The sequence below is a fragment of the Hemicordylus capensis genome, chromosome 2 (assembly GCF_027244095.1).
Source record: "Hemicordylus capensis ecotype Gifberg chromosome 2, rHemCap1.1.pri, whole genome shotgun sequence".
Taxonomy (NCBI): Eukaryota; Metazoa; Chordata; class Lepidosauria; order Squamata; family Cordylidae; genus Hemicordylus; species Hemicordylus capensis.
Window position 1 is genome coordinate 142,842,147 of NC_069658.1, and position 124,604 is coordinate 142,966,750.

The following is a 124,604-nucleotide window of genomic DNA, read 5'->3' on the forward strand; positions in this document are numbered from 1 at the left end:
TATGAGGAAGTAATCAATTTAGCACACTTCACCTTATGAAGACAAACCTCATACAAATAAATTCACCATAATTCACCCCTCTGCCCAATCACTCTTAAATTGGGGATGGGTGGTAGCCTCCACCCATTAGGCACTATCTACCAGCCCACCCCACTCCTTTGGGGCAGATCCACTTTCTGCCCCCAATCTGCCCCAAAGACACCCAAACTTCAAAAATTCTCAAAAAATCAGCCCTCTACCCAATCCCCCTGAAATGGGGGTGGTAGCCTCCACCCATTAGGCACTACCACCCCACCCCACTATTTTGGGGCAGATCCACTTTCTGCCCCCAAACTGCCCCAAAGTCACTAAAACTTCAAAAATTCTCAAAAAATCACCCCTTTGTCCAAACCCCCTGAAATTGGGGTGGTAGCCTCCACCCATTAGGCACTACCACCACACCCCACTATTCTGCCCCAGGCCCCACTTTCTGCCCCAATATGCCCCAATATGCCCCAAAGATATGAAATTTTCAGAAATTTACCAAAAATCAGCCCTTTGCCCAATCCCCCTGAAATTGGGGTGGTAGCCTGCACCCATTAGGCACTACCACCACACCCCACTCCTTTTGCCCAGATCCCATGCTATGCCCCCGAACTGCCCCAAAGTCACTAAAACTTTAAAAATTCACCAAAAATCAGCCCTTTGCCCAATCCCCCTGAAATTGGGGTGGTAGACTCTACCCATTGGGCACTACCACCCCACCCCAAAATTTTGCCCCTGGGCCCCTTTTTACCCCCCCGAATCGATTCGGATTCGGATTCGGATTAAATCCGAATCTGAACCAAATCAAGGGTGATTCGGGTGACCCAGATTCGGGCACAAAACAGAACAGGGGTGATTCGGTTCGGGTCCGAGCCAAATCACCCGAAATCCCAAATTGCACACCCCTACTAAGCACACACACAGAGAAGAAGCAGGAGGCGGAGTGTGGATTCTATGATAGCATATTAGAGTGGATTGATGGTGTCTCATTGAAAATCTCATTTGCTATCATAGAATCCACACTCAATACCTCAGAAACAAGAGAACCCTGTACCCATGGGGGTGCCCCTACCAGAGATCCCTGTACCCCATGGGTTAGAAACCCATGGGGGTGGTTGGCACCCTATGTGCACTACACCACCACTTGCTCTGGGCCACCCCAGCACCCCCATGTGCACTTATAGGGCTGCTGAAAGCTCCATTCTAACTTATTATGAGGAAAAACCTTAAAGACGCGTAAACTTCAAAAATCACTTAAAAATCACCTCTTTGCCCAATTCCTTTCAAATAATTCTGATAGCTTCCTTGCCCACCCTAGGAACTACCACCCACCACACTGCACTCTACGACACCCCTTTCCCCCCGACGTGAAGCTATACATTTGCTGCAATCCTAATTATTCTCTATGAGGAATTCAAAAACACTTAACAATTCACCAATAATCAGAGGAGTGTCCAATTGCCTTGAGATTTTTTGGGTGGTAGGCACCCATGCCTGTCTACCACCCACCCTGCTTTTGTGCTCCTAGGTCCTCCACAACAGGGGATATGGACTGGTTCGGGTCCCATTATATTCAATGAGAAAAATAATTAAAAATATTTCAAATATTCATAAAAAATCATAGGGGTGTCTGATTGCTTCAGGGTTTGCATGGTTGTTGGCACCCATGAGTGCTCCACAATAAGAAATAATGGCCTGGTTCGGGTCCCATTATATCCTATGAGAGAAAAATAAAAATATTTTTCAAAAATTCATAAAAAATCGTACGAGTGTCCGATTGCTTTGGAGTTTGGGTGACAGGTACCCCTGGGTGCCAGCTACCATCTGACCAATTTTCAGCTTTTCAAACCGATCCGAACCGGTCCGAACCGGTTCGAAATGAACCACCCCCAGTTCGGTTCGGATTCGAACCGAACCAGGGGTGGTTCGGTTCGATCCGAACCTCCGAACCGGAACCGGTTCGGACCCGAACCGGTTCGGATCCGAACCGGTTCGCACATCCCTACCTCCAAGTAAACCCCACTTCTCTGTTCACCAGAAAAATCTCCTGTTCAGAACCCTTCTCTCTCCAAGGCTCCCGTTCCCTTTCTCCCCTCTTCACTGTCTGACCAACTGTCATCCAACTCAACAACTGGTTTCTCTCTCTCCCTCGAACTGCCTGCCCCCTCCTGCATTCCAAGCAGGGTTTCCTTGTCCCTCCTGCAGGAGCCTAACTACTGCAACTACTGTCACTCGCCTCCTGCACAGACTTGCCACATTGCTATAAACACTATATAAACACTACCTTTAAGGGACACACAAAAGAACACAAACAGCCACAGACATTTCCCCTTCCTTGTCACCCAAGAGCAAATGCTAGCCGAGGAGGATGCCTGTCGCAGCATGCGCGAGTCACCGGAAACCGAAGTGTGCTTTTCCTTCAGAACCGTTGCTTTTACTCCTATGCAAGTCTTGATTGATTTGATTGATTGATTGATTAAGTGCTGTTAAGTCAGTGTCGACTCTTAGCGACCACATAGATAGATTCTCTCCAGGATGATCTGTCTTCAACTTGGCCTTTAAGGTCTCTCAGTGGTGCATTCATTGTTGTCGTAATTGAGTCCATCCACTTTGCTGCTGGTCGTCCTCTTCTTCTCTTTCTTTCTACTTTCCCCAGCATTATGGACTTCTCAGGGGAGCTGGATCGTCACATAATGTGTCCCAAGTATGATAGTTTGAGCCTGGTCATTTGTGCCTCGAATGAAAATTCTGAATTGATCTGTTCTGTGATCCATTTCTTTGTTTTCCTGGCTGTCCATGGTATCCTCAAAAGTCTCTCCAGCACCAAAGTCCAACAGCGTCAATGCTTTTTCTATCTTGCTTCTTCGAGTCTTACCTGATCCAAATCCACACATTCCATTTGTGAAGATCTTCTGTAATCCGGTGGCAGCCTCGGTAAGAATTCCCATGATGGTGTATCATTAAAGGGGCACAATGTGGATAATTCACTTCAAAGGATCATTGGGTATTTGGGCTGACTTGCTTGCCACGGGTGGCATTTCTGGGCCACTTGGGGAGCATTTTCTGATTGGTCACCGAGGTTGGTGTGGGCCCTTGGGCAAAACATGAAGCTGGGCCCCTGCCTCTTCTCATCCCCCTCCCCCTGTGTCTCTGTTGCAGATAAACACTAAAGGACATGGTGAGGCAATGTTATCAGCATGCTCTTTCTCATGCTGCTATGCAATCAACATGACACACTCCCGATGCATGCAGACACTTTCACACATATACTGGCACACATTCCCGATTCAGAAACATTTTAAAACATATATGCGACAATCACCTTGTATATCTGTACATCAATCATGCTTCTATCTTTCTCAATGAGTCAGGGAGATGAGAAAGTGAAGAACAATCTGTCGTCGCCCAGGCAGTGCTCCCCCCCCCGCCCCGCCCCGCCCCACTTCTTCAGGGCCCAAAGACATTTGTTGCCTTTGTTTCGTGAGAGCTACGCCTCTGGAAACAGCCCTACTCTAGTCGTTATAGCTAATCATTTAATAAGCAGCTCTCCACCATTCTGTCACTTGGTCCCACACTGAGTTGTCATCCTGAGATGATGTGAAAAGACAGAGAGATGTGTTTAGATGATGCCATGAGCACGGACAGCAGAATGAGTCAGAAGTGGAAGAATTACTTTTAAGCAGAAACATCCCATTTGTATTGGTGCATTATTTTTGTCAAACCACACTGAGTCTTAGTGAGCAAAGCGGCCGGGTGGGTGGGTGGGGATGCTCCACACATATAAAAAGGCCAGCCCCAATTCAAAAATACTTCATTTTACTTTGGGTGCACCACCAGATGGCAGTGTTGGTCAGTTTCCCTAACTTCACTGGCAAAGCACACTACACTGCCAATAGCTGCAAGCAAGCACGTTTCTGCACCAAAAGAAGCCTCACTTTCTCAGGCCACAAGTAGATGAGATGTGAGAGATCCACTGTCATGGTAATCTCATGGTTCATTTTAAAGTTAAATGGCGTTGTAGGGAGGCCGAAATCAGGTCAGGGACATGGTGCTGAGGGGAGGGGCAATCCTTTCCCCCACATCATTCCCCCAAAATCTATATCCCCATCCCCCAAAAGCTATTTGCCCTATAAGAGAAACTCATACAGGATCCAGGAAGGTATCTGTTTTTCTTCCATGGGGTAAGCAATTTGGAGGTGAGAGGTTTAAATTGGGAAAACAACATGGAGAGAAAGGGTGAAAAAGTCTTTCCTGCCAGGGAACCATGGCCCTGATCCACCCTCGTGCTGCTTTGAATGTACACCTACACATGCGCGCGCACACACACACTTGATCACCTGTCTTACATCTTGTTTGATCCTGAGGTGGTAAAGGTGAACCTTCTCAGGAGTGGCTGAATTCCCTCTGGAATTCCCTGCCCTCTGATCTTCAGCTCACTCATTCTTGTTCAATTTTAATGGGAACTTGAAGAGTTTTTTCTTTCAGCAGGCCTTCATTCACTTCACACACACACCTTTTAAGGTGGTGATTCTCTTTTATTTAGCAGGGGGAGAGTAACTGGCCCTATCCACCCCCAGCACAGTACCTCCAGTGACTGTTGCTGGTGTCTATCTTGTGTTTCTTTTTAAATTGTGAGCCCTTTGGGGACAGGGAGCCATCTTATTTATTTCTCTGTGTAAACCGCCTTGAGCCATTTTTGGAAGGACGGTATAGAAATTGAATGAATGAATGAATAATAAAACCATGGGGCTCTGTGGTTGCCAGGAGTCGACACCGACTCGAAGGCACACTTTACCTTTAATGAGATGGAGATTTGGTGTATATTTAAAGACTGCTTAGTGTTATATGGTTGTTTGGGTTTGGAATGTTGTCTGGCCATCCTACAAGTCCAGCAGAGAAAAACTCTGCAGCCAAGCGACTGGGAAACCCCTAGCGGGGTGGCAGTTTAAAAATGTTCAATTAGAAAGAGGTTATAGTTCAGTTGTTGAAGTAAGCAGTTAGAAGTGAAAGTTCCCTCTCTAAACATGTCTGATATACAACCTAGTTAAAAGTCTGGGGGGAAAGGGAGCAGCAAGTATCATCCAACAAGTATCATGACTGAATGGGGATTTGAACTCAGGCCTCCCCAGTCCTAGTCCAGCACTCTAACCACTACACTACACTGGCTCTCCAGTGTGGCTCTCTTTTGCCAGCTCTTCTCCCAGACCTTTGGCCCAGGGAGCTCTGGGAATACTTCCTCTAGGATTAGGGTGCTGCTGTTGAATGCCAGGTTAGTAAATGGTAAGACATCTCTCATCCACGATCTGATTGTGGATGAGCATGTTGACCTGGTATGTGTGATGGAGACCTGGTTGGATGAGCTGGGTGGGGTTGGTCTATCTCAAAGTTTCCTGATTCTGCAGCAACCCCACCTAGAGGGTCTGTCAGGGGACAATTCAGTCATCTGTTGTGAGACCTTTCCCCTTTCCAGGTGCCCAGTTAGGCAATCTCAGAATTTCGCATGTTTGTCCTTAAGGATGGGCCTCCAAGATAGGCTGGGGGTTCTGCTGGTGTACCGACCACTCGGCTGCATTTCAGTTCAGTCTCCCTCCATGAGCTGGCGGGGGTGCTCCTGGAGGTGGCTGTGGGTTCCCACAAGCTTATGGTCTTGGGGGACTTAAATGTAGGGATGTGCATGGAACCACGGAGGCGCGGTCCGGCACTGGGGGGTATGGAGCTTTAAGGGCAAGGGGCGGGGTGGAGCCACTATTGGGCCAATGGGTTCAAAGAACCCGGGCCGCTGACCAATCAAGGGCCGCGAGAGTGGCCCTGACACGCCCCCCCGCGTCTGACTTCAGACGTGGGGGTTGTAGTTTAGCTCCCGAGCGGGAGCCACGCAGCCCCTTTGGGAGCTAAACTAAGGCTGGCTCTGCATTCACAGCACCAGCCAGGAGCGGCTCTTCCCTGCAAAGGCAGGGAAGAGTCGCTCCTGGCTGTGCGCTGCGAACGCAGTGCCAGCCTAACTAGCTCCTGAAAGGGCCGCGCGGCCCCTTCAGGAGCTAAAAGACTGGCGCTGCCTTCGCAACACAGCCCAGGAGCGGCTCTTCCCTGCAGGGAAGAGCCGCTCCTGGGCTGCGCTGCGAAGGCAGCGCCAGCCTTAGTTTAACTGCCGACGGGGCCGCGCGCCCCCTTCGGCAGTTAAATTTCAACTCCCGAACGGGGCCTGAAGGCTCCGTTTGGGAGTCAGACCACGCCCCCCACATCTGACATCAGATGCAGGGGCGGGGGTAGCGAGGGCACCTGCCACGGCTGCACACAGGCCACCAGCGGTCTTTCTACGCCCCTGATGTGGGGGGGGTAGTACTTACTCCTCCCGCTGCTTTTTTTCCTCTGGCACTCAACTTTTTGCAAAGTTTTGGGGGCAGCAGCCTTCCTCTCTGCTGCCTCTGCCCCCATGGTTGCCCAGCAAAAAAGGAAGTTGAACATGCGTCCGTTGCAGTGTGTGCGCGCCCGTTGCCGCCACCGCACATGCGCATGTGACTGTGGGCACACGCATGGTGGTGACGGGTGCATGTCCACCACAATGGGTGCATGCGTACACTCCACTTCCTTTTTTGCCGGGCAACGACGGGGGCAGGGCAGCAGGGAGGAACGCTGCCGCCCCAAAAACTTTGCAAAAAGTTGAGCGCTGGAGGGGAAAAAGCCGCAGGAGGGATAAGTACTACCCCCCCACCCTTAAAGCGCCATACCCCACCCCCGCTGGACCGGTTCAGAGGCCTCTACCATGGCCCCAGACCGGTCTGGTGCACATCCCTACTTCAATGTAATAACAACAACAACAACAACAACAACAACAACAACAACAACATCCATACTAAAGCCCCCCTTGTAGGAGCGGCTGAGGATTTCATGGCCTCCATGGGCCTATCTCAGCTGGTATGAGGCGCTACCCACGTGGCAGGACATACTCTGGATCTGGTTTTTGCTGACCAGGGAATAAATTGTCTGGAGGTGGAGGAGTCTGAAATAACCCTCTTGTCATGGACAGACCATCATCTGGTGGGGTTTAGTTTAACATCTACCCTCTGCAGGAGTGGTGGACCAATTAGAATGGTCCACCCCCAGAGGCGTATGGATCTGCTTGGTTTCCATACAGCCCTCAGGGAGTTTCCAATATCCAGAGATGGTGACTCTGTTGAGGCCCTGGTGAATTTCTGGAACATGGAGACAACCTGGGCTGTTGACACAGTTGCTCCTAAACACCCTCTCTGGCTTTGTGGAGCCCGTTCTGCTCCATGGTTTTCCTTCGAGCTAAGGGCACTGAAACAATGCAGATGGATAGAATGATGCTGGGGGGAGAGTCATGACGAATCTGACTGAACACGGGCTAGAGCCCATTTTAGGGACTACTCCATGACCGGGGCGGTGGCAAAGAAACACTTTTTCTCCTCCTCCATTGAATCTCCTCAGTGCAGACCAACGATACTGTTCCGTGTATCAAAGGAATTGCTCCACACATCCCCCCAGGAGGTTTTTCACACATGAAACAGCAGATTCACAAGGTGTTTACTTCAGGGATTAAATTGACAGTTTACATTGCTGTGGGCCCCTCCTGCACTCCCTGCGGTCTTTCTCCTATGTGCATTCCGACTGTTTGTTTCAATTTTTTTCTTCCAGCCAATGACATCCCAGGAGGTGGCGCAAGGTGCCTCCCTTCAGTATTACTCTTTTTTAGTTTGACAGCCAGCCGGATGTCCACAAAAGTGACAAGTCAAAGCAACCGAACCTAAGCCCAACCTGCAGTCTCCATTGTTGAGCTTCCAAACATCTGCATATCCAAACATCTGCATGTGCAAGCTATGTTGCTGTGGTGGCCAAACTTTGAAGACACACATTTTGCTTGTGCTTGCATTTAACTCAGGAATTCCTCCATCCTCCCTTTCTGGACTTCACAGAACTGCATCAATCTGCCATAATCCTCCCCCTGCCCCCAGCGCTTGCAATTGCAAATCACTCAAAAAAACCACACCAGACTGAGCTGTCAAACTCTCCATTGCTGACACCTGGGTGGATTTATGGAAATCCACCCAGCAGACATTTAAACACAACACCACCACAAAAGTGAGAGTAAGCCAAATTGTCGGCAATAGTCTCTCCGCACATCACAGGAAAATGTCGGGTTTACTTCAAAAGCCGCTGGAAATACAGGATTTTAAGAAGCCGGACATACTTCAGGCTAAGCCAGAATGCCCAGCCTCGCTTTGGGGGGGAAACAGAGTCATCTCTGTACTGGCCCATGATACGTCGGGGTAAATACAACTAATATGTGGAGTGGCACACTCCAATCCAGAGTGGATTAAATCAAAAGCCATGTGTGTAAAGCCTCCCAGTAATGTGAGATAAACCATCTACAGCCCGTTGTGATCAGTTTGCATGTCACTTTGCAGATAAAATTGCTTGCATCTGTGCTGTTCTGGATTCCAGGGCTTTGGCAGTTCTGGCAGATGAGCCTCAGTTACCAACTGGTCCTGTTGTGTTGGATTCCTTTTGGTTAATATTGCCTGAGGATGTGGACAAGAATCTGGGCAGCGTGTGGGCAACATCTTGCGCTCTTGACCCATGCCCTTCAAGGCTAACAAAATCTGCCAGGGAGGGTACAGGTAGATGGTTGGAGATGATAATCAATGCCTCAATAAGGGAGGGCAAGCTACCACCATGCCTCAAGGAAACCATTCTTTTAAAAAGCGCTCCCTTGATTCCTCCAGCTGCTGATAGATCAGTTTCTGTTCAGTTCAGTTTATTGCGATATTTGATCAAATACACAATCCAGATCAAATAAATCTACCCTGAGGGTAGATATCAATATAAACACATACATGCATATACATATTAAAAAATCACTTGATAGATCGAGATAAAAATAGGATAACACAAAGAAAAAAGAGGGCACAAACAAACAAACCCAAATAAATAAATAAATAAATAAAACGATAGAGCATGTGGTGGCATCACCGCTGCAGAGGGTTTTAGATGATGCAGATTATCTAGACCTTTTCAATCTGGCTTCCATCCTGGATATGGGACTGAAACTGCCTTGGTTGCTCTAATAGATGACCTATGCCAGGAGCTTGACAGGGGGAGTGTGTCCCTGTTGGTTCTGCTGGTCCTCTCAGCGGCATTCAATACCATTGACCATGGTATCCTTCTGGACCGCCTCTCAAGTATAGGGATTGGAGTGGCTTCGGTCTTTTCTTGGGGGAAGGTCCAGAAGGTGGTGCTGGGAGACTATTGCTCGACTCTGTGGCCATTGGCCTGTGGGGTCCCACAGGGTTAAGTTATGTCCCCTATGCTGTTTAACATCAACCTGAAAGTACTGAGAGAGGTCATCCGGGGACTTGGACTGAGTTGCCAGCAATATGCAGATGACACTCAGCTCTATCTCTCCTTGACACCTGATCCTAGGGAGGCAGTGGATGTCCTGAATCGAGGGCTGGAGGCAGTAATGGGTTGGATGTGGGCTAACAAACTGAGTTTGTATCCTGGCAAGACCAAGGTACTTGGTCAGTAAGAGAACCAATCAGGATGAGGAGATTCTACCGGTTCTGGATGGGGTTGCACTCCCCTTGAAAGAACAAGTATGCAGCTTAAAGGTACTGCTGGACCTGGCTCTGCTTTTGGAAGCTCAAGTGGAGGCAGTGGCCAGGGCGGCCTTTGCACAGCTTCTGCTAGTGAGCCAGCTGCATCTCTTCTTGAGAAGGCAGATCTGGACATGGTTACTCATGCCTTAGTCTCATTACAGCTGGATTACTGTAACACGCTCTACGTGGGGCTGCCCTTGAAGAATATTCGGAAACAGCAGCTCGTGCAGAATGTGGTGGTTAGAATGTTATCTGGAACTGCCCACTGGGACCATATTATCCCCATTTTGAAAAAGCTACATAAGTTGCCAATCTGCTTCCGGGTCCAATTCAAGGTGCTGGTTTTGACTGTTAAAGCTCTAAATGGTTTGGGCCCTGGGTACCTGAGAGACCACTGCTCACAAGGGTCTCTGCCCGCTCTATAAGGTCAGGGGGCCCCATGTGCCAACAATGAGGGAGGCTTGCCTGTCATACACGCGGGACTGGGCCTTCTCAGTCATTGCCCCAGACTTGGGAATGCTCTCCTGGCGGGCATCCACTTCCCAGTCTCCATCACAGATTTTGGAAAGCAAGTAAAGCCTTGGCTTTTTACCCAGGCTTTGAAACGAGTGTTTTGTTTGTTGCTTTGTATCTTACGGGTATATTGCATATGTTCTCTGAACTCATAATTAGATTTGTATTTTTATATTCCATTTTAATTCTTACTGTGCAGTTTTTATCATTTTATATTGTTGTAAACCACCTTGAAGCTATTTTAATGCAAAGCAGTATAAAAACAATAAATATAAATAAGTTAGAGCATTTGCCCTTGATGTGGAAGAATGACTGAAGTATTTATACATCCTTAGTTAAATGGAAGAGATACATGATATAAGATTGTGAGATTGCACGCAGTGGAGATCCATCCCCCACCCCCGTTACCAGAACTCTGGTTCCCCTATCGTAGGTTGGCAGTTGGTTGGGGCCAAAAAGAACCAACCTCCTCACTACCACAAGATACTAACAGCACCAGTCTAGGTCAGGTGCTATAACTTTGAAACACTGATCAGACCAGGCTTGGGCAGACTTAAGATTCCCAGGAGCTACATTTTTGTGGTTTGTTGTGCCAGAGCCTTGGGACTTGGGAGCTACCAGCACAAAAGAGTGGCAAGGGAATCAGAGCTGGTCTCAAAATGGCAGCATGTACAGAATTTTACATCCACTGAATAAGGGATTTTAATATCAAAACTCCTGAATCCCTGGAGAATGTTTATTGCAGGATAGAATGAACCAAGAGAGGCTACTTTGTGTGAAAAGAAACTAGTGATATAACCGCAAAATCCGGTCCTTTTGCTGGGTGGTATTGACACCAATTGACACACACTCAGGAGGAAAAGTGTAAAAACTTTACTTCTGCAGATAGTAGGCAACTTGGGGTCGAGGCCCAAATCAAGTGCCAAGTTACAGAATTGTAGGCAATTATTTATACATTCAAAGTTCTTTGTTCTACATATCTATAACACAGCAATATATTGAAAGAAGACACTTTAACAATTTTCTCCATTTGCATCAAACAACAAGCAGTTGACACTACATTGACATACAACAGTCTCCAGATCTCTGTAATTCACAGTTTGTTCTGCCTCTTTTTGTTTAGTTCCTTGGCCTTATCTTGCCTATGTGTCAACAGGTTTGTTTTTGGTGAAGTCTGGAGCCTCTCAGGGCCTCCCTTAGTTATTGCTCTTTGTTATATTCAAGGTGAGGCGATGCTTCCTAGTAGGAGTGAAGCTAGCAATTAGAGGCAGTACATCTACACTCTAAAAGACCAGGGACATCTCTGGTGTGAAAGGAAACAAAGAAGGGAGGGCTGGTCAGCCCATCTGCATTTCTAAAAACAGCTATGAGTTCAGTACTTTGTTGCAAAATGGCTGTGCCTTGGTTCAGGCTCTTAGGCCTATATTTGTGCCCTAGATGAGGCTGTGGGCATGGGGGGATGGATTCCAGGGTTATACCACTAGGGAGAAGTTAGTAGGAAGGAAAACAAAAGCAACCCTCAGCAATGAGAGAGATAAATATTAAAAACTAGCTGACCTGGCGCAAAGCATCTGCGCCCCTAGTTCTCCGTCTCTTCCCCCATCTTAATTTCATTCTCCCGCCCTCCGCCCGATTTTATTCTCTCCCCCCACCAGCCACAAGTTGTTCTCCTGTGGCAGCTGGCACTCCTCCCTGCCCGGCGGCCGACCGGCCTGACCACCAATCCTCCTCCCTGCCCACTGGCCCAGCCTGGTTGCCACTCCTCCTCCCACCTGGCTGGCCTGGCCACTGCTTCTCCTCCCCGGCCAGAGGCCTTTGGCAGCTAGCCTGGCCTCTGCTTCTTCTCCCTGCCTGCTTGGCCATTCTCCTGGCCAGCAGTTTCTTTCTGCCCATCCTTGTCGCTAATCGGCAGCTGCTCGCAAACTCTCACAAGAGCTGCCACCCATGGGATTAGTGACAGGTACACCATATGTGTGTGTGTGTGTGTGTGTGTGTGTGTGAAGGGAGAGAGAACTAGAGAGCTACTTCAGATTAACTTCAGAGCTCCCAAGTAGGGGCATATCTAGTGTAGGGCAGGCAGGGCACGTGCCCCGAGCGCCACTTGAAGGGGGGCGCCATTTTGTAAAATTAAAAAAAAATTAAAAGGCTGCCAAAAACAAAATGGCTACCGTGCATACTCAAATGGCCTCTGTGAGGCCCTAGGCCATGCCAGGCCTTGCAGAGGCCATTTGAGCATGCACGGTGGCCATTTTGTTTTCAGCGGCCATTTTTTAAAAAAAAAGATTTTTAAAAATGGCCACTGCATGCTCAAACGGTCCCTGTGAGGCCCTAGAGGCCAGTGGGGGGAGGAGGAACCTTTGCAGACACCCACCCCACGGCCTTTAGGAAGCCCCCTGAAGGGGCTACAGGTAAAGATTTTTTTTAAAAAAAAATTAATATAAGACACTGTACACATTCAGATTGGCACTATGTACAGAGAATCAGGGCTTGTGAATACTGAGCTGAAGCTTATGAGCTAGGATTGTATTCATTTGCTCTTACTTTGCTTCTTGTGGTAAGTGAGTTAAATGTGATGTCTTAATAATATGGCTAGTAATGGTGAGTTTGTCTTTGAATCAGTGTGAAATCCTAAATATTAAGGCCCACTGGGAGTTTCTTGCTCTCTTTCTCTCATTTCAACTGTCTTCCTGAAATACTAGAATATATTCCAAGCAGTGACACAGTTTACTCTGCATATCCTTTAATTATTTTCAGAATATCTGGGAAAAGTCAAATTCTCCATTTATTTTTAAAACTTATGTAATAGTGATGCTACAATGCCTAGCAGAGAATTAGACAGGCACTTCTGTTTTGTTTTCCAAGTACACCTCCACATAGTATTTGGGTATTTCATGAACCCCAGCATACTGAAATTTGTAGTTTTCCACATTTTTTTGTCTGGCTACGTCCACTGCTAAATAGTTTTTGAAATATTAAAAGATTAACGTGCTTGACTTGTATTTTTCAGCTGATATTATGGTGAAGTTATCTGAAAGATGGGTGTCAAATGTTTGGACGGGGGCGCAATTTCAATGTTTGCCCTACACGCTATTATCCCTAGATACGCTTCTGCTCCCAAGCTCATGTCCACGCCTGGATTAGAGAGATTTATGGAAGATGGATATATCACCAGCAACTATTAGGCATGAGAGCTAAACAGAACCTCCATCTCCAAGGTCAGATGTGTGGGATGAACAACAGAGGAAGGTGAGCATCTCTTGTCCTGTTTTTGAGCTTCGCAGAGCCATTGAGGTGGCCAATGATGGAAACAGGATGTTTGTCTAGACTAGACTGACTGTTAGTCTGATCTAGCAGAAAGGACTTTACATGCTGATACTGATCCCTCTTTATCCCCCACCCCTTTATGTTCAGAAGGTCTCCTTTGATGCAGAGAACCACAAAAATCCTTGGACGTACATCCCCCTTCAACTATTAAAAAGAGAAATGGAGATGTACAGATGGAAGCAGCAGCCAGTGACAAGAGACGTGAGGTCAAATATTCCATTAACAGCTGCCAGAAAAGATGCCAACATCACTTAGTGTTATAGAAATTCACAGTGAAATTGACAGGATTCAACTAATGGGTATTAAGATTAAAAATTAGAATGGGTATTAGAAGCACGGTAAGGTACTGTCAAATGAACTGGAAAAGAGGTGGAATGGAAGTGCTGGACTTGAACGGCATTAGCCTGATGGAGAAGGGACACCTTGCATAGTCTTGGATTTTACACAGATGCACACCCACTGTCATGATAGCATGCTTTACTGTGAGAGCTGGAATATGGGAAAGGTGATGAAAGCCAATCACAGACCATATAAGCTTTATCAGAAAGAAACTACAAAAGAACCACATTCTGTTGAACCCCATTCTCACAAGACTGGAGATCCTTTGGAACAGGAATCTGAAAAACCTTAGTTTGAACATATGTTCAGTATTACCAACATGGAGGAGAAAGAGGGGGAGTGGAGCAGCTTAGGGGAAGGTGTGGGTAGATATTCCAGTTGGCTAAAAGAGGGGCTGGAAATGTAGGAGGGTCTTCAGGGCAATCCTTTATGGCTAAGTGCGTGGAACCCTCCTAAGATTGACTGAGCCTCCACTTCCGGTTGAAAGGAAAAGGCGGCCTAGTGTGACCTGGTTGAAACCACACTAGGCTTGGTGACAAGAGTCAACCACCTTCCACAGGTACTTATGAGGGAGGCTGGAGAACAGAGCAGACAATGGTTACAAGGAATGGAGGCAGGTAGATAGGAGAGGACATTCTGCTTGGCGGCAAGGAAAATAGGATCAAAGAAGCTCAGGAGAAGAGAAGAAGTCTTCTCAGAGTCAGGAGCCCTCTTTCAAGTCTGTCAGTTATTTTGTCTTCCAGTCATCACTGTCTCTTCCCCTGGACTGGAATGAAGGTAGGAATTCAAAGAGATCCCTCACTTGGGACACTCTGCAAGGACTCCACCACACTGGAATGATGACCTCTGAAGAAACTGGAAGTGCAAACCTCTGCTGCTGATGCCAGGTCTTTGACATTTGCAAAGATCAGCCTCAGCTGCACATCTTCCCTTTCTATTGGGTGCTGGATGACCTTGAGGTCCTAACATCCCAGTTGACTTGCTTATGTGTATGGTTCCAGTTTTGCCAAGACCTCCCATGTTTGTGAATTTCAAGCGTTGACAACTATCACATCATTGGCAAGTATCATAGGGGTGGGGCATTAGCTCAGGAATACAGCATCTGCTTGTTTTGCATGCAGAAGGTCCCTGATTCAATCCCTGGCAGGGCCAGGCACAGCCGGGCAAGAGTCCTGCCTGAAACCTTGGAGAGCCACTTCCAGTCCGTACAGACAATACTGAGCTAGACCGACCAATGACAAAACTGAGCTAGACCAACTCCATATAAGGCAGCTTTCTGTGCTCCTCTCACTCCACTCCTTTCATACACAGAAACCACAACCAGAGACCGTTCTCCAACTGCAGGCATTTACTAATTGTTAAGCTCATCCTCTGGCTTGTCTCTCTCATCCAATGTTTTCTATTACAGTTTTTAGAGGAGATACTTAAAATGCTCTCCTGTGCTCTCTATGCCTTGTGGGAATGCTAATAAGATAGAATGTGGAAGAAAAACGACGAGTCTGTTCATATGAGCAGCCCTACTCGAGAGGGGCTGCTCGTGTGGAGTGCCAGGATCAGGGCCGATCCCTCTTGCTGCCTTGCCGGGTAGCCTGAGGTTTCCTCACCAGGCTGTTACCTAGGTAGAAGGGTACAAGCATACCCTTCTACCTCAGCTCCCAATCTTGTGGCTGGGTGCCTAGAGCATCTGGCTTCCAAGAAAATCCTTCATGCAGTGCATTGAGAGGGATATCCAGAGGCTGGGGGATATCCAGAGGCTGGGTTGCGTTCCCCCAGAGCAGCGTGGCTCATATGGGTGTGCAAGCCTCATGGTCCAATGAAGAGCCAAGATAATGAAGAGCCAAGATAATGGTCCAATGAAGAGCCAAGAGCCGGGGCGGGGAGGGGTGGTAATATAGATCCTGCCTCCCCCCGCCCTGCTCACAGGTTGTGGAAATGACAGGGTATGCTTTTCTTTTCACCAATGTAGGTTAAAAATCCCTATTACAGATGGATTTGAGATAAAGCTTACATAAGCCTCACAACTAGCAGCGCTTTTGTCAAATCTTCTGTCATTTAGCTCGGATTCTTGCTCATCTAATCAAACTCTCAACTCCTCAACCCTCTACTCCAGCTTTTACCTCTGGTCCTTCCAGACAGGTTATTACCATTCTTGTTTTTCCTTTCTGCTCATTTCCTCTTAAATCAGTCACTCTCCCTCCCAACATGTTTCACCTCGTTTCCTCCCAGCTCTGCTATCAAGGCCTGAATTCTCTCTCTGCCCGCCCTTCTTTGTATCTGCTAAAGTTCCTCTCATGTTAATAGAGTGGCCATCCAGTTATAGGAACCTTAATCAATTCTGATATGACTGAATCAATCCACATAGACTAGCATACAGACATAGTTCTGAAAATACCTTTTGTTCTTAGACTGAGTGCACATGGCAGTAAGAACCAGAAGAGGCATCTACGCCTGTGAGGTGATAAGTACCATCCATGTGTTTTGTAAACACTTATATTAATACTTAAATCCTGCCAATTGGTCAAGGACACCTTTTCAATCTAAACAGTTAAATTAACTGATCTAATTAGCTAAAGTTTGCAGCCCTGGTTCACAACCCTAACTTCATGTCTACAATACAGACACTCCTATTAAGTGGCACGGTGGGGAAAATACTTGACTAACAAGTGGAAGATTGCTGGTTCGAATCCCCGCTGGTGTTTCCCAGACTATGGGAAACATCGGGCAGCAGCTATATAGGAAGATGCTGAAAGGCATCATATGATACTGTGTGTGAGAAGGCAATGGTAACCCCCTCCTGTATTCTACCAAAAGAAAACCATAGGACTCTGTGGGCGCCAGGAGTCGAAATCGACTTGACGGCACACTTTACATTTATTAATGGGTTAAAAGGAGGAGAACTGGTTTTGTGGTAGCAAGCATCAATTGTCCTCTTTGCAAAGCAGTCTGCCCTGGTTTGCATTTGAATGCGAGACATATTAACACTGTAAGACATTCTCCTTAAGGGATGGGGCTGCTCTGGGAAGAGCATCTGCGTGCTTGCGTGCAGAAGGTTCCAAGTTCCCTCCCTGGCATCTCCAAGATAGGACTGAGAGAGACTCCTGCTTGAAACCTTGGAGAAGCTGCTGCCAGTCTGTGTAGACAATACTGAGCTAGATGGACCACTGGTCCGACTCTGTAGAAGGCAGCTTCCTATGTTCCCTTACTGCACAGAAATGCCCGTGGGATGGACCTGCCCCTACTGTCATGCACAGCAGCGATGCATTAAACTTGGTTTTCTCAACTGCACACCAGGGGCATTGGTATGAAGATGCCCCACACAATGGAGTACAAGATCTTCACTGGTGGCTTGTTCCAAGGGCAGCAAGAGTTCTCACATGGAGGTGCTCCCAGGTGCATGCACATAGTTCTCCTGTTGATGCCTCAGTAGATATTTTATTTATTTATCTATCATATTTCTATACTGCCTGATATGTACATCTCTAGGCAGTTTACAAAATTTAATATATTTAAAAGTTACCAATTAAAATACATAAAAAGACAATAGAATAGACATTAAATCAAGTTTTGAAATTAATAAAATTTTAAAAATATTCTGCCCTTGTTCCACATTATCTTCTCTTTTCAAAATGAGGCCCCCAAACTAACTTTGGGTCAATCTGTCATATACCTCAAATTCTGTTCACGCACACAGGTTCAGTGACATAAGCAACTAAAGTGCTTTAAAAAATAAAATAAGATCTCAGAACTTACCAAACTGGCGGCCACAGGATGTGGTGACGGCCACTAACTTAGATGGCTTTTAAGAGGAGCCACATTCATGGGCAATCATGTCCAACTGCTAGCTATCACAATAGTTGAATATAACTTCCAAGCATTGCCATAGCTGCAACCTCTTAGTATCAGATCTGGGGACAAACCAAGAGATACCTGTTGCCTTCATGTCATGGCTTGTGAGCTGCAGGGACACTTTGGTTGCCACTGTTTGAAGCTGAGCACTGGACTAGATAGACCCTTAGTCTGAGCAGCAGAGTGGTCACCTCAAACACAAAGCTTTTGGGTTACATCCGTTCACACATTCAGCTGTGAGTCCAGCACCAAGTAATCACAAAATACACAGAGAACTGATACTCCTCAGCTTCCTGTTGTGCCTTTTTGTGCAAGCATACAATTTGCAGAATTTCTTCAGAGTCAGAGCAGAGTGTTCACCTGCCACACACACACACACACACACACACACACACACGCATTAACCAGACTGCATGCATGCACGCACCACACCATCTGTTCTTTATAATAAAAAGAATGATGAAAGCTATGTTTGATTTCTTTTAATCACAGAATCAATTTCAGAGCAAAATACTGATTCAGGACATTATGTGCCAAACATTCTAATAGATTATCCGTAATTGTTTACAAGGTGCAACCTTGGACAATGCTCATCTTATATACATACATGTTTATACATTTTCATTTGACTATTACCAAAATTACTCAACACACAGCAATTCCCCCAATGACAACAAAAATAAGATTTAGGTTTCCCTTTGTTCATCCAGTCACCAAAAACCCCACAAAAAGCAGAACACACACTAGTTGACAAAGACATGAAATGGACAATTATATCATGGAGTGAGTAAAATCCTCATTCGCTGGATGCTCAGTTCCAGAAGATGATAATAAACAGTACATTCACCAAAAGATAGATTTCCAAGTGTCCACAATGCCTCTAAATCCTGGTGGTTTTTTATCAAAAAGTTTAATATATGCATCCTTCATAAAAACAGTTGCATCAATAGTTTTGGAGTAGTTGGTTTTTTAGATGTGCAAACGCCATGTCAAAACAGCCGAAATGAAGGCATAAGTATGCTGCAATCAGCCTTCCCCAAATGACAATGACAGCCCCCTTTTTATTGCCTTAATACAGCCTATTTTTGCAAGTATAAACAGATCCATTGCTAAATATTTTGGATAATGAAAAAATCCAAAATGGTGGAATGGCCATGACATTCCTGATATTCGGAAGAATTTACTGCAAGTCCTAAACAGAAAAATATAAAACTAACATTCAGATTGCTAGTAGAAGAAAGGAGGAAAGTGTTACTATTTCTCAGGGGTTCCAGTGCTTGAAGCACTCATTGTTTGATGACAACATCCAGTCTATTTCTGAGGACTACATGTTCCAAAGCCCCAGATCTCTTTTTCCAGGTACAGAAAGGAATGGGGCATAACACATCATCCTCTGGGATTGGCAGACAGGAGACACTTCTGGATTGTTCAGGCATAAAATAAAATCCCAGCCTTGCTTACTGCACTCAGAGCCCTAGCTCCAAGCCAGCAGTCGGCTGAAGTGACCAGACCCTTGGTAGGAAAATATTCCTTATCAAAGTATCTCTTAGGATTATATCACTGTATACCTCCTCCTCAAGTACCATGTTCGACAGGGGCGAAGCAAGGTTGGACTGGGCCCCAGGACAGAAAGTGAAGAGGGGCTCCTGTTCTCCTGCACCTTCTTCCTCAGAAAAGTGTGGGGAGATCAATGAGTCGGCTGCCATCCAGCCACATGCCCCATTCTATCAGGGTCCTAAGGACATTTTTCCTCCCACCACCCCCATTCAATGATAGGAACATTGGAAAGCTGGCCTACACCGAGTCAGACCATTAGTTCATCCAGCTCAGTATTACTTGCACTGACTAGCAGCGGCTCTCCTAGCCCTACCTGGAAATGCCAGGGATCGAACCTGGGACCTTCTGCATGCAAGCAGATGCTCTTCCATGAGCTATGCTCCACCACCACCACCCACACACAAGGGGAATACCCTACAGCAGACAGTGCTCATTCCCATCAACCAAGGCAAACCCTAATTAGCCATGAGGACAATTCATGCTTGCTACCGCAAGACTGGCTCTCCAACCCCCATATATGGGATTACTTAAGTAATTTAGCTACTCGCCTCTCCATGCCCAATACTGGACAACATCTTCTTTGACTTGCCTCATAATCTCATAACAGCAAATAGTAGAAGGAAACTAATAAAACCTGATATAAAGCTAGCCAGTCAGACAGTTAACATTCAATTCTTCAAGACTCCGAAACACTGTTTATGGTTTTTATGGTCCAAGTAATACTTTTGACACTATGGGGCAGAAAAGAAAAAAATGCAAATGTTGAACGGATCCTCCAGCAACTTCACTGAAAATACAGGGCAGTGTTAATCATGATCAAGTTCCACTGACATTAATGGGACTCAAATTAGTGATGACTAAATTGTCTCATTGATTTCAATGGTGCTTAGTCATGACTAAGTTTGGAACTTCCAAGTCTGGAAGGTGGCCACCATTTCTCAGTCCCTCTTGTAATTTATTGCCCTGCATGGAGTTCCTATGATACTGTACAAGCTCAGAGCTAACAACAATGGGAAACACTTTGCTAGCAATGCAGCTTCAGATGTGCAAGATAATAGCAATGGTATTTAAGCCACTGGTCTTTAGCTGTGGCCACAGGGCATGCAGCATATATATCCCATCCAAGTCATAAGAGCAAAGTCTGTAGCTGAATCAAATCCCTAACTCATGGACAGTCATGGTTGAAACAACAGCGGAGCATTTCCAGTGTAAAAAGTATAATGTGGGAAGCATTCAGATCCCATAGCTGAATCCAGAAATGTTCAGATCCCATAACTTAGTCCAGGCACTAAGACAAACTTCCAGAAGCAGTGCATTGAAACTAAAACTATCGAGGCCACTGCACAATTTAACCTGTTTCACATTAAAGCTGAACAGAATTTCCAGTTGAGAGATCTGGGAGCCTTCCTTACTGCCACGTCCTACCCTTGTTATCGGGGACTGTTTTATATAAACATTCTTTAAACCAATTATGATTAAATATCTTCACTATAATCTAAATTTCAGTATAGGTGCTTTTTTTTTTAAAGATAAAGAAGAGATAAATTTAAAATAGAATAACTCCTTGGTTAAAGATCACATTTTATTTTTACTACAGTAATCCTACAGCTCAGTGGTAGAAAACATCCCTTGCATGCAGAAGGCCCCAGGTTCGATCCCCGACATTGTCATGCAGGGCTATAGGAAAAGCTCCTGCCCAGTGTTCGAATTGTTTTTTCATCTATGTATGGAATGACTTTTGTTCTGGGCGGCAGTATCAAGGCAGTGTGTGCGAACATGCATTCAGAGTGGGACCTTCCTGATTCAGCCTGAACGGGATCTAAAATTAACTGAGTAGACATCAAAACACATGTGAGCGCACGCACATGCCTTAGAGGGAACACTGCTCCTGCCTGAACCCTTGGAGAGCTGCTGTCCCATCACTGTAGACCAGGCCTGCTCAACTTCGGCCCTCCTGCAGATGTTGGCCTACAATTCCCATAATTCCTGGCTATTGGCTGCTGTGGCTGAGAATTATGGGAGTTGTAGTCCAAAAACAGCTGGGGGGCCTAAGTTGAGCAGGCCTGCTGTAGACAATACTCACGTAGCTGGACCAATGGTCTGACTCAGGAAATTGCCTTATGCCATGTTCAATACAACAGAACCAAGGAGTGCCCCTCAATGCATGGCCCCAATGTCAAGCAGATAAAACGGGAACTGATTAATTTACCAGTCAATGAAAGCTTGCCTCCCTAGTTACCATCTTTCCCATTTCTCCCCTGCTCTGGTGCCAACCCCACTTCTGAGATCTAGGCTGTAAGCTCCTTGAGGGGGGGAAGGGACCAATCTTTTTGCTTGCACTAGTCTGCAATGCTCCAAGTATGTTGATAGTGCTGTATAAATACGTTCCAGTATTTCTGTCCTGCCTTTTCCAGATGCTCAAGGTAACTAACACCACATACGAATTAACCAGAGTGCAGAGCAACCAGCAGAACTGGGTCCCTATTGAAGTTATATCCAAATCAAATGATATACTGGAGCTGCTGTGTCTGAAAGCAGGACCTCACGTTTTGTTCTATATGATTATAATCAACAATAATGTGCTCTATTTAAAATGAGAGATGCCTCGTCACACCGCACCACTGTACAGTCTATACTCCTCTTAAGCAATGTACTTCATGCTGCTGAAGGACGTCCAGAGGAACTTTGCCATACACAACCATTGCAACCCATTTTAAATAGAAGCCAAGGTGTGGTCAGTAATACACACTAATACAGAGAACAAAATAGCTTTCTATGACAGAATCTGACAAAACTCTGTGGAATCTAGAAAAGGTGAGCCTTGGTTTTGGAACAGGGGTGGGATGTGGAGTGCCATTTTGTAGCCCTCATGTCAAGAACTTCCCGAAAATATAGATAGTCTTGCTGGTCTTCAGCTAGTGGGATCATGTGCTGACTTAAGGTGGTTCACAGTTATTTCTTTTCTTTGGAGGGGGGCAAAGACTGAAGAGGAAAAAAGGGGAAACTACACATCAGATATTAATCTGCCACTGAAGTGAGGCAGCCTTCTCCCCCTCTGCAATAAAACGCCCTTGTGTCTTGACAGCACATATTGTGCTTCCCTGCTCCACACCATCATCTGCCACTGGCAGGAATGAGAAGATGTCTATTGTCCTGCTGCATAAGACTAAGGAGTGGGGAGGAATCTGATGCAAGGTTGCCATTTCAGTGACAGAGCTGTGCAGTTTCACTCCTGTATTAGTTCCACCCACAGAGATAGACAGGACAAAGAGAAAACACAAATTATGTTGGTCCTCGTAAGGCAGGCCTGATATGGGTTGAAGACTGTTCTAGTCTGTGTCCTTTGGTGGTTGGATTACAATTGGTACCACCTTTGATGCAATATTATCTGCTAAATATAAGAGCCGTCACTTCAAAAAGGTGTCTCTTTGCCTAGTTAACAGAACGAAAAGAGTTTTATTTTAGTGCAGACACAGTCCTAGCAGTCAATGGGGAATCTTCACAACACTCCCCATTAGACCTATTAAGGTTTTCATACATTAGGGCAATCCCAGAATGTAAAACATTGCTCAGGGACGGGGTAGGGTAGGGGATCGAATGCACACCTAACGTTTATTGGCCTATACTATGTATATTGCTTACGGGGACTGCACATCCTCCCGCTCGTTTGAAGGTTTCAAGAATAAACCTGAGGAAAAACCATCAAGCATTGACAATTAAGACAACTGTAATGCTATTCTGCCGGCCAGTTCTCCTCAAACCAGAATTCTTTCACTGAAAATACACCCACCAAGTAGTTAATTGGGGAAAAACAAATGTGCAGAATGAACTGTAGTTCTCTCTGAGTTTATTCTGCCAGCATTAAGCTGCCACCAACAAAGGGTTAGGCTAAGGATAGACTAAGACCAGGGAGACCCGAGTTCAAATCCCCATCCAGCCATGAGGCTCACAGGGTAACTCTAGGCCAGTCACATCTCTCTCAGCCTATCTCACAGAGTCATTGTGAGAACAAATATAACCATGTACACTGCTCTGGGCTCCTTGGAGGAAGAGCGGGATATAAATGTACACACACACAGGCCAGGAAATGATGGGAGTTGTAGGAGTCTAATGTCACGTACGGGCACACAGGAGCCAACAGGTACCCACTCGAGTTTAGGGGTTGCCCACAAATCAAGCACTATCCCATTTATTTTTGCGTCCACCACATCTTGCTTGAATCAAGTATGAGTATGGTGTGAATTCAAGTTCTAACAGTAGCTCAGTGCATACATACTATACGAGGGAAAGCCAACTGATAACCCACAGGCCTGATGTGGCCTCCAACAGCATCACCAAGTTTGGATCAAGATATAGTAAGAGTTTGGCCTTCGGTTTCACTCCTAAGAAAAAAGGAAATTCTTTTCAAAAGTTGCATCACTCACTCAGCACTTCAATATTCCCTCTCCATCCTTACCCGTCTGTGGGCTTTATACATTTTCCCTAGATTAACAGCCGCTTGGAGACTTTGTGACAGTGCCCAACCACAATGAGGAAGACAATTTGTGTTCACACATGATTTCACCTCCGAGTCTGCTGTCTGAAGAAAACAGAACAGGCTCCCAAAGATAATATAAGGAAAGCAATAGAGTTTTCCAGCAATTAATTTGCTGGTGGTGGGGGTGGGGGTTTAGGAGTGGAAAGGGATGGATGAAGTCCAACTTAGTACACACTTGGTTCAGAAGCTGCTCACTGAGTATTACTTCCTTAACATGCCAGACCTCTCATCTCAACAATGAAGTTGCAAAACCAGATAGAATAAGCCAGGGTAGCTTGTGACGTTGAACCAAAGCTATAGTGTATGTGGCAAGATGACACCAAAAACAGAGACTATAATGCTGATTAGAACACTGGAATAGAGAGTTGACCCTGATGGTATTCAATTTGTCCATTTACAGGAGCGACAAAATAGCAGGGCAATAGTACATTTCCTCCTACATTAGAATGAGCTAGTGTATTCACAGGTACATCAAATAGGGGATGTCTTGAAGTACATATCCTGCCTGAATGTCCAGAAACAGACTTTCAAACAGAATTTATCCAGGGCCGGCCAAAGCATGCAAACACCTTCAAAATGGCAGCTAAATGATGCAACATTTACTCAGTTCAGTCTGACAGAATCAAAACAGCAAACCGTTGTGCTCACATTTCAAGTTTCAGCATATGCACCAACCTGCCTACCTACTATACAATTCAATGATGCCAAAGGCACATATATACCACTGAGTAATTTAAGGGGCAGGGAAAGAAAAAGGAAACAATGCATGTGGTTTCAAATGAAGACTTTGGAATAAACATTTATCACATATCTTGCCTCCTCAAAAGTTAATAAATAAAACAAGACAATGCAGTCCTTAAATTAAAGCCAAGCTCTGCTTCCATGTTCAATCCCGCCCTGCCCCACCCGCCAATACCACGATAAACCTCGGCCAAACATTTCCACCAATGGGAGCATTTTGGCTAAGCAACTGTCAATGCAGTATAAGGAACGCAGGTGTTGTCAGAAAATATTTTAATTATTTACAGAATGATTATCGTAATGATTACATAAAATACAGGGGGGAAATGTACACCTCTCACAGAAACAAGAAAAAAAGAGATGCTGAGCAAACTCACAGCTGATAACTAAAGCACTTTGAATAAGGCAAATATTAAAGTAAAAAAAATGAAAATCACAAGGACTACAGGGAAAGGAATAGAAATAAAATTGAGGTTGTGTGTTTCTTCAAAGAGAACCAAGAATCAAGACTCGAAACAGATGTTTCCGATCGCAAACTTTGCCCATGCCAGCGGGCCATCTTTAAAATCCTACGTGTGCCCCACCCTCTCTTAGATGGCCTGGAACTTTCTACTCCCAGGGCACAAACTTCCTAATGCTGATAGACCCAGAGTGCCTGCTGTGCAATGCTTTATACTCTACGTCCTACAACAGACACCATGTTTGAGTGTATAGTTTGAAACTGCAGGAATCTGGGGGCGGGATTTCCCTCCCTCCTCCATCGGAGGTTAGACTAACAGCACTCGAGATTCAGTTTTGCTGCCAATACATTTTGAAATCCACTCCTCTGCAAAAGGGAGCATATTAGAAAAGTGATTTTGATCCTTGGTTTTCAAATTCTGACCACGCATCACTCAGCTCCATGAAGATCATTTTGGCATACTGTTCGTAAGGCTGCCCTGTGGCCTGCAGACAGAAACAGAACAAGAATCAGGATTTGATCGCCTGGCTGCAAAGACAAACACCCTTTATTTGCCTCACAAGTGACTAGCATCAAATACCAAGTAACAAAATGAAAGCCATGACCCAATCCGTGATACATCATGTCCATAGCTGCATCCAGTGTAGAAGTCGGTAGAGCTACTAGTGTTGAGTCAAGGGCAGGGAGGGGAGCAAGGTGAAGGAAGAGCAGAATTTCCCTAGTTGCTCCGACCAGCAAGCAAGCCATTACAGCAGGGCTGCACAATTTCGGTCCTCCTGCAGGCGTTGGCCTACAACTCCCATAATCACCAAGTATTGGTCACTGTGGTTGGGGATTATAGGGAGTTGTAGTCCAAAAGCAGCTGGAGGGCCAAAGTCAAGCAGCCCTGCTTTAAAGACAGGCAAAGCACATGACTCATCCTACCCTACCGATGCAGAGAAGCTTCCCTGCTAGTGTAGCTGGTCCCCCTGCCCCAGTGCCCACTTCTAGCCAAAGTATAACAGCACACAAGCAGAATTTCTTCCAGACAGCCCCCTGGTCACCAACTCAAGACCCACTACAAGCTAGATTTATAACCGTGTCGTATTCAGTATTTTGCTGTACATCCCTTTGGATATGTGCAAGGCCTCTGTTGGACTCTAGCTGAACCTGGATCACCGGACAGCGACAAGCAGGAAGAATACTTCTCGTCTTTCGAGCATATAGGAGTAATTGGGCAGTAACTGCTTGCTGAAATAGCCACACACACCCACCTTATCTGGATGAACGACAAGCACAGCTTTCCTATAGTACTTCTTGACTTGTTCTGGGGTAACCAGGTCTGCCATGCCAACCGACTTCCATCTGGTTTCACCTTCCCAAAGCACAGTGTGAAGAGTAGACAATAACGCTCTTATGTTTCTCTCTTTTCCTTCAATCCAATCTAGAATCTAGAGACAAGAAGGGGAAGTTCAAGCAAGCAAATGAACCACAAAGCAATCTATCTGAAATATTCTGTGACCAGCTTTGAAGGACTTTTACCCATAAACCATGTCTATATTATCGCCTACAGACCGGTATATTCTTAAATAGCCACCTGGCTGAATACCTGGGAGCTGACTGTTGCTCACTATCGGCAACCAGCATGGAAGGTTTTGTGAATCAGAAGAGAGCTGGATCTCTCTTTTAGGCCATCAGTGTGCAACAAAGAACACACACCTGTATGTGCAGACAGGTGGGATAGTTACTTTACTAGACTTAAAAATAAACCTGAATGAATATGTATGAGACCATATAGCCCTTGGGCCCAAATAGACAGCTCCTCTCTTCATCCAGTTCAATGAAATGGAAATTCAATCCATCCCTGCAGAGGAATGTGAACAGTTCACCACTGAAACACAAAAGGGGGACTCCCTTTCAAACAGGAACTCTGCAGGTGCCTCCAAAGTCTTGGGTCTGAGCCTTAAATTAGTATCAAGCATTCAGTATGAAGGATGGGAATGAAAGGCCAATTGCTGATGTTCACCAAAGGACCTTCACACCTTAAAAATCACTTTACAAGCAGACCACGTTCTCTGCCTTGCCACTTTCCACTTGAAGCAGTATACCCAACCACCTCCTCTATTCCCCCCTCAGCACTAATGCTGTCTGCTGAGCTGTCCTTAACAGAACCACCACCACCCCCGCCACCCCAATTTAGCCAAATCCCTCATCTCACTTGCTGCCTCAAGGCTCAAGCCTAAGTCAAGAGCAGAGTAGTAAGTTTGTGTGACTCGTAAAAAGAGACTGCAAGAACATGCAAAACTAACTTGTCAAAGAGTCAAACAACTGGTTCAACTAGCCTACTCTGACTGGTAGTGTCCCTCAAAGGCCTTTCCCAGCTCTAAGACCTTTGAATGAGAGATGTCACTGATTTGGTCTGGGGCTTTCTGCATGCAAAGGATATGTTCTACTATTGAGCTATAACCCTTTCCCTCCACCATCAACATACTCTTACATTCCCCATGACCATCACCCTCTCCCCTCCTTGTTAGTTTTTTCTCCACCTCCACTTTTCCACCTTTATCCTTCCCACTTCTTATATAGAAGCTCCCCTGCTGGCTTCTAACAGGAATCAAGCAGTTGCCGCACAGGAATGACTCAGTATGAAAATACCAAACCTTTAATTTTAGAGGATCCATATCTTTAGAAATCTCTTGCTTTCTCATCTCAGCAATGGTCTTTGGTCCTTTTCTGTCAGATTTCGCTGAAAATCCTTGATTCGACAAAAGATCCTCAAAATCACTTTCGGAAACTTTGGGTTTTTGTCCTATTAAAATGACATAAGAACTATGAAGTTCCCTGTTCACTGAGAAGTGGTGCAGATTTATGTGAACTATCTTAATATATACTAGCAACAAGATGCCCAATGTATCACAGGTAAACTTATTCCACCCATATCACTCAGGAAACACGTTAAGACCATTAGTAACCCTTCAGTGTGATCTCAGAAGTGCAATTTTCCCTTTACCCAAATGCCAATGAACTTTATAGATATACATACATAGCTCCAGATAGAGTGAGTGAGTGAGCGAACATGTGCAAAGGGACACAGTGTCTAAGTCTATGTGCTTGAAAATCCTTGGCCACGTCTCACCTCAGCGATCAACTCATGGGGTGGCATCAGGCAGGCCACCATCTGTCTTACCTAATCAAGTCACTCTCTCTGCCTCCGTCTTTGATTTGTAACATGAGGTGGATTAAGAGTGTCAGTGCAGTACATGCAAGTACTATATTGTACATTGACTGGGGAGACCTGGGTTCAACTCCCCAATCACTATGGCAGATGTGTTCTCTAGCCAAGGGTCCCTTAGGCCAGCGGCTGGAACTGAAGTACAGCAAGTATAAAATGCTGTCCTGTCAACTGGGCAAAAAGGCCAAGTTGTTTGAGGGGTCCTTATGTGGAATTCATCACTGATCCAGCTGATCTGGAGATCAAATTCCGTTTGCAGGGTGATGCAAGTCTGAAGCACTGATAGTCTTAATTTCTAGTCTCAGGTCATAAGATCCCAAACTCAAGCCCAGAGTCCCTCACAGTTTGAGGAAGATGACAGATCAGGTATTAAAGACAGAAATAACTGTACTTGGTTGGTATGAATTTGTAAAGAGAAAGCTGAAGATTTCAACAAACTGAAGAAACACATATTTCAATCAGGCAGGGAGAACTAGATACAGAGAAATGACAATGAGCAATGAAGTCACATGTCTGTGAACCGAGTTCGGACCCTGTAGATGGAATCCAAAGCTTTCAAGGACATTCTGTCTGTCAACACGTGAAGGAGCTTACCAAAGCCAGGAGCCCTGATGCCTCTTTCTTCCCGTCCTCCAATTACGCTGAAGCTCACGGCGTAGTTGGGTTTTGATTGCGTGCTCGGTTTGGCTTGCTCTGCTGGTTTCGGCTGTGTCTGCGATTGCCATGATGTGCTGGGAGTTTGCTGTTTGCTTGCCTGCCATTGATTGCCTGCTTTCTGAGATGGAGCCGGCTTTGGAGCAAAGGTCCCAGCTGAGAATCCTCCACTAGAAGCACCTGGATGGCAAATGTCAGTTTTTATTTTAGCTCTTGTAACTCCATTTTCTTTAAGCCATTGAGTGCAAGGCAGCCAAGGGCGGCCTCAAACCTACAGCCATGGAGTATTCACTGCCATGTGAAAGCTGCATCCTGAAGCACAAAGCTTTCAAGTATGCCAGCATTCCTTACAGTATGAACTGCAAGCTTATAGTGGTGAGTGCTTGCAGGGCAGGGATTGATGGGCTGCAGTCTAGGTTAGCCTGAAGGGGCAAAATAAAATTGGTAAGGCCCGAAAGTCCACTTGGCTTCTAAATGGAGTCAAATGGTGCCAAGCTGTGCTTCCTGATGTTTGCAATTCCTCCTACCCAATGGTACCCATCTTAAAAAGGATTTCAGGCAAAATTTATAGTAATCAAACCGGGCTGCTATATCTGGAATGCCTCCAGTCGCTTAACAGCAATTAACAGGCTGGGATCTGGTCACAGGAGCATGTGCTCCCTTCCTGATAGGGAGCAAATCCTTCCCCACCTGCCTTAACTATGGTTACAGAGCATGTTACCCCAACCTTAACTGTGAAGACAAACCAGTACTCCCTTTAATCCAGATTCGGAAACCCATTTTGAAACTATGGCCTCAATAACCACCTCCTGTTCCCTCAAAAACCACTGACTGCTTTCGTGACCAATCATGGGCCATGATTGATCAGCAAGGGCTCGCATAATGAGAGGTTCTCAATAGCTGCCCCACAGTTGTGGAGCTCCCTTCCCCCTAGGAGGTCTGCCAGAGTCAGAGCCTCTATACTTTATGGTAAAGCCTGCATAATCTCTTTCTCTCTCTGAACTGGCTTTCAATGACCAGGACTAAGTCAGTGCAGGGTAGATTTAATTTAATGGGTTGTTTTGTTTTCATTATGAGTACTTTGCTTTTTGTTGCTGCTGCTATCTGCAGAGAGTCCTGAGGAGGAGTAGCTGGATTAAAAAAAATGGCTATCAGCCACCCTAGCTAAATGAACTCTCCATGTTCTGGAGCAGCTGAGAACCAGAATACAAGATGCTGGGGATGGAGAAAGCTGCTGCCTTTGTGGCCTATTTGAGTTATTCCCAAGGAGAGGAAATCTGGGCTTGTGGTAGCAAGCATGACTTATCCCCTTAGTAAGCAGGGTCTGCCCTGGGTGCATATGAATGGGAGACTTGATGTGTGAGCACTGTAAGATATTCCCCTCAGGGGGTGGAGCTGCTCTGGGAAGAGCATCTAGGCTCCAAGTTCCCTCCCTGGCATCTCCAAGAAAGGGCTGAGAGAGATCCCTGCCTGCAACCTTGGAGAAGCCGCTGCCAGCCTGTGAAGACAATACTGAGCTAGATAGACCAATGGTCTGACTCAGTATATGGCAGCGTCCTCTGTTCCTAAGGGCATATGGCTGGAAACCAAATGCTGAACACAAAAGTCAATTTGTTATGTTCTTTATTTGAAAAGTTGAAACCATGGCAAAAAGGCACAGATGGCTGCACTGGCTAAAGTACATGCTGAATCGGGCGCAGAGCAGAAAGGGTCAAACATTTCTTTTTAAAAGGAAAAGACAATCTGCATTAGCAAGAATTCCCTGCAGGTATATTTAGGCCACTACTAGGTCATTTAGAGATGCATGACCACTACTGTAAGTAATGCAGAGTATTTCAGAGTACATCACATTAGCCATCATACACCGAGGGGATACACTGATACATGGATGTGAAAAATGCATGGCTGAACACATATTTATACAGCACAGCACATATAAACCAAACAAAAAATGGGTTTTCAGCAAAAACAGTGGTTTACTGTTTACGGAATAAAATGGTTCCCTGTCCCCAAAGGGCCCACAATCTAAATGCAAGGTAGACACCAGCAACAGCCACTGGGAAAAATGCTGTGCTGGGTTCAGTAGGGACAGTGGCTCTTCTCCTGCTCAATATAAGAGAGTCAACACTTTAAGAAGGTGCTTCTTTGCCCAGTTAGTAGGGGTTATAAACAAGAGAAAGTCATTATAGTAGTAATGTTTTAAAAAAGGCTTCTGGTGACAGCTGTGAAAATTGCTCATATAACAACTTGACTCTCGCTCCTCTGGCTGTCACAATTAATTTGGAAAAGCAGGGCAGATGGACTTCCTGAAGCCTCACTGAGTTTGCTCAAAGCAGCTTCTTCCTGAAGCCTGAACTGGGGCAGGGAGCAGCACCTTCATCAACAGTTTTTGTGCTCTGCAGATTGTGACACACAAGTATCACAAATCGTGATACCAGATTGGGCCACCCTCTCAAAGATGCTCACCACAGCCTATCACCAGCACACCTCCTTGAGACGCAAGGTTTCCAGAGCACACACACCCCCATTACTTCTTAAGTGTGTTCTTTGCCCTTCAGATAACCAAGTCTAGAAATGAGGGTTCCAAATATTTTAGCACGATATTGCTCAGATTCAAGTTACTTATGCATATCTAACCAGGCATGCACATTAGGCTACTGGACAGAGCCGAAATGTCAGACACATTAGATTCAATCATGTCTTCATGTTTGAAGGCGCTTAGAGGTCTATAGGAGCCTTGCACGAAAGTGGTCTTTCCATTTATTCCACCTGATATGTTAAGATGTCCAAGGGGGCTCTTATGAGTGCCTCTGCCTTCTCAAGTGTGGCAGAAGAGTTCTTTCATTTCCATTTTAAATGGCTGCACTTGGATTTGTACATTCTCCACCCTAAATATGCAAGACATAAATACCCTCTCCAAGTTCCCTTCTAATAGTCACTCACACACTTACCTGGAAGGCCAGTTCTCAGGTCAGTAAGGTCAGCGAAAGGGTCAAAGTTCTGCGATTTTGCTTGACTGAAAGAAAGACCTGAGGAGACACTCGCTGGACCTCCTGTTGTAGAGGTTTGGCCTGTGCAGTAGACATACAGCATATTAGTGCAAAGTGTTCCATAAGTAGTGGCAAATACTCTTAAGTTACTATACTTTAAAATTAAAAGAATATATGCATTGATGATATACAAACACATGCTATGTATTACAAAATCATATATGATTGCTTTGCCAATAAAGTGATTCTAACGAAGAGAAGGTTGTTGCATTTTTGTTTTCTTTTATTCTCAGTAATGGCAAATACTCTTAGTTATATCAGAGCTAGACTGGTGACACTTAAAGAATGGAACACAAAACAGTCAAGTTGGCCACATGTAAAATATGGACTGGAGCAGTGAATCAGGATCCCAGTCCATCAACTGCACATTCCTGCTGTATACTTAAACTCCTGCCTAGCTGGATGCAGAGAGTTTGCCTACAAAACTGACATTTATTTCTCAGATTTGTAGACAACCCCAAAACTTCTGCATCTCGGCAGTTTACAACAACCTAAAACAAATTAAAAATGTAAACCTTAAAACCACTGTCAATTTAAAAAGCTTGGGTAAATAAACGTGTCTTTAAAGACTTAAAAAGTTGTCAGAGATGGAGGCTCTTATTTCAGCAGGAAATGCATTCCAGAGTCTCAGGGCATCAACAGAGAAGGCCCGTCCCTGCACAGCCACTAGATAAGCTGGTGGCAACTGTAGACGAACCTCTCTGGATTATCTCAATGGGCGGTGGAGCTTATGGCAAAAATGACGTTATGGCAAAAATGACGTTTACACCCAGGGAGCTTTATAGGTTATAACCAGCATCTTGTATTTTGCCCAGAAACCTATTGGTAGCCAGTGTCACTCTTTTAAGTATAGGAGTAATATGGTCTCTCAGATGACACAGAGATAAACCTGGCAGCTGCATTCTGTACCAACTGCAGTTTCCAGACTATGTACAAAGGCAGCCCCACACAGAGCACACTGCAGTAGTCAATTCTGGAGGTTACCAGCATATGTACCACTGTTCGGAGGTTGTTTGTCACAACAAACAGACGCAGCTGGCGTATCAGCCGAAGCTGATAAAAAGCACCTCTGGTCACCGCATCTGGGTAAGTGTCTCAAGTCTCCTCACTTGAGACACTTCCCAGTTATAACACACTTTGGAATTCCTTCTCATTTTTACTCAGTTATACTACTGGCATTCACATCCATACAAGCCCATTTGTTTCAATGGGACTGGCAGATCAATAACTTCAGACATGGAAGCAGGTGGATCCTATGGTGGCTCAAAGACAAGCCAAACCCACCGGTCCAGGGCCAGTTCAGGTTTCTGTTTTTTAACAAAAAAATATAGCGGACTTACTGCCATTGTGGGGCTTCGGGGGGTGCTTCCATGGGGTGTGTGTGTGTCTCCTGATGTTCCCCCTCCCCCCACCAGCTTCCCCCCGGTCATTTTCAGCCCCTTTTGGGCCTCTCTGTGGTGGCGGTGGCCATTTTGGAGGCTGCCGTGCATGCCCAGTAGCCATCTGCATGGCCAGGGTGACAACCCAGACACACAGATGGTCAATGGGCATGTGTGGTGGCCTCCAAAATGGCCACCGCTCCTGCTAACTTGGCAAAGAGGCACCTTTTAATGTGGTGATTCTCTTTATTTAGGAGGGGGAGAGTAACTGGCCCTATCCACCCCCAGCACAGTACCTCCAGTGACTGTTGCTGGTGTTTCTTTTTAGATTGTGAGCCTTTAGGGGACAGGGTTCCATCATATTTATATGTTTGTTATTTCTCTGTGTAAACCGCCCTGAGCCATTTTTGGAAGGGTGGTATAGAAATTGAATTATTATTATTATTATTATTATTATTATTATTATTAATAATACAGAGAGGCTCGTAATGGGTTGAATACGACCAAGAGCAAGGCCAGCAGGGTGAGGAGGAACATCAGGAGACACGCACCCGTGGTTGTACTCCCCAAAGCCCCACAATGGCGGTAAATCCATTTTTTTGGTAAAAAAATTAAATTCACCCCCCGCTGAGCCTGAACCCGTTCAGACTACAGCGGACCAGGCTCGGCTCTAGTGTGCACAGAACTGGACCAGACCCAGTTCGAGTTCTGTTCTACTTGAACTGAACCGGGTTTTCCGGATTTGTGCATACCCCTATTCAACAGCTTAATACAAAACCAAAACCTCCAAGTAAAACATTTTGAATGCACACATTTGAGTCATTCTACTTATTCAGCAGTTAAGCCTTACAATATTAGTTTGTTACTAGCAGCTTTGCATACTGTTAATAACTGAAGATATAGGAGGACACCCTTGCATAGTACCTTCAAAAGCTGGTTTCTTGGGCTGTGCTGGTGCCACATTGCTAATTGTTGAGGGATCAGCCCAAGAATCCCATCCACCTAAAAGGTCAGGCTGGCTTGCAGAGGAAGTCATTTTAGGCAGGTCTGGTGCCAGGTTTCCTAGAGCAATACAAACCCAAGTCTGTGCATTAGGTAAAAGTGTGTAGAGAACTCTGCATACAAAAACATTTAATACCCTATAGATTAAAGTGTAGCACTGCCCTGGACTTTTAAGAAGTTTTCCTTTAGATGTGAAGATGTTTATAACACTGTTGCTATGAAATCCTATTGACATGTTTTTGGAAAGAGTAACTCCCAAGTATGCTTCCCCACTGCCTGGAAGCCGTTAGTGTCCCTGTTATTAAAAAGTACAATATTTCCATGGAAATATTTCCTATAATTTGTATGCCTCTAGGTGCCAGGCAAGAACTTGGATTTTCTGGAGGGTCAGATGCTCTCTCATCTGTGTTTAGACTGCCAAGGACAAAAACGAAAAGGCGCATCTTAGAAATAGCATCAATGTAACCGAACAGCTGAGTCTTGACAAAAAGCTAATGTGAGGAGCAGTCATCCTTCCAACCAGTTAATTCATTTGAGCTGTAGCAGAGGTGGAGGTCTCCTGCTCCACCTTAGAGAAATTCTTAGAGTAAGTTAACGGAAGGCTTAAGCATGAAGAGAGAAGGGACCAGCATTTGCAGCATGTCAGAGCATCACACACAGTTTTGGTCACTTTCTCAAAATCCCAGGAGGCCTCCTCTTTATCTCAACTAGCAAAGTGTGTTTCAATACACTGCCTGATGGCAAGTTAACATACTTACAACGTACATCAAACCACACTGTAGTTCTGCCTCATTTCTGTTCTAAACAAAAGCTGCCCATAACAGAAAAGATTGCTAAGGGTAGGGAATGATAGAGGATTGTAGAACTATAAATGGTATAAAGAGGATTTTCCCTCCCTCTTGTATGAACAATGAAACTCTGGGTCACCCAATGAAATTGATTTACAGTAGCTTTAGGGTGGACCAAAGAAAAATGCTTCCATTATCTCACACATACAGAAATTACCTTGTGAAATTCACCACCACAAAGTGTAGGAACTCCCTCTAGCTTACATGGCTTTAAAAAAATATGTTATGGAAGATTAGTCTATCAACAGCTATTAGCCATGATGGCTCAATGGGAACTCCATGCTCAGAGGCACTATGCTACTGAACGCCAGTTGCTTGGGACGAACAAAGTATTCCTTCATATCCTGCTTATGTACTTCCCACATAAATCTGCTAGCTGCTGCTTGTCAAAGAAGGAAAAGTGGAGGCTGGGAGCCAGGGAGCCATGGCCGCTTGACAACTAACTGGTAAACTTAAGTTGAAAATAAGAGGACTGAAAGGTCTCTTCCACATTTGAAGACAGGTAGGCAACTTCTAAGACTAACACAGTACTGCAGCCTAGAGGAGGAAAGGTGAACATTCCACATTACACGAGAAGGTTTGCGAAGTATGTGCGACTAGGACATCCTATTAAAGGATAATATTCTTAATAGAGTAGAGCTTGTACATTATACAGAAGTCAGGAGTTTTAACCTATTGTTACCTCGACTCATGAAGAAGCATTTAGTATAATATCTCAAGGTCTTGAATAACCCAGAAGTTTTATTATGCAGAAGATTTATTAGTAGTATGAAAATCTCTCAACTGTTGATTATTGTTAAAATGGGTAGGAGCATACGTTCTTTAGGGAAAAAATATTGCTATATTTTATTTTGTTAGACCTGCATAGTACAATTCTCAGTTAATGTGCCAGTAGATCTCCTGCAAGGTCTTAAAATATCTTTTGACTGCAGGGCCATCTTAATTCGCTAATTACAGACAACCACCAGGATTTCCTGAGAATCAAAATACAGGTTTAAGTATTACATAAGAGTTAAGCCAGTCTATGACCTGCTTCCACGCATGCCGTTTCCTCATTATCCAAAACCTACCATATCGAGCATAATAATTCCATTCAAGAGTTGCCCCTCTGCTTTCAGTGTCTTCTGACCTCTTAGTTTGCTCAGCAGGACTACACACTCGGCAACCAATATTTCTACGACATAGAGCACCAAGGGCCACCAAAGACAAATAACCCTTCAACTCTCTACCATCCCCTCCCTTGGACATGCAATGAGAGCTGGCAGATGCTTACTATTTTGGAACATCTACCTGCTTTCACTTGACATTTAAGGGCGGGAGGCATAGCAAAGACCTCAATCTTATGGCAAGTTAAGAAAAAGAAAACAAGGAGAGGGCCCATGGCTCAGTGATACAACGCATTTAAATACACAAGTTCAGTTCCCAGTGGCATCTCCAGTTAATTCATATTGAGTAGCAGGGTTAGAAAAGACCTCCACCAAAAACCCTGGAGAAGACAAAATTGGACTAGATGGACATGGCTCACTATAACCCCTGCTAACTTGGCAAAAAGGCACCTTTTAACGTGGTGATTCTCTTTATATAGCAGGGAGAGAGTTGCATAGAGCCAGTTATTCTCCCCCTGCTAAATAAAGAGAATCACCACGTTACTCTCTCCCTGCAATGTGTGCATACTTTGGCAGCACAAGTTAGGACTAATCCATTGCCTGGAAAAAAGTTCAGATAACGACTAGTACTTCCATGAACATAAGTTCTAGTCGTGCAAGGGTGGGACGGGGTGACTGTCACCAATTTCCTCCCTGAAAAATCTGTTCTTGAGGGTTCTCCAACCCTCAGGGATATACATACACACATACCGAACAAAAGGGGGAGTTAAATGAAAGTTACCCTTTCTCCCTGTGCAAATGGATCTTCCACTGCAGAAATACTAGCTAGGATCCAACTTTCTATGCACAAGTCTTAAATGATGTGAATTCATCTGAGGAATTCCATACGTTGCCCAGGTCAATTAGAAAATTTTGAAAAAGCCACGGATCACTTCAGTTCCCAAGCAAAACAGCAACATTTATTTCTTATACCATGAAACACATAATCACACCAAGTAAAACCATTTCAGGCATTAATAGTGAGAACATTGCAGGCCTGACACGTTCCCCAGTGCCTAAGTGTGGTGAGCCGTTCTCCACCCCACTGCCATGTTGCATTGAGTGCACCCTTGCAGTAATCTCTCCCCCTCTTCTTTACTTGGTGATAACAGTGGGAACACATTGGTGCTGCCACCCCTTCTCATTCCATCCTGCCTTTCAAAAGACTAAGGGTTAGGGTGTTTCCTATACAAAGTGGTATGAAATGACCCAAAGATACTTCCTGTCACTCTGCAACACCCTCTTTTTTGAAGAGCCAGGGCATTTGCGGGATGAACTAGGAGACAGCAGCAGTTGGCATGCTTTCCTGGGAGTGTGAATGAGCACCACACTTATGTACTCCCTTCCTTCCCTCCCACATCCAGGTGAACTAGAAGTATCCTAGTTTCTTGTAATTGTGCTTCCTATGGCACACAATCACTATAATCGCTAGGCAGAAAGGGTAAATCAATCAATATATTTATTTCAGTCTTTGACTGGCATAAGAGGGGGGGAAATGAAATTAATGGCTATAACATCTGAAGCAAGTAATTCCTTCTATGCCAAAAAAACCTGTGAATATAGTAACTATAGAGTTGGAGGACATAAAAACTATATAATTGCTGTCAAACTAAAATCTACGAAAACCTAGAAAAAACTCTAAAAAGCCATAAGATTAGGACAGTAACTGTAAACTATAATAAAATAAAATATGATAAGAACTATACACTATGCTATCTCAAAAACTAAAAAGTTAAGCTGAAACAGTAAAAGCTGTAAGGCTAAATAAATGAGTGGAAGGCAACGGTACTGGTATGAGCTGTGTCGGGCCTGATTAACCTTTGCTGGTGGTCAGATCCTGATCAGTTTTGCACACTGCCACGCAGAACTGTTTTCTCAGGCTTTTAATTAGAATTTTAATCATTTTAAAAGCTTGTTTTAGTATTTATTTTATTCTATTCTTCTTATTGTCATGCATTTTAATTTGTGACTTTTAAATATTTTAAATTTTGTGTACCGCCTAGAGATTTATGTATCAGGCGGTATAAAAATATGTATCAGGCGGTATAAAAATACACCAACAAACAAACTTGGCAACACTGTGTGTTATCAAAGAGTTACAGTCTGAAAGTAGTAGGGACATGTAGAATTGGCCCGTGTGGCCTGGCAACCTAGTAAGTGGTGGGAGAAAGGGTATTGCAGCTGTCTCTGTAAAATAGGCAATGAAGGAAGACATGCTCAGTGGTTTCAACTTGCTCAGAGTCGCAGGGACACAGATGTTTCAAGAAGGGACTCTTCCTGTATCTTCCATCTAACACAACCAAAGGGAAGGCACCACTGTGAGCCAAGGTGAAGACCATTCTGTGGTTAGGGGCTTCTAGCTGCATAAGATATACAGCAGGTGTTGCTATGTATCTTAGATTTTCAGTGGTAAGGAAGTTTGGGACCCTGCCTATGTCAGTTTGGCACTCTGCATCCATTATATACTATTTAAAGAACGTTCTGGCCTGCTCCTAACCCATGAAAAGTAAGTTAGTTTCCATGTGGATTGGTGGCCATTCTGCAGCATTCGGGGGGCTAGGGCCATTGGAAAGTATGACAGTCTTAACCATTAATTGAGTATGGCCAGCCATACTCTGACTTCCACTTTCACCAGGCCTGCCTCAAGTTGTAGACCACTGTTAAGAGACAATGGTGAATTTGAAATACTGCTCTTAGAAATTTGGACTAGACAAGCTCCAGAGAGAACAAGTTGGAAAAGAGGCCCAGCCGAGTGTCATAGAAGAGATATGCCCGTCACTTAGCTTCAAATAGTTTAATTACCACCTCTTGATAATTAATGGCCACCTCTTGGATGAAAATTTTTTAAGATGACAGCAGTGCTCCTCTGGGAGTTTTGGGCAACACGGCTGCCATGAGCCAAAAGGGTAATTAACTTTCCAGCAGCCCTAGAATCAGGTCGTCTACGAATGATTTACTAGTGGGTGAACAATCCAACGCTTGGTGAATTCTGCTTCACAATGATAGGAAGAGCCGACATCGAAGATAATATTAACATCATAACCCTATGTTTATTCAGTAGTAGACCCACTGTGTTCAATGCGGCTTACCCCCAAGTAAGTGTGCGTAGGGTTATATAAGCATATAGAGGAGCTAAAAACGGGGAATCATGACCCTTTTAGCCAACACTGTTTCTTTATTGTATTTCCAGTGCAAAAATCCACCAAGACTGCACAGGTTAATGTTTACTAGATCTCACACATAGACTGTGAGTGATAATTTTAGAAAGAGACTGCACCTTTACCTAAGGTATGAAACGGATGCTATTTATGTGCCATTAAGCCGTCAGAAAGATCTCTTCCCTATTCCACAAACAGCTATTTATAGGATTTATCAGGGGAGAAACCTGAACAGCAAGTGTGTGCACTTCCTCTAGCACTAGAAAGTTGTTATGAGAAAGGAAGTGCTATTTTAAAACCTATAACACACCATTCTATTTTACACATCCTGTTAATGCCCATATTCAGAGAGAGCTTTTCTATGCCAGGTGATCTAGTACTCCAAACCCATCCATATCCTTTGATGTACAATAACATTCTAATGAAATTTAAAAGGCAAAAGGTTTAACTAGTCATAGCCAGGCCACTCACTGCCATATGAATAATTGCAAATGTTAAATGTGAGCTACTTGCTCCAGTGAGCATGGACTTCTCATTTTTTTTTTTAAAAGGCAGGGAGAATTGCATTTCTCCTATGATAGAAGGGAAAATAAGAGCACTTGCGTGTACAGAAAGCATTTGACCCCAGCCACAGGAAGAGCATTATAGTCTTGCTGGTTTGATTAAAGCCAACCATACATATCAAAACATCACAAATGTCTGCACTCAATTCAACACGGATCTTTCATTTAGAATGCTATAAAGTCACTGACCGAGAACTTTTAAAAGGTGACCATCAACATGCACCAGTCTACAGCAGATTTGTATTTTAATGTTTGTAAAATTCAAACATGTAGATCTCTGAAGCCCTGGAACTGAACTATTTATATATTTCCATTTCCCTTGTATTTTCCAGTTTTAAAGAAGGACCTGCTTTCCACATCACAATTAAAAATGTGCATCACTTGTTCTCTAATTTCTAATCCAGTAGATTATGCATGTTATTAAAAAGCCATTTAGGCTGCTTTATTAAGAATGGACAAGACAGCAGCCGTCTATCTTCCTGTTCAGATGAAATTAAACGAGGGAAATTAATGAGATTAGCTCCTCTCTATAGTGTCAGGCTGTCTGTACAGGATGTTACTATACATACACATTCACACTCCACAGTGGTCAAGAAGGGCACCAGCCTTTAGCAAGAATGTCAAACCAAAAAGAAGTGTGCTCTCATCTCAAAGCTGATATTATGAGCATGCATAGCTAACTGCCAATTGCTATCGTAAATCAGCGACTATAAAAATATGTATACGCCACCCTTCGGGACCAAGTTCTCCTCTCAGGGCAGCTAATAAATTAATACTATAAAATATATAGTCATCATAGAAAGATAAAGTCACACTGTAAAAGCTGGACAGCAGATAAATCAGAAATCCACTTAAGATCAGTCGGTTTAAAAGCCTTGCAGAATAGAAAGATCTTTACAGCCTGCTTTAAAATAAAAAGGGGAGGGCTTGGCGAACTTCTTGGGAAGAGAGTTCCAACGTTGTGGTGCCGCTACTGAAAAAGCCTTACCTAGTACCCTCCAGACAAATGTTAAAGGCAGACCAGGCCACAGGGCTGACTGCCAAGGTCATGGAGACTCATCAAGGAAGTCCTTTAAAGGTAGTGATGGCCAACTTTAAATGGGCCAGGCACAGCCCATTTTATCTGGGCCCCAAGCAGAGCCCAAGCCGTTAGCTTCACACTTGCACCGGACCTGCAGTACACACTTGCACTGCAGAAGTGCATTCCTCCCAGCCCACCAAAAGAGAACACAACAGTTGGCCATCTCTGCATTAAAAGGTATTGAGTTGTTTCTGTGTGGTGCTACTCTTCTTAGAATTCTAGTCATTCTGAAATGCTGTGTGCCCAAGCTAACTCCCCTCGTATCCTGAGAGGGGAGCCACACTGTTAGCTAAATTTCATTGGAAACTAGAAACATGCATCAGTAACACTAGGAAACACAACACCTCTTAAAATAGCAACCCCAACAAGTTGATCCATTAGACACTAAACCATCTTGACTCTTCAAAAGGGAACACGTCACTCAACAGGCCATGCAACGACACTAGGTGGGGGTGGGAAGAAGGAGGAGGAAGCCACGTCAGACACGCACTTACCTAAATTAAGGAAGTCTGTGCTAGAGGAAGGAGGTGGTGCACTGTGTGTGGAAGGAAACAGACCAGATGTAGTTGGTGCATTTGGACTTAGAAAGTCGCCAAAGAGATCGGAACCAGTAAGAGCTGGATTGTCGGGACCGGATGATATTGTGAATGGGTCAAATGGGTCAGCTAAAAACAGAACACATTAAATTACTTGAGAGGCTTCTCAAAGTAAGAAGTTAGTGTCAAAAAATGCAACTGGCACCTCTGTAGGTATGGGGAGTAAGAGGAGATGTCATATGAAACATTAGGACTTCTTTCTGGCACACAGTCAAGAACCTGTTGTCTGACACCCTCCCCCAACTTCAGGGCTTAGATGCTATTACACAAGACAAGGATTTCTGCCAGTCAATCACCGACAAGAAGAACAATGATCTTCTCAGAGATAATTCCTTGGACACTTGCATACATTCAGCCTGCTAAGTCCCCTCGCTCCCTACACGGGAAACAAAAAACCCTCACAACTCCTCAAATTTAAGTCAATCATGTCAGGCAGGCAAGATTTTACCAAAGAGAATCAGGCTGCAAACAGAAATTGCTACCAAGCAGTAAGCAATATAGCACATTTTCTTCCCGTAAGAAGCAACTGAAATTGACTAGTTATACTAAGAGCAATGAAAAAGCCATACTGTACCAGACTGAACAGAAGGCATTGCTGATTTTTCAGAAAGATGAACCAAAAGGGCAACCAAACAAGTCAAGGATGCAGAAAGGCGGCCTCCAGCTGAAAGGGGTTTCACTGACCACTGTCAAGCAGTAGCTAATTGGAGCCGCTCAGAGGACAGTATTTATACTCAGCGGGGAGTGGCATGCGCTGGTCAGCAGGGAGCCTGGCCAACACTCTACCTTGCTACTGCTGCACTCGGGACAAAATCTCATAAGCATCGAGAGCCTGTTCTGCTACTCTCACTCTTAGAGGCAGAGATTCAGTACAGCCAGTTTGGAACTGCACTGCAAGAAGAGAAGATGCCCATTTCAGAAAGCTCCCTCAGCATGCACGGAGCGAGCTCTGCAAGCAGCTACCTAGCCTATGCTCCCCCAATTTGTTTTCATCACATAAGAGTAGGATTTAATAACGAGCAAGTTCCCAGAACCAACCAAAGCTCCCCAATACAATCTATCATCTGTACTCATTTCAACAACTGCAGCACTGTTGCTCTGTGGTGACGTCAATATATTCACAAGCATCGATTCACTTTCCCCAAATGCATCTTTTGCCCTCATATGGAATCGCGCAACGGGTTTGTCGTACGACAAGACCACACTGTTCTTTGCTTCCACCGACACGACGTTTTAAGAGACATTGAAAGTTTATTTTACCAAAAGGTATATTCACCAGATGAGAAAACATGCATGGCTTCTACAACAGAATCCACTATGTACTGGCTCCACCTGAAGGTCATAGCTCTGAACTTGAACAGTCCCCACCCACCCCTTCTTATTTTAACCAATACATGACGTCTAGGCATATTGCCAATCAGATTGTTGCTTCTGCTACAATGAATCATTCAGAATCCAAGCAGCAGACCAGGTTACCAGTTGACCAATAGCCAAATAGCAGGTGGGCTGTGGTAGCGTTTGTGAGCAAGACTGCCAGGTTCCTGGCATTGTCTTTAACATCCCAGTGCTTAGCTGGATTTCCCTTCCAGGCCAGGGGTCTGGACATATGGTTGAGCTCCAACTAATGCAGTTCCATTAGAGAAACTTACTCACAAAAAGTACTTTTTAAACTTTAAAATTAAGCTTACCACACTGTAAAATTGAGTGATTCTACTACCAAGTTATTCAGCAGATTTGCTTTGCCAGTTTTTAGATACCATAATCTTCTGCAGAAGTGAATGGTGATAAGGCTACAGTTCTCAAAATTAAAAAATAATAATTACTTGAATAAGAATTCAAGTTCCTTCCTGGCGCCATCATAATGGTCTTTTAGACAATAAAGGAAGACCTCCCCCTGCCACCGACCCCACACCCAGACTTTAAAAAGTTTTCAAGTTCCTAGTTTTGATGTTTTTAACTTCTTTTTTTAATTTTTATGTGCTTTACTTTCATGTGTTTTGGTTTGGTTTTGTGAGCCACCCAGGGAGCATTTGTTATGAGGCAGCTATAACACCACATCATCATCACCACCACCAGCAATATGTTAATCCTATCTATCTAATGTGACAGCATATTCGCATCTAACTTAATGAAGGAATAGCTAGAGCTGAATTTCCTGCCTCATTGGCTTTTTACTATACCACTTACTCCACTTTTGTGGTACGTGGATGCTTCTGTTCCTAGCTGATGCATTGTCCTGACTCCATGCTTCCGTCCTAAAATACTCTGAACAATGAAGCGTGATCCAACACCACTTGCTTTCTCCAAGATCACAATCAAAGGGACAGATTTATTTACAAGTTGACACAGCTAATTGGTTCACAGTACAGAACTAGCATCATGCTAGTTCCAAGTAATTTGACAGAAACTCAGCTAGCACGAAATATTTCACCCCAAGTTTAGAATGGCTTTGGCATGCGTTGAAGAAAAGACCTGCCCAAGAGCAGTGGTACTGACGACTGCAGCTATGGCACTGACAAGAGGCCTCAGATATTATTATTATTATTACATTTATATCCCGCTCTTCCTCCAAGGAGCCCAGAGCAGTGTACTACATACTTGAGTTTCTCTTTCACAACAACCCTGTGAAGTAGGTTAGGCTGAGAGAGAAGTGACTGGCCCAGAGTCACCCAGCTAGTTTTATGGCTGAATGGAGATTTGAACTCGGGTCTCCCCGGTCCTAGTCCAGCACTCTAACCACTACACCACGCTGGCTCTCGAAGTTCAACCTAGTAACAGTAAGAGGAAATCTGGGACTCACTTGTACCCTCCTTCCTTGGCCTCTACTGTACATAAGGCAGCAGTCTGACCAGAGAGCACTGTTTATCTGAATGTGGAATCTCATAACCCTGTGATTTGCTGCTCCTTGGGATCAGCAAGAGCCAACATACAGATGAGGGTGTTACACTAGGGCTACTCAACTGTGGCCCTCCTACAGATGTTGGCCTCCGACTCCCATCATTCCTGACTATTGGCCACTGTGGCTGGGGACGCTGGGAGATGTAGTCCAAAAACAACTGGAGGGCCACAGTTGAGTAGACCTGCACTAGAGAATAGTCTGAAATTTACCATCCATATGTGATGAAGTGGTCAGAAGAGGGCATGAGTGAGTCTGAGACTCCCTCACTATTATTGCATTTATCTTCTTTCCTGAAAAGGAAATCTGATCAGCCCATTAGAAGCGACGCTGCACAAGCACTACCAAATAAGCAATTTCTCTGTGTAATTGTGAAGGCTCACATGTTGCCATATGTAAGCAAGAATTAAATTTAGCATATTTATGCACCACCCTTCAGTGCTAAAACTCTGAGTGAGGTCTCTGCACTAAAAAAGTACAATACAACTCACTGTTAAAACACTGCAGAGCACAAGACACAGCAGATAAAAACACCAGCAGAACAATAAGAGAACGCAGTTGTTGTAACACACTGCAAAGTCTAGGCAAATAAAAAGTCTTTGGTGCCAAATACATCAAGGTTGGCACCAGGAGAGCTCCTCTGGAGAGGTTAAAATCCCATATACAGGGAACCACAACCAAGCAAGCCCCTTTCCAGCTCACCAGATGCCTAATTTCAGAAGGCCAAGGAATCAGAGGATGGCTCCGATGATCAAGGCTGGGGAATAGCCAACAGTAATATATGTCAGTTGTATACATGCCTCTCTTAAGGATTTCTGTTCAGGGGCTAATAATGCCTCCATGCTGCTTTACAGCTCTTGTGTCTACAAACTAGGGGCACAGGGATCCAGAACATGGAATGAAGCAGATAGCTATGCCAAATGAATGTCACATCCCACTGGCCACTGGAAGCCACACCCAGATGTTCTCCATTTCCCAAGACTGCCAGTACTTTTGTGTAACCATGAAAGCCAGAATGCTACCAATTAAAACAAGAGTGGAAATGGAGAAAACATCTTGATTATGTCATAATCAAGGACATAAGCCACACTGTTACTGAGGCATGAAGATTTTTAGAGGGGGCAGTAGATCTAGCTACACAGTAAAAATGCAGGTATGACCAGCAACAGAAAAGGGAATCCAGTGACAAGAGTGAGACTGACTGTTTTTACTTGGCTTTTCTTAGATCACAAAGAAAGGAAGGCTCCAGTTACACACCTGCAGAAGAGGTGGCTACAGCTGATGGAGAAGCACTCCGGGTATTTGCTGATGGCTGAGGCTGGCTGCTGAAAAAGAAGTCTGCTCCTCCTCCCAAAAGGTCTGCAGTAGCGTCTTCTGTACTCTCTGGTGTGCCACCAACAAAGAGGTCGTTCAGCAAGTCTGCATTGCTAGAGGAACTCTTCATCTCCGAAAGAGGCTGGAGCAGTTCTGGTGGAGCTTCCGAATCCAGTCCAAGCAAATCAACGCTGTCTTCTACAGGAGTCTCTTCCAGCAGAGTAGCTGGAGTTTCAAAGTCAGCTTCAAAAAGAGGCTCACCATCTTCCTTTTCTGGTGTAGGTTTCTCTCTCTCATCAGCTGGTCTGCCATCACTGGGAAATGCAGCAAATTCTTCATCGGAAGGCTCACTCTCATCTCTGTCCTCTATTAGCTCAGGACTCTCTTTGGAAAAGTGGCCCTCTGGTGAAGCTTCAGAATGCTTGCCTTCTGTTCAGCAGAGAGACCACCATTAAACACCATTTTTGGATTATTTACTTTAATGCAGGAATTCCCAACCTGTGGTACTCCAGATGTCGCTGAACTGCAACTCCCATCATTCCACGTCACAATAAATTGTAGCTGGGGATGAGAGGAGTTGTAGTTCAGCAACATCTGGAGTACCACAGGTTGGGAACACCTGCTTTAACAGTTCCATCTCCCAGTCAGTAGCTAGTTTTCTTGGAATGCTATCTTGATAATGGAGCAAGGGGTAAAGGGCCAAGGTCCCAACCCCACCATTCAAACTGGCCTACTGCCATCCTGTTGCCAACCTGGGAGGAAAGGGGCCAGTGACAAATGCAGGGACCAGGCCAATACCCCTTGAGTAGACCCAATATGGCATCGGGCCCTCCAATTGCTGATGCCTAGTTTGTTTAAATGAAACCAGATGCAGTTCCAAGAGCAGGGACCTAACTGAGAGAAGACTACTTTGGAAATTCAGATCCACCCATGTCCAGAGAAGTCTAGAAATGGAACTGAATTGCTTACTAGTTGTACTCATCCAGCAGAGGAAGAGAAAATAATTCTACTTTTTTAGATTCAATGCAAAGTTTTCTTTATATTATACTGCAAATGAACAGTTACTGCTGCAAGTGCCAACACTTCACTGAGGAATGAATGGAGGGGCTCAACCAGGGGGATGTCCAACTGTGGCCCTCCAGCTGCTTTTGGCCTACAAGTCCCATCATCCTAGTCACAGCGGCTAGTTGCTAGGGATGATGGGAGTTGCAGGCCAAAAAGAGCTGGAGGGCTGCAATTGGACAACCCTGGGCTAAACCATTATCATTACAGATTCTCAGCACTGGAACTTTAAGCAGTCATAACAAAGAGTAAACAGTGGCCATAGTGGGTGATGTGAATGCTGTGATGGCAACATTTTGCTGGGTTTGGACAACTTTATCTAATAAAGAACCTTGTCAAGGGTGGGGTAGCAAGACATGCACCATCAGACCACCTCCCAGTCCCCCTGTGTCACAATAGGGCCCTTTGAGATGTGCTCTTACTTGACGGCAGGTCAGAGACAGTGTCCAGCTTTTCTTGACACACAATCCAAATTGCTTCAAGACCGTTTACATGTTTGTAGTACCCACAGCCCTAACCCATGAGCAGTTTTGAAGAGTTCCGGCACGCTGCCATAGAGATGACTATTCTAGCCAAGAGTGAGGAGAGAAGCAAGGCTGGAGCTGTACCACAGGAAGCATAGCAGCAATGCAGGATTTGCCAGATGGCAGCTTGCTTCCCTTACCTTGCCAATCCAGTGTATGGAAGAAGTTTGCCTCAGTGCTGCTGCTCTGCGGAGAGTCTGGCTCCACAGGTGCCCCCTCAGGAGATTGCTCCGGCTCGGATGCTTCCGCTTCATACTGTGCAGTTGATCCTGGCTGTCTAGGTAGTTCAGGCTTACCTATCAGGCGAAAAATTCAAGGCCAAGAAACTTAGAAACATTCAAGCCCGTTGTGAGGCACTTGTGTCGACGCTTCAGAATAAAAACCGACACTTACACAAATGAACCTTCAAGGGCATAAAAAAATCTTTTTACCAAATTTTGATAAGATCTCCTGTTGTTCCTCCCGGTTGGAGAAAAGAATTTTGGGATTTAGCCCCTTGATGTTCAAGTTATCCCATGGGGCTCTCTCAGTGCTAGGTCTGTCCCGAGGCTCCACTTCAACTTCGAGATTCACTTGGAACAAGTCAGGATATTTCTCTTGAATATCACATGCATCCAGATCATACCTGCAGCAACAGTTTGATACATATTAGGAAAAACACAGGTCTCAAAAGGAAAAAAACAAAGGACAATCTACAGGTAAGTTGAAATGTGCGGGCTCTACTGAAATGAAAAGGAGCTGTCACAGACCTTGTACAGAGCAACTTCCCAGGGGACTGTGCTCTTTATAGCCAGTTCCCTAAAAAAATGGTATCACTATGAAATGTAAATCAAACAGTGCAACTGTTTATTGTATAATATTTCTCATGTCCTTTTAGCAATAGCAATAGCACTTACATTTATATACCGCTCTAAAGCCGGAGCTCTCTAAGCGGTTTACAATGATTTAGCATATTGCCCCCCAACATTCTGGGTACTCATTTTACCGACCTCGGAAGGATGGAAGGCTGAGTCAACCTTGAGCCCCTGGTCAGGATCGAACTTGTAACCTTGGAAGGATGGAAGGCTGAGTCAACCTTGAGCCCCTGGTCAGGATCGAACTTGTAACCTTCTGGTTACAGGGCGGCAGTTTTACCACTGTGCCACCAGGGGCTCTTTTAAAAAAGAACACAGAGATTTAACATTAAAAACTTAAACACTAATCAAAGTAACCCACTTTTTGTCATCAAGATGAAGTTAAAACACAAAACAGCGCACATACATACATTCACACATACAGCTTAATTGTATTTAAGGCTAACAGTGATTGTAACAGTACGTCCATACGTGAAAAACCACTATTAAGCCTCAAAAGTTCACTCCAATCTTCCCCAACTAACTCCAATTTGTACCAGAGATCTTTCCTATGGTGCACCGCCGATAACAGCAGTTATGCCACTGAAGCTGTACACCCGAACCCAGACCCGTCCCGAACTGCAGTTAAGCACCTCTGTCTGACAGCAATCACCTCTTAGGAGATTCAGCGCTCCCCCACCACACCCTGTGCTATCCTTGCCTCTCTTCCCTGTTCTGTCCGGCAAAAGTGACGTGTGCTGTGAAATTCAAAGAGAGACAGACACAAACCTCCTACTAATTCTTGCTTCAAGGCGCTGTAAAGTCTTGTTCCCCCGTAAAGTGAAATCAAAAGCAAGCCACACTTCTACAGCTGCAATTCTCTGCACTTTTACTTAATCATTTACTTCTGGGCAGTCCCATTTGTTTACAGCAAGGCAACGGAGCAGTCCAGGGCAGGAGCGAGAACTGTCACTTACTTAAGACGAAGCCCAGTGAACTGAATCATTTACTTCTGAGTCATCCCAGCAAACTGTTCTCAAAACTCAGAAAAACAGCTACTATTTCATGAGGCCCGTGCCCTTCACAGCCACAGCCTGTTTTGGATCTTATCTTGACGTTTCAGGCTTGGGAGGGGGGTCCCCTCTCCAACCACAGATAGGTTAATGTTAGCTGTACGTCTGCAGCGTGAATTTCTGTTAGAGATTTTAACTCCAGTTAGTCCAGTATTGCATTTAATTTGTACCTGTGAACTGACTCCGTAGTTTTCTAGGCTAGGGTTGAAAAACAATGCATACCAGTTTGGAAGTAAGTTCTTATAACATTGATGTGCTTCCAAATACATATGTTTAAGGATCAGGTCTCCAGAGGTTTGGTAAATTATACTTAGCACAGCTACTACACGGATTAAGAACTGAGATTACTTGGCAAAAGCAGAATCTAAGCCACCCTGAGGGCCAGTTTTTGTGATCCAAGTAAAGAAGCTAGAGCAGGCCTGCTCAACTTAGGCCCCCCAGCTGTTTTTGGACTGCAACCCATAATCCCCAACCACAGTGGCCAATAGCCAGGGATTATGGGAGTTGTAGGCCACGTCTGCAGGGGGAGCCTGCCATGAACTAGATGTGTGGGTTGGTCCCTCCCAACCAGCACCCCACTGCCAATCTTCTTCTTTATATATAATTCTCTAAGAATTATATTAATTCTCATAGAGCCCCTAGTGGCACAGTGGTAAAACTGCCGCCCTGTAACCAGAAGGTTACAAGTTCAATCCTGACCAGGGGCTCAAGGTTGACTCAGCCTTCCATCCTTCCGAGGTCGGTAAAATGAGTACCCAGAATGTTGGGGGCAATATGCTAAATCATTGTAAACCGCTTAGAGAGCTCCGGCTTTAGAGCGGTATATAAATGTAAGTGCTATTGCTATTGCTAAGACATACCCGTGGCTAATCCCATGTGGCAGCTCTTGAGAGAGTTCAGAGAGCTGCTGGAGAGCCATGGGAGGGGTGGGGAAATGGCAGCAGCGGAAGGAAGAAGCCACCGGCGGGGCGGAGAGAAAAGAAGCCGGCACCCAGCCAGGCAGCGGGGGGGGGCGGAGAAGAAGCCAGCGGGTGCGACAGAGAAGAAGCTGCTGCCCGGTCAGCCGGAAAGCGGGGCAGGGGGGAGGAGGGGTGCGCGATGGGCCAGCCGCACAGATGCTCTGCACCCAGTCCAGCTAGTTCCATTTTATTTTCTCAATATCACATGACAAAGCTACACATAAGTAGTCAAAACATGAGACATCTATCAAGAAGAGTGTGTGTGTTTTAATGCAACAAGCACATACTGGGGGAGGGGAGAGACACAAGAACACACCTTTCTTCTTGCATGCAAGTCCCTCCTACCCTGCTGTATCTGTGTTATGTCTGACCACTGCCTGCTTGGATTAACACAAACTTGGGCAACTCTCACTCACCTTTAGAGCCTGACATTGAAGACATCCATAAGTTTGTTTTAACACAGGTTTGAACTTGACCAGTGTAACAGCAATTGCTGTAGAGGGGCTGGGAAAGAAGGCTCTGTGCAGTCTGAAGCCTGCTCCTGAGCTCATCTTATTGACTCAGATATAATGCATAGTTGAGTGTGGAAGAAAAAAAACTACATTTTAAGAACAAGTCTTGCAAACTTGCTCTTAAAAACACCATTAAAACTGTACATGATGGTGCTGCATGTGTTGCAAATGGGTTAGGAAGCAATTCCCAAAGAGCTAGACAACGTACTTTGCAAATTTCACAGTAGTGGCATTCCGAGGTACGAATCCTGTATGAAACTGGATCTGGAACATCTTCATTGATGCCATCTTGTGAAAGGGAGAGAGAGAGAGAGAGAGAGAGAGAGAGAGAGAGAGAGAGAGAGAGGTGAAAAGGACATTTAAGTGGAACACGCACTTTGAAGGGATGCACGTTAATCAGAAAACACTTTGCACATCAGCACAATCATTCCCTGACTGCTGATGCTATAGCAAGCAGTTCTTGTCAGAGATATTCTTTCTTTTTATATCACAAATTTTTACTACTATAATTGCACGAATTGTGGAGGGAGGGGCGCACAATTCTTCTGTTATGCTTTTTAGAGATAGGACAACTATACTCAGTCACTTTTGCCCATCTACATGGAGTTGCAGAGAACAAAAGGAAGTAGACCCATATCCCTCCTCTTACCTTGGCTTGGAGTCTGCCACCTAAAGTGAACCTAGCATGATAGATCACAATGAGAACATCTCCTTGGACGGTGATGCCTAATGGGATTACTGCTTTGCCATCTTCAATTTTAAAATCCCTAAGAAGAGAAAGCATGCATTGCATGTTAGCATTCAGTAGCAAACAATTCATAACCCACCCACCCCCAATTCCCATTCACTCAGTACTGTGTGGGTTTCCAGCTGTCCAGCAATGCCCTCTCCCAAAAGAAACTGCCAATTTCGGTGATTTACCATGAAAAATATCAGGATTTTAAAACACATACACACCACAAAATGGCTCCTTTCAACAAAATGATGGGTGGAAATGTCCTCAGAGGCCATTTCCGGGCACTATTTTGTTGCAAGGAGCCATTTCCTTGAAGGTCATTTCCAGCCATCTAGGAATGGTGGATAAATGGATTTTTACCATTTTTAAAGCACTGTATAGCGAGGCCAGGTCTTCATTGCCCGACCGTGGATATGTGAAACTGCGGATGATGAGGTCCACCTTTAATTTAAAATGTTCTGTCTTTCCACTGAACAATTACCAAACCCCTTTTTCTTATTTTTCACTTTTGTTCAAGAAGCTCAGGCATCCAGATACTGGGCCAGTTCAGATGTCCTGCAGAACCATGGTTAAACCTTTGTTCCTTCCACACATAGTCTCTGAGCATCAGGAGTGCATGCCTGCACACAAGTCAGAATTATTCTACCTCTAACTATGGGCAGAAACAAAGATTGGTTGTGTCTTCCAAACTAATTGATCTTGGCTTGCTTAAACTTGCTGGAAATAAAAGGGATTTGAATCCAAGGTTTGAAAGGGGTCTCTGTTTTATTTAAAGCAAGTTGGTTAGAATAAGTAAAGATCTGTTGCTTTGGATGTCACAACTAACCTTGGTTTGTTTCTAAACGCAGTTAGAAGCAGAAGTCTTCCAACTCCTGTGCAGGCACATGCTTCCAAGGCATGGAAATGTCGCATGGAACCAAGATTTAACCACGGTTCTATGTGATTTCAAAATCAGATCACAACTCAAGAGTGACAATAGGAAAAAAATCACCCTGAACTTTCTTCAACAGAGTCTTGTGCTTCTTTAAAGATGAAAGCGTATATGGTGGCTTGAACTAGAGTCCACTTTGTCAGATGCATGAAGCAGGCAGCTGCAGCCAGTTAAGCGGAGTCTATGAAAACTCAAGCCATAATTAAAAAACGGCAAGTTTTAGTGTACTACTAGATTTTGGCAATTTCACTGCAAGGCACTAAAAATCACTACCCTATGAAATGTCAACTTACTTCATTTTGTCATATTCTTGTGAGGTAGTGGCTACTCTTTCATCCCCAACATAAACTTCACAGAAAGGCCTGCAACCATTGCGTTGCTTGCTGAAGAGAGGGACTGGAGTCATGATGATAGACTTTATAAGGATTGGCTTGCTGTGAGGAATAATAGGCTCTTCTGCCATCATGTCACACATGTATTCTATATACCTGTGGATACAATAAAACAACATGTACAGCTTAAAAGTCAGAGAACATTCACTGATCTGAAGCATTCTATTTTTGACCACTGTGTGTGCTGTTGAGTCAATCTTACACAACCTTGCAAGTCAGTCCATAGAGCTTATTAGACCATTAAAAAATCCTTGTGCTGAGAGTCCTCTCGAGACATTCCCGTGTAAGGTCTTTGTAACCTACAGATGGCCTGACAAGGAAAAAACCTACATTTCCAGTTTACAAAAAAGATTCTTGATCTGTCCCTGGGAGATTTCTTTTCCTTGCCACAGGATCAGACCTCTCACCTTCACAAACAAAGGCTCAGGACAGCTTGCAAAATTCAACTTACATAATAAGCTTAATATCAGCTTACAATTATTAAGTTGATGTTCTTCTAAGGGAGTGCAGTTATGCTCAGAAACTGGTTTTTGTTGCTGTTGCTGGCACATGTTTGAAGGGCAATTACTTTTATTTTATTTATTTGTTGAAACTATAATATATATTTATTTTGGTCATAGACCAGTAAAATAAAATAAAATAAAAACAGATAAAAATGAAAATAGGAACGACAATAGAAAGTTCATTTCACCACGTGAGTCCGCATTTGACATATTATATAGCAAAATTTAGCCACCGTATCTACAACATCAGAATTTAGGTTGGTAAGCAGATAATTTAAATAAAATTCATCTTGATGACCCGGGAAATTATTCAAGAGCGGGGCTATTAATTTACATCTTACTTCTCTATAGTGATCACAGTACAACAGGACGTGAGTGGTTGTTTCGATATGGCCAGATCCACATGGGCACACTCTAGATACACTTGACGTGCCTGCGAATCTTCCAAATAAGACCGCTGTAGGTAGAGCGTTTATTCGGGCGAGAATGAGAGCTCGCCTGAACTTTGGTATCAAGACATTACTTAAATATGGAGCTGGCTTAAACTCAGTGTTCTGACTTCCAAGATATATACCACCCGGTAAGTTTGCCTGTTCCATTTACAGCTCTACATCCTGTATACGCTGTATAATTATTTGTTATATTTTTATACCACTTGACATGTACATGTCGGTGTACAACATTTAAGATATTTTTAAAATCACAGATTAAAATACATGAAACAATAAAAACAATAGTATAAAACACATTAAATGGTTAAAATTAATTCTAATTAAAAGCTTGCGAGAACAGGAAAGTCTTGAGGGTCTTCCTGAAAACAGAGAAGGAGATGCTCTTATTTCAGCAGGGAGCATATTCCAAAGCCCTGGGGTAGCCACAGAGAAAGCCTGGTCCTGAGCTGCCTCCAGACGAGCTGGTGGCAATCGTAACCTGACCTCTCCAGAAGATTGTAACAGGCGACAGGGTTCATGACAAAAGAGGCACTCTCTTAAATAGCCTGGACCCAAGCCGTTAAGGGCTTTATAGGTGATAACCAGTACTTTATACTTCACCCAGAAACATATCAAGGTTGACTCAGCCTTCCATCCTTCCGAGGTCGGTAAAATGAGTACCCAGAATGTTGGGGGGTAATATGCTAAATCATTGTAAACCGCTTAGAGAGCTCCGGCTATAGAGCGGTATATAAATGTAAGTGCTATTGCTATTGCTATATCCACAGCCAGTGGAATTCTTTCAAAACCGGTGTTATATGGTCCCTTCATGTTGTCCCAGAGACCAATCTGGCTGCCGCATTCTGTACTAACTGTAGTTTCCAGACTACGTACAAAGGCAGCCCCACATAGAGCGCATTACAGAAGTCTGGATATGTACTACCAGCATGTACTACTGTTTTAAGGTCATTTACCTCTTGAAATGGACATAGTTGCCGTATCAGCTGAAGCTGATAAAAAGCGCTTCTGGCCACTGCCTCAACCTGAGAAACCAGGAACATCCGCAAACTCCGGCCATATCCGGAAGAGGAAGGCAACAGAGTGGCAGGGAGGTATGCTGCCGCCCTGAAAGGCTGCTAAAAAACCCGACACCGGCGTGGGGAAAGTGCCGGGAGGGGTACGTGCACCCTCCCCCCGCTCTTAAAGGGAGACCCGCCGCCACCTTCGAACCACTCTGCCGCGGTTCCGTGCACATCCTTACTCCCGACTGGCTCCAATCCTCATTATGCCCCAACCTGCTATTCACACTTGCATAGGAGCCCACACATGGAACCCAAGAAGCAATTGTTCTGATTTGGATAGAAACTCTTAGTATTTTTGTATAGTACTTGAACCTTTTCAAAGAGCTTCACATGAGTTACTGTGCTGGAATCTTCATAACCATCCTGTACAGTATTATGTTCCCTATATAGCAGGTAGAACTGAGGCCAAGAGAAAGCGGCTTGCCTAAGGTCACCCAGCGAGTTCATGAGAGAAGCGAGATTCCAGCCACAGAATTCACAACCCAGGCTCTGAGCCACTATGCTATAGCTGCTTCTAGTTAGATATCAACAGCAGGCCAACTTCCAGTATGATCTCAATCCCCCAGTCGATAAAAGATTTCAACATCTGCACCAGGCAATGTATGCTGTGATGATCTGATGCAGAACTATTTTGCCATCAAATGTGTCTTAAAATCCTCAGTCTTCCATTTTTACAAAGCATAGCCATTTTAACAGAAAGGAAGACAATGCTTCAAAGGAACAAGCCTGGATTCTGCAGATACTATACCTTTTATGTGATGGCCAAATTCCTGGGGGACAGCGCTTCATGCTAAACATATAAACAGCAGCTTCGGCAGTAGTAAACAGATGACAAAAACATAAAAAAGAACAGACAACAACAGCTGATGATGCTCTTCCGTCCTACAAAAAAACCCCAAAATTGGAAATGTATCAGAAATCCAGTTTTTAAAAATGAGATTATTTGCTACTGTGGGGGGAGGGGGGGACAAAATGCCATAAAAGCATCTAAATGAAGCTGGCTGAAAATGACAGCAAGTACACAATCTCCAGATTTAAACTGAAATAAAATAAAGTATCCTCTATCCTGACAAAAGACTTTCATCTTGTGGAACTCAAAATGAGGCACAATTTCTAGTATTATAAGACGGGGGGGGGGGGCACAGTCTCCTCCATGCATAGTTTTATACACCCATAGGAACATAGGAAGTGCCATATACTGAGTCAGACCATTGGTCTATCTAGCTCAGTATTATCTTCACAGACTGGCAGCAGCTTCTCCAAGGTTGCAGGCAGGGATCTCTCTCAGCCCTATCTTGGAGATGATGCCAGGGAGAGAACTTGGAACCTTCTGCTCTTCCCAGAGCGACTCCATCCCGTGAGGGGAATATCTTACAGTGCTCACAATTCTGGTCTCCCATTCATATGCAACCCGGGCAGATCCTGCTTAGCTAAGGGGACAAGTCATGCTTGCTACCCACAAGACCAGCTCCCCTCTCATGCTCTTCCCTCAATCAGTTTAATTGAAAGTGCTTGCTTCTTTCCTTATGTGGAAGGTGCTCTACCTCCTGAATTTTACTCAACTTGTGTGCATCTTTTCCAGTTCTACAATAAAGGCTTGCTAATAATCCCCTGCCCCCAACCAAATGTACTCACCTGTTCTGTGGTGCTGAGTGGCTTTTCAATCCCCACCCCCTCTGCCAACTGCAGTGCAAAAACTAAGAATCATTATGGCAACTGGGTGCTGGCAACAGCTATCCTTTCTGTCTATAATTGAGACTACCTCATTGTAGACTAAAAGTGGTGGTAACTGACAGCACCTGGCTGACTCAATTGTACTTCTCAGCTCTTCCAGACACTGTTTGAAACCACGGCTGTGGTAAAAAAAAAAGAAGTCTTTTCTTAAGCACTTCCCCTCTCCCCGGTTCAAATTCTAGGTTGCCAATGACAACTGGTTAGGGACAAGACTGGTTTTTTGAGATGGGGCAACTAGAGCTGCACACAGTCGGCCAGCATGACCGAAACCGAACAATCTACACCAGTGTGTTGGACCCATATGGAGGCAGTTGCCTCCGCATGGTTCCAACAAGATGGTGCAGATTATTCTGATTCTGTCATATCAAAGTACAGGTCTAAGATACAGTCTTCCAAATACAGCCTCACAGAAAGTTTGTATAGGGGCATTAAAAGACTAACAGTTGTAGCCTCAGTCCCTTTCTTAATAATCTAGACCATGAAATTTCTCGCATCACTAATGCAGGTTGAGTGAATGCTTTCATTGAGGAATCCACCACATCCTCTTTCCTAGGTAGTCACAGCCAGTTCAGATCTCATCAGTAAATACATAAAGCTGGGTGTGGTTTTCCCCTCTACCAACGGGCACTTAAAACCAAGATGTTTAGATGTTATGATGTTTAGAGACATCTTTTTGGAGGTTAACACAACCTACTTTGGCTTTTACTATCCAACCTGCCCCCCACCTCCCAACTGTAATTCTAGGTCATTTATGAACAAATAGAATAGCACTGGTCCCGAAACAGATCCTTGAGGGTGTCTTAAGACACCCCACTGGTTAGTGCCCTCCATTATAAATACACTCCATTTATTCCTACCCATGGCTTTCAGTCTCCTTACAGATCCTTAAGAGGACCTCTTTTGTCTTGCATGACTGCTAAGTTTACCCAGAAGCCTTTTGTGAGAGGAGTATTGAGAATCCAAGGGTACAAAGTCTATCAGTGTGTTTAACACAGAGAGAAAATGTTAAGATAATCAAGGCAGGATTTCCCTTTGTAGAAGCTATGCTGATTTTTTCCTTTGCTATTGCCACAGCACCAAAATGACTCTTGTGGTTGCTTTATGGGATAGTCATTTTAAATACATCATGGTTGGTTGGATTGGAAACACAAACCAGGGGGTGGCCACATGCTCTTCTCTCCTCTTTCCTTCTCATCTCATGCACAATGGAACCCTGCCATGGTAAACTACAACTCTGCTGTCATCCAAACTCAGGAGCCACACCTAAACCACAGCTCTCTGGACTGGGAAGACATCTAGAGCTGTTACTTTAGAAGCCAGAAATTTTCATCACAACTCCATCCCTGAGCCAATGAGGAAGCCTGTAGGCCCAACTCTCCTTTGGTTTCTGTTTCCGATTCAAATAAACCATAGATGACACAACCTGAACCAGAACAAACTTTCTATTTGCTTCTCATGGCAAAAACGCTTGGTAAGAAATTCCACAATGGATCAACCACTCTATAGTGTTCCCTGTATAAGTTTTAAATGTTAGATCTATGTAATGGTAGATCCCTATTTTCATTACTTAGCGTTTTAGCATTTCCCGCCCACCGCAAGCCATTAGGAGAGGATTATTTTGGCTCACGAGATACCTGCAAGCCTTGCAGAAACTACATTAAGGTTTGAATTAGATTTCAAGGGCAAGGGCTACTTACAAGGCAATGCACAATGCAAACATTCTTTGGATCTTGCTTCAGCCATACATGCATGTTCTTGCAAATGCTATAAAGGTTTTGAAGATTTGGTGCACGTCTTGCTGGCCAGCCACATTCAGAAACCTGTTTCAGAGAGACAGTACCAGGTGAAATAAAAAAATAGTTTCTAACGTTCAGTTCAACTAGTTACACAGCATAATAGCAATGATTGTCAACACATTTCCTGCAAAGCTCTTTAGAAGCAGACAGGATGACCAGGTCCAGGATGCAGTAGTTTAAAGTACGTGTCCTCAACTCTATTTTGCAAATGACATAAAAGGGAGGTCCATCAGCTCAGCAGGAATGTGATGACCTGCCATCTGATTGGTAACTTCCTTAAAGTATTGTGGTCCCCACAAAATCAGGGTTGGTCTGTACAGAAAGAAACCAAGCAGGAAGAGCAGAAGATGAAGAGGACACAGGACTCTTCTAGTAACATTTTATACATCCAAGCAGCTCTTATTTATGGCTTCACATTAATCAAGAATTCAGCAGGATCAAATTAGCCGTGAAAAAATGTCGCAGGGGCAAAGCAGCACTGACTTACGAACCCTATTGTGAAATCTTGAGGATCTGTAGGTTCTTGGAGACAGATTGTAAACAGCATAGCGCCCAGGATGTTTCGAGTCCAAGAACAACCGCACATCTTCTATGTTGTTTTTTATGGCAGACTCAACCCCTTCAGCTGGAAAAGACATCACTGGGGAAACAAAAATGGTCGAGACTCAGGTCTTTGTTTTCGTGAAAGGAGACAAAATATGTGAATTGATAAAGGTGATCTTAGCATACCAGCAATTCTGGAAGTGATGTAGGATATATCCAGATCGCCTTTTGCATAACTGAAAGAAGAAGCAATATTTGAGTTAAGTGCACAGAATTAGAGTTTGCCCAAAATAGCAAGACTTTTTTTTTAAAGTCCGGTGGGGACTCAGACTGATTAGGCAATCTCCCTTATCTTCCTTCCTTGCCTTTCAAGCAGGAGTAATACCAGCTAAACCACCCCAAGAGATTTTCTTTGGAACATCTGTCTCAAATAACTCAATTATGTCAGCTATCTGAAGTATCTGGCACAGCAGCATAGGTTAGGAGGTGGAGGACAGGCTCCTATTCACAGACTAGCACTGGGAAACCCTTGCCTCCTGGGCAGAATGCAGTTGATACATAAACAAGGCAACAGGCTTTACAAAATAAATTTTTACATAAAGGCAGTGGGGGTGGGCAACAGGGAAACTGTTCCTAGTGGTCCATATAGTAGCCGAAATGTTTCATAGAAGTACTGCAGCACTAGCAGTAGCTTAAACCAGAGGAGCAGAAGAAGTTTCTTTGGCTTATCAATGTAGGGCAAACATCTCCTGCTCTGCCCCCTTGGTATACCAATCCCTTAATATAGCCAAGGGTCATCAGCAAAGAGCTGCATTGCTGCTCCCATCTCCAGCCAAACTGCCAAGAGTCCACAATGTTGCACAAGGGTCACTCTCCGCTAGCCCTACTTCATATTTCCCTCCATGGACCTTCCGTGCTGCAGAGGTCAAGAAAGAGTGCCAGAACCATTGAAACTAAAGATGAAATTGGGATTTGGCTGGGCTCCTATGAAATCAATTCACATGGCCCTGTTTATACTTTACTGGGGCATATTGGATGCCACACTCCTTGATCAAGAAAAATCTATGCTGTTTCACTTAGTTGTACACGTATTTGGGACAGTCTCTAGAGAAACATGTTTAATGTTAAGTCATAAGTACACAGAAAGTCTCCATAAAAATGGACCGTATTAAAACTAAATGGATTAAAATGAGGACTACAAATCCACAAGATACTAGTATCTAGTTCTTGAGTGAGCAGAAAGGAGAGAGTTACACAAATAGGTTAACTTAGGTCAGCATCACAGATGTCAGTATTTAGGCTCCTTAGTGGAGATAAGTGTGTTTACCATTTGAAAGACAGGATTAGCACTGTCAGTAATGTCATGCTATAGAGGCAGAAAATTATACAAGGAATGCAATCCATGCCCACTAGCCAAACAGACAATCCCAAAGAGAAGAGCTTTCACAAGGGAGAGCTGCCCTTTGGCAAAAAGAACCTAGACCAGTTTCTTTTTAAGGCAGTAGTCCTACAGCTTCAATATGAAAACAGTAAAGATACACAAGAGCACACCTAATTCTTTGCATCTTCTACCTAAAGATCCCCTCAAAGAAACTGAGCTTTGTGTTTAGCAAAAGCCATAAACGATAGGAGCAAAATCACACAGCAGAGCCCTCCTGAACCTGCTTCACACTGCCCATGCAAAAGTGTGTGTCCATCTTTGAAGGCCCCCACACCTCAGAGGCTCCCAGGATGTGGCAAGTGGGCACATTTGGCTTCTAAAGCTTAGCCCTCTTCCTGGCACACAGTTGTACAAGAGGGCAGTCTTCAACGCATTTCCTCCACTGGCAGTGTGAAGAGGTACCGGAAGGCCTCGCTTTGAAATCCTGCCGAATGTTTAAGTCAACTAGTCGGTTCCAGTTTCCTGTCTCATTGCACCATAAAAATGCTCTTCATGTTTTCACTAAATAGAGAGTAGAAAGGAACTATGCGTTGCCAGTTTGGAATTTCAGATAAATTCTCTTTCTTCCATGACGGCAGAAAAGGACACCAACTTTCTGTACATGGAGACATCTGAACTTTTATTCAAGTCTCTAGGAAATCCAAAGTGGTCTTTTGCTTTTGGGGGGGCCCACCATCCTCCTTGTCTCAGTGTCATTTCCTTTCCAGCTCTTTCAACACAGTTTACTTGCAGCCAAACCTGCCCCACATTCTAGAACTGGCTATAGTTTGCTTCTCCAGTGAAATCCAGCCCTTCCCTTCAAGGACAGCTCTTTAGACTTCCATGCAATTTCCCCAAACACAACCCTCTAAAGAATATCATCTCCACTATTTCTGTCAATGCTAGTGCCTTTGGAGTACAATCAAGATAGCATTTTACGCCTCTTTACCTAAAGTTTTAGGATTTCGCACACAACAAACAGCCAGTGCTAGTATGAAACAATCCACATCAGTCTCTTCATCTATCATGATTCTTTAGGGCTTAATCAGGAGTCTACATATGTGATATCAGGAACACCTTCAAGTTGCTAAGCATGTTCATGCACTAAACTTCAGACTTATTTTGCTCACACCCTGCTTGAAAATGCACATTCAGTTTCCTACCCCTAAGAATTTTAGGAATCCAGAAACCAGGAATCCTCTGCTGCTAACTGGGCAAAGAGGCACCTTTTAACGTGGTGATTCTCTTTATTTAGCAGGGGGAGAGTAACTGGCCCTATCCACCCCCAGCACAGTACCTCTAGTGACTGTTGCTGGTGTCTATCTTGTGCTTCTTTTTAGATTGTGAGCCCTTTGGGGACAGGGATCCATCTTATTTGTTTGTTATTTCTCTATGTAAACCACCCTGATATATATATATACACATATATTTTTTATATATATATTATATATATATATATATATATATATATATATATATATATATATATATATATATATAAATCCCCCCATCTTCATCTTAAGGAGAGCAACTGACATTCAACAGTTTGCTTATTTAATGGATGGGGCGGGGGGAATAGCTATGGGGGGGGGAAGAGGAGTGAAGCTACAGCAACAGCAACAAATAAATCAAAATCCAGAAGCTCTGACGTTATTCAGTAAGGAGGACTAGCAAAATTAAGGTTCGAGAGGAGGAGGAGGAGGAGGAGGAGGAGAACTGGTCTCAGGGTAGCAAGCATGAATGGTCCCCTCTGCTAAGCAGGGTCCACCCTGGATTGCATTTGAATCCAGTGAATCCATGTGTGAGCAATGCTACATATTCCCCTTAGGGGATGGGGCCGCTCTTGGAAGATGATCTTCATGCTTGCATGCAGAAGGTTCCAAGTTCCCTCCATGGCATCTCCAAGATAGGGCTGAGAGGGACTCCTGCCTGTAACCTTGGAGAAGCTGCTGCCCGTCTGTGTAGACCATATCGAGCTAGATGACCCAATGGTCTGACTCTGTAGAAGGCAGCTTCCTATGTTCCTAAAGTTCCATACTTAATTGCCCCATACCAAACATTTCACAACTCAGACTGGTATACTTTGCCAACATCCATTGGCTAACACAGTGAAAGGGATTGGCAAATCATCCCTTATGTATAACTTCAGGATCCAAAAACATGGATGGTTAGCTACTTAACATTAGCAAGTTAAAGGTCAAAGCAAGCAGGTTAGCATGCAAAACACAGAACATATACCAAACATATTTACCTCGGGTTGCTAAATAACGTGGATATGAATTGATGAAAGAAAGATGAAGGGAAAAAATGGGCAAGGAAATGAGCATAGCATGCAAAAAAGGAGTGACACAAAAACCAACTTCACAACTCCCAGAACACATTATCTTGCTTCCCATCCTCCCCACAAGCCAACGTCTTAAGCCATATCAGGTTAGGAACACACCATTACAAGTAATCAATAATGCCCAAAGCCTATAGCAATCATCTTCACTATTTTTTCAAGCAGGGGCACTTTGGCAAAAAAAAAATCTTCCGTGTGGGAGTGGGAGAGAGACTTCTATACAGTACTACTTTTCCTCCAGCACCAGGGTGGCCCCTTTGGGAGAAACAGAACCCTGTCGAACTCCAGAGTCATCCTGGTAGGCACATACAGAGTGCTGGGACGTGTAGGCCTTTCTAGCACTTTGCCCACAAAGCTCTGGGGGAGAGTGCTGGGAAGGATTACACTTCCCAGCACTCTGTATGTACCTACCAGAATGGCTTTGGAGTTTGACAGAGCTCAGTTTTCCTTAAACACAACCCATCAATGCTGGGCAAACCACAACATGGTGGGAACAGGCACCTTTGTGTAGCACCGGGAGGCCATGTCGAGTATTCAGCTGAAACTGAAGCTTCATACAGGCCAAAAAATAATCCTTCGGTAAGGCACTTAGGGTTGATGGGAGCAGCCATTGGCTCCCAGGCCTTGCAATGACATACACTGGCCTATAGAATCTCAGCCACTGGAGGTTTGGGGTGGGTTTTTGGGGGGTGGTGGTGGTGGCTTGTGTTGCTTTCTAAATGACACCATATACATAAATAAGCAGCAATTACAAGCTTGCACTCCAAGCATATATGTAAGCAATTCATTCCACAAAATTTAGAGCAGGGTGAGCTACTTTAACATTAACGGCCACACAGATAACTCATTAGAAGCCATGACAGTGTGCTGTATTGCAGCGTAGTGCAATTTGGACTAGTGCATTGCAGCGTTGTGGACAATTTCCATAACTATAGTTGACTGTCAGATATATTGCACTTCTGTTATATGTACCAACTCCAGAGAGATAATGCAAACACAGATATACACATTTACTTGGAAATGCCGCTGATTTCAATAGAATGGAGTAGGGGCACATAGCACGACTCAAAATTCTGGAAATTTTCCCAATCCAATTGTCTGGAATTGTGATCTTAGCCGCAGTGCTTTTCATTCTCTACATACTCTGTAGGACAGGATCCCAAGAGCTTTTGTTAATGCTTTCCTTTAAAAAAAACAACCCCCACATCCCAATGTCATAACGAAGTGCTTTTGAAGTTGCTACTCAGTTTCACAAGGTTTGTCATGTGACACAGGGAGCAGTTACTCAAGGCGCACCAGTCTCCAAGCTCCTTTTGAGGTGCAGAAGTAGTCATAAAGTTCTTTGGATCCACTCCAGAGTGGAGATAACAGAAGATACTATGGTGTAGGCTAACAGATGTGTTAGATTTCTTGAGCAAGTGGACTGCCCTACGATTATTATTTATTTTTTTAAAGAGGGGGAACAAAATTATCTGGCACTAGATTTAACCTAAACTTGATGGCAAAACCTTTAAGTTTCACAGATCACCACTACAAATTATTAAGTAGGCCAAGTTCAAAATGTTTACTTCTGGCCACCTCAGATTTCTTACACAGAACTGAGACATGGTTTCAGCACCAAGCGCCCTAGCACACCACTCAGATCATTAAGAACTACAAACACAGCAGAGGATACAAAGCATTTGCTTCAGCTCTAGAGAGTGTTGCCTGGAGTTCCAGTTTAAGGATGTGCATGGCACCGGCAGTGACCGGTTTGACGACAGGGGTGGTGGTGGTATCTTTAAGGAGCAGGGAGGGTGCTCTTACACACACACCCCTGGGCTGCATTTCCCCCACCGGCGCTGTGATTAGAAACGGCCATGTGGGATGGCAGCGTACCTCCTTGCCGCTCCAGCGCACATTGGACCAGAAATGCCCGGTGCATGCGTGCGGCCTGCCATCAAACCGGCCGGACCTTCGAACTGGTTCGGAGATCTGTAAAAGGGCCTCCGAACCTGTTTGTGCACAAATTCCCACAATCTCGGTGAGAGCACATTTGGTCCACAGGTGCGGGGAGAAGCCAAAACTTTCACCTTGCCCAAGAGAGGCTCCGCTTGAAAGAAACTGTTCCAGTCCATCCCAAAGCACTTTCCCGCTGACAGAATACAGCAGCTAGCATTCAAGCACTAAACTTTGATGTAGGAGAAAGATGTGGGGCCAGCTGATCTATTCCTGGCCTATGTGGGCTTGTGTGTTTTGCCTCCGCTCAGTGCGACCCACAAAACTGCATCATGGATGCTTTCATTGGTTACCTAACTCCTGATGTCATAATTGCTCCACAGCAGTGAGCCTGAATCTCTCTATAAACTCAGTTTAATTTAGTTGCTAGGAAAATGCCTGTCATGACAAGGGCATGTCTTCCAGCAGAGACTGGGCTACCGAGTCTCAAGGAAGAGGGAAATGTTATACCTGCCCACCCCAAACATTCTCTCTCAATGTACGCTCCCAATACACTCCCATCTGCACTACCGATGACTGGAGGCGCTGGGTGTCCTCAGCTGCAGCACTTTGTCCTGCATATGCAAACAGCTGCCAATCACTTGAATAGGAAGAGTCACGTCATGCAGCCAGTGTCCTCGTTCAGGTGGGAGTAAAATCTTTCTCGTGCAGACACTGATGAGTCTAGTGTCTGGGTGGGGGGCAGCTTTTTCACCCACCCCCTGCCATGTCCCCAAAGAGGACCCGCAGAATTCTACCAGGACAGTGAACACCATGGCTTCCCATGAATAGATGATGAAAACATGTAAGAGAAGAAGGTAGACTGCTAGTGTGCCTTTTCCTGCTTTTACTGCTACAGTTGTAATGAGCAGCTAATTTTCCATTATCGTTTCATCAAGTTCAAGACAAGCGTGCATTTGTGCAGTTCAAGGTTAAGTAAGGGCAAGGTCTACAAAGATGGGTCTAATTGTGACAGATCTCTGACAGCTCAATCCGTCTACAGCAGGCCTGCTCCACTTCGGCCCTCCTGCAGATAGTAGCCTACAACTCCCATAATCCCTGACTATTGGCCACTGTGGCTGGAGATTATGGGAGTTGTAGTCCAAAAACAGCTGGAGAGCCCAAGTTGAGCAGGCCTGGTCTAGAGCAACTCAAAAGTATGTGGAGGCCAGGATTAGATTCATATTCTAGCTTGGTAGTCAACACTCACTCACACACTGCCTCTCAAACATGGGGAAAATTAAGACCCTTTTCTTACATAATGGAGGCAGTATGGCAGCCACAAAAAAATGCACAATCCCTTGACTGGTCCTACATTGTTTTGGCACCATAACAAAAACAAAACAAAAAGTCATATCAAATCAAATCTTTATTGTTACCGTCATTATCCCAGTCATATGGGATTCCCTCACCTGCACTTCTCGGCAGTCACTGTTAGTGGCTCGAGAGGCAATGAAATCATGTTCTTGCCATACATGAAGTTATACAACACAGTCTTAAAAAGTACTCTACTACAAGACTCCACTGGATGTGTAGGCCAACTGTCAGGGGTGTGCACGAACCATTAGATTCCGAGCTGGTTCGATGGTTTGATCGCGAACCGGACGAGAGGTGGTCTGGCCCACAATCAAACCAAATCGAGCCTGGTCCATGGGAGACCAATTTGGTGGTTCGAGGAGCTATGCTTGGAAATGAGAATCTGGTGAGGATTCTCCTTTACAAGCTGAGAGGTGGGGGAATACTGGAAAAGTTTTCTAAAGGGCGGCAGTGCAGGGTGGTGGGGGGGAAGGAGGCGGCGAGAGGGCACCTTAAAATGTAGATTAAGCTTCTTACTGGCCTGGAGGCAGCCACCACCACCAGTCCTCAAAGCCCCCTGCTGCAGTCCAAGAATGCCCTCCAGCAACCCACCCATGCACTTGGGCTCTGCTGGGGGGCTTTGAGGAGTGGCGGCTGCCACTGCTGAACCAGTAAGAACCTTAATCTCTGCTTTTTAAAGGTGCCCTCTTGCTGCCGCCCCTGGCTGCCCTTTCAAAGATCCCCCCACCCCTTTGCTAACAAGCATAGCCCCTCAAACCACCATACCAGTTCGGTCAAACAGACCGGACCGTTCAGACAGTTTGACTGAACCGGTTCACGGACCAGCAGTTTGGTTTGAATTTGGTTCAAATTCGAACCAAACCACAACCACAACCACAACATTCGGTTCGTACAAACCCCTATCAACTGTTCATTGCTATGTTTCTATTATACAGTTGAACTGTTATTCATCTTTCCACCAATATCAAGTAGAACAAAGCTGTATCTGCCAGTCTGATATTTTCTGTTATTTTACCCTCCACCCCCAGGAGCAGCTCACCTGGCCCATTCTCTTTTCCGCCAGGAAATTACATCAGACCTTTTTATTCCAAAACGTCTTTAGATGAGCTGGTTAAGTTTAATGCAGATTCTACTGCTGGTTCTTACAAGTTTGTTTTTTTTAAGGTGTGGAAATTGTTTTCTTTTGACTGACTCATGTTTTATCTTAAAAAAAAAAAGATTTATTTTGTGTGTACTTATGCTATAAGCAGCCTTGTGGGTTTTGCCACAACCAGGATATAAATAAACAGACACACTAGACAATGCTATGAATCAGTTAGACTCAGATGGGGATTTCAGTGCCTTCAATATTTTTATTTTACAGATGAGGAAATCCACTGCCATGCTTCAGATGCTTTCTATAAACTTTCAGCTTCAAGGGTATTACAAATGTTTAGCCTATTCTAGTTACAATTCCATTTTATTCTAGCAGGTCTAGATGTGAGGCAGGTGGTTTGGAAATGCAGATTGTCATGAAGTCAAGACCAACATTCTTTGTTTTCCCAGATGTTACTGACTACATCTCCCACAATCCCCAGCTGCAATGGCCTTTGGCTGGGGATGATCCGAGTCAACATCTGGGAATTCCTGTTACAAGAACACTGGTCAGGACACGAGCTGTATTATATTATGCTGAGTGGTAGGAGACAAGCTAGAGATTAGAGATGTGCAAAACGTTCTGAAGTCAGAACGTTCCACCTCAAAATAGGTAGTTCTGAGCATTCCGAGCTCTTCCAAGCTCAGAATGTTTGGACCCTTCTGGTCACTATTTTTTATTCCAAAGTGGCGGTGGAACAGTCTAGAGGGGCGGGGGTTGCTCTGTCAGAGATGATTGTTCTGATGGAACATTTTGCATTCTGCTCTGGACTCAGAATGGAATGCAAAGTGTGTTTTGTGGTCACCCCTATTAGAAATGCGTTTGTTGCTTTGGCAGCAGTCACAGACCGTTGATGACCCTTATGATGACCCTTCCATCCTTGTGTAACTTAACTGTGTGATTATTTTTTTAAATGAACAAGATTTCTGACTTTTCAGATCTTTAACATTTAGAGTGCCACAGTTTAGAGGCTTAAAAAAAGGATTTAAGTTATCTTTCTATTAACATATAAAACTTCACAGCCATATCAATTGCTGAGAAAGCCTTACACTGGAAACCACAAGATTAAAACCCAGGAAAGAACAAGAATCCATCAACTAATCCCAGCACAGTCTTGTACCTCCCTTTCCACAAAGTTTCGAGCTGGTGATCACTTGAAACAGAATGATACATGCCCTGCTAAGAGGCACCTTTTAGAATTGGCAATTCTCTTTATTTAGCAAGGGGAGAACTGGCCCTATCATCCCCAGCACAGCATCCCTCCAGCGGCTGTTATTTAGATTGTGAGCCCTTTGGAGACAGGGAGCCAATTTCTTCCTCTGTTTCTATCTAAACCGTTTGGGAACTTTTGTTGAAAAGCAGTATATAAATATTCGTCGTGTTCGGATTAAGTATCCATTACATTGAGAGAGGTAAACTATGGTGATGTACAGTATTTGTGCTTCCTTTATCAGTACAGCTGCTTTTCTACTTACTTGGCCACAGACTGGATAACTTTTGAAGATGTGTCCTTGATGTTTGTGAAAAATCTCTCTGTTCCACCTCTAAGAATATCAAAGAATCCTCCATAAGTCTGATCACATTCTGCTACTGTCAGACCTAAAGGCAAGAACCAGAATTATGATTCAAGGGCCTTTCATCGCCACCATTAGTTAGTTAGTTGTTTATTTATGATCATTAGATCAAACATCGCCACTATCTTTTCAGTTCAGGGCTAGTACCCAGCTCCAAACCCATACATTTATTTCAGTTCCTAAGTTTCAACAATCTGATGGTGTGTTCACATACTGATTTGACGCTGTATCTTCCCTACTAAAGTTTGAGGCATCTTACTATATATTTTACACAATAAAATGAGCTGGATTTTATTCCTCACTGGGTAGGACTTCCTCTCCCAGGTTGCCAACGATGTCTTGGTTTCAGACAGCAAGTGCAAGAGACAATGTGGAAGGGGGTGGAGGAATATTTAAATGCCTCTTCCTAGTCTTCACATGTTCCAGCTGCCACTCTGCTGCAGAATCTCTAGGCCACAGGGGGTTTCTGGGGGAAAGTACCACCAAAGCAAACCCTCATAGACTGGGGCTCTTACCCAAGCTCCTGCATTTGCCACCAGGAGCTAGAAGCTGCAAGTGTGGAAAGATTTCTGCAGGATGTTTAAAAACTTCTCCCTAGGCCTTAAGTGTTCATATAAATCTCTGCCACTTTGTGAGCCATCAGCCACCTCTTTGAATAGCCCTTCTTTTTGTTTATGTTATATTAGCAAGGCTTAAGCCTATAATTAAACAAACATCCCTCTGCAGCAGTGAAGATCTCTTATAAATTGCTAACCATCAGCAAGAAGCATGGCTTTGAGTGCACTCCTAACCACTCTTATAATGTGTATCCTGATGAGTAATGAATAGCTCCAATAAACTTGTTATGAGAGACACACACAACATCTGTTTTGAGATGGCAGTCGGCCACTACCTGTTTAGGTGGTCAGAAGGCTGCTTTACACATTACACTATTACAGTTACAGACCTACACTGTATATCTGATGCAACTGCAGCATTTGAAGTGGCTTAAACACTTTCTCTCCAGCCACAGGTACACAAACACTGGCTTTTGGAGCTCAAAATGCTCAGACTGACAACACATTCATTCTTACTCTCCAAGTAACTTTGCACCTTTCTTCCATGGTGGATCTCAAAGTGACATACATATGGTTCCCAAGTGTCTCCCACTCAAGGACTGACTAGACCCAGACTTGTTTGATGCAGCAATGCTGCTCAATTGTGTGCCTTCAAACTGCACCATTATCCTTGCCACTCCCTCCCTGCAAGACACACACACATACACTTTGTTTCATTGTCTCTGAGGCAGAATTTGTCTTGTGTTACTATATAAAATGCCACGAACAATGGTGGCACTTTAACAAATCATCATAATAATTAATACACCCCTAAGACTAAATACAAAAATATGAGTTGTCTCTTCCTTTTCTATTCCAATTTTTGGGATGAGTGTTCATGCTATAAACAAACACAGGAATTCTATAATTAAGGGTATTATGCAAGGTAAAGTGTGTTGTCAATTTGTTGTCGACTCCTGGTGACCACAGAACCCTGTGGTTGTCTGGTAGAATACAGGAGGAGTTTGCCATTGCCATCTCCTGCACAGTATGAGATTCCTTTCAGCATCTTTCTATATCGCTGCTGCCCAATATAGGTGTTTCTAATAGTCTGGGAAACAGACCAGTGGGGATTTGAACTGGCAACCTCTGGCTTGCTAATCAAGTCATTTCCCCACTGTGCCATTAGTACCAAAAATGTGTCACAGACGTGATGATCAAATGAGGACTGTCGTTTTCATTAAAATAAGACTGAATCTCTCCAGGATTTTTCAAGTATGAGAAGCACAAGAACTTGGAATCGTTACAGTTTCTGAAGTACCTTCCAGCCGATAACGTACCTGCATTATACATATTGTTGAGTTGTCCTGCAGGTTTTGAGTTCTGTGGCACCAGACTAGAAGATGTCCTAGGCTGAGCATTATTTCCATAGCCACCATTTTGTTCAAGGAGCTGCAAGAATAATATTTTCCAGAATTAGTACTTGTACATAACACTAAAGGGTACAGAGCCAATGGCAGAGCACAAGGTCCTGGCCTTCAACCGGTGGGCCAGGACTCACAAGGGGGTCACATCCCAACCATTCCAGGAAGTGCAGCTTTTTGCTCCCCACCCCCACATGACAAGCTCCATCTGCCAAGATTCCTTTCTTTTTATTATATGATTATTTCTTCCTTACACAGACAGGTGTTATTGACTAGTTTGTTTTATACAGACATCAAGTCCTTCCCAAGGACCTGGGATGGCTGGATTTTATTATCAATGTTGCTGTTATTGTAGACATTGTTGCAGAATATAGGCTGTTCCCAGTAAAGCTGCTTTTTGTAATTGGTTGATGTGGCCCCTATGGTGCTGAGGTGCCCTTCAAGGTCTTTTGGAATTGTACCTAGGGTGCCAATTACCATTATCATCATCATCATCATCATCAAAACTTTTATACTGCCCTTCCAAAAGGCTCAGGGCGGTTTACATTAAAACACCATTAAAATCAGTTAATAATTAAAACAAAAATTATAAAGGCATAAAACAATGATTAACAATTAAAAACATCATAAAACATTTAAATAGAACAATTTAAAGACAAGTTTTAAAAAGCTGATCATTTATCATTTATCTGATGATCCTGAAACATACAAGGAAAAGACTGATCTACACAGTAAAAAGAAAAAAGAAAAAAGGATATAAGTGGGTTCCAGGTTGAGACTAAAAGTGGGTCCTGATCTGAAAAGGTTAACAACAGCTAGTATAGGGGTCAAGAGATTCGGCTCTCATCTCAAGTCATTATCTCCCTAGGCAGCTTTCGGCAAGCTATTATTCTCTAAGCTGTAGCTCCTGTCTCTCTCCCCTCCCACCAGCTGCAACAGGGAAATAGCATCGAGGGCAGAGATTCCTCTAACATTGTACATGAAACCCTTTAAACGTATTTAGTAGATTGTAAGCCTTGTGAGCAGACACTGTAGTGAATTTTAGCACATATTAAGCACTCTAAAACTAGTGATCAATATGTGAAATGTGCTATATAAAACATGAAATATTAGTAAGATTTAACCTGGCGCAGCTATTTGCTTACTCTCCCTCTCTACTGCCCACTTTTAGTACTCCTTGATTTCCAACAGCTTAGCCCGGGGAAGCGGGGGCAGGACTGAATATCACTAACTCCCTAAATTACTTTTGGAAGAGTTGTGCATGAGGTAAATGTCAATCCATGAAGCTGTCTATTTCAGCCCCAGAACTGGGAACCCTTGGGTAGGCAATTCAGCATTTCAGTGCAGAGGACCAAAAATCAAAGCACTTGCTTCTTAAGAGGGCCGATTACCTCTGTGATAGGGGACTTGGGGTTCACATTCCTGGCAGCTGCAATCTCCTGCAATTGATTCACAAGCTCAGTGATGGACAACCTCTCTTCTGGGTTCACCTTCAAAGCAGAACCTAATAAAAAGTTACAGAGCTGGCATTAATAGGGGAGACCACTGGATGATTATCTCCCTATTTTCCCTGTGATTAGCCTGCCTCAGACAGAGGCTTCCAAGACAGCTAGCCACAAAATTGTTACTTCATTAACAAAACATTACTATATACATATATGTGTGTTACATATATGGCAACACATCAAGATGTGGCTTTTTAAATGATTTGCTTTAACCGCTTTGGACTGTCAATACTTGATGAGAAGATTATAGTCTCAAGGTTGGATCCAGATTTCCACAAGTGGCATAGCACTCACACAAGAGATCTTGACTGCCTGCTCTGTTCCACTGCAGCTCTCCAAAAGCCTCCAGGGGGCAAGAAAAATGGAGCTGGTGAGCAGGGCAAGGGAAGTAACACTAAAAAAAAAAAACTATGCAGACACCTTTCATAAGCAAAGCTCTGCCTTTGGATGATGCATCTGCTCAATTTCCAGGGATTCCGCATCCCACTGCAGTTCCTCACATCCCATTCCATGCTTTTCTTGAGGGTCCCCTAATCTGCAGTAGCAGCTTGTGAGAGGATGCAGTGGAGGAGGAGGAGGAAGTGGGAAAGATTCCTTGTGAGAGCTTCAGTCCACTCATGCAAGTCTGGCTCTAGGCCTCTTTCTAGAATTTCCTGATGGGCCGAGAAGGAAAAGCACAGAACAGGAACATGTCCCGGACCCAATAATCTACGTATTTATCCTGTCTAGAAAGATCTACACACACATCCTAGAAGCTGCACATGTGTCAGATCTGACACTTGTTTACAGCAGCCATGGCATTTTAAGGTGAAAGAGACACTGAAATCAAAGCACTTGTTTAATTTTCAAGCAACACAGATGAACTTCAATGCAGTTTCCAAGTTCTTGCATTCATTAGTCTTCTCTCCAAATGGTGTATCTTGTAATTTTTCACATTAATTTCCTATACAGTAATTATTTGCAAAAAATGAACCTATATCATTAAATGTACATTAAAGTTACATCTTAAATCCCTGCAGATCCATCAACTCATTCTCCCCTCCTCACAAAAAGACCGAGCAGAGCATCACTATCGTAAACTTACGAATGAGATCATGAAACACTGTGTATCTGGTGTCATTCTGTGGGATGGAGTATTTTCCGTTGACTATTCGAAGCTTAGCTCCATCTTCAAATGGATGTTGCCTAAAGCACAACAAATAGAGGATGCAACCCAATGCCTACAGTGACATGAAGGGGGGGGAGAAATTAAATCATTCAAGATTAAACGGAATTAGCTATGGAAGCAATTATTTTGTTCCATCTATTCAAAAAGTTCAGGGCAGCTTGCAGCATTGGATGGCCCAGAACTGATGTTCAACCGTGGCTAGCGCCAGCTATGCTCGGCTGCCTTAACCCTAGTCAAGTCCAAAAAGGTACAGTAAAGCCATGGTTTGACTTCTCATGTTAAGCCCCGCCAGAGGGAATTAACAGTGAGACCCACTTTCCACTCAAAGCTGATATTATAAATCAAATCCCATTATTCACACTTATACTTCTTCCCACAACCATCTATTCCACTTCCTTAAAGTGAAGAGTGATCAAGTAGTAATTCACCAAGGGGTGCACAATACCATTTGGCAACTCAGTTGTCAGAATTTAACCACTTCTGTGCTTCCCAAGAGTTATCAGGAACAGAAGCGTGGTGAAGTCCTTGACATCCAGCCGAGCAAGAGAAAACAGCCTGGTTGTGTGTACACTGTGGTAAGTTGCCACTAAATTGTCATCTGCATTCATCTGCTGATTTTACCAGCCTAATTGCTCTTCCACCAACTTCACAACAAGTTCTTCAGTTCTAACGCATGCTTCCATAATGAAGGGGAAATAGTCAACTCCATAACCAATTAAGGCTAGAACACTGGCAGCTCCTCATTATACTAATCTGCTAGTGCATTCTTATCAGTACATTCAATCAAGAATGTCCACTAACAGTAGTCCTCTTCTGCCTCTCCCTTTTCCTTCTCAATCTCCATTAGAACTCTCAAGTCATTTTAAAAGTTATTCACCTCTTCTTTTTGCATTTCCTCACAATGGTACTGGCTTTTTTCTTATGAAACGTGATATAAAAATTTAGATCTATCATCATTCGTGATTTTGGTTTTAAAAACACACACACACACACACTATAGAAAGTGTACCTGAAATCTGAATGTTTTCTTGTGGGTTTCCTTGCCTTCTCCTCCCTTATGCTGTATTATTCTTTTAAATTGCCAACTGATTTGGCAAGGACATATCCATTTTTATTCAATGCACATTGAATAAATCACACTGAATGTAATACTGGTATGATTTTAAGTGCTTTGTAAACAATAACGTTTACAAAGTGGTCTGAAAGGATACTGCTAGACTTCAAACTCTTGCTTTTGCAGGAGTGGGGTAGTGTTAAAAAAAGAGAAGAGTTTTAGGTATTGCAGTTCAAGCCCCACCCCTGCAATCTCAGGTAGTTTTTTCAGGCAAGTGACAGACCATATCATTCAAAATGGCCAGATGTAGAGGCCTGCTAGGCCTAATCTAATTATAAAAAGGAGAATTGACAGAGTAGGGTAAGAATTTGCCTATTTCTTATACAGCATCAGCTAGTTTGATGGCATACAAAATCCAAACAATATTCAGTAGCAAGGCATTACACAAAGTCCAAACTATGCACAAAGGAAGTTGAAAGGCATACCCATATATCCTGCTTTTCGTCAATTGGAAAGTTTGAATATAGGTCTATTATTTCAGGAGTCCTATACATTGGTGTTGTGTTCCTTGTGATCTGTAAACACAAAATCAGAGTTCCACAGCTGTATTTTTATCCTTGGAAGAAAAACAAACAGCTCTAGGTATCTAGAAAATAACCAGGTTACTTTCAAGTACAAGTTCCTTCGTATTTCATCTAAATAGTCTATTTGCCAAATTTCAGCTTCTGTGCAGCATTACATGAACTCCTGCAGAATAGCAGATTAGAAGAAAAAGAGTTAAATTTGGACTTTGCAGCAAACCAATCAAGACTGCATGGTGAACCACCCAGGGAACTTTTTGTATGGGGCAGTATATAAATGTACTAAATAAATAAATGGTAGCAACATGAAGGTCAATCCTTATTCCACAGTATTAATGAAATGCAAATCTCAACATACAATCCTCCAGATTTATTTAGCAAGCTGATTCTCCTTAGAGAGCTGCCTACAGCTGCTCATGGCCTACAAGAGGAGGGTACTGTCACCCACATAGCCAGATCCTCCCTTTCCCACAGATCTACTACACAAGAGGTATCCATAAGTTTGAAGCAACACCAGAAGTGGTAAAGCAAGATGGTTTGAATCCCCAGTATGTTTCCCAGACTATGTATGTATATTTTCCTGGTATGTTCCCCAGACTATGGGAAACATCTATATTGGGCAGCAGCAATATAAGAAGGTGCTGAAAGGCATCACCGCATATTGTGAGCCCCTCCTGTTTTCTACCAAAGACAACCACAGGGCTCTGTGGTCACCAGGAGTCAACACTGACTTGACAACACACTTTACCTTTATTGACTGAAAAATAGCTCAGAATTATTCCTTACTTCATTTTTTTAATGTAGTAACAATTCTAGCTAGTGAGGACTTACCATGATTTGCGTTAAACAAGTTTGGATGAAAGCCTGATAAATAAGTAACAACATTGTGCAAGTCACAGACACAGCCTTGTGCATTTTGTGTGCCCATGCAATTGTTGGGCAAGTATGAGAGTAGATCTCTGTTCAATTTCGCTTCCTCAAACATAGAGGTGGCATTTTTAAAATACCCTCCAGGTAGTGGATCAACCCACTAAGCCAGGGTTTCCAACATTCCCAACCTTGGATCCCCTGATGCTGTTGGACTACAACTTCCATCATCCCCAGCCACATTGGTCGTCAGTCACTGTGGATGGAGATGACGGGAGTTGAAATCCAACAAGATCTAGGGGAGCCAATGCAAGGAACACCTGCACTAAGTGAATAAAGCAAAATTATAGAGCAAGTCTTCGAAGCCCAGGCAGACAACCATCGTCTCAGAGACAACAAAGAAAATACAGACCTGATTATGTTAACAGAACTTCCAGCAGTATTCAACACAGAAGACGATCTTATGCTCAACTGTGGGACCATGTAGAATATCCAACAAGAAAGAGCTACTGTGCATAACACTGGTTCTGCTCCCAGATCACCAAGCAGTCCAGCTTGTAGGGTGGGGAAACACACACACACACACACACACACACACACAACTGTTCCAAAGCAACTTTGGAAGAGTCTTGTTGAGTTCTAGGAGGGCTCTATTTTAAATCACTACTTTATCCAAATTATTTGCAAAAATGTTCTCCATTATCTCTCAAGCAGCGATGCTCTCTCAAGCAGATGTTAAACATGCACCAGTACATGCAACTTGGTTCAGAAAACATTTTTAAAACTAACTGTAGAAGATAAACTCCACTGGTACACAAAGCACATGACTTATCCAACAAGGAGAAATGTCATTTATGCTCCTCTGTGGGAGGAGAGCTGGTCTCGTTGTAGCAAGCATTACTTGTCCCCTTTGCTGAGCAGGGTCCACCCTGGTTTGCATTTGAATGGGAGACTACATGTGTGAGCGCTATAAGATATTCCCCTTAGGGGATGGGGCCGCTCTGGGAAGAGCATTTACATGTTTGCATGCACACGGTTCCAAGTCCCCTCCCTGGCATCTCCAAGAAAGGGCTGAGACTCCTGCCTGCAACCTTGGAGACGCCGCTGCCAGTCTGTGTAAATAATACTGAGATAGATGGACCAGTAGTTTGACTCGGTATAAGGCAGCTTCCTATGTGGTTCAGAAGAGAATTTCAAAGGATGGCTTGTTCTATAGCTCTTAACAGAGATATAGGCAGTTGAGTGGAGGACTATTAACTGCTTTGTTATGAGTGTGGTTTGAAAACAGGAAACTAAGGCCCTTTAAGCACTCTAATCAAGCATCTCACTAGGCCAGAAATTAGGTCAAATGAATTCAAGCGGAAAAACAGCCAAGAGATACAAAGAGCTGAAAATGAATCCCAGTGCCAGGTTTCTCACCTCCTCTTCAACTGTTGCTCTTTTCTGTGCAGTCCAGTTATAGTCTGGGTAATGTGCTATGGTTGTCGCACTGCCGAAATCACACAACTTAATTGTCCCTTGGTTACTCATCAGCATATTTTCAACCTGCAGATAAAGAAGTGTAAACAGCATACACATTTTATAAATGGATAGCAGCCTTTTTAGAAACATATCCATGCATAACTACAGGTTGAGTATCCCTTATCCAAACTGCTTGGGATCAGAAGTGTTCTGGATTTCGGACTTTTCCGGTTTTTAGAATAGTTGCATACTGTAATGAGATATCTTGGGCATGGGATCCAAGTCTAAACACGAAAGGTTACTGTACACTGTATTTTTTTTATTTTTTTTTAGGTTTTATTTAAAGTCTCTAGCGCCAAAGTGAGTGAGCTGAGGTGTGTTTTGTTTTGTTACGAGGCACTCAGCCACAACGAGTTGGTGCTGTGGGTGCACACCATGGTGGTTTCCGGATTTTGGATGTCTGGATTAGCAATACTCAACCTGTAATGTTCATATCCTCCAGATGCATACTAAACAAGGTGTTCTAGTAAACTAATCTGTCTACTTTCCTTTCACTGTCTCTACAACTGGACTAAATTTGGTTCAAATTGAGGTCCACAAGTTAGATCTCTTGCACCTCAAATGTACATGCGTCCGCCATCTTGGATCGGGGTGGATGACATCATTACAAACTACACCACTGAGGTGTCCCTGTGTGTCACTCACTATAACTGTACCAAATTTGGTTCAAATTGGTTAGACTATCCACAAGTTAGCCCACTTGCGCCTCCGAAGTTTACACACCCACCATTTTGAATCAGTGTGGATGACATCATCACAAACTATTATTACTATTATTACTATTATTACATTCATATCCCGCTCTTCCTCCAAGAAGTACTACATACTTAAGTTTCTCTTTCACAACAATCCCGTGAAGTAGATTAGGCTGAGAGAGAAGTGACTGGCACAGAGTCACCCACCTAGTATCATGGCTGAATGCGGATTTGAACTCGGGTCTCCCCGGTCCTAGTCCAGCACCCTAACCACTACACCACGCTGGCTCTCTACACCACGCTATGCCATTGAGGTGTCCCAGTGCGTCACTCACTGCCAGTGTTCCCCTCCAACAGGGATTCCCCAGATGTTGTTGACTACAACTCCCATAATCTCCAAGCAAAAGCTATTGCTGCTGAGGATTCTGGGAATTGTAGTCAGCAACATCTGGGAATCCCTGTTAGAAGGAACACTGCTCACTGCAACTGTACCCAATTTGGTTCAAATGGGTTAAGCAGTCCACAAATTAGCCTGCTTGCACCTCAGATGTTCACACAGCCACCATTTTGAATTAAAGTGGATGACACCACACACCACGCTATTAGGGCATCCCTATGTGTCCCCACAGCTGTAGCAAGTTTGGTCCAAATCATTTAAATGGTTCACAAGTTCACTTAAGTTCAGTTAAGTGGTTCACTTGCGCCTCAAAAGTTTATACCTCCATCTTGAATCAGGGTGGATGAGATCATCACAAACTATGCCACTGAGTTGCCCCTATGTGTCCCTACAACTGTACACAATTTGGTTCATATTGGTCCAGGCGCTGCAAAGTTGATAGGAGGGGACACACACACAGAATGTCGGGTAATCTCATAAGCCTACTGCAAAGTAGGCTAATAAAAAAAGACCTATTGAGATGGCTGTATTTTAAATCCAGATCTATTTTGCAATTATTCCGCCCCCCACCTCTGTAATTAGACTCAACTTCTCAACTTGTCTCTAATTGTCAGCATGCTTGTGGATGGATGACTCAACATCTCTTTGCTGCAATACCATAAGCCCTACAGAAAGGCTCAAAGCAAATTTACATGACCATTTTCTACAGAAATATCTAACTGCAATATAGATTGCCCCTACAGTTTTCCACAATCAGCAGTTCTTTCAAATACAATTCAGACTTTTGTGAAATCCTTCCAATGAGCATTTTGTGCTTTATCAGGGCAAAATCAGACATAAGAACATAAAAACATAAGAACAGCCCTGCTGGATCAGGCCCAAGGCCCATCTAGTCCAGCATCCTGTTTCACACAGTGGCCCACCAGATACCACTGGAAGCCTACAGAAGGAATTGAGGGCATGCCCTCTCTTCTGCTGTTACTCCCCTGCAACTGGTACTCAGAGGCATCCTGCCTTTGAGGCTGGAGGTGACCTATAGCCCTTCGACTAGTAGCCGTTGATAGACCTCTCCTCCAGAAAGTTATCCAAACCCCTCTTAAAGCCATCCAGGTTGTTGGCTGTCACCAAAAACTATGGCAAAAGAAATAAGGGAGGCAGAAAGAGAGTTTGAGAAACATCTAGACAAGGCTTTCTCCAATTTTATTACAGGATACAATATTATTTAGTGAAAACAATTCCAAGTAGCAAAGACATTCATTTTTAAACTATTGAGTACTCAGCATATTATACAGTTTCTGCCCAAGTCATTCTCTCCTGCACACCAGCATACTACAATGCACTTGTTATCACAATATTGGGCTCTACAACGTTGCTGGAGAGATCCATTCATCCTGCTTCTCCCCAGTGCCACCTGCACAGGAAACCCATTCTATAAACAAGTAGCCAAAGCACCAAGAGCCAAAAAGGCCACCAAGTTTCACGTGGGTGCACTAACAATCATTCTACTCCAAGTTATAGACAGATATGTCACAGTGTATCCTCCGATGTATCTGCCCAGGAACCAGCAGGAGGATTTTAAAGGGTCTCATCAGGTCTTACGAGGACTCTCTTCTCACATCATGTCATATTTCTTCATATGCTCTTTATTTTAAAAATGCCCATTTCTTTTCTTGGCCTCAGGGACAGATTACACAGCACAAGTAAGTTCTAAAGGCCTGTCAAACAGCTCACATCTGAATAGCTGAGGAGCAGGTGATTTTACATGGAAAATTAGTGATGCAATATTGTGGTATAGTTTTTCTTCAAGATCTTTCACTCACAAGTTAGAATTCATATGTTGCCATGCCCAAAAGTGATGAAGAGGGGATGGAAGAGATCAAAATGACCAGTGACCTTTCTTCATTGAGCTGGCTGTATCTCAGTGATTAATGGTCACACAACCAACATTCACAGTTCCAATGAAAGGCAACTTCAAGCTCTTTAATTTTTATACAAAGTGCGCTGATAAACAAAATCAGTGTGCTATATGAAAAAATTCTACACATTGACACATGGATATTATGTACTTTAAGTGTAGCAAATGAATCCAATCCATTTATACTTGATATACAAATATCAAAGTGTACAAAAAACTGTTTTTATTTTTCATATAGCACATTCATTCATTGGGGGGGCAATCTGCACCTTATATAAAAATGAAAGACTATAAAATTACCTTTAAATTGAGCTATGGATGTTTGCTATACAACCAATAGTAGCAGATATATAGCCCAAGGTCACTGGCCATTTTGATCTATCCTCCCCTCCCCCTGCAGCACTTGTGGGCCTGACAACTCTTGGCTGGAAGATCTTTTAAGTAAAATCATACCCCAATACCATATGGCAAATTTCCCATGGAACCTACTTATCTTACCACTTGCTCTTCCTATGTTACATACCCTTTTCCAATTTGTATACATAGACTGTGGCATGACCGTCACTTCTGGCATCTTGTCATATCCTAGCTCCAGTTTAACACAGGAAACTGGCTAGAAGAGTGTTCCACATTGCAAGCCCAGGAGCCAGGGGTGTAGAGGTGTGCACAAACCATTCAGTCCCAAACCAGACCAGAGGCAGTTTGGTCCATGGCTGAACCAAACCAAGCCGGGTATGGGCGGACTGAGTTCGGGATTGAGGGGCTATGCCAGTGTCAAGGGGAATCCAGTGAGGATTCTCCTTTACAAGCAAAGGGGTGGAGGAAATCCTTAAGAAGTGTTCTAAAGGGCGGCCAGGGATGGCTGCGAGAGCAGTAGATTAAGGTTCTTACCAGCCCAAAGGTGGCCCCCGGCGCTGCTGCTCATCCCCCTGGGGCAGCCCAAGTCTGTGGCACTCCCTCTACAGCAACCCACCCATATGGCAGCGGCACGAAAGCCATCTGTTAGCCCCTGCTAACTGGGCAAAGAAGCACCTTTTAACGTGGTGATTCTCTATTTAGCAGGGGGAGAGCAACTGGCCCTCTCCACCCCCAGCACAGTACCTCCAGTGACTGTTGCTGGTGTCTATCTTCTGTTTCTTTTTAGATTGTGAGCCCTTTGGGGACAGGGATCCATCTTATATTTATTTGTTATTTCTCTGTGTAAACCGCCATAAGCCATTTTTGGAAGGGCGGTATAGAAATTGAATGAATGAATGAATGAATGAATAAATATAAAATAAAATAAATATAAAATAAAATGAATATAAAATAAAATGAATATAAAATAAATAAAATAAAATTTGCATCCCTCACCGGATTCCCCTTTCCAAGTATAGCCCCTTGAACCCGCTGAACCAGTTTCGGTAGAATGGACCAGATCAAAGAGGCTCGGGGACAAATGATTCATTCAAATTCGGTCCAAATTTGAACTGAACCGCAATTTTCAGGTCATGCACACTCCTACAGTGGTGGCCCTCATCAACCCCGAGTGTGGTTCCCCGACTATTCATTTACTGGGCCAGTGTGAAGCTTTGGCCAAAGCTGAATACTCTGCACAGTCCCCTAGCACCATGCAGAGATGACCACAGTCACTGTGCCGTGTTGCACTTTGCCCAGCACTGGGGGGGAAACATCCATCTTGCGTCTTTGCAGCATCTTGCAAGGCAGGCACAGAGTGCTGGGAAGTACAGTTTTTCCCAGCGCTTTCCAGGCCAAGCTCTTAAGAGAGGGCTCTCTCTTTCTTAAAGGGCCCTCCCAGAACTGAGAAAAGTGCAGGACTGAGCGGAGCCCCAGCACAGTGAAAAACAGCTCTCCCATTGAGGGGTTGTTGTTGTTTTTTGCCAGAGTGGCACCTGCTTGGAAAATAGTGAAAATCACTGGACTACAAACAGAAAATGACATAAAAGCTGTGGTTGTTTAAATCCATTACCTGAATTGAAGCATTTAATTATTTACTAAGTGCTGAAGAGAATCCATACTGCAGAAGGTCTTCAGTTTCCTCTGAAATTACCATTCACACTACACACTAGCCATGTTAATAAAGCAGATATATACTGAAACAGAAACCAAAACCTCTCTAGAATCCCCAGTTATGCTATACTCGTATAACAGGTAATGAAGGTTCCTAATCTTTAAGCATACACTGCTCTGTTCCAATAAGCTCCTTCTGAAGAAATTTTGACTGGCTACCGAAACAGTTTAAACACACCTTCTCTCCCCCCCACCCCCCCTCCCAAGGGAAAAATAAACCATTCTATGCATTTTAGGCCCAAGGCATAAAGTACTGTGAAAGATGGACACACACACACAAATTGCAGAGCATGTATTATTTTCTAAGCCAGTTTTAATCAGATATGACACTGCATTATAGAATACTTAGGGCTCATTCACAGCAGTAGTCATATGGGAACCTATGAATTGCAATGTGGACCTGCAGATATGCACAGCACACCTCTGTGCCTGTGACTAACTTCTGTAGCCAGGTGAATACACATATGGCTAATTTCCAAGATCCTTGGAAACCATTTTTGTTGTATCTAAAAAATTATTTTCCTACTATGGATCTTACAGCAGGAAATTTAGGGGGGGGAAATGCAGGTTGGGAAGATTAACTGTGTTTGTAAGGGTTTAAATTTATGTTTTGAATTATTATTATAGCAAGGGTAAATTTTATAGTTAATCTTTCATGAAGAGAGGTGTGCGGGAAGTCCATTTTCATTTATTCTGTTTGTTCTGAATGATAATAATATTATTGTTAAAATCAATAAAAATTGAATGGGGGGGGGGATTTCCAAGATCCTTTGATCTCTTTATTCTCATCCCATCGAGGCAATACTTTGCAAGTTTCTATGGGACCAAAACTCAAACTATGAATCAGTTGCTACTGTTTCACTTTCACAAGGAAATTGGAAAAGCTCCTCCTTTACATAAACCAAATGTAAAACTGAATGAGAATTCCATACCTTTAGATCTCTATGAATAATCGGAGGCTTCTGCTTGTGCATATGTTGCACTGCACGGCACGTCTGATAGAAGATCTTCAGAACTGTATCACATGAGAGGGAGCCTTTTGATTCTGCTTTCTTTAAAAATTCCACCAATTCCCCTATTCATTAGGAAAACATAATATAATGGTAAGGTCCAATTATGAAAATTTTAAGAGGACATGTTAATAAGTAACAGTGATTAAGGGAGAGTTTTATAGACCACCTACATTTTCAGACTAGGTAGATCTTACAGTTTCTCACAGTATCCACTGCTCAAGAAGAACAAGAAAAAAGCAGGATTCTTCTCAAAGAACAGTAGGCCCCACCTCTCCAATGCATATCAGAGGAGAGAGGGCATGCCCTCAGCTCCTGCCTGTGGGCTTCCAACGGCATCTGGTGGGCCATTGTGTGGAAGAGTAAGCTGGACTAGATGGGCCTTGGGCCTGATCCAGCAGGGCCAATCTTATGTTCTAATCTGTGGCACTTCCTTCCTTGGTTCTTCCCTTCCTGAATGGTAGGCACTATAAAGGGGGTGTAAGCCCACCCACAAAAAAGTGCCATCCAAGTCCAGGAAGTGGACTTCCTCCCCGAAAGAAAGGCAAGAAAGGATGTGTCCAGGCCAGGGAGCTCTTGTTCTCAGCTCCCCAAAAGATCAACAGCCTAAGACAATGCTTTATTAATCTTCTGTAATTTGCTTTTTAAAATATTGTAAACCACTTTTGGTGCCATTGTCAAGGTAGAAAGGCACTATAAAAATGTAGCAAATAAATACAATAATAATAATAAAGGGGGTGTAAGCCCACCCACAAAAAAGTGCCATTCAAGTCCAGCAAGCGGTCTGTTCACCTAGCCTCTTAACTGGGGCGGCCCAGGCTGTCAGCATGAGTTACACCTCCCATTATCTCATCATAATTGTAACATTCAACAACAAGTATTTCAATCCTATTCCTAGCAATGCCTGCACAGATGAACAATTTAACAGCCAATCTGCAACATTTTATTTTCTAATCATGGCTGACTTCCAAGGGGTGGGGTGGAGGGATCTGGGCTCCATCAGCTTCAGTTGCTGATTGCTGAACAACAACAATAGAAGTACGACTTCAAAATGAAAAATATCCAATCAGTTTGGATACAAACCAGAGAAAAATCCATCTTTTAATTTTTCTTCCATGTTGGCACAGGAACAAAGGAACCATTATGTTCATGTAGCCTGCACAGCAGCATGCTCTTCAGCCTTGGTTAAACCAATTAGTTAGAGAGCAAGTTTTAATTTACAATTACAATGATGATTAAAGCTTGAGGCCTAATTAGCGTCACTGTCAGAGGGGAAATGTGGAACAATGTGGAGGGAAAGAAAGTTACTCCAAACCATTTCATTACATTTAAAATGTCTTTCCCAACACTGGGCAGAATACATCCCAACTAAGTCATTATGAACTCTCACTGAACAGGACCTAAGTTAGTCATGACTAACTCGTCTCATCAATTTCAGAGGTGGGTAGTCATGACTAACTTCTCTGAATGCTGCCCAACATTTCTAATACCCATGTCAGAAATGGAGAGATGGGATGAGGACTGTCTCTGCCAACAGAGCCAGTAACAACAGCTAGAAGTATGGCAGGGACTTGGACCCCTTTTTGACAACAAAAGGCTCTGCTTTGACAAACCAAGTCATTTCTCAGGAAGCAGCCTGTCTGGCTGAGCTGCTGGAGGAAGCTAGTTATAACGATTCATTACAAGCAGTGTTTTACCTCTGCAAAGTTCAGTTAGCAGAAGAAATTCCCCTTGCCCTGTATCCGATTCTTCTTTTCCTATGGAGGCAGCAGAGCAGAACTGGACAATGTTTGGGTGACCAGATAGCTTTTTCTAGAGGTTGGCATTTGTTAAGGTTTCAAGACTGTTATTCTTTGGACACAGATTTGAAGTTATGTCAGGTAATAAAGGAATTTTATTCAATGAATTTCTCTGAGTCCTCAGATCCACTAAGATGTTGCTCACAATGGTGTTGGCAGTGGGGGGGCGGGGGTGTACCAGCCATGCCACATTGTTCCATGCCAACAAGATGCCAACATTCAACACATCATCCATTCAACAGTCTGGCAGTAGGACAACTACTTTCTCTTTAGGGTATGGCATTAAAGTGAGATTTGTTTCACATGTTTAGGCTGTATGAGATGATATTGCTTTTGAAACTAAGTTGACAGGACATGGTTTCCAATCAAGTAAAAAATAAGGCATTGAGCACAATGGTTGAATTGCACCTATGCTCAATTACGCCTGCCATGAATTGGGAAAAGAAAGCCAAGATAAACTTGTTTAAAATTTGTAAGCCTTCGCCATACTTAATATGGCAAAAGAAAGTTTAGTCTAACAAAAATAAGAACACCCTTTTTGCGGGGGGGGGGGCTGATTTTGGAACTTGTAGGCTACCACAGAAATGATTCCTCAGAAGACAGTTGCAAGATTAAGACCAAAGAAACATTCACTGATTTGATTATTAAGGACAGCTTTAGCCAACGTGTTTTCATTTTTCTCAAAAGGATACCATAAAACAAACTTCTTGAATGATGGCCTTGTTCTTTTCTTCATCATTAGACAATAATCTCTGTCAGGAGATAAGATGTAATAAATAAAGTGTTGTCGGTTTAACATTATAAGATAAACATGCATTAAAAGGCATGAGAAGTTCAGGAAGCGTAGATTCTACACTGCTTTGGGGTTCTGACAAAAGGCAGAATGGAAAACACTTTGTGTGTGATCCTGCATTTTTTAAAAAAACCATATGCTTTTTTTTAATCAAATGCCCTCTAATTTCTGCAGGAAGCTATCTTTGTTCAGAAACTGCAGCTACCGCAGAATGCTTCAGCTCACCTCCTAGGGATGAGATGCAGAGACTACTGTGGGCTTTTCCAAGGCATCTGGTAGAACACTGTGGGGAACAGAATGCTGGACTAAATAGGCCTTGGGCCTGATCCAGCAGGGCTGTTCTTAAAGTGGTGGAAGTGGGGTCAAGTGGCAGAGGCCTCCAACAGCAGGTGGGCCTGTGGGTTCTCTCCCCAAAATAAACTACCAAAGAAACTGAGAGAGGAGACTGTTTCTCTACTTTTGAACACAGGCCCCTTGAAAGATTGTCACGCCACTGCTTTGAGAGATTCTTATGGGGATAAGCCTCATTGGTTAGAACAACACAAGATATCAGAGCCAGTATAGCAGTTGTACTGGGGAGGCCAGAGGGCAAATCTCTACTCACTGAGTAGAGGATTCTTGTGAAGCCAAATCACTGGAAGAAAGATGGCATACAAGATCTATTGCCGATTTAGGGTATTCCAGGCAACAAACAGCAAGCATATTGCACCATTCTGAAAACTAAGCTAACTAACTCACAGTTGTTCCTTTACTTGTGGCTTGTCTCCAGAAGATAAGTATACTGGTTTAATTTTTTTTATTTTTTAAAGAAAATGTTTGCATTAGTCACATCTCTTGGCCCCATTCTCTGCCACCATTCAAATGCACACTTCTGAACTGAAGTGCTCTGGAACACTCCAGTAAAAGTTGAATGATTTGACATTTATAAAATGCCTGTGACAGAGCTTGTGACACTGAAAGCAGTTCTGGAATGCCCTGTAACAAAAAGGCCGTGCAGAGGACTGATAATTCATTTGGAAGGTTCCTTATCCCTTTCAACCAGTATCCTCCTATCATCGCATCCGGCGAGTTTACAAAAACCGTACAGCATCAAATGGCAAGGTTACAATGCTTCTGTGTTGTAGGACTGCACTAGAGGAAAATGCCTCACAGGCACACAATTAAACAGGAAAGGCACAGCATTCATTTTCTTCTGTGTGCACTCAAATGTCAAGAAAATACATCTTTGAACCAGTGAGCTGGTAGGGTTGGGCAGACTACGTAGACACTAAGGTCTTTTGTTGCTTCATTCATGCCAATTTCCATATTATCGGAAGCAGAGAATATTAAGCAGAGGATTTAGCAATTTAAATAGGCATCTGAATGGTTACTTATAGATTCGTTGGCTTTTTGCTAAATTGTTGTTTATTTTGATTGTTTTCATTGATTAACCAGCAGTCCCATCATTTTTTAAAAGTATCATTTTGCACTTTGTTATGATAGCCACCATTTGTGGCCTAGGCCCAAAAGGTAGAATACAAAAATGCTAAACCATGTCCGCTTCAGGCAACCAAGAGAAGCTTTAAGAGAAGTGGATGTGTTTCATATGTGCAACATAGTAGCTTTTGCATACATACCAGTCTAAACTCCCTCAAGGGTCTAGCAAGATTTCATATGTGGCAAGGCAGCCCTAACACATAAACCTTTTGAAATAAAAACCACAAAACATTAAGCCCCTTCATCTAACCAAGTTTTACTAAAAGTATTCATGGTATCTGCGCTAGCAAGTATACCACTGAAAGTAACTGGAAAACAGGGCAGGGCGAGGATGATAAAAGGGACAACCTTCACACACACATGCAGAACACAGCAAGACCCGCAACAATATCCAGTAAATTTTACAAGGATGGCTGTCCTTTTACAGATTGGTGAGGAAAACACACTGTTAAGAAGTTGGGATCCAGCCTCAGGAACCAATAACTTCCTCATCCCAGGTTTCCTGCTAAGTCACTTCTGAAGCAGTAGTTTAAAAAAATAATATTTCAGATCTCGGGTTAAAGCAAACCATGGTCAGCATTAGCCACAAGGCAGAAAGGAGGAATTCACTTCAAAAAGAGAAGAGGCAGGAAAGAGGGAGAATATGCAATCTCAAGGCTGGCTTCCTATTTCTTAAGTGCAGTTAAGGAGCCAGCATTTTGTCTTCAAATTGACATATTAATGAGTGAATACATTCAAAAAATAGCATATCATATACAATAACTTCCAGGTAGTGACTGACATCCAGATTAATGTTGCACACTCCAAAAAACATTTCACATGTGCAATGGGAGGGGAAAGATTTTTGGTGACTCACGCTTCCTTCTGTAGCCCTCTGTGCCTCCTAACAATATGTCCCTGAGGGCCCTGCATCCCTTGGATATGTTTTTGGGAGGTACAGTGAGCTAGAGGAAAGGGGATATCGGGTGAAAATTGCTCCTTCCCCCATTGCACATGTAAAATGTTTTGGCATGCACAAAGTTAATCTGGATATCAGCCTCTAAGTGTAGAAATTAAGACGCCTCTCTCTATTAGTACCTAAAAAGGAGTCTTCAGGAGACTCTTTTATAGGTACCAACAGGCTACCTGAAAGTCAACATATTTTACGTAAACAGCAGAAATTGCCATCACAAGTAGTACCTCTGTACCAGAGTTCCAAAAGAAGTGGAAGATGATGATTACTGGCAATCAGAATAGATTCATCGTTAGCTATATTGTTTGGTGCTCACTAACAACTGTTAAATGGGTCAAGACTCCAATAGGACTCCAATCCAGGAAAAGGAGATTAGTTTACCTTTAAAGCATAGTCTTTGCCACTTCCGAGATCCTGAGCTTCATATACAAAAGCAAAACCACCTAGGGAGAAGAGTGAGGAAAAAAGACAGTGAAACCCAAACAATTCCAATCAATTAACCAAGTTAATGCAATAATAGAATGATGATGATGATTATCTGGAAGAGAAAACAAGTTACACTGTGCCAGAGATGCCTGTTCAACACCACACATTTAATCAAGACAAGGACACAGTGTGTATGTGCTTTTGTTAAGCTGAAGCAACACTCATTCTTTTATTGTTCATGCTGAATGAGGAGTTAAAAGGGGAAAAATGAGAGTGCACACTAGTTTGTACAAGGATAATGTCTTAACTACAGCAGGGTTTGTATGAACCTTATAGGAGCAAAAGGAACATTGGCTTACCGTGAAGGGTTCTTTTTCCCTGTGTTAGGAGCTCATCATAAAGGGTTGTGCACTGAGCATGCTCAAGACAGAACTGGACATGTGACTCTGATTTCCTGTTGCTGTAGGCATCCCAGCCCCAGTTCTGAGGCTGTCGTGAAGAGCGTGTAGTTTCAGGTTGAGAGAGCTAGACAGAGTGCCTCTGAATCAACAAAAAACTTGAGTGAATTGACAACACTTAAACAGAGCACTCTCAATCAAGGACTGAAGGTGAAGGAGAAAAAGGGAAGAGAAAAGGAGCTGAGAACAAGGGGAAAGCCTGTCCACTATAACCCTGGGAGCTGTCTTTCCCACAAACGGTGGCACTGAGACACACTATGCAGTGATAGACAAAATCTCCCCACTCCCCAGCAAAAAGGCAAGAGGGGGGGGGAAAACACATACATCCAGGTGGGCCTGATGAGCTCCTAACACAGGGAAAAAGAACCCTTCACGGTAAGCCATGGTTCCTTTCCCCGCCCTGTGTTGGAGCTCATCATACAGGGACTTGCCCAAGCAGAAAAAAGGCTTTAACCATATACAAGGGAGGGAAGATGCATAAGAGAACCTGTTGTAGGATCGTTCGGCCAAAAGCGGCCTGAGGAGTAGAGAAGGAGAATATTTTACAATGTCTGATGAACGGGGTGATCGAAAACCATGTGGCTGCCCTACAGATTTCTGGAAGAGGAGTGTGCGCTGAGAAGGCTGCGGACGTAGCTGCACATCTGGTGGAATGAGCCGTAACTCCCCCAGGCGGCTGGAAGTTATGAGAGGCATAAGCGAGAAGAATGCAAGATCTGATCCAGTGTGGTCTTAGACACCTTGTTCCCCAGGGTGGACTGGTGAAAAGATACGAGAAGGGAATCCGATCTCTGGAAGTCCTTAGTGCGCCTGATGTAGGTGTGCAAGGCGCGTCGGACATCGAGTTTATGCCAGAGCTACTCCTTGGGATGGGAAGGAGAGGGACAATAGGAAGGTAGCGCAATGTTTTGTGCTGTATGAAAGGGCGAGTTGATTTTCGAGAGAAAGGTAGGGTTGAGTCTAAGGACCACCGAGTCAGACTGGAAGGTACAGAGCTCCTTACATACAGAGAGGGCTCCGAGTTCGGACACCCTTGGACGTAATGGCTAGTAAAAAGAGGACTTTGTAAGAGAGCACCTTAAGGGGAACAAGTTTGAAGGGGCGTTTTGTCAATGCATTCAAAACCCTGTTGAGATTCCAGGATGGGAAACTTGACATGGGAGGTGGCGCAACATTGGATGCTCCGTGAAGGAACCTAGAGAATTGAGGATGAAGTGAGGGAGAATTCAACTTGGGCAGGAGATGTTGAGGACCAATGCCAGTGCTGAAGCTTGATGTTTCAGGGTATTGGGTCGGAGACAGAGATCGGGTCCGGAATGGAGAAAAGCCAATACCTCTGGGACGCCGGCTTGCAGTGGGTCTTTGTAGTGTGAACGGGACCAACAGAGAAAGGCAGACCAGGTAGTCTGGTAAATTCTATGCATGGATCGTCTACGGGAGGCTAGTATGGTATTTTGAACCGACAGAGTAGCCTTATAATGCTAACTTCACACGCTCAACCTCCAGGTGAAGAGTTGGAGCCATTCGGGATCTGGATGGAGCAGAGGGCACTGGGAAAGGAGATTGCGACGATGGGCAGTTGCCATGGTGGCTGGACTGAAAGGCTGATGAGATCAGGGAACCATGGCCTGTGTAGAGCAATGAGGATTAGCTCTGCCTGTCCCAGAGCCATCTTTCTGAGAACCTTCATTATTATCACAGCTGGGGGGAAGGCGTACAAGAGGGCCTTTGGCCACAATGATGTCAGGGCATCCATTGCTTCTGCTTGTGGAGAGTGGAACCTCGTGAAGAATCTGAGGAGGAGGTGGTTGGAGGGTGATGCGAAGAGATCTACCAGTGGCATCCCAAAGATTTGGGTGATCTGGGGAAAACTTCTAGATGGAGAGACCATTCTGCTGGATTCAATGACTGGTGGCTGAGCCAGTCGGCCTGAGTGTACTCCGCACCGCTCAGGTGTTAGGCTGTTATAGATGTCAGGTTGGCCTCTGCCCAGTGGAAAAAAAGGTTCTACTCTTCCATCACTGACTTGGAACGTGTGCTGCCTTGTTGATTGATGTGTGCTTTGGTAGCGACGTTGTCTGTTCTTATTAAGACATGTTTGCCTCGGACTAGATGGTGGAAGTGAATGAGTGCGAGCCAGATTGCCCCAAGTTCCAACCAATTTATGGACCTTTTTGCTTTGTATGGGGACCACCGTGCCTGGGCTAGTTGCCCAAGACAATGGGCTCCCCAGCCAAGGAGACTGGCATCTGTGGTAATCACGAGTCGGAGAGGTTCGGACAGTTGAAGGCCCTTGCAGAGGGCTGGGGACAGCCACCACCTGAAGGATTGGCAGACTGTTTGGGGAAGGGCAATCTGTTTGTGAGTGGAGGCCATGATGAGTTCCTGGAACTGTAGGAGCAGCCACTGAAGCGGGTGGGAGTGCCATCTGGCCCATGGGGTACATTCCATGCACACTATCATGGATCCCAAAGCTTGAGAGAGGAGCATGATGTTCGCTGACCAATGGCAAAGTAGCAGGCACAACTGAGCGGCAATCTTTCCCCTACTGTCTGGTGGAAGGGAGATAGAGTCCTCAGCAGTGTCGAAGAGGGCTCCCAGGTGGATGAGCAACTGGAAAGCAATGAAGTGACTCTTCTCATAGTTCACTACAAAGCCGTTATCCTGGAGGCACTGGAGAGCGACGTGAACGTCGTTTCGCACTTGCTGGAATGAGGGAGAACGAAGTGGTGAGGTGGTGGAGAGATAAAATTGATGGCATAGCACTTGGAAACTGACTCTAGGATCCGTTTGTCGTGAGACATGGACATCCAGGTTGTGGTGAATTCCAATAGCCTGCCACTGGTGCCGAGTCATTGTTTCCGTGGCACAATCGTGGAAGAGAAGGGTGTGGTATGGTTTCCTCAGGAATTGCCTCTGTAGCATTGGCACCACTGTGGTCTACCAAAACCTCTGAAATTCTGGGCATGGTAGTCTCTGAACTGGGTGGATGATGATGATCCTTGAAATTGCCTGTACAGGCAAAAGAACTGAGGTGGGGCCCGAAAAAAACCTGCAGAACTCCTTGCGGATAGAGGCATGGCCTTCTTTTTATCCCTAGTTTCAAAAAGAATAGGGTCTAAGGCTGGGCCGAAGAGCTTGGTGCCTGAAAAGAGGGCAGAGATTAGGGCAAGTTTGGACTTGGTGTCCACGTTCCAACTCTTTAGCCAAAGAGACCTACGTACTGCTACCCCTGCCACCATGGCTCCGGAGACCTGTTGGATGCAGTCTAGACCAGTGTTTCTCAACCACCGATCTGCGGACCGGTGCTGGTCCGCAAGGTGTTGGGTACTGGTCCGTGAGGCATAACTTATAGAAATCACCCCAAAAAAAACCATTTCAGGCCAGCAGGAGCTCTTTGGAGTTCATTTCTAGGCAGCCCTCGCTGCTGGACATTCATTTTGCTTCCTCGAAATGAACATTATCCAGCAGTGAGGGGTGCCTAGAAATGAACTCCGGAGAGCTGCCCAAAATTGTTTGGGGGGGAGGGGGTGACCCCCTTACTAACTGCTGGTCCGGGAAACTGCACACGAATAATGTACCGGTCAATGACTCCAAAAACATTAAGAAACACTGGTCTAGACTGGAGTTAGTCCCCAGGACCACTGTCTTGGCCATCTTGTTGATTCTTTGACGGAGCTTGGTGTTTTCTGGTGGAACTAAGGTGACGAGTTCTTTGCCCCAAAGGACAGAGGCACGGGCAAAAATAGAGTTTGTAGTAGCCGCACTGATGACCATGGTGTCATGCACCTTTTCAAAAGTAAATCACTCTTCCTGTCCTCCTGATTTCGTAGCTGTTCATGGCCTTCCACATTGAGAATGGAGCCCAAGACCATCTGTGCCACTGGTGGGTCTATTTTTGGAGTAGCTAAGAGAGACATAATATCTTGTGGATGATTATAATGCTTTTTAGGGATATTGCCAATAGGTTTGGAAGACGAAGGGCACCGTGGCAGTGGAACATGCGCCTGAAGGAAAAACATTTTGATCTAGTGATGGAGAAGGATCAGTGGTTTCAGAGGACATGATATCATTAATAAGCTTTAGAGAGGACATTGTAAAAATCCGCTGAGGAAAACAGTCTGGAGGAGGCTGGGATTGCCAGTACCACTTCCTCATCAGATAACTCCCCATCCTCTTTATGGGAATCAATGGGGTCTATTGGTTCCCCAGGTTCAGAATGTGAGGACTCAGTCCAAGATGCAGGAAGAGTGGGTCTGGCGGGGGGGGGGGGGACAATGAGGAAGCGGAGGGGAGGAGTGGGAGGGCGAGATAACAGGTACCTGGGTTGACAAAGGAGCAGCAGGTTGTGCAGGAGCCACAGGAGGTATGGGATTCTGAGGAGGATTGGGGGGGGGGGTAGAAGAGGGTATGAAAGGGGGACCCCTAGGGTGCCTTGGTTGTGGTATGTCCTCCGAAGAGGAAGAGTAACCGCGCTTCCTTTTTGTATCGTAGGTGGAAATCCCTATGAGGGAAGAGACCCTGCTCAGAAAGGGGAATGGCCCACCTGCGGGGACTGGAATCAGGAGAAGAGGAAGATAAATGCTCCCTTCCCCATCTGGGCACGTGTCTAGGAGCCCCAGGCACATGAGGATGCTGCCTGATAGGGACAGCAGGAGCTGGCAGGCTGGGCATATTACTCCGAGCCGCAGGTGGCTCATGCTCATTAGATGCTACACATACCCTTTGCAGAAAGTCCCTTAGCCCATCCACAACTTGTGCAGTAAAAGGAGGGACAGCATTACACGAACTGGAGGAACTGGAATCTCAGCTGGGGAAACCTCTGGAGGCATGCTACGTGTTGGAGGATCCATCGGCAGTGCAGAGGGAATGCGCGGGCTAGTCGGTTCCCCCTCGGACACTGGGCCCCTCGTGGGCGAGAGCAACGACACCAGGGAGCCACCCAAACGGTGCTGGTCATCCGCCTCAAGGAGTTTCGGCTTGTGCGAGTGTGCCTTCGTTTTTTATTTGGAGCAGACTGCTTTGATCAGCAGCTGCTTGCTGATCCGAATGGAGCTTAGTGCCTCAAGTGCTGCTGCTTTGTCTTCTTAGGATTGGGTTGGTCTCTGCAGTGCCTGGTCTTTTTGGAGGGAGACCCTGAAGCCTGTGACTCAGGAGGCCCAATGGAGGGCACAGGGGGAGTGGAAAACACCAACTCGAGCTGTGCAAGGGGAGGACCGGCGGCGTGCTGCAAGCTGCCCAGGTCCTGCGGCAGCTGCGAACCCTCAGAGAAAGAGCCCCGAAGGAGCTCTTCGGCATGAGCCAGCCCCATGAATAGGATGGGGAATGAAATAAAAATGAGTTTTATCCAAGGTTTGCCCAATTAGCCAAATTAGCAACAGAAAAAAGTAGTTTACCGGAATTTAGGATGAACTAGAAAATCAGCTCCCTTCCTACCCTCGCACAATCTGGATAGAGAGTGGGGGATGAAAGAAAAAAGGATGTCCAAAAGGCAAAAAATGCAGCAAAGTAGAAGAGCTCTCTCTACAGATGTCTATACTCGAGTAAGAAAGAACTGGAACTGAGGCTAGGACACCTACGGCAACAGGAAATCAGAATCACATGTCCAGTTCTGTCTCGAGCATGCTCAGTGCACAACCCTCTATGATGAGCTCCAACACAGGGGGAAAAAGCTATTCCTCCCCTTCGTAGGACATCTGTCCACCCAGGGTACAGCTATCTGCACGGCAGGCAGAAGTATCAGAAATAAACTCTGGAATATTCTTACACTGCTTCATCAGATGCGATCGTCCTGGGATGAGAAACCAAGTGCTAATGTAGGCAAGTTCAAGCTTTTGTGGGAGGCTGGGCGGGGCGGGGGGGGGGCTCTGTCCTGAGAAAGCTGGCGTTCTGTGGAAATGTATCAAACATTTCTCAAGGTGGTCAGCAAGATTCAGGCAAACTTCCCTGAAGCTTGCCCGCCACTAGCAGTCTCCCCCTGCACTATTCAGCTGCAGGGCGGTAGTAGTGGTGGTGTTCTAGGGTGCACTCTCAGGTCACTCTGGGCAATGAGTCAGCATTACAGGCCTGGCCAGTGTACCAAATGAGCTGATTCTTCATTGCTCAACAATTCCCAGAATCATCTATAATGCACAGGGGTTCCAATGCAGACAAGCTGCTGTGAAAGTACAACTTCCAGGGAACAAACTCGAGAGCCACTGTATTAAGGCACACCCTTCATGAATAACCCTTACAGGAAGTTCCTTACACTGTTCATATTCATCTGAAAGCAGGCCTAGGTTCTTTTAAGCACCATAAGCTGCAATCCTTCAGAGCAGAGGTTCTTAAACAGTGGTCTGCAAACTTCATCCACGTGATCTGCAGGGGTGGTGCTAAAATGAAAAACGTTGCTCGCTCACTCACTCGCTCCTTCTGTCGAGTGACAGGGGAACTTTAAGCATCTCCTTTCTGTGCTGCCATGACACAATAGAGCTGTTCTCACGATGCTAATCAAGGTAGGAGACATGTCTTGGGAGCTGTGTGTGCTCCAGCGTTCTGATTGTCTGCGAGTAAAGAGCAAGGTAGGAGGAAGGAGGAAGTGGTAGTCTGCTAAGCCGCAGATGGGTCAGAGGGCTTTTTGCTGTAGCCAGTTCTTGAATGAGGTAGGATGAAAAGCCCTCCAACCAGCTGCTGCTTAGCAGATGATCACTTCCTCCTAGTCCTACCATGCTTTTTACTCAGATATTTGGGAGTGTGAAAAGCCCCAGAAACTGGGTAGGACACATCTCCTACCAAAATTAGAATTGTGTGAACCAGCCTGTCGTGTCGGGGGTGGGGAGGGGGAGGAAAGAGAAACAGCTGGCTGATCTGGGCAAAACACCTGGCTGTCTTGCAAGTACAAGACACCATGCACCACTGTTTGTAGCCAGCGTGCGAGACTGGGCATGGGAGAACTGAGGAAGACAGCAACCCTTGAGGCCTTCCTTCTCTTTCTCTCTGGAAGAAAAAGCAAGGAAGGCACAGAGCTGGTTCGTTAAGGTGCCACTCAGCCCAAGTGCTCCAGCACAACTCACCAGAGAAGCAGCCCAACAGGAATGCTCCACACTTTCCTTCTCAACTTGGAGCAGAGACGTGGTCCTGCGTTCCTGTTCTGTCAAGACGCATCTTGGGCTCTCTTGTTCCCTCCAAAGCAGGGAAAGGAGGTGAGGAGCATGCCTGTTCAGCTGCTGCTCTACCCAGACACATTGGGGCACTTCGGCAAGTGAATGAACACACTACACACCTTACGCTGACAGAGGAGCAGCCAAGAACCCCACTCTCTCTGGAGCATGGAACTGAGGAAAGGAAGAACCGCGTGAAAAGTATTCTTTTGGCTGCTGCATGACAGCCCACTTCAGCATAATGGCAGGCAAAGCGATAAGCTCCAGGCCTCCCTTCTATGCTTTGAGAGAAGGCGGGCTGGGGGGTGGGGTCCTCAGCACCTGCTGTGTGGTGGCTGCATGCTCATGGAACACATATGCTCGGCTATCACTCTGCCTAAATGCTCCAGTGCAAACAAAAAGTTCATTAACCGGTCTGCCAAGACCAAGTATAAAAATATGTATATTTTTATATAAAATATGTTAAATGAATAAATAACCTAGATAAATAAATAAATAAATAAGCTGAATAAATAAGCTGAATGAATGAATGAATAAATAAATAAATAAATTGAATAGATAGATAGGTAATTTCCAGGTGACACATAAAAAAGCTTGAGAAGCACTGCTTTAGCACATATGACCAACTAGCAGCTCAGATGCAACAAGTAGTGTCGGAGGCCGTCATGGACTGGAGCAAGAAGGCCAACATGCCAACTCTCGCATAGCTAGGCTAGAACTCCTGCCAGTATTTCTCCATGCTGAGCTGCTGCCTGTTCTACACAGGTGAAAACAGAACACTCTGAAGCACTGGGGACTGCGCATATGTACCGTATACATAGCATATGTACAGTAAAGCAGACTAGAATAGCAGATCTCTCTGTGAGCGCCAAGAGTCAAAATCGACTTGACAGCAAACTTTACCTTTACCTCAAACCTAGGACCTGATCTGCAATACATTTGACAAAAAGGCTGGTCATGGCTACTTTAAAAGGAACATATCAACCACCATTATTGAGGATAGCACATAATTAAATTTTATGGAAACATCAGGAGAGATTTTAAATCAGGTGGCTCATAAATCTACTACAGGTATCGCTTATCCAGACTGCTTGGGACCAGAAGCGTTCTGGATTTTTCCGGATTTCGGAATATTTGCATAATGAGATATCTTGGGCATGGGATCCAGAGCGCCAAAATAGACGCCAACAGAGCAGGCGCCAAACTGAGCAGGGAGTGGGGGGGGGGGCCTTTCCCTTTTCCCTCTAGCGCCAAAGCAAGGACATCAAAAACATTTAAAAGCTTCACAATAAAAACAGAGCCATGACTAGAGAGAAATACAGACAAAACTCCTGTCACTAACAGCCTTCTGAAATAAGTAAGTTTTGACTGCATGTGTAAAAGCAGCAAAATTGGGAATCTGAGAGCAAGTGAGCTGAGGCATTTTGTTTTTTGTTACAGCATAGTGTCCAGATTTTTTAGCATTTCGGATGTCTGGATAAGGGATATTCAACCTGTAAATAAATAAATATACCCTAGAGGCTAGGATTTGAGAAGTACTATGTAATGTAATGTAATTTTATTTACAGTCATTGACCAAACAGAGAGTAAAAACCAGTAAACATTAAAATATGTATATACATATATACAGTTTAAGATTGGGGTAATATCCCATTATACCTTTTAAAAGCAATATAACTAAACTTAGCTACAGGAATAGAAATTAAAGCATCTTTGTCTGAAAGCAGATGTTTTACAAGGTTAGCATCGGATTGATCTGCCAGTTTACATATTAGAGGAGCAATAAGGCGTTCCCTGGGATACAAATGGAGATTACAGTGGAGAAGGATATGTGCGACAGTTTCTGTATCTCCTGACCCACAACGGCAGTGTCGTTCTTCTAAAGGCACACCTTGAAACCTCCCAGCTAGAAGTGCGGATGGAAAGGAATTAACCCTTACTCTTGTGAATATCCATCGAAACTTAGAGAAAGTAATTGTCGACAGATATTTTGCGGGGAAAAGATCCATATCAGTTCTTATAGCTCTATCAAACTCTGGAAGCGCAGCCCAGTTTTCTTGGATCTCAATATCAACAAAGCGTTGTTTCACTACTCTTTTCGCGTTCACTAGACCCAATTCCAGCAGTTGGGCTGGGTCTAAGCCTAGAGAGGTGAGCTTCGTACTTACTGTTGTACACCATAATGGCTGGGGACTAACTGAAAGAAACTCAGGAATTAAACCAACTGGTCGCAGATGTATTTTCAACCAGAAATAAATAATCTCAGCCAGGCCCGAGATTCAATTTTTATGAAACCAGCCTCTGTCCTTAAAGTCACGTTTGCTGGAGAAGTACTATTATATTCATGAACAAGATTAACTGGGCAGATGTATTGTGATTTGTTAAAGTAGGCACATGTTTTGTGCCCTCAGAATCTTTTCGCACTGTTAAATGGCTGATTGCACAATAGGTTCTTAACAGGAAACCCCACAGGTCTGAGTCATAGGTATAGCTAGTTTCTTTGCAAATTGCATCACATTGCATCTCATTTACAGTGTTGCTAAGGTCTAATAAGTCATCGGCCACAACAACCACCGCCTGATGTTTCAGTGCATTCTGGATTTCTATTGGTTGCCTACTGGTCCAAAACAAACAATAAAACAAACACTTCAGAATCTCACAGATTAAGCACTCTTAGGTTGAGTCTGCAAATGCAGCAGAAGGATGTGGTAGACTAGTCTAGAATATCATTTTACTCTAGTGACAGAAGAAACACACTTCTAAAATGCACTCTCGCTCACTCACTCTTTTTTTAGTACTTCCTGCAACTAGAAAAGCCATCATACTAAAAGCAAGGAAATATCTTTCTTCCCAAAAAGCCAGCTTTCTACTTCCAGGGAGATTTTTAAAAATTCTAATTTTCTTTCCTTTTGAGAGTTGTAGGAAGTGATAAATATTTATCATGTTTAAGTTTGCATTAATCTATTTTTAACGACTATAATCAATCATATACCAGTTTAATTGAAATAGTATATACCTTTTTATTAAGTGTTACTGTGAAGGTATTGTAAGTGAAGGTGCTGGCTGACATCCAAACTAACGGGCTGGTTGAAAAACATCTTATGTTAGCAACAAGGGACAGACAGTCCACAGAGACATGTGCTTTTTCAGCAGCACAATGTTTGTCTAGAGGACAGCCATGGCAATTTATTTTTAAAATTTCATTGTTAACAGTGGAACATTTTAAGATGGAATCCTCCACATGGTCTCTCCGAGATGACCCAGAGACCAACCTGGCTGCCGCATTCTGGACAAACTGTAGTTTCTGGGCTACATACAAGAGCAGCCCCACATAGAGTGCATTGCAGTAATCCAGTCTGGAGGTTACCAGCAGATGTACCACTGTTTTGAGATCGTTCACCTCAAGAAATGGATGCAGCTGGCGTATCAGCCGAAGCTGACAAAAGGCACTTCTGGCCATCGCCTCAACCTGGGAAACCAAGAAGAGGCTTGGATCCAGAAGCACCCCTAAACTGCATACGTATTCCTTCTGGGGAAATGTGACCCCCTCCAGAACAAGCAGATCAAAATCGTCTCTCAAGTTCCGACCCCGCACAATGGATACCTCTGTCTCATCTGGATTCAGTCTCAGTTTATTATCCCTAATCCAGCCCATCACCGACTCCAGGCAGGCATTTAGGGAGGTTATGCCCTCTCCCGATGATGCTGACATGGAGAAATAGATTTGGGTGTCAACAGCATACTGATAGCACCCTGCACCAAATCATCAAATCCCCCAATGATCTCTCCCAGCGGTTTCATATAGATATTAAGCAACATTGGAGACAATATGGAGCCCTGGGGAACACCATACAAGAGTTCAGATTTTGAAGAACAGTAGTCTGCAAGGGACACCATCTGGAACCTGCCCAAGAGGTAGGAGCGGAACCACCACAAAGCAGTGCCTCCCACTCCCAACCCCTTCAGACGCTCCAGAAGGATACTATGGTCGATAGTATCGAAAGCCGCCGAGAGGTCAAAAAGGAACAACAGAGTCACACTTCCTCTGTCCATTCCCAACTGGAAATCGTCCATCAGGCCGACCAAGGCAGTCTCCACCCCATAGCCAGCCTGAAAGCCAGTTTGAAATGGGTCAAGATAATCAGTTTCCTCCAAGACTGTCTGGAGCTGGGAGGCCACCACCTTCTCAGTTACCTTGCCCAGCCACGGAAGGTTGGAGACAGGCCTGTAGTTGCTCAACTGAGTGATCCAAGGTAGGCTTCTTCAGAAGCAGTCCAATAATTGCCTCCTTAAGACAGGGAGGCATCCTACCTTCCCTCAGAGACGCATTTATAATCTCGACCAGGCCTTCTACAACAATCCCCCTGCCAGATAGTATAAGCCATGTCAGGCAAGGGTCAAGTGAACAGGTGGTAGGCTGCACCATTCCAATCAGCTTGTCCACATCCTCAGGAGTCAAACTGGAACTGATCCAACCCAACCACACAAGAGGAGTCATTGGACACCGCCAAATCAGACACTGAAATAATTGTGGAGACAGAATCCGAGTCAGCCCGAATACGAGATATTTTTTCCACAAAGAATTCATTTAACACATCACAGTGGGTAATCGATGGTTCCAGATTCTGATTCAAGAGAGGAGGGGCACATACTAGCCCTCTCACAACCCTGAACTCCTCTGCCGGACGTGAACTTGTGAATGCAATATGGGCAGAAAAGAATCGTTTCTTTGCCGCACGTATCACCTGAGCATAGGTCTTCAAATGAGCTCTATGTTGCAATCTGTCAGATTCAAGTAGAGTCTTTCTCCACCTGCGCTCCAGTCGTCTACCTCGCCACTTCAGGCCCCGTAGTTGTTCCATATACCAAGGGGCCAGTTTTGAAGCGGTTTGGAGAGACCGCTTAGGAGCAATCATGTCTATTGCCCCAGTGAGTTTGCTGTTCCAATTCTCCACCAGGGCATCAACAGGATCACCGGCAGAACCAACACTACATCCCTCCAAGGCTTCTTGAAATCCTATTGGATCCAACAACCTTCTCAGGAGGACCATGTTAACAGGTCCATCACCCCTGTGAAGGTGGGAAGTGATTGTGAGTCGAACCTTAACCAGATGGTGGTCTGTCCATGACAATGGGGAAATCACAGGATTCCCCACCCATGGAACACCCCCCTGATCAGCGTGAAAGATCAAATTCTTTTAACGACAGGAGACCCCTAAATCGTATTTCAACCTATGGAAAGTAGGGAAAGCAGTGAAGCATCAGTACTTCTAAGGTCACCATGATATATTCAGTAGTGTCCATTCCTCCCATCCCCGCTGGCTGCCCACTCCTACTCTTAGCATTAACTGCCTGAGTTAATGCAGTATATCAATTAACATACCACATTAGTTTGGCTAAACTAACAAAAAAGGGGCATGAGCCCAACTGCATCATGATAGCCAAGTTCACCTAATTGGTAGTCGGGGGGGAAACCTATAACACTAAAGCACAGTCAGGGCCTGGGTTAACCTTTTGCTCATGTGAGGCAGTATCACATTACATGGCTGCTCAAGGAGTAGCAAGTCCTGGACCAGTCACTCCCTAGACCTTGAGGAGACCTTCAGCAACATTAACTTGAGGAAAGAGTCTGTCAAAGTAGAACCCACGTGTCTGCCTGGACTCGAGTTTTCTTTTATTTTTAAGAAGGTGATGTCTAGAGCAAGAGATTAGAATGTAGGGCTGCTCAGCTTCAGCCCTCCAGGGGTTTTTGGACTAAAACTCCCATAATCCCCAGCCACTGTGGCCCATAGCCAGGGGTTATGGGAGTTGTAGGCCAACATCTGCAGAGGGCTGAAGTTGAGTAGCCCTGGATTAGAGGGAGGAAAATGGTATTCAAAGTTAATGGTTCATGGTAATGCCAGTCAGCCCTGGCCCAATACAGAGCCTGAATTACACATACTGCAACCTCTCACAATGCATGCATTTGTTAAAGCTTGCTTTTAGATGTCTGCTTCTGAAGGCCATGCGGAAAAATCTTCCAGAAATATTTGAGCAACTGGAACCCTTATGAACACACAGAAAATTCAGTATTTGATATACACCAAGGAACCACCACGCTACAGAAAGAGAGAGGTGTCTGGGTGTTTTTTGTTGTTTTTAATCTGCTCTCTTTCTCCTTCTGCTGCCTGAAGTAGCAGCAGCACAAATAGACCTGAGGAGAAGTTTTGCTTGGGTATTCAGCTTCCAGAAGTTGAGCAGAACCGAAAAACTGCTGACATTATTGTAATGAGTGGTGGTGGGGAGGCAGAATACAATATCCCTCCTCTAGCTAGGCAGGCTGCCCCCACATACAATTTTTAATATGAGCAGATTCACCCTTACAAGGAAATATTCTGGGAGATTTAAAGTAGAAAACCCCTCCCTACAAGAAAGACCTTAGGCCTTCAAGAGCATGCAACTAGAGCAAGACCCAATAAGGAGTAAGACACTATAGCAGCAACAAGGATTCATTAATAATGTGATTATAAGGGAAACTATAGGGACGACAACAATCACTGCTTCCATTCAAAGCAAAACCCTTCCCCAGGAACTAGAAGAACCATGCAGTCAGATCCCTGATGCATCTAGCTACACTAGCCCCTATCCTTCCTACTTACTTCCAAGTAAGTAATTTCCAGTTGATTCCCAGCCCAAGGCTGTTAGTCTCCCCCCGACTTTTTTTTTTTTTACAGCAGTTGCTGATCAGACCTCACTTAGAGGCATCCAGGAAAGTACTGAACTGTAACATACTCCTCCCCTGCTCCTTTATAGAATATTGTTCAGTAAACCCTGTCCCTCACTCTGGATTGAGCCACAGGGATTTGATTCTCTGGGGTTTGCTTTTTTCTTTGGAGAAACCCACTCTCTAAGCAGTCACTCTGAGGCCTAGTCCTCCCTCAAGCCTATCACTACACTTATACATATGAAAATAGGGCTCCAGTGTGCCTGGAGACAAGGAGCAGTAACCCATCAACTTTCTGATGCCTGCATGTAAGGGTTTGAAACAGATCTCTGGGTTGCATTCTCTCATTCATTCTCTAATAGTCCTTACTTCAAATCAGAGTGAAAAAGGGTTTGGAACAACCTACATGCAAGAGGAGCACCTCCTCAACTACAACAACAAGTCTCATCTACCTGAAGTATAGTTAGCAATGTGACACCTTTAGTGAGACCAGCTGACCTGCAAATCATTTAAGAACATAAGAACAGCCCTGATACATCAGGCCCAAGGCCTATCTAGTCCAGCATCCTATTTCATGCAGTGACCCACCAGAAGATGCCTCTGAGAATCCCACAGGCAAGAGGTGATGGCATGCCCTCTCTCCTACTGTTCCTCCCCTGAAACTGGTATTTAGAGGCATCTTGCCTCCGAGGCTGGAGGTGGCCGATAGCCACCCAACTAGTAGCCATTGATAGACTTGACCTCCATGAATTTGATTTTGAACCAAGCAAGTTACTACCTCCCCATCCCTACTAAGTGCAGGGTTGCACAATTCTCGAGCAACAGCTCAACATGGCTCCTGGAAAATTAAGCATGGCACCCAAGCTAAGGGTGTGCACAGAACCACGGAGCTGGGGTGGGGGGGTTCCATTAAGGGCGGGGGTTTACTTACCCTTCCCGCCACTTTCCACCTTTGGCACCGTATTTTCTGTAGCAATGGGGCGGCAGGATACCCCCCTGCCGCCCCTTTCTCCGCTTGACTGCATGCCTCCTGTAGCAATGGGGTGGCAGGATACCTCCCTGCTGCCCCTTTCCCCACTTGACCGCAAAAGGCTTTAAGAAGCCTTTTGCGTGCACGCGCCTTTTGCAGTCAAGCGGGGAAATGGGCGGCAGGGAGGTATCCCGCCGCCCCATTGCTACAGGAGGCACGCAGTCAAGCGGGGAAAGGGGCGGCAGGGAGGCATCCTGCCACCCCATTGCTACAGAAAATACAGTGCTGAAGGTGGAAAGCGGTGGTAGGAGTAAGTAAACCCTCACCCGCCCTTAAAGGAACCCCCCACCCCAATCCATCCGAACCCAAACCACCCATCCCCGGACTGGTCCGGAGGCCTGTAGAATGGCCTTTGGACCAGTCCGGGCACATCACTAACCCAAGCCAGGCAATGGACAAGAGGAGGACCAAGCAAAAAAGGTGACGTCTGTCTGTCACACACGCACACACAGTTCACAGAGAGTAGGATAGCCTTCAACCACAGGTAATTCAGGATGAAGATAAAGCTACTAGTTTTCAGCGGCTGGCTCCAGAGGATAGGTGTAGGTGGGCAAGCATCCCTCCCAGACAAGTGAAATCATCATCAGGATGAGAATGTTAAAATGAAATATACTATCATTGTGGCTGCAAAAATCTAATGTGTGGGACATTGCTCACCCACCAAGAGATGCACTTTGCCCCTTCTGTTTCTCCACCTCTCAAATGTTTTTTTTCTGGTGATGCCACTGGTTTTCAGCCCCTCACCAAGATGTTGAACCCGTTCAACAAGGATTCACCAAGGAAAGGAAGTCTAACAAGAAGTAGACTTCTGAGACTCAGGAAAGTGAGCTATGACCTGTCCCTAGTTGGGTTTCTCCCTTTTTCCCAATCCCCAGCCCAAAGAAAAACACCTGCATACTATGTAAGAGTTCAAAAGCATGACAGGCTGCTGTGCTGTTCAGGTAGTCTGCTGAGCATGATCAATCCCCTGTTCTGAGCACACTCAAGGTGCAATTTGGAATGTGGCCATAGGCAGATTCCCAGAGCAAACGAAAGACATTCCATAGCTATTCACACACCATGCAGGGCCAAGAACTTTGGAGGAAGAGGAAACATGTGTGTTCAGGATTTAACCTCGAGGTGCTATGCCAGAAAGATGGTAGTGGTGGGGGAAGAAAACATGTTAAGTTACAAAAACTAAGAAAGTAGTCACAATAGTTACAATATGTTCATCACACGTTGTATAGTACAGTATGAAAATTGAAAGTCAGGTTTCCAAGCCATCCAAACCACAAAATTTTGCTCGCCCATTCCCCATTGCAAGAATAATTTAGGGTGAGTGGGGGCAGCCCTCTCCCCACTATTGTGACTACATGAGAGGCTTCTGCAGGTTCACCTTTTTCTAGTTAAGTTGCTGGTTCCACATTCTAAATAACTTCTATTTAAAACACTTAAACAGGCCTATGTACTCAGTATGCATGACAGGCACAAATCCTTTTGGCTAAAAAACAAGAAGTTCTGGTAAGAACTAATCTGCCTGCTTTTCTTTCACTTCAATCTTAGTTGTTAGTTACCAGCTTCTACCTCAAACATTCATGGGTCCACCATCCTGAATCGGGGTAGATGACATCATCACAGACTATGCCACTGAGGTGTCCCTATGTGTCACTCACCACAACTGTACCAAATTGGTTCAAATCCATTAGGCAGTCTACAAGTTAGCCCACCTATGCTTCAAAAGTTCACGCATACACCATCTAGAATTGGGGTAGATGATATCATTACAAATTATGCCATTGAGATGTCCCTATGACTGTGGCAAATTTGGTGTGTTCCCACCTGCTGCCAGAAAGCCCCACTTATAGCAAAGGCACTCTCATCCATTACCCAGAGGTGGTTTCCAAAGGGACTTTTGGTGCCCATTTGGGTTACGACACAGGCCAGACACCAATGCAACTAAGCATGCACAATGCTGGACTTCGCAGTTGCATTCAGCCCCAGCTTATGTACATCACAGCTATCTAGTCACTGGACCCCTCCCATAAAACAACTGTGATCCACCTAGCTCACAGTTATAAAAATGTGACAGATGTGTTAACTACACTAAGAATGGAAAAGAGAAATACAAGTGCTCTAATGTGTTCTCTTGCGTCCTATTAAAAGCCAGACATTTTAAGATGTGGGCAGGAAATTATCTCTCTCAGATTAAAATTATTCTATAAATCTCAGTCCTCACCCACAATGAGCATTTGTTCCAGACTCGAACACTTGTTTTTACTCCTTAAAGCCTTAACCAAATATAAATGCACATAATTCAAAGAATGCACATGTTAACACAGGATTATCGAGTGCCATGGAACTTTCAAGGTTGCTTCTCATTAGTGGGAGTATTAATCACATGCAAATTTTCTTCCCCTTCTCAAAGTACTTAGAACAATTTGTGCCAAGCAATACCGAAAGTTGTATTGTGCTCAGAAACACCACTATTTCATTCCACACAAAAGCTTTAAACCATTCAATTCAACCAACTCCAATGGTCTAATTGATTCCATTTTAAAAACCCAAGCTACAATAGGATATTAATCTGGACTGTAAAAACACTCTCGCAAATGGCTTAACAACTTAAATAGTTTTGTTATTCAAAGTGAATGTAGGATAAACAGCTATTTGCCACTGACAGGGGCTCAGAACTGTTCCAAGCAATTTTGCACTAATCTCAGGTCTACCTACTGAACAATGTAGTTTTTAGCACATGATGTAAGTGGTTGCTTCTCCACACATCAGGTCTACAGCAGAAAATCCTCACTGCTAGACAAATCATATGCCCCCCTAAGAACATAAGAAGGGCCATCTAGTCCAGCATCCAGTTTCACACAGTGGCCCACCAGATGCCTCTGGGGAGCCCACAGGCAAGAGGTATGTGCATGCCCTCTCTCCTGCTGGTGCTCCCCTGCAACTGGTATTGAGAGGCATCGTGCCTCTGAGGCTGGAGATGGCCCACGGCCATCAGACTAGTAGCCATTGATAGACCTGTCCACCATGAATCTGTCTAAGCCCCTTTTAAAGCCATCCGAGCTGGTGGCCATCACCACATCCCATGGCAAGGAATTCCATAGATTAATTATGCATTGTGTGAAAAAGTACTTCCTCTTGGCAGTCCTAAATTTCCCAACCTGCAGTTTCATGGGGTGACCCCTGGTTCTAGTATTGTGAGAGAGGGAGAAAAAATTATCTCTGTCCACCCTCTACACTCCATGCATAATTTTATAGACCTTGATCATGTCTCCCCTTAGTCACCTCTTTTCCAAGGTAAAGAACACCAGATGCTGTAGCCTAGCCTCATAAGGAAGGTGCTCCAGGCCCCTGATCATTTTGGTTGCCCGCTTCTGCACCTTTTCCAGTTCAACAATATCATTCTTAAGATATGGTGACCAAAGCTGTACACAGTACTTTAGATCTGGCCACACCATAGATTTGTATAAGGGCATTATAATATTAACACTTTTATTTTCAATCTCCTTCCTAATGATTCCTAGCATGGAATTAGCCTTTTTCACAACTGCCGCGCACTGCGATGACACTTTCAATGAACTGCCCACCACGACCCCAAGATCTCTCTCCTGGTCTCTCTCTCCCCTCTCTAATGTTAGATTGAAGTGGTTTGTGATCAAGTTCATACCACCTAGAGCTCTGCAGGGTCCTAAAACAGTTTCTATTATGCAGGGACATAATGCAAAAGAGCTTACATATGATGTGCACCATTCCAAGTGGTCTACAACTCACAAAGTATTCAAAGGGGTTTGCTTCAGATATCTCACCTCCACCCAAGCCCCTTTAAAATGCATGTCAAGTTCAGATTGGTGCTTGGCTTTCAAATGAATGTAAATATATGCAACAGATTTCATTGTAATCCATCAGTGCTCAAGGGAATCGTTGCATAACCTCTATTCTTGACCCACTGAAATGCACAGGGCACTCAAACTGCATAGGGCACTCAATGATACGCACATTAACTTTTGTTACGCTATTTCAATCTTGAAGGCAGAAATCACAATTTTGCAGACCCATGTGTCAGAATGCACTAGCGTATCTAAATTCTCCTGCTGGTAATCACAATTCCAAACACAGTCCCAAACCTTACCATAAACTGGAAAATACATAACATGCAATGAAGTTTCAACGAACATTTACTCTAGTGCCATCAAGACCTCTGCTCATGTTATTTTCCCCCACTATACAAGAAGCAAAGCCCACAATGGGAAGCCAATGGGGATACATCAGATGTGGAAATCCTATATAATAAAAGGCTAAGTGAGTGGCCGTGGCTTTGGAACGTTGGGGATCTGCGCCCCTGCCTCCCTGGGCTGTTCTGGGCCTGCGCGAAGCGCAGGCCCAGAAGAGCCCAAGGGACACAGGACCTCAGACACCAGTGTCCCACAGCCACGGGCGGCCATTAGCCGGTGTGTGGCGGCGGGGAAAAGTGGCCGAGGCGGCGGCAGAGCCGCCGCCTCGGCCATGAGCTGCGGCACGGCGAGAGGAGGCCGAGGCAACCAGAAGCGGCCGCCCTGAAAAAGGCGAGGGCAATGGCGGCGGAGGAAGACCGAGACGGGGAACAGGGAAGCTGGGCGAGGTGGCGGCGAAGCCGCCAACGAGGCTCCCGCCCGCTCACAGCCGTCGCCCCCGCCTGCTCACCCGCCCTCCCAGCTGCCCAAAATCACCTTCCCCGCTCCCCACCCAAAAAAGATTAAGGGCCAAAATGGCCCATGAGAAGGTCGCCGCCCCCGCCTATTGCCCTCCCGCCCACCCAGCTGCCGAAGACCACCTTACCCGCTCCAGCCCAAGGGAAAAGAGAGGAGCTCACGAGCAGAGCTCCTCTCTGTGCTAAGTCACTGCTCAAACTGCCGCTATGGACGCAAAGGACGCCTATTGCGTCCGTTGCGACAGTATGGGCAGCAGCTTAACACAGAGAGTAGCTCTGTTCCCGAGTTCCTCTCTTCTCCTTTGGGCTGGAGCGGGTAAGGTGGGCTCCAGCAGCTGGGTGCGCGGGAGGGCGATAGGCGGGGGCGGCCACCTTCTCATGGGCCATTTTGGCCGTTATTCATCCACACACACACACCCCAAAAAAGTATAAGCAAAATAAGGAAGAACAAAAACAGAGACAACAACAAAAAACAACAACAAAAAGAGAGAGGGGACAAGGGGGGAAAAAGAGACAGAAAGAGAGAGAGAGAGAGAGACGGAAAAGACGGGATAGAAAGCTAGCGCCCGTTATCATAACGGGCTTAAAAATACTAGTATAACTATAATAAGCTAACAAAACTTGAGAATGGCTAGACATGTTTTTATTATCCACCAAGTCCCCACATGTCTGATTTTCCAGAACTTTAATAAAAAGCAAATAATGTCTCAGCAGTAAATGGAAATGTGTCCATGTATTGTCAAATCACAGCAGGCACGAATTCCCCCACCCCACCTGACTCCTTGTATTTTTCAACATGGGCTTTCTTCCTGTGGAGGAAAATGCAACATTAAAATCTCTTCATGTTTGCTGTGGGGAAACCACTCCCTAAAGACAGTGAGCAAGTGACCTACAAGATAATACCCAACAGTTGTTTCCTAGTAACTTAAAAGTTTCAGCTCACAGCAATTAAATATTTACAGGACCTCTACTTCAAGAACATCTCATTCAGCTATTAACATGCAGACTACAATTGTTCCTAAGAGGCACTAGATTTCAACACTTTTTAGTACTGTATGCCAAGAAGCTTTAAGATGGAAGCTGAGCAGTGCTCAAATTTAGCCTAATTTAACCAAAAAAAACCCCACCCTAATATAGTATGTACAGGATCCGATTTTTGCCTGGCCTGCCCCTCCCCTTGTTCTTGACTTCACAACAACTGCCCTTTGCACTTCTCCCAAGTCCAACTTTGGAGTTAAAAAGGATGGTGAGAGCTTGCTGCCTTGGCCCTAAACTCCTTGGCAATACAGCTGAAACCCCATCATTCTTCCCTGCTCCAGAGTTTAAAGGGGGAGAGAACTCGGCAGTTTGGTTGACATCAACAAAATGGCTGAGCAGGACTGCCATGCAACTGCTGAGATGATCCATATTATGCAGAGTTGGTCCCCAAGTCCAAGGCTGCGAGGAAGACTGAGGCTTGCTCATGTTCGCTACCAGACAGGGACCCACTTGTTAAAGTGAGTGAAAATGTGCCAGTCTGAATATCTGTGCTGCTTCACTTCCACTGCCAATTCCAACCCTAGGCTATGAACTTGCAACTGCTTTCCACAAGAACAATTTGGAGTGCAATTAAAGATTCATTTTCAAAACCAAAGCGCTGGTATAATGATGAAAAAGCATAGCAGCTGAAATTTTTGCAGGACACCTTCAATCGATCATAGCAATGCACAAAATAATAGAAAACATACCCCAGAGAGTAAGAAGATCCTAGGCAAGCAGTAAAAGCAGCATCAGCGAACTTCTTGCAAGTCAGCATCTACCAACCATGACAGTCAGGTTGCATCTGGCTTGATGGGTCAAAAGGCATAAAAGTCTGTACTACAATTAAACCATCTCTGAAGAATGCTCAATTGACAGAGCCCTTCTGTCAGCAAATCTAAATCAAGGTTGTATGATTAGTCATATATGCTGCCAGGTAGCATATTTTATGATATGTTGGCCTGCTATTGCCGTACACTCCGCTGTGTCTTCACTGTGTTTTCTGAAGCCTTATGCATCACAGGAAGGTTGAAGTGCCCTATCATTTAGGTATGCTTCCACTAATTGCTATTGTGCTTCTGAAACATATTTAACTGCCAGTGTCACATCCTTTGTCAAAAGATCTATTGCAACATTTGCTTCTGAAACATCAATTCCTTCTCCCTAAATAGCAAAAAAAAGTCATTCTCCTGCCAGCCAACTTCCTGCCTTTTCTCACTATAAAAAATCATAAAGATCTTAAAATTGTGATCATAAAGGCTACTAGTGCTCCTGGGAAACAGCCTACGATTATTGGAATAATAGGCACCACCAGAGGTTTTGAGCACTTAAGAAAGGCACTAGATAGTCTAATAGCAGCACTCTCATCTATGTCCTTCATAAGCATATCCACACAAAATGCCCATCAGTTTTATAGCAGTTTTATCACAAATAATCCTGGGAATTATAATCTTGGATGTGCCAAATATTTGAGTGTCCTTTGAACAGAGATTACTTTAATTTATAGAGCATATTTATTTCCCACATTCTAGGACAATCCCTTCTTTTCCCTCTTTCTATTTTTGTCTAGCTTCATCCAAAACGTAAAATAGAAGGTACTGATAGCTATCAAGTAATCTTAAGCAAGAGGGATGGAAGTCAATATGTCATGGCTCTAAGCTGAAACAACTCAAGATGCAAAGCTGCAACACTGTTTTCTGATAAGTCATCAAACAACACGTTAAAACTGCTGAAGACAAATTGCCAATAAAAAGATGCAGAGGGTTTCAGGCTGATCTTTGGGAACTGCCACACACTCACTGGTATCAGTGAGCATGCAGAACTTGAACTACGATCTTTCAAAATATACTGTGTGAAGTGCCAATGTAACACAAGCCATGGGAAAATGAGCACCTTTGGCCCAGCCCTTCCCGTTTCACTTGTGACTTCTCCCCTTTCACCAACAGCCTTAACCAAAGTTAAGGGTTACACCTGTACTAACCTTCACAATGGGAACACTGGTTAACCTTAACCATTATAACCAGGTTTGGGCATTGGCTCGCACATCCTGGTTAATGCTAGCCAGGTTACCCTTTAGCTATGCCTTAGAGTCAGACTATCATGGTAGGAGGAAATCTGAAAACATGGGAAAGGGTCGAGAAGAGAACACACAAACCTGCAGTCCGCTCTTAATCACCAAAGTTAGAGATCAAGTGTATCTGCATTAGGCCCAGCCGTGGCTTCCAAAAGCAAACCCAACAAATGCAACTGTGACAGCAGAAACACCATGAAGCCAGAAGAGGTGTGGGCATTTTTATGTATTAATTTGTTGATTTAAATAATGTCACCCTCACATCAAATTTGCCGGACAGAAGAGGTGTGGGCATTTTTATGTATTAATTTGTTGATTTAAATAATGTCACCCTCACATCAAATTTGCCGTATCTTCTCTCAAATGATATCCCAAAATATAAGACCAAGACTATCTCAAACACGTTACTAGCCACTGCATGCCCTTGAGGAGTTAAATGTAGGATTTTTGATAGTAATGCTTTTTATATTTTTATATCAAGCCTCTTTAATTTGAAGCTTTAAGAGGATTATGTTCTGCCACATGTCTAAATAAGCCATTTATCAAATGGCAAGCATAAAGATTCTGCTAGCTGAGGCGCAAGAGGGTGGGAGCAACAGTTCACACCGATCTGCAATGGATGAGTCCACCACTCTTTTTTCAAGTTTGAACCATCATACTCAAAAGTAGGATGGATGAGTCCACCACTCTTAATGGGGTGATAACGGGCTGTTATAACGGGCTGTTAAAAGATGAGTCCACCAAGTTTGAACCGTCATACTCAAAAGTATGACAAGCAGAAACACAGGCAATCTGCTATTTACATCAACCTTAAGGCCTAATTCATGCCTTACCATTATTTAGAGAACTCTCGAGTGGTCTCAGGAAATCTACTAGTCTATGACGAGTAAAAAATGATGCCTGGTGAGTGAAAAAAGTCCTGATGAGTAATGTACCAACATAGCGCTCAAGAAACCATCTGACGAGTAAAATATTTGTCTGTCTAGTGAAGTGAGCCAACATTTCTTGACACCTATCAACCTCTACACTTGATACAGAATGGTGCTGGCATGACTCTGGATTGTACCACTGCATATCATAGGTAAGGGAATAATATTTCTGAATCCCCATCACCAAGGACTTACTGCATTTATTCAATTAGGAGGCCACCCTCTCACCCTAATATGATAGTTTGCTAGATGAAGTCAACTCACGCACTGAAGGGTATTCAAACAGTACTTCAGACAACAGAATAAGCTGAAAACATAACAGAAAATGCTGTGGCATACCAGTGCCACAAAAAACACCCATGCACTATAAAACACCATACCCCGCCCTCCTCCCCCAAAAAATAACACAGCCATGCACTCCTAGCTGGCCCTCCTCCTCCTCCTCCTCCTCCTCAACAACCACCTTCATTTCACTTGCTTGAGAAGGGATGACTGTCTCTTTAAAAACAGTAAACTACACTGTAGTCTACAGTACAATCTCACTCCATGCTCTTTTCTTCTTCTTCTTACAGATGGATCTAATAACCAAAGACTGCTTTGTTATTTATTCAGCTTTCACATTTTCTGGGAAAGTTTACTTAGACACACAAATGGATTCCCTCATGAGTGGCAAGGCTCTGTAGTACACACGCTCAGAAGTAGCTGCACACAGATATACAAATCCCCCAAATGAAGTTAGAATTAAAGGCACACTCCCTGTCGAACAACTTGAAAAGATATCATCACCTATGAAAATATGGGGCAACACTTCTCCATGCCTCGACTGAAAAATGTATAGAGGAATGGCCAGATGCAATAGCTTCAGGAGCGGTATCATGCTATTGGGTTATCACAGTTTGAGGGTGTATTCACAGCACATGGAGCCACCAGTTAGACTCACTGGACCTTGCTGCTGCCACACATGAATTGAGACTGCGTTACTGAACACATCCAGTGCTCACTTGTGGCTGTGCATTGCAAGAGAAAGATCAGTAATGGTGGCCAAACTGTCTTACAGGGAACCTTGACCGCCTTTGGATCCTTTCATAAAGGAACTCCTCATAAGCTTTTAAAGGGACCAAGATATCCCTGGGGGGAAATCTGAAAGTCACTGAAACATTCAAGTTGTATAGAAAATATTTCCAACGAACCTATTTTTTGTACAATAGCATTCTAGCTTCTCAAAGCAGGGCTATTGCTTCTATTCAAGTTAGCCTTTCAACAACAGATTTTTAAAAGACACAGAGCCCAGAGAAGTAGTTGTTATAAAGATCTTAATGCTTTTCGCCTTTCACATATTAATATCATTTATTTATTTTATCTTTATGTACCACCTGGCATGGGTATCTCTAGGCTGTGTACAGAATTTAACACAAATATACAACTGATTAAAAGCAATTAAAACAATTTCACAGACTTAAAAGAGTTAACAATTTCATGAGATAAACAACAGTTTAAAATTAGTTTCAATTAAAAGCCTGGGAGAACAGGTGTATCTTGAGGATCTTCCTAAAAGCAAACAGATGGAGATGCTCTTATTTTGACAGGGAACATATTCCAAAGCCCTGGGGCACCCAGAGAAGGCCTGTTTCCAAGCCGTCATCAAATGAGCCGGTGGCAACCATAACTGAACTTCTCCAGATGATCTCAATAGAGTTCATGACAAAAAAAGGCACTCTCTTAAGTACCCTGGACCCAAGCCATTGAGGGCTTTATAGGTAATAACCAGCACTTTGTATTTCACTTGAAGACATATTGGAAGCCAGTGAAATTATTTTTAAATCGGTGTTATATGGTACCTTTGCGTTATCCCAGAGAGCTGTCTGGCTGTCACATTCTGTACCAATTGTAATTTCCAGTCTACGTACCAAGGCAGCAGCCTCACGTAGAGTGCATTACAGTAGTCAAGCCTGGAGGTTACCAGCATATGCACCACTGTTTGAAGGCCATTTACCTCCAGAAATGGGCACAGCTGAAGGTGGTAAAAAGAACTACTGGCCACGGCCTCAACCTGAGAAACCAGAGAGAGTTTTGGATCCAGGAGCACTCCCAAGCTATGTGCCTGATCTTTCAGGGGGAGTGCAACCCCATCCAGAACAGATGGATCTAAACCATCTCTTGGGTCCCTACCCCCAACAGTCAGTACCTTTGTCTTATTTGGATTCAACTTCAGTTTGATATACCTCATCCAACTCACTACCACCTCCAGACAGGCATTTTTAAAAGTTATGCCATTTCTGGATGGGGTTGATAGAGAAATAGAGCTGGGTGTCATCAGCATATTGATAACACCCTGCACCAAACCTCCTGATGATCCATCCCAGAGATTTCATGTAGATGTTAAAGAGCATTCGGAACATATGGAACATATGAACTTGGTGTATGCGAAATACCCCAAGAATGTACTTCCAATATACAATGAACACACTCTTCTTCCTGTGAATCACAAGGTTTAAACAGCAGCACATATTTAAACTGAGGCTAGAATATTTTCAACAGTGCCCTAGATACATTCAGGCAACTAAGCTATACAACTCACAACAGCTACTTACTATTCTCAGAAAGCAAATGACCATCAGGGAGGTTCAATACAAAATTAGAAATTGAATCCCACTCAGGTTTATGCTCTTCCTCTTTAGTCAAGTCTGATTCAGCAAAACATAATCCCGTTATCAACAAATACACACTACAGTTGACATTGAAAATCCCGAGATCTACAATACACAGATCATCCCAATGCAGTGAGAGATTCACATGTATGAACAGTCTTCGATGGATGCTGCTGATGTGGATCCAGATACATTCAGATACATATCTCCAGCTGCAACGCAATGCTCATCTGAGCCCCACTGAACTGATCAGCCACATCTTTAAATACAAATGAGAATGTACATCTCCTTCTGAAGCCACTAGTTGCTATTTCTTACTATGCCTTGCCTACAAATTGACAGGGACATGGTTTCTGGTGTGGAAAGGCATGACAGGCGTGGCCGGGGGTGGGTGGGGGGAGAATCTGCTTTGATCTACAATGCTTACTGAGTGGCCCCAGTCATCATCAAAATATGTAATGTTTAACTGATCACTCTCCATTAACTTCTTGCTAAAGGTTCAAAAGTCTCAAGTGACTTGGTCACTTTACAAATATATCTTCTCAAATCTAGCAAAACTCATGTCCCAATGCACAAGTGGGAATGAAAGTGTGCATTAAGACTATGGGCCTACCGAGCCAATCAAAACTTGCCTCAAAACACATTTTAAACTTTGCAGGGCTGTTCTACCGAACTTGGTCAGAAGAACAGCACTTTTATAGACACAATGGGGGATCAGGGTTCCCACTTATTCAAGAAAAAGCAGGGGGGAGAGAGGGGGGAGGTGTTTCAGTGCCAGAAAAAGCCACGCAGTTTCCAAAGGGCTTAATAAAAAGAAAGGTTCCTGAACTAGTGCGAGAGGGTACCCTTGCTGGTGCATTTTCTGTTTATCTTCTAAAAAACATGCACTCTTCCTGCATTAGGTTGGTGTGAGTTGAGCCTCATGTACAAAACTGATAACATGGCAAGGCACAGGGCGCGAAAAGAATTGCATGATTTCATTTGCTATGCCATAGCCATTCCCCAATAAGTGACTGTGAGCTCCAGAGCAGGGATTCTCAACGTTGGGGTCCCCAGATGTTATTGGACTTCAACTCAACTTCACACACAAGTAGCCCAAATTCACTTTTGGAATTATTTGTCATTTTATTTGTTCCATTGTTTTAAAAAAAATGTTGCCATTTTTAAGAAGCTATATAAGGGCTGCAGGGTTCCCCCCTCCCCCTGCCCTAGCTCTTAATAGCAGTTTAACACAGACATTTAGCATGGGAAGCTTTCACCACACGGAGATCAGTAGGAATAGTGCTGTCACTTCCCACTTCACCATCCAGAGAGACAGAATGAGCAGAGGGCGCCCTGTGGGGTCTTTGCAGTCTCTGCCTACCCTCTCTCCGAGCAGTGCAGTGGTTGAGGTTGGGTTCAGTAAGCCAACTCCTCACTGCCATGCTGCCCACAGAGAGAAGACAGGTGAGCAATGTCTTCTCACCTCAGCTCACACACCTGTGCGCTCTGGTCTGGGCCTGCAGCCCACCCAGGAATGCACAAACTCACTTGCTTGTCTGCCCTCTTCTTCCAAGTGGCACAGCAGATTGCCATACCAGGCAGAACGCAAAAAAGCAGAGACAGGAGCTGTTTGTTTCCTCTTACTGACCTGTGCTCTCTCCGAGCAGCACTGTGAAGTGGGTCTGCTGCAGCCAATCCCAACCACGGCGCCACCCAGAGAGGTTTGCAAGCAACAAGCCAGAAATGAGTGGAGCCGCCTCCGTTGCCACTTGCCCTCTTCCGCTGGCTGAGGTGGCAAGAAACTGCTGTGCCACTACACTGACCAGAGCGAATGTGGGTGAGTAAGCAGTCAGTGGAGACCTTCACTCATTTGCCTGCCTTCTCCCCCTGGACAGCAGGCAGACAGGTAGGGAACTAAGGGGAGGCAGCAGCTGCTCCCCTGCTTGGATGGGCAAGCAAGCAGACTATCGCAAAGAAGAGCCAACTCCACACCACACACCTGCTTAGCCAAGGGCTGCGCAACTTTGGCCATCCTGCAGAAGTTGGACTACAACTCCCATAACCTCCAATTTCCAACCACTGAGGCTGGGGATGGTGGGAGTCGTACTTCAACAGCCAGAAAGCTGAAGCTGTACCACCCTGTGCTAGATAGTGGTGCTGGGCCCAGTGATCCTTCTCATTTTTTTCATCTCCGTGCGGAATGAGTTGGCGGCAATACCAAGGCAGTGTGTGCACACCTGCATTCAGAATGGGGCCTTCCTGATTCAGCCTCAGTGGGATCTAAAATGAACTGAACGGACATCCAAAAACTTGTGAGCGCATGCATGTGCACACACCTTAGAGGGAACAGTGGTGGGGGCCCAACACTGGCTGCTGGACAGAGAAAGAGAGATGAAAGACCAACAAGTGACAGCAGCAAGTCCACCTCTGCGCCATCCAAAAAGGAGAGCAAACAAGCACTAGCAAAGGGAAGCCGCTATTCCTTGTAGCCACTACCACCCCAGGATAGCCCCTGCCATCGCTCTCTGGCTCTCTGGACAGTGAAGGGATGAGGAGCACCTTCACTCACCTGCCCACTCCCTCTGGGCGGTGGTGCTCGGCCTCATTCCCACCGCTGGCCAAAGGAGGACGGCAGGTGAGCAAGCCAAGGTGGCTGCTTCTTGCTACCTCTTTGGCAGGTGAATGAGAGAGAAAGCAGCACCTGTGCCCTCTTCCCTCCGACTCCGGGCAAGAGAGGAAGCCGAAGAGAAGATGCATTCGACCAAGGAGCGGGGCCCGGGGCCAAGAGAGGGAGTCCAAAGCTCCCAGGGGGCCTCCAGTCCCGCCCTAGGGGTGGCGGGTGATCCACAGCGGCAGCTCATCGGGGGCAGCACTGAGGGTCCCTCCGTGGCTGCCCGGGGAAAGGAAAGCCCGGGCTTCGATCCCGCTTAGGCTGGTTGCGCCTTTGCAGGCTCCTATTATGTTTTGTGTTAGGAATCTTAAAACAAGTAGAGCGGGGAGGGGGAGGCAGAGGATCGTGAAGGCGGAATTGGGGAGGATGCGGAGGAGAAGGCGCGGCGGCGGGAACCCCTTCCTTTCTCCCCCCCCCCCGCCGGAGCTCCCCACGGCACCCCCGAACCGTTTCCCTCGCCGCCCCCGGGCCGCCCACACACCTTCGGCGATGACCTTCTTGATCCGCAGTTTCATCTCGCCCATCTCCACCACCTGCCCCACGAAGTCATTCTGGTCTCGGCTGGCGGCCCCCAAGGAGCCCGGCCCAGCCAGGAAGTCCAGCGCCGACTGGAAGAGCGACATGGCCAGCGCAACGGGGGCCGAGGGAGATCACGGGCCGGTTCTGCCAGCCGCTCCCTCTGGTGCGCCGCCTCCCCCACCAATTGTAGCCCTTCCCAGCTACCGTATTCCCTTCCCCGTAGGCCCGCACGCCCCGCCCCCTTCCGTCTTATAGCCCCGCCCTGCAACCATAGAGGTAAAAACGCACCCGAGTGACACATCGGATTGACTTCCGCTCGAAACGGAAATTGGGGCGTCTTTATAGGCGCCACTGCAATCATACACATTTAAATGTTTCCCACAAAAGAAGGTCTAAGTGACAAAGAGCAGGGATTATTGACTTTGCGGCTCCCTTGTGTTTGGAGATAGAGGCATGCTGTAGTCCCATGAGACTGAGTCTCAGCTCCTGCTCCCTCCGCTTGTAGGGCCGCTGTAAGCCATTCTCAGTCTCTCCCGGCTGCGATATGAAGAGAGCACTGTCCTGCGTTGCAGCGTTGTCATAAGCCAGGGGTTTTCAAAGTTGGTTCCCCAGATGCTGTTGGACTACAACTCCCATCAACCCCAGCCGCCATGGCCATTGTAGCTGGGTTTGATGGGAGTTGTAATCCAACAAGACCTGAGGTACCAAGTCTGAGAACCCCTGTCGTTAGCCGTCTCTCTCAGCTTTAGCTATCCCCCGAATATGCAAGATGAAAATGATCACACCTGGCTAGCTCTGTTGCGGAGCTGCCGTAAGACATACTTCCTAAGCCTCGGCTGTCCCTGCCCTGCCATATGGGGATAATAACTGGACTATTTACAGCACTTTTAAAATAAACCTTTTAAAGCTCCGTCAAATTAGAATTGTCCCGCGCAAAGAAGAAGACCCGACTCCGAGTATGAATGAACATCGAAAAGATAGCAACAAACAAGCTCAGTCCCGGCTACAAGCTAAGGAATTGCTACTCTAGTTCATTTTTAAGTCTATGTTCCTATGCCGCGAAAGAACACTTTTTCCGCCAGAACACAAACCGGCTTCTGGCAGTCAAGCCGCGCCCATTTTATGTCAGACCTATGATCCAATTGGTCGCCGCAGCCCAGCATCATAAGCCCTGTCACCGCCCTCCTTCCGGGGTTCGAATCTTTGATCTTTCTCTGTTCTGTGCCTGCTGCTTGTTTTGGCATTCGCTGCTCTCTCGACTGCTGCTGACGTTGTCAGGGCGCTTTCGTCATCATTCAGAACTCGGCTCACGTGGTTTATGGTTATTGGTGCGGATTGTGACAATGTGACGTAATTCTGACGGCGGTGAATGAATTTACTGCTTAGGTTGCTCCTTAGGTCCGCTTATTATGTGTAGTCCGATCCTGAGCTTTTTTCCCGCATGCCTAGGAAAGTAGCCAAAAGGTCCATCCGTTTCAGCTTCCTGTTTCCCACAGTAATTGCCATATGATCCTTGAAACTCCTGAGGAGGACAGAATATAATGGCCACCTTTTTTTGCTCATCCTCAGGTTCTGGTGTTTAGGCACACTGCCACTGAACCTGGAGGCTCCATGTCGCTATTATGGCCAATATTTGTTTATTTAAAACATTTTTATCCCACCTGAGAGGAGGAGAGAGAGGAGAGCTGGTCTTTGGGAAGCAAGCAGGACTTGTCCCCTTAGCTAAGCAGGGTCTGCCCTAGTTGCATATGAAGGGGAGAATAGAAGTGTGAGCTCTGTAAGATATTCTCCTTAGGGATGGAGCCACTCTGGGAAGAGCAGAAGGTCCAAGTTCCCTGTCTGGCATCTCCAAGAGAGGGCTGAGAGAGATTCCTGCCTGCAACCTTAGAGAAGCCCCTGCCAGTCTGTGAAGACAATGATGAGCTAGATAGACCAATGGTCTGACCCAGTATATGGCAGCTTCCTATGTTCACCTTTCCAATTAAAAAAAACTGCCCAAGGCAGCTAGCAACATAATAAAATACAATAAACATTAATTGTGGTAAACCCACATTAAAAATAAGCACAGCAATGCAACCTAATCAGACCTGCCTCAAACTACAGTATTAGAATGAGATAATAAAAACTTGGTGGAATAAAACTTTTGGCCTGGCCTCAGAAAGACATCAGCAGTGTGGCAAGAAAAGCTTCCTTTGAGAGGGATTTCCAAAGTAAGAACAAAGCCACAGAGAAGGCTCTCCTGCATCCCAGCCAAATGTATATCCAGTATTGGTAGGACACAGATCTCTAGCATATTTTAAAGTCCAGGCACATTCATATAGGAGGAAGCAGCTTTTCAGTTATCTTGGACCCAAGCTGTTCACAACTTTAGCCGTTAAGAAACCAGTTCAATAGCCCGTTATTCTCCTCCAAGTATATCTAAGATTTGTAAAAGGCTGCTTAAGCTAGTGCCCATCACTGAAGATAGCAAATTAATGTATCAATAAAGTCAAACAATGCATTTAGGAACATAGGAAGCTGCCTTATACCAAGTTGGACCATTGGTCTATCTAGCTCAGTATTGTCTACACAGACTGGCAGTGGCTTCTCCAAGGCTGCAGGCAGGAGTCTCTCTCGGCCCTATTTTGGAGATGCCAGGGAGGGAACTTGGAACCTTCTGCATGCCAACATGCAGGTGCTCTTCCCAAATCACACGTCTCCCATTCAAATGCAATCAATGATGGACCCTGCTTAGCAAAGGAGACAATTCATGCATGCTACCACAAGACCAGCTCTCCTCTCAATTATATTTTGTGCTTCCATACACAGATTCCATAAATAAAAGGCCTGTAGTCCCTGCACAGGCGGCTTTTTGTGCAGCGGACCAGGTGTGGAGAGAGAGCAGGGAGCAATTTTCAAAATTCCTTTCAAAATTCCTTTCTTCATGCATAGACATGTTCCTCGGCATTGCGCAGCCTTCAGGAACATGTTTATGACATGGCCCCTCTCCCCTCCCCTGCCACTCACAGTCTGCTGTGTAAGAAACAGTCAGCAGAGGGACGCCAAAGGTTTCTTCTGGACCTATAACCATTATCCCATTGCTGGAAGGCCGCAGTTCACATGGGCCACGGACAAACTCTGTTCTGCCACAACACCAGGAGGAAATCAGCTTACAAGAGTAGGGAAAGGGAGTGCAAGTCTTATTCATAAAATGTGTCCAAGTCTTATTCATACAAGGTGATTAGGTCTGAACTGGCCCTATGTCCATCCGTCTGTATGCAACTTTCTGTAAATTTTAGTAGAATGCTTTGGTGCGGTGGGCAACATCAGGACTGGCCCTAGGGTTTTTGGCACCCTAGGCGAAGTTTGACTTTGCCCTGTTGTGTTTGTGATTGTTCTAGTAAAGCACCAAGAGGAAGCTGACCACGCCAGTTACGATGTAGTGCAGAGCCTTATTGTTGTAGTTAGTCAAGAACAAGCATGGAGATTGTAGTGCAGTATAAAGTAAATAGGATTCATTAGGTTAAGTACATTTGAGAGAGGAAAGACCTAGCCTAACTATGAGCTACATAGTGAATAGGAGGGGAGAGAGAGAGATGTTCCCATCTGCTCTCCAAAGAGAAAGGGAGTAGAACTGACTCGCTACAGGAAATACCTGAGGAGTCAAGGCAGGGGTCACAGAGTAGAGGCAAAGCAGGGACAGGTAAGGGGACCTTCACTAACTACCTCTACTCCCAGTGCCCCTAGTGGTCATCAGGATAATTGGTGCAAAAGGTCTATGCACTGGAACTCCATCTCCAACATGCCCCCCACCCCAGTTGAGAAGTGCAGAGTGCCAGCTTTGACTTGAGCCACGCAGGCTGCTCATTCACTGGGACAGGCGAGAGATCAGGACAGGGGAAAGCACAAAGCAAGGCAGGCTGGCTTTGCTCATTTGTTCTTTCTCCTCCCTGTGCCCCCCCCCCATCGCTCCCCCACCAGGGAGGAGAGTGAATGGGCAGCACTCCCAGTATGTCAGACATGTCAGGGGTTGCTTGGAGAGGAAAAGGGAGGCATGTAGCACCACCCGCCCAGAATTAGAGCCCTAGGCAACCACTTAGGTCTGCCTAATGGATGGGCCAGCCCTGGGTAGCATTAGCCAAGTGGCTGTTTACAAGGCTCCCATGGGACCTGCCCCTGAGCTTCGGGTTGTAACTATGGAGGGAGGGAGGTTAACTGTTGCTTCCACACTAGTCCATTCCTTGGGAATGGCCATCCTTTGTTCATTCTCTTTTACAGGAAATCTACATTGTGCCGTTGTCAAATTGTTGAGTTTTCTGTTATGTTCTCCCATGTTTTTTGAGCCCTTGCTGATGAATGGATTTGGTGGGGGGGGGAGAGATGCAGTTGCAGCATCCGCCTGCCTAGTGTGCACAGGCAAAGTGCTTTCAAGGGGAACTCAACTGTTCTTTGACAGAAGCTTCCTGTTTCAGTTCAGTTTTGGTTCAGCCCATTTGACTGCTTTTCCGCCCAGCATACTGAAGAATTAGTGCTGAATTTCTGTTCCCTGATGGGGTGTGTGTGTGAAATTACTAGTGGCCTTCTGTCACTTTTGTTTTTTCTCCTCTTTCTTTTATACTGAAATAGTGCTATTTTTCTGTATAGGAAAGAGAAACAGTGGGGGGAGGGGGCAACAGTAACATTCATTCATTCATTTTCTCTCTCTCTCTCTCTCTCTCTCACACACACACACACACACACACTTGTGCAGAGAGCAAAACATTACTAAAAAGAGTAAATCAGCACTAATCCCCCAGATGTGCTGAACACAGTACCAGGAGCAAAACTGACCACCAGGAAAGCTTCAATTAGCATTGGAAAGAATCTTTGCTGAATGAAAACTTACTTGTGTGAATAGGCATTATAAGAAGCTCTTGACCATGGGGGAAGGGTGTTACTGGATCATATAGTGCTATATTATCAGAGGCCGTGTGGAACCTCTTTTTAATTCTGTTTGGTGGGAAAGCAATGCCTCAGCAGTGTAAAGGCCTCTAATATGCAGGCAACACATAAGTTCCATTAGTTCTGCTCCACTAGTTCTGTGAAACAGGAATCTCCCTTAAACCTGTGCTGAGCAGACGATTGGACTAGAACACCTCCAAGGTTCTCTTTTCCAGCTCTAACATTCTGTAATTATCTGTTGCCATGGACTCTGTGGAATCTAAGCCTAGAGAACAGCAACTATTCCCAGTTTTGGGAGAATGAGTTTCTGGATCCATCATAATAAAAAAAAAAGATTAAGCCACTTCTTGAGAGTAATAATCTGGGGATTGCAGTTGCAGCTGTTGCTAATAAGATTAGAAAATACCTTGCACATACCAAACATGCAAAACTCAAGGCTGCCATAGGCTTTCAGTTTTACTTTCAGGCTCCTAAATTGCCACAAAAACAGACAAATGCCTAGAAAGCCACTTCAGATCCTCCACCCAGTGCTTTGTTCACATCCTGGAACTATTTTGTGCACAGTGCACATCCTGGCACCTCCAGCCTGAGAGGCAAGACACCTCTCCAAATACCAGTTGCAGGGGAGCAGCAGCAGGAGAGAGGGCCTGCCCTCACCCCTTGCCTGTGGGCTTCTCAAGGCATCTGGTGGGCCACTGTGTGAAACAGGATGCTGGACTGGATGGGCCTTGGGCCTGATCCAGCAGGGCTGTTCGTATGTACATTTGGTGTGGCTGACTTTACTGGGGATATTCCAGTCTCATATAAGGTGACACTTTTGTCTGGTCAATAGCAATAGCAATAGCACTTACATTTATATACCGCTCTATAGCTGGAAGCTCTCTAAGCGGTTTACAATGATTTAGCATATTGCCCCCAAC

General features: G+C 44.6%; 1 protein-coding gene and 1 long non-coding RNA gene across 3 annotated transcripts; one reads left to right on the plus strand and one right to left on the minus strand.

The window, feature by feature from the left end:
* Positions 1-10,616: 10,616 nt before the first annotated feature.
* LOC128346187 (uncharacterized) lies at positions 10,617-14,150 on the plus strand. Its single transcript, XR_008316827.1, has 3 exons — positions 10,617-10,658; positions 13,255-13,400; positions 13,566-14,150. It is a non-coding gene; the product is annotated as an uncharacterized LOC128346187 (long non-coding RNA).
* Positions 14,151-18,130: 3,980 nt separating this feature from the next.
* GAK (cyclin G associated kinase) lies at positions 18,131-118,977 on the minus strand. 2 transcript variants are annotated; one of them, XM_053297338.1, is made up of 28 exons: positions 118,727-118,977; positions 88,875-88,936; positions 85,965-86,024; positions 85,171-85,285; positions 83,396-83,538; positions 77,285-77,410; positions 74,903-74,992; positions 73,280-73,415; positions 72,082-72,194; positions 70,607-70,718; positions 68,632-68,755; positions 59,153-59,202; positions 58,915-59,063; positions 58,325-58,447; positions 55,642-55,775; positions 52,779-52,973; positions 51,468-51,585; positions 51,027-51,106; positions 47,873-48,066; positions 47,582-47,737; positions 45,799-46,284; positions 41,544-41,714; positions 34,177-34,314; positions 31,775-31,894; positions 28,764-29,003; positions 27,598-27,746; positions 26,212-26,388; positions 18,131-25,443 (listed from the first exon to the last, which is right to left on the minus strand). In XM_053297338.1, the coding sequence occupies exons 1-28, from the start codon at positions 118,866-118,868 to the stop codon at positions 25,342-25,344; spliced, it is 4,005 nt and encodes a 1,334-aa protein (XP_053153313.1). In that variant the 5' UTR covers positions 118,869-118,977; the 3' UTR covers positions 18,131-25,341. The 2 variants fall into 2 exon arrangements, with proteins under 2 accessions (XP_053153313.1, XP_053153314.1); XM_053297339.1 differs by lacking the exon at positions 41,544-41,714.
* Between the last annotated feature and the right edge of the window lie 5,627 nt (positions 118,978-124,604).

Excerpts from the sequence above, each read along its gene's own strand:
- GAK (XM_053297338.1), bottom strand. The coding sequence starts at position 118,868 with ATGTCGCTCTTCCAGTCGGCGCTGGACTTCCTGGCTGGGCCGGGCTCC. Across the intron at positions 72,195-73,279 it reads AGTGTTTCATGATCTCATTC|GTTCTGCTTTGAAGGTGAAC; the intron begins GTAAGTTTACGA and ends ACTTTTTATTAG. Across the intron at positions 52,974-55,641 it reads ATTTGGCCATCACATAAAAG|GTATATAGAATACATGTGTG; the intron begins GTATAGTATCTG and ends TTGTATCCACAG.